This window comes from Elgaria multicarinata, chromosome 13 (assembly GCF_023053635.1).
Source record: "Elgaria multicarinata webbii isolate HBS135686 ecotype San Diego chromosome 13, rElgMul1.1.pri, whole genome shotgun sequence".
Taxonomy (NCBI): Eukaryota; Metazoa; Chordata; class Lepidosauria; order Squamata; family Anguidae; genus Elgaria; species Elgaria multicarinata.
Genome location: NC_086183.1, coordinates 21,846,649 through 21,990,261, shown reverse-complemented (window position 1 = coordinate 21,990,261; position 143,613 = coordinate 21,846,649). Strand labels below are relative to the sequence as shown.

The 143,613-nt window shown below is 47.2% G+C and overlaps 3 protein-coding genes and 1 pseudogene across 3 annotated transcripts; 1 reads left to right on the top strand and 3 right to left on the bottom strand.

Moving 5' to 3' along the window:
- Positions 1-1,635: 1,635 nt before the first annotated feature.
- Positions 1,636-1,754, bottom strand: LOC134408530 (U2 spliceosomal RNA; annotated as a pseudogene).
- Positions 1,755-3,945: 2,191 nt separating this feature from the next.
- Positions 3,946-12,482, bottom strand: LOC134407733 (hematopoietic cell signal transducer-like). The gene is made up of 4 exons (XM_063139657.1): positions 12,379-12,482; positions 8,317-8,340; positions 5,926-6,063; positions 3,946-4,830 (listed from the first exon to the last, which is right to left on the bottom strand). Exons 1-4 carry the CDS (start codon positions 12,416-12,418, stop codon positions 4,787-4,789), a joined length of 246 nt encoding a protein of 81 aa, XP_062995727.1. The 5' UTR covers positions 12,419-12,482; the 3' UTR covers positions 3,946-4,786.
- An 18,409-nt stretch (positions 12,483-30,891) lies between these two features.
- Positions 30,892-49,256, top strand: NFKBID (NFKB inhibitor delta). Its single transcript, XM_063140599.1, has 12 exons — positions 30,892-30,937; positions 36,288-36,391; positions 37,538-37,571; positions 39,157-39,473; positions 39,839-40,050; positions 41,664-41,769; positions 42,908-43,054; positions 44,680-44,731; positions 44,855-45,000; positions 45,408-45,524; positions 48,929-49,093; positions 49,188-49,256. Exons 1-12 carry the CDS (start codon positions 30,892-30,894, stop codon positions 49,254-49,256), a joined length of 1,515 nt encoding a protein of 504 aa, XP_062996669.1.
- Positions 49,257-52,655: 3,399 nt separating this feature from the next.
- NPHS1 (NPHS1 adhesion molecule, nephrin) lies at positions 52,656-100,891 on the bottom strand. The gene is made up of 29 exons (XM_063140598.1): positions 100,786-100,891; positions 100,061-100,264; positions 99,086-99,208; positions 97,947-98,078; positions 97,520-97,601; positions 95,850-95,953; positions 90,203-90,324; positions 85,548-85,719; positions 84,216-84,373; positions 83,370-83,511; positions 83,113-83,237; positions 80,626-80,724; positions 78,988-79,159; positions 75,844-75,973; positions 73,620-73,792; positions 71,709-71,849; positions 68,372-68,512; positions 66,646-66,767; positions 63,257-63,428; positions 61,928-62,084; positions 59,964-60,115; positions 59,728-59,839; positions 58,279-58,460; positions 56,821-56,943; positions 56,128-56,152; positions 55,705-55,795; positions 53,496-53,598; positions 53,136-53,278; positions 52,656-52,784 (listed from the first exon to the last, which is right to left on the bottom strand). The coding sequence occupies exons 1-29, from the start codon at positions 100,889-100,891 to the stop codon at positions 52,656-52,658; spliced, it is 3,837 nt and encodes a 1,278-aa protein (XP_062996668.1).
- Positions 100,892-143,613: the final 42,722 nt, after the last annotated feature.

Sequence of the window (143,613 nt, the reverse complement as noted above, 5' to 3'; positions counted from 1 at the left end):
ACCATGGTACTGCAGATTGCAAACACAGACACACGTTAAAATTAGTGTATGCCTTTTAAAAACAAAATCAGTACAAGGTGCACATCCCCAGCATCCCCTTAGTAAGTTTTAGAAGTCTAGGTTTCATGGTTTTGCATGATGGTGCTGACAGACAGGTGGACATCTTCTATTTTGATGATGATGCCGATGCCTTAAGTTTACTAGGCAATGAACAAATATTTTTTTAAAAAAAACAATCTCCACTTGCAGGCTTATAATACACTAGACATGATACAGCAGAAATAACAGATAGTGAGAGAAGAAGGAAATGAGCAACAATCAAGTACTAGATATTCAGTGTTACATAAACCTTGCATAATGATTTAATGGCCACCAGGGGGGAACAGCAGTGGGAGAAAAGGTTGGCCAATACAAATGGGAGTTGAGCCCAGTTGAGCCGGGACAGGGATCCTTGAAGACTCACCTCCACCTCTGCCATCGCCAGGCAGAATGACTGTTGACAGATGAGAGTTCAAGAGACGAGGAATGAGGTCCACGTTTCTGAAGGACCTTAAGCAAGACATCCTCAATGCCTCCTGTCATACCCCTCCCCTTGGGATGCCTTCCCTGAGGCTATGGGTATGTATGTTCTGTGCAAAAGAGGGGTCTCTCCTTACACTTCAACCCTCACACCCAGTTCAAAGTACGCTGTTTTCCCCACTAGGCTTGACTACTCCCTTAAAACCGCTGCCACCAAATGACCTTTATTTAATACCTTTGGTCTCACTGAGAGACTACCTATAATGAAAAAATCCACACTGTATGCTGTGATCAAAAGAACTTATAATTTATTAATTGCATAAGATAACGAAGCTGTATTTGTGTGTTCAATAAAAGCTCTGAAATGAACGATTCACTTATTCCTAGCCTAATCTAATTCCTCCCTTTATTTTATTTATTTTATTTATTTATTTATTGCACTTATATACCGCTCCCATAGCCGGGACTCTCTGGGTGGTTTACAGAAATTCTAAAATTAAGATAAAAACGAGTATACAAAATTTAAAATTCTAAAACACAGAACATACACACATAAAGCATTAAAAACTGTTAAAAAAAACTAAACGTGTGGGTGATTAAGATGTGCCGCCATATGCCTGGGCAAAGAGGAAAGTTTTAACCTGGCACCGGAAAGATAGCAGCATTGGTGCCAGGCGAGCCTCGTCAGGGAGATCAGTCCATAGTCTGGGGGCCACCACCGAAAAGGCCCTGTCCTTCGTTGCCACACTCCAGGCCTCTCTCTATATCTACTGATATAGATCTATTGATCTGTATCTACTATATCCCAGAACAACAGATTGTCCCTGAACTTTCTAGCTCTGAACCCCAACTGTTTTAACTAACTGATTCACCCCTACATAAATAACCCTATGCACTCCACGCTCTCCACCAATCATACGCCAGCGCATCAATGTCCCATTCACTCCCTCTCCCCACTCTTGCCTTAACTAACTTACCATATTAACTCTGTACAAAGTAGGGTGACCAACTGTCAGGATTTCCCCGGATTTGTCCTGGTTTTTGTTCTTTCCATCGTGTCAGGGGGGATTTTCTATAATTTTCAATAATGTCCTGGAATGACACACCTTCCTCTTTTTTTTTTCCAGTTCCAAAAATCCATTTAATATATAGTCCTCAAATAGAGGACATATCAGATATTAAACTGATAAGAACAGATACTACACTTGATCTTAGCCAAAAGGCCGAGAAGCAATACACCTTCCTCTTTAAGGCTGCCATTAGCATGGCAGGAGGGAATGACATGCTTTCTTGAGGCACATCATTCCCCCACCCCGAGCTCCAATTGAGGTCTTAAAGGGGAAAGTGGGTCATTCGTGGACATTATAGAAAAGGCCCCAATTGGAGTGGATGGTGGTGGTGCAGAATGAAATCCTTTCCCCTCCTCCACTCCAATCGGGTTCTTTAAGGTAGTGGGGGAATAACGTACTTTCTGCAGGCCTCAGAAAGCTGCTTCCCCATACACACACACTAGGTGTCCTCTTTTTTGGTTTCCCAAGTATGGTCACCCTAGTATAAAGGACATAAGCAATATGATCATAAATATATGCACCAACCTGTACCAAAACTCACATTACATAGCCGAACATCATACACACACTCTCACGGTGCACCTGCCTTTTCACTACTATTATCATCAGCTCCTCCTCTTTCTCATCATTCCTATGCATTGCTTGCTTGACAGGCAGGCAGCCAGTGAGCATATAGCCAATAGCATCTGCTGCTCCTCCTTCTCACCACCACCATTGTCTGGGCAGGAGTGAGAGGCAGGTTGCCATGGGGAAGAGGAGAAGCAAGTCCAGTGGGTTCTTGCCAGGGGCCCCCTGCTGAAGTGTGGAACAACGGCACATTCCCAACCGTGCCGACCCTTGACACTGCCCCTGCAAGGAACCAAATTACAATTGTGGAAAGTGTGAGAGTAAGGGTTGCCTAGCCAAACAGTACACACACACACACACACACACACACACACACACACACACATCACACCCATATTTGTACAGAAGTCAACTGATCTGGGAGCGTTTTTCAAGGAGCAACCCAGAAATGTAGTGGAGAGTCTGTTCCGAGGGTGGATCGCAGACTTGAAATGACTGGATGATGCAAATGCCTTATGTATAGATGAGACAGCATTCTCCGCTCCCCGCATGGGATCAGAAGGAGGATGGGAGGTCAGAGCAATGCAGGAATTCAGCTGCCATGCCTGTGGCTGGATACTTTGGGCTCCTGCAAACCTTTCATCTTTTCATTCTGTTTCGTTTCTTTTATCCCATCATGCTAGCATGATCAGGCAAGCCATTTGAGAATGGAAGGTACAGATCAATGATAAGCTAATCTCTGCTGAGAGATTCTGTTATGTTCATTGGTGTATAAATGTTACAAATAAATAAAACTGAGCAGGGGGTTGGAATCGATGGCCCTTCCAAATCTACTATGCTATGATTCTATGATTTAAATAAATAAATGTTGCCAACCACGTCTCTCACACCAATGGGTGCTTCCAGACAGGTCCCTAATGCTAGCAATCAAAAAGGTGTACTCTGTCTTTCCATCCATAAAAGAGATTTTGTGATGGGAAGACAGAGAAATAGTAGTGCAGGGGGGAACCTGAGAGGGTTGCAAATAGAAAGGGACATCTGAGCACCCCCCATAAGATTCAGGAGGGGCAGTGGTACATCCCATTTCCACATCAGTTTAATTAATTTTAAAAAATGCACAAAGCTGCATACACAATTTTGTGTGTATTTCTCCTAATACATGCATTTTGCATGCAATACAATGCATTGTTAACAATATTTTCCCTAAAATGCATGTTTTCGTGCAAATGTTTTACTGGGAGAACTCTGTCGCAAATTTGGGGGCGTGAATTTCAGAGGTTAGTAGAAGTTCAGTTTGTGGCGCAGGTTCGAGAGTGCAAAATTAGGTCAGGTTTGTAGTAAAATGTAAACTAAACACATTTCTCTCCCCTCCCTGCTTGCAATGTCCATTTTTGCCTTCGGATCGTACGTGCTGCTGAATACACACCAGAGAATTCAATGCATGGTGGAGAGCTCTTTTAACTGCTAAACCCCATCCGAAATGTGCCCCTCCCTGTAGAAGAAATTGCAGTATCATGATTTGCAAGTCTAACATTTCAAGTGAAGTCAATCTGAATGCAAATTGTAAGGTGCTGCCCTCTTGAGGGTTCAGGGGAAATAACTGCACCAGTCAGAGAAAAAGCAACCTTGTAATATTCGGTCCCCACTCGTTTCTCTGCCCAGTAACTTCGGAAAGCAGAATGCTGGACCAATCAGGCCAGGGTTCTTCTCATGATCGTATGTTTTCAGAGAGGCAGCATAGAGCAACGTTTGTACTGTGCACACACAGCAACCCCAGTCTCATTTCCAAAGGATTTATTGGACATTTTTGTGATAGAAATCACAGAGGTCAGTTTTACGACTCAACTGGTTACATTTGTACATTTGAAAGGAAGCAAATCACAAGTCAGTTTATGTTTTACACACAAGCAATTATTTGATTAAAAGGCAGAAGGAGAATCTTCAAAGATTGACCAGTTTTGGCAAAGTTGGCTGGTTCTATTGTCTGTTAACCCATATTTTCCTATAAGAAGATGAGGCTTTTCACTAGCAAACTAATTGTTACTAGGTTCTGCCATCAGCATTCCCAGACAGGAATTTGCTCAGCTCCCCCTCAACCACTCCCCACATCATGTCAGCAGTAAATATGTCAAGGGATGCCAAATTGGAATCCATATACCGGCGTCCGTACCACTAGTATTTCTACTGGGTTGTAACCAATCAGTCCAACAGAGCAGAAATGAATGGGATATCAGTTAGACTAACATTGGCTATAACCCACTGCTATTGCATTTTACAGGTGTCATTGGACTGCAACTCCCATCATCCACAGCCATTGTGATAGGAGTTGTAGACCAGCAGCCAGGCACAAGCAGGCTGATTGGCCTAGATAGCAAGAGCCAATTTTGCCAAATCGGGATCAAGGAAAGACGAGAACTAAAGGGTCCATTGAGCCAGCCTTCAACTCTCCAAAACCACAGCCATTCTCCTCCTCTTTCCCAGCTGGAAAACCCCCAAAATGTCAGGCTTCAGGTGACCTGGTGCCCCCCACTGAATCCCTCCCACCACACATCATTCTGTGATATAAGAAGTGCTGGGTTTGGTTGCGTCTAGTGTAGATGCTGCTGATGAGAGATGGATGAGAAGGGATTTCATGTATGTTTTCCAATCATGTTGATGTAATTGTTCTTTTCATCTGTAGAAAGATGGAAGGATTTACCATTAGGCCTGAAAGAGGCTATGTGGGGTGAAGATCACAGAAAGTTGACACCTGACTGTTATTAACCGGCTGGGTTAGGCAGTGATTAGATCTGGGACTAGGACCGATGAGACCAGGGTTCAAATCCCCACTTGACCATGAAGCTCAACATGTGAGAGATGATTGAGAGATGATCCCTCTGCCTACCCTAAAATGGTTGATGGGGAGGTTCTGTATATAGCCTTGAGCTCCTTGCAATAAAGGTGGGATATCTGTAAATAAAAATTACCTTTCCATAGAACATAGCCCATGCGACCATAGCAACTATTATATTGTCATCTCTCTTCCAAAGACCTGCTTCTGCATCTCACACGTATCTCCATAAAGGATCCCACTGTTTCACTTGTCTCACTTTTCACTGAGACCAGCTTCCCGAGGGTGTCTCACTTACCCATTCAAAACATAGGACTCATCTACACCAAGCAGGATATTCCAGTATGAAAGTGGTATGAAAGCGGTATATAAACCACAGGAGCCACACTACTGCTTTATAGGGGTACTGACTGAAGTGCACTGCAGGATCTACACTACTGCTTTATAGTGGTAATGAAGTACACTGACAATTGGTGGGGCCCATCACACAACTACACCAAGCAGGATATAACACTATGAAAGTGGTATGAAAGCAGTATATGGTATGTGTCAATGGGACCCAACAGTTATCAGTGTACTTCAATACCACTATACAGCAGTAGGGTGGCTCCTGCCTGGTGTAGATGAGCCCATAGTCTAACTGTTTTAGTTGTTCAGATAGTTTAATGAATTAGCATGAGCTTTCATGAGTTACCCATTCCTGGCTGGCTGGGAATTGCTGGGAGTAGTTGGACTTCTTTTCTGTCTAAACATGCATAGAATTTTGCCCTTAAACAGGTAGGTAGATCTGCAGCAAGCATTCCATTTTTTTTAAAGCAACAGTTACAAACCACAAAGTGCACTAAGAGTCTTTATAAAGTGCATACGAACCATAGTCTCTATTGAGTCCCAGATTAACACAATCAAATTTATTTATCATCTCTTTTTCCACAATCTTACCCATGTCACTCTGTTTTCTGCCTTTCGGGCGAATGCAGTAATACACAGGGATGAGGAGGAGCATGGTGAGAAAAAGATCTGCAGCGACAATTCCAAGCATGATGGTTGGAGTGATGTAGTAACAGTCTTCATAATTCCCTATATATGAGAGGAAGGGAAACCAGCCCTGAATGCAACCAGCTTCTGTGGTCATGTACAAGTCGAAGTGCAGTGCCCCCAGAGCACAGACAGAGGGCACTGTATCACCATTTGCTACCAAGTTGTCCCTAATATCATATGAGGCTTGTCCCTGCGTGAGTAGAACTGGGCTAAATTTTCTCAGAAGAGATTATTATTATTTTTTCCGTAAAATTGTCCCAGAATTTTCTTTTTCCAGCCCCAACCCATAAAACAGAGCCATTTTCGTGAAACATTCAATGAATATTCGCTGCCTTGTGTGCGGGGGTGGGGGTGGGTCACATTTTTCCCATAATGTCCCAGAACGAAAATCATCTCCAGGACGTTGTGATGGCTACCAACACCAACACAAAAACTCCAGTGTTGCCATTGTTGCCACTTATAGTGACAGGGCTGGGGTGGGGGGTGGAATTGGGAAAAAACCTGCTAATGCTGTGTCCACACCCAATGTGCCACTGTAGGACTCCCCCCACGCCAATATTCATTGAGATGCCCCCCCCCACAATTTTGCCAGCCTTACAAATCAGGCAGAGAATGCTTGGGGGGGGGGCATTTGTGCTCAGGCCTAGAGCATCTTTGAGAAAGCAGCTGTCACATTCATGACACAGAAGTCCACTTAAGAGTTGCCAGTTGTCATGTCAAGGGAATTTCGGCAGGCTGGCATTTACAAGGATGCAAAAAGGTGATTGCAAGGGGTGGTAGGAGGAGCCAGCACCCTGCTGAAATAACCTCTTCTTTAACAGCGGTTAAAGATACAGGAGCCCTATGCTCTGGACACCCCATACATCAATTTTCATAGACTAAAAATGGTATGTGGGACGCATCATGGGCTCCAACAGTTGCCATTGCACTTCAATACCGTTATAAAGCAGTAGTGTAGATCCTGCCCATCTCTGTCCTCTGGCAGTATGTGTGTGTCAGTGCGTGTCAACATAGGAAGCTGCTGTATAATGAGCCCAGACCATTGGTCCATCTGGCCCAGTATTGTCAACACTGGCTGGCAGTGGATCACCAAGGTTTCAGGCAAGATTTCTTCCTAGCCCTACCTGGAGATGCCAAGGATCGGACCTCGGACCTTCTGCATGTGAAGCACGTCTTCAACCACTGAGTTTCGGTCCCTCCCATGTCCATGCATGTGTAGAGGAGTTCCATCCAAAGAAGTGGCACTTGAGCAAGCAACTTCCTCTTCTCTCTCTCTCTCTCTCTCTCTCTCTCTCTCTCTCTCTCTCTCTCTCTGTGTGTGTGTGTGTGTGTGTGTGTGTGTGTGTGTGTGTGAGAGAGAGAGAGAGAGAGAGAGAGAGTCTTTTGTTTACGGCCAACTGAAACAGAGAGCTGGTGCATAGCAGGGCTCATGACAAATAGCGCTGGAATATTTGCTCAAATGCAAAACGAGATGAATCATCCCAATTCAAAAAAACATTCGACTTCAATGCAAATTCCCCAGTGGACCTCGAATGTTGTAGGACGGTGGTGGGGAGGAGGGAGCACATGGGTTTTGAAGTGTGAATTCAAAAATAAATGCTGTTATTTTTCACATGCATGGCAAGACCAGCCCAAGACATCTGCCGCCTGAAAGAGAAGATGGCGCTCCCTCCCGTTCCACTCATGGAAGCTGACCGGAGTGGTGGTAGAATCCTACTTCGACACTGGTGATGGGACAGCATCCTCTGACTCACCTGAGGGCAGCGGACTCACTTAGGGAGAGCAGGACAGGCTGCCTGGAAGATACATCTCTGTCCTCCAGGGCTGGCCCAACCATTAGGCAGAGTGAAGCAGTCACCTTAGGTGGCAGTTGCTGGGAGGTGGCGACAAGGTGTTGGTGCCTCCCAGCAACCCCTAAGTTAGCCTGATGCCTTCGGGGGCAGTGGAGGACGCTGCCCCATCATCAGTGTCAAAGACAGATTAATTTGCCAGGCCAGGCCACTTTTGTACCTGGAATGGGAAAGGGGTGCCATCTTGTTCTTTGCTTGGATCAGCCCTGCTGTCCTTCCACAGAAGGGAACAGCCAGGGGATTCCACCACTGGTTCCTCTGCATCACCCAGCATCTGGTGCCTGAGGCCACTGCTTCACTCCACCTAATGGAAGGGCCATCCCTGAGGCAAGGACAGACCAAAAGATAGATCAGTACTACCATATTTGGGAATCATTCATTGAAAATGGGTTTGTTTTCAAGCAATCGCATGGTGTGTTCTAGATCGGCTGAAATTCCTCACCTGTTTGCTCAGCAGCTGTGCTTCCTGTAAGTGATGAGGGGGGGAGAAGAGGACAAATATATTACTTCAGACAGACATCATCACAGAAGAAACCCTTCCCACAACAGAAGCCCCTCGCCTCCGTCTTCCCTAAGAAACCCAGAAGGTTCTCTCAAAGGCTACATACAGATCAGAGACCGGCAACCCACTTCCTGTAGGTTGCATGCACCCCCCTGCCATCCCCCCCTGCAGCCACTGCAGCAGCCCCCCCCCCAATGCACCCCAAACTTACATTTAAAACCAAAACCAAAGAGCAAAGTAGTTTGGAAACAAGATACATGTGTCCATTTTTATCACTATTTAACACTATGGAGTGGTTTGCAACAGGATTTTGATAGCAAACGAATGTGTAGGGGGGGGTTAATTTATTTTTATAAATAAATTCATTCTCTTCCTCTCATTGTAGTCCATGGGGTGGGGGAAGGTCTGGAGGTGTGAAAAGGGCCCTTGGATCTTCTGCAGCTGGGCACCCTTAGTACAGATTATTATTATTATTATTATTATTATTATTATTATTATTATTATTATTATTATTATTATTATTATTATTATTATTATTCTGTAGCTGCAGATGCTGTGAGATTTCATTTGGTCCACATTTCAAAGCGAGCAAATCCGATCCACAACTCCTGGATAAAGGTGGTGATTGGAACTCATTCATCCTTCGGATAAATATCTGAAATATAGGGGGTGGGGGCAGACATTTTGCTGGCTGAGGGCAAAGAACAAGATGGTGCCCACTCCCATTCCATATACAAAAGTCAACTGGACTAGTAGATGAATCTTACTTCAATAGTGTCATGTCTAACCCTACTGCCCCTGTTTTGGGAGAAGGTGTTTCAGGTAATCAATCAGAATCAGATCCAGAACTAGAAGACGCAGTGCCAGACACCAGCCAGCCTGTAGCAGTGGGGGAGGAAGCTCTCACAGGCTCTTCACCAGCTGGGAGTCAGCCCTCTCCAGAGCTTATCTCTTCAAGGCCAAATCCTACACACTCAGTGGGAAGTGAGGTTTCTTCCAGAGGTGAGCGTCCTGAAAAGCTAGCTGATGCTAGGGTCCACCGGAAGCTGAAATGTACGGCACGAAAAGAAGGAGTGAGAAAGTCGGTTCGATTACGCCAGAACCTACCACCGCACCAGATGGTAAGAAATTATGGGCATTTTGAGAAGTAGCTGCTGCTGCTTCTTGGACAAACAATTGTCTTGCTTAGTTTGCATAATTTTGCCTGGTGGGACATTTCCAAGAGTTTAGACTCTATTCAGGTAGAAGAGATGTTTATTGCTTAATAAAGAGCTTTGTAGATTACTTAGCAAGCCTCGTCATTTACCTCCTATCGAAAGTAAGAGCATTCTGGGAAACATGACAAATAGTGGGGATGGAACATCTTTCTCCACTGCATCTGAAGGCAGCAGAATAGCTTGGTGGGGAGGTGGAGTGCAAGGTAAGTCATGTCTGCCACCTGAAGCGACTGCCTCACCCTGCCTTATGGTAGGGGCAGCCCCTGGGTGGGGGACATTTGGGGTACTGGACTGCGTGAAGACAAGAACAGAGGCCATGTGGTTCCACTGCAGGTCACTTTCCTATCAGCTGCTGCTACTTCCTCTTACAACACCATCTTGTAGGCCCACCCCACCCCCCTTCCTCTCACCGGACACACAGAAACTCAGAATTTGCTGCCATCAGTTTCAGTTCCTCTGAGATGCAGGCAAGCCCTTTAAGGAAACAGCTTTGAAAAGGGGCCCCCTTCCCTCCACCCCATAACTTAGGCCCATATCCTTTTTGCTAATCTCAGGTTTACACAACCAAACCAATGCAAAGAAGATATCACATATAACAGCAACAGCAACAACAATGCTTAGCATGTATGTAACTTTTCTTGAGTATTCAAAATTGTTCCTCTGCATTGTCCCAAGAGAGCTGGGATAGCCTAGCTTTTAGGGAGCTGAGCTTAAATGGAGACACCAGGGTAGGCTTGATTTTTGTTGATTTTCAGCCAGTCATGCTTTCTCTCTCATATATATATATATATATATATATATATATATATATATAGTAGAGGCTGGTGGCTTCAATTTTATTGGGGCTGTGAATCCATTCTGGGTGTTGGTCAGAACCACCCAGAACTCTAACAGAGCTATCCATGGTGCTGAACCCATTTGGGGGATAGGGTTGAACATCCTGGATAGCTCCTCTAGAGTTCTGTCTCCACCAAAATTGGAGCCCCCAGCCTCCACTGAGCAAAGCCACCGGCCACGTCCTATCTGAGGCTGCCTTATTATACTGAGTCATACTGTCGGTCCATCTAGCTCCATCCATCCTATTCCAGCTGGATCTCCACTCCAAGGACTTCAGCAGAGGACTTTCCAAGCTCTGTTAACTAAGATCCTTTCAGTGGGTTCCAATGTTGGGTCCCCGGATTCAGTCAGTCATCAACCCCCCTCATCCTCAGCCAGCCTGGCCATTGGTTGGAAGTGATGGAAGTTGCAGTTCAATAACATCTGGGGAGCCGCCATCGGAAACCACTGTTCTAACTGGAAATGCCAGAGATTGAACCTGGAACCCTCCTGCGTGAGCAAAGCCATGTGCTCAAACAATTAGCTCCACCCCTCCCTGGATGAACAAGCCCACCCATTTTCCATTTGGAAGTAGAGTGACATTGATGAACTAGCTCTCCAATGAAGAGCAAACCAAGTGGGGATGGCGAGGGAGTGTTTCTGTGGAAGTGTTGTAAAGCAGGGGTGGAGATCTTCTTTCAGTTCAAGGTCCGAATCCTATTTCAAATATGGTCATATTCCCATATTGGGTGGGGCTAAAGTCAAAAGGGATGCAGCCAAAACCACCAGCATCTTTTTTCTGCCCTTGCAAAAGAGGCATTGTTTTTTCGGGCTCTTTTGCAGAGAGGGGGAAAAATTTGGAGAATTTTTCTCCTTGGGGAGGGGGACAGCATTTCCGAATATCTTTTAAATCTGTAGCCTGTTGTTTAGGGGTCTTCTATCTATTTTTGTTTTTATGTGAGGGTAAAAAAGAACATCCCCATCACTTGGAGAAGCCTGGCAGTTCTTCCTGAATGCCTCTTGCAGACCATGTGACCTTGCCCTCTCCAATAGGCATTCAAGAAGATCTCCTGGGCACCTGTAAATGCCGGGGGTGTTTTTTTAAAAATAAAAAATAGAAAGAAGACCCCTCAAAACTTCTTACACTTAAAAAGGTATGTAGAAACCCTGTCTCCCTCCCCAAGGAGAAAATTCACAACTTTCCCAGCCTCTTTCATCAGAGTTTTCATTTTCCCTTCACTCACCCCACGAAATGCCAAAAATGGAATAATTGAAATTTTTGGCACAGCACTAATTGGGAGAGGTATTTCAATCATTTAGAACAGAAGGGGGAAATGCACAGAAGTCAGGAAACCATCATGGGGGCAGTAATTAAAGTCAAAGGAGTGGGCCAGACATGGCCTACTGAGGACACACACCCCGAGAGCCAGATCAAGATCCCCAAAAGGACCAGGTTTGGCCTCCCAAGCCTGAGGTTCTCAACCTATCGTGTTTCTCAAACACCTCCTGCCTTCTTGGGAGACAAATGACAAGGCCTGCTAAGTAATCCACAAAGCTTTATTCAAGCAATAAACTTCTCTTCCTGCCTGAAGAGAGTCTACTGTCTTGGAACTTTCCCCTAGGCAAAACTATGCTAAGTGAGACAATTGTCTGTTCAAGAAGAATGGGAAGCCCTTTCCCAAGACGCGTTAACTTCAGAGAGACTAGTTCTGAGGCACCACCAGCTGGTGAAGAGCCTGTGAGAGCTTTTTCCCCCCACTGGTACAGGCTGGCCTGTGTCTGACGCTGACTCCTCTACTTCAGAGTCTGATTCTGATTGATTACCTGAAACACCTTCTTCCAAACTAGGTGGAACAGGGCTAGACATGACACTACCCCTTTCCTAGAGCCATAGACATACAAATCTGTGAAGAAGGGGGCCTGAAGTTCACATTCCAACCTACTGGAAAACACTGGAAAGCAAACTCACCCATACAGAGGCAGACAATGGAAACAGCAAAGGCCCACATGGCAGTGATGACGGTTTTCTGAGCTTGGCCTCTGGATGCAGCACGTAGATATGAGGATCTGCAAAGAGGTTGCCTCACCCTCCGACGCCCGAGCAGGATGTGGGATGACATCGGGAGTCACACGGCAGCTCCAGCGGCCACAGGGCAGGCTGGCCCCCCTCTGCAACTGCATTCTACTGACTTCCCCAGAATTGCAAGACTCCTCCTTCTGCTGGGCCCAGAGTAGCGTGTTTCTTTGCTGTTCCTTTTGAATCGATTTTCCAAAGGCAAACAGCCCAAAAGACGAGGAAATTAGATCAAGTTTGGAACTCTTACTGCCGCAGTTATTGCAGTGCCCTGGAATAGGGGGGTGGGAACTGAGAAGGTACTTCAATGGGGCAGAGTGAATGGAGGTTGGACTTGATGGCCTTATAGGCCCCTTCCAACTGTACTATTCTACAATTTTATGAATCTATGAGCCCCATGAGGTGGGAGGAGTAGTGCAAGTACAGCAGGGGCTGACACCCCATTCACTTCATCCCATTCTGCCCCCTCCGTAACAAAATTTGTTTTTCCTTAAACATCAGGAATATTTGCACAGGTTTTTTTGGACTGAAAAATATATGCAACTTCAATGGCTGGGAAAATGAAGGGGCAAATTGCACACATGCATTAAATGCTCCATTACTGCAGTTGTGCAAATTTCCAAACCATTTATTCCCTTCCATTTACTTAACAGTCCCCCCAAAATGTGCAAATTTTCCCAACCCTCTAAAAAAGCCTTAGAGGGTGGCAGAACGAGATGGAGCAAATGGGGCACCAGCAGTACTTATACACACACACACACACACACACATACACACACACACGTGGCCCGATTCACTTCATCCTGTGCAACCTCCTTCTCCGGGATGTGGGGTGTTAGAACTGTCAGGTAACTGCAGTAACCCCAGCATTAAGTGCTCCAAAAGGGAGCTCTGAAAAAGTGGGGAAGTTAATATCTCCTATTTCTGCAGTCACTGGAGATTCGGGGAAGTATTGAAAAGGTGGGGGACATTGAAAGGAGTCAGTCTAACACTTAAAAGCAACAGGACCACATTGCCAAGAGGGAAATATCCCCCACCCCCACCCCCACCCCCACCGCCTTTTGGTGCACCTACTTTTTCCATTTATTTCCTCTTGTTATTGCTTTTCAGTTGACAACTCAGCAATTGGTCCCTGGCAAGGCTGTACAAATCAGCTTGTATACAGTCTTGCCTAGTCAATTTCCATGTATGCTGTGTGTACTCCATTCAGGGCTTGCTTTGACAGCTGAAACATACAAGGAAATTGACCAGGCATATGGGGGCAACCATAAGAGTGCATTTGCACACATGCAGAGGAATGCCCGCCTCCCCCCAAAATAAAAAATTACAAACACTATCTCTCAGATGACTAAATTCTAGTGCTGTGCTGAAACCTGCCCCCTATTTTCAGGATTTTCTCTCTCTCCCTGCAAAAGAGGCATTGTTTTTTCTGCCCCTTTCATGGAGATGAGGGGTTTCAGAAAATTTTCTCCTTGGGGAATGGAGCAGGGCTTCCACATTCATTTTAAAGTATAGCCAGTTGCTGAGGAGTCTTCTTTTTCTTCTTAAAAAAAAAAAAAAAAAACTACCCCCAGCATTTTGAAGCACCTCACAGTTCTTCCTGAATGCCTTTTGGGGACTATGTGATCTCATCCTCTCCAAGAGACATTCAGGAAGAAGCCCTGGGCTCCTGCAAGTGCCAGGCATATTTTTTTAAAAAACAGAAAGACCCCACACAACAACCAGCTACACTTAAAAAGGTATGTAGACACCCTGTCCCCCTCCCCAAGGAGAAAATTCTCTGAAATTCTCACCTCCCGCAGTCTCTTTAACCAGAGTTTTGTTTTTCTTCCACCGACCCACCCCATGAAATGCTGAAAATGGAAGAAACCATTTTTGGCATGGCATTACTAAATTCCCTCTACCAGAATCAGGAACACCGGTGGTTTTGTCTAGGTTTGGGAACAAGTGGCAAGGGGAGGTAGCTATTTTGGTTGACATTCATAAAAGATGGGCAAGCAGGAGCCAGATGGCTCAGAGCTGGGCTACAGCAGGGAGTTCCCCCAACTCAGTCGCTACTGTTCATTTCAAATAAGGCTGGTCCAGGAGAAATTCCCAACAGACTGTGTTCAGAACAGCTTAGTGGCGATGGGGAAAGTGTCATTTACATTTTCTGCCTCAAACACCCAAATTTCTTGGGCCGAAGCTTCGTAGGAAAACCCACTACAATGATAAATCAGTTTGTTGTTCTCCACTAGAAGGGCAGAAGAGTCAGTGAAAGGAGGATAGCCTTTACTCCTCTCTTATGGGAGTTCACCAAGGCAAAAGATGAGTGTCAGGTTTCTATTTCTTATACTCTGATCGGTTTAGCTTTTGCTCCCACTCTAATCCTCTCATCCGTGGCAAGGGTGAAGTCCTCCCTTTCTTATGACAGTGTCCCTCCCCCATCCCGACCCCCCCTCTTACAGATACAAGGCGAGAGACCACCAGAATCATCCACGTACCTCACTCTTCCCTTTTCCTGACCACGTCACCCAGTAACATACCACTTCCTCTTGTTTTGTACACATGCTATAATTATCGCTTCTATAAAATCGAGCTGATTTCGGCTGGGGAAAGCCAGTCTCTTCCAAGACAGTCATGACCTTGGCTAGATCAGCCTTCCCCCAAATGCTGTATACTTCCACTGCCCTCATCCCCTGCCAGCATGACCAATGGCCAGGCATTCTATGAGGTGTAGTCCAAAACAGGCAACCATTTGCCCTGGCTGCCTGTACATTTCTGAGCCCAATTCAAGGCCATAGAATCATAGAATAGTAGAAATGGAAGGAGCCTATAAGGCCATCGAGTCCAACCCCCTGCTCAATGCAGGAATCCACCCTACAGCATACTTGACAGATGGTTGTCCAGCTGCCTCTTGAATGTCTCTAGTGTGGGACAGCCCACAACCTCCCTAGGTAACTGGTTCCATTGTCGTACTGCTCTAACAATCAGGAAGTTTTTCCTGATGTCCAGCCGGAATCTGGCTTCCTGTAACTTGAGCCCGTTATTCCATGTCCTGCACTCTGGGAGGATCGAGAAGAGATCCTGGCCCTCCTCTGTGTGACAACCTTTTAAGTATTTGAAGACTGCTATCATGTCTCCCCTCAATCTTCTCTTCTCCAGGCTAAACATGCCCAGTTGTTTCAGTCTTTCTTCATAGGACTTTGTTTCCTATAATGGTCAAGACAGACTTCTTGACCTCTCCTGGCATGAACCTCCCTGTACGCTATGACCAACTTCTGAGTCCCTCTTCTGAGTACCTTGGAGGTCTAGAATATGGCAAAAAGAGTCAGGGCCTTTTCAGTGGAGGCACCCCAGCTGTGGAATGCTCTCCTCATTGAAGTCCACCATTGTCATTTTTTCAGCACCAGGTTAAGATTTTCCTCTGCTCCCAGGTATGATGGAGTGTTTGAGTTTTGTTCGTTTTTATAAAACTCTGCATGTTTTATTGCCAATTGCTTTTCACCTGTTTTTGAACTGTTTAACAGTTTGATACTACCGTATTTCTTCGATTGTAAGACGCCATCGAATCTAAGGCGCACACTAATTTCAGTGCCACCAACAGGGGAAAAAAGCTTTGATTCGAAGAAAAAATAAATTTCTCCAATCAGCCAGCAAAGCAATTTTACGGTACATACACGCAGCGGAGGGGGAGAGGAACAGGGAGCGAGCGAGACACAGACACACACGCGCGCACCCACACGCACACGCATAGAGGCAGGTTACATGAATGGGAAGCAGGAACCAATCGTCCCCTGCCTGGGAACGGACAGCCACACATGCATTCAAAAGCTGGTCTGCACCATTCACACGGACGGGAGGGGGTGGGCGGGCGAGCCCAACCAGCGCTGCTCAGGTGATTCTTCCGCTTCCCATCTCCTTAACAGAGGCGAGGGCGAACTCTTTGGAAGCTCGCTGGCCTGCCGGAGCTGGGGTCCCTCCCAGCCGGCTCCCGGCGGCAACGTTTGAGATGCTCCGAGACATTGCCCCTCTCCCCCCCCCCCCCCGCTTCTCTCTCCACTCCCTTCTCTCTCTCTCGCTCTTCACCCCCTACCCTCTTTCCCCGCCTGTCCCGCTGCAGACTCGACAAATGTAATTACCGTATTTCTTCGATTCTAAGGCGCCATCGAATCTAAGGCGCACCCAATTTTTAGAGCTGTTACTTTAGGGAAAAAAGTGCGTCTTAGAATCGAAGAAATACGGTATGTTTTACCATGCTGTGAACTGCCCAGAGAGCTTTGCCTATTGGGCAGTATAGAAATGTAAGGAATGGGACTAACTTAAGTCCCAGTCACTTCAATGGGTTTACTCTAAGTAGGACTTTCATTGGATTGTACCCAGAGTGCGAGGAAATGCAGGATTGGTTTTTTTTTCCATCTAAAAAAGGTAGTTTGCAAGGGATACACTTCATTTCTCTAGATATAAACAAAATGGTTGCTAGCATTCAATCAATCTATTGCAAGCTAGGCAGGAGTGGAGAAATCTCCTAACTCCACGGTTCCCAGCTTTGGTTCACCCAGATTTTGCTGGGACTCCAGTCCCAGACAACATGACCAGTGGCCAGGAATAATGGGACTCACAGTCCAAAACATCTGGAGGGCCAGATGTTCCCCAACCCAGATCTATGGCCTGGCCTGGCCTACAAGACGTGTAGCAGATTATGTTTTTCTGGGCATGGAGATGGGGAGAACTTTAACCTGCCCAAATGTTGCAGGTCAGACTGCAGCTACAATCACAGGACCAGTAATATTAATAATATTAATAATAATGTTAATAACAACATCATTAATATTAGAACTTCGAATATTGCTGCTTCAACCATTATAGAAAGAGGTACAAATTTCAGAGGGGTAGCCTGATCTAGGAATATCAACCAGGAGGCCTGTATTACCTTAAAGGCTAACACATGCATTGCAAAGTTTTGAGAATTAGGCCATAGCTAGAGCTAAGGTTTATCCCTGGATCATCCAGGGGTCAAACCTGTTCATCTAGGTGACACACAGGGGATCCAGTGCTCAGGCAGGGGCATACCCTGGATGATCCCATGATAAACCTTAGATCTAGCTGTGGCCTTAGTATTCACTGGGTCGGATTCATAAAGTGTTCTTCTGAGTTGCATATGTGTGTATGTGCATGTGTGCATGCATGCAGGCACACATGGGCACAGAGGGGGAAGTGCGTCATCGTGGGACCAAAAGATTTATCATATTCTATCATTAAAATACAGTATTTTGTTTTTAAAGGCCATGAGATGCAAAGGGCAGCATTCAGTCACCTTTACTATGTAGAACCCAAATTAGTTCGCAAGACAATAGGGTGACTAATTTGTAACAAAAGTCACAGGGGGGTCATTCTCTCTTTCTTGCTATGATCATGCAAAACCTAAAGAGAAGCAGCCACTTTCTCAAGTGAGGAAAAACAGGTAAGGGAATCCCAACCTTAAGAACATAAGAAGAGCTCTGCTGGATCAGACCAAGGGTACATCTAGTCCAGCACTCAGTTTACACAGTGGCCGACCAGCTGTCAACCAAGAACCCACCAGCCGGACATGGCAACAGCAACCTCCCACCCATGTTCCCCAGCAACTGATGCACATAGGCTTACTGCCTTGAATACTGAACTATAGCACACAACCATCAGGGCTAGTAGCCATTGATAGCCTTCTCCTCCAGGTATTTATCCAACCCCCTTTTAAAGCCATCCAAATTGGTGGCCATTTCCACATCTTGTGGCAGTGAGTTCCATTGTTTAACTATATGCTGTGAGAAGAAGTCCTTCCTTTTATCTGTCCTGAATCTTCCACCAATCAGCACATTCTCCACTACACCAGGCATAATTTTGTACACCTGTATCAAGTCTCCCCTTAGCCTCCTTTTTCCCAAGCTAAACAATCCCAGCTGTTGTAGCCTTCCTTCATAGGAGATATGCTCCAATCTCTTCTGTTGGAGGGATGAGGCGAGTCTACTTCATCATACATTATTTGAAAATATGGCGTCATGGGTTTTATTATCATCAGTCAACATCATCTATGTATAGAGGTCTTTCAACAGTAACAAAACTGGCAATTTCCTGTGGATCTTATAATTTAATCTAAATGTTGACATTGGGGGAGAGAGGGCGGGGAGGCATGGGTAGACAATAATTGGGTGTGAAGACTAAAGATCTAGGTGGCTGGTTTCCCCAGGAAAGGTGGAGCTATTTTCAAGAATTAGAAAACCTACCCTGAGCCCAGTCCAACTGTTATTACCAGAGGAATAGCCCAGATGACACATATGTAAGTCAAAAGGAGCAGAGTATAATTTCATTATGACACGGATGATTAAATATTACTACATTGCAAATGACACGCACTGGGAGATATATACTCATCCTGGTTGTGGTAACGCTGAAAGTTCACATATATAGCCACAAGGTGACACTAGTGAGAAACAATGACATCACTTCTTTGGTCATCCAGATTTGAAAGAACAGAAGGAATTTCCTTCCCCCCACCCCCACCCCGACACCACCAATTTATCATTATTTATGGCAGCATTTCCTTTTAGGGCTTTTTTATTTAACAATAAGAACATATATCAGTCTCCAAATGCAAGTCTGTATGACACTTGGAAAATTACCCCCGAAAAATTAATTTGAAAAAAAAAAAAACTTTTCCAATTGATTTCCACACGCGGCGAAATATATATATATATATATATATATATATATATATATCCTGAATTGTGCATCAAGCAAGTCTAATTATTTCCATATAAGCCATGCATAATTGCAGCTTCAGCATTCATTAGATTGCATCTCGACACTGGATTGATTTCAGCTTTCGCTGAATTAAAACGCTGCCCTTATTTATTACTGGCACTTGGGAAAAGATAGGCAGCCTGTCCGTTTGGCATGCTCATATCACCCTTTCAACCCCTGAAGCTGTCTAGGTCGACCAGCTAAAAAGATGCAAAATTGATCCGAAAAGTGTACAGCGTTGCTGCCGAGCAGATCTGTGGGAGGCTGTTCCAGACGCCATAGAAGGGCTCAGAACATCCCTCCAAAGTCAGAGGCTGCACTCCAATCTTGGAAGAGGGATTCGAAGGTCCAACTTCCCAAGTCCAAGCCTTCACAGCCAGCTGGGTCTCCAAGGTCAGGAACTTGACAATGGGGAAGGGAGAAACAGGCATTCCAGTGAGCAAGGAGGGGAGGAGACTGAAGAGGCCAGGATACACATTATCCCCACGCCTCTCCAGCCTCGCTCCCTCCCCCTCTGAAGCGCCCCAGCTAGACGGGGAGAAAACCCAACTAGTGAAAATGCAGAACAGCAAGACAATAGAGGTGACGATCACCTCGGCTGCTTCTCTCTTCTGCACTGAATGCTTGTAAGCCTCTGAGTTTGGAAGTTGTAGAATTGCACCCTTAGGTGCACAAAATCGCCTTGATGGGCTGGGGTGCGCCTTGATCAATCAACCTCCTCCCACCCTCCAGTGTGCTGGCCAATGAATGCAAAATCATAGAATCTTAAAAACATAGAATAGTAGAGTTGGAAGGGGCCTATAAGGCCATCGAGTCCAACCCCCTGCTCAATGCAGGAATCCACCCTAAAGCATACCTGACAGATGATTGTCCAGCTGCTTCTTGAATGCCTCTAGTGTGGGACAGCCCACAACCTCCCTAGGTAACCGGTTCCATTGTCGTACTGCTCTAACAGTCAGGAAGTTTTTCCTGATGTCCAACCAGAATCTGGCTTCCTGTAACTTGTCATTATAATTTATTCTTTAAAATACCGTATTTCTTCGATTCTAAGACACACTTTTTTCCACATCTCTAAAAATGGAGTGTGTCTTAGAATCGCGGGTGCGATTATTATTCTTAGAATCAAAGTTTTTTTTTCTGTTGGTGGTACTGAAATTAGTGTATGTGTTACAATCGATGGCGTTCTGCAATCGAAGAAATACGGTATTTGGATTGTATTTTATATTTTAGCGGGGGGATTAGTTTTTAACTGCACTTTAGTTTAGATTAGAAGTGTAATAAATATAAAATAATATAAAATAGGATAATTGGCATGCCCGTGGGTCCTTATGCTTATGTTTGAAAAAAAAAACAATTAGGATGGAGGTTCATGAACAGTCATCCTTGTACCATCAGGGTTCTACAAGTTTCATTCGGATGATCTGAGGAAAACTTGCAGAGTAGTTGAGAATAACTGCACTTATTTTATTTTCTGACACTGGAGATGGAAGCCATTTTCACCAGGGCTAAATGATTGAACAGGCAAACAAGGCCCTTTTCATAATCCAGTGCTGGCTTTGTTGTTGTTAATGCTGAAGGGGAAAAGCAATATATTAAGATGAGCTATGCACTTTGATTTGTAGAACCTGAAAAATGTTTAAGTTAGACGACCTTCAGCAATTTTTAAGTGATCCGCAAGAGGAAGAAGGAAGTTTGAGAACTGTTGGGTTAAGACATGGCTGGAGATCTGAGGGTTTAAATAAGACATCCAAACGAGAAGTTGGGAAGAGGCAGCGAGTTGGCTGACGGCACCTCTAGTGTAGGCATGTAAGAGAATTTCATTTTTGCTCACAAAACATGCTAGCATGCCCCCATTCGAAGCTCCAAACACAAGTGCGAGCCTGGCAAAAAAATATTCGCAAACTGTCAAACCCCGATTTGCATTAGCTTCATTCCCAATTCCCAGTTCGGTTTGCGCAAATTCCCAAACTTGCACAAATTCCCTCAGTAGAAGCAATCGGCCGTGCTTCAGTCTGTGGAGGAAATTTGTGCAAATTCGGGAAATGGTTCAAATGTGGGCAGATAGTTGCTCCATTTGTGCATGTTCCCCGTTCAGAGTGAGTAGCGATCAGCAATAGCAACCAGGCGTGAGACAAGGGTTGAGAAGACATTCAGAGAATCTGGGTGATCTCAGACATCGCTCGTTCGCCTATCCTCACTTGAGAGTGAGTAGCCTCTCTCTAGGACTCCGAATGGGATAGCCGATTTGCTGCCTCCTACGAGTGATCTCTGCTTGCCTCCGTTCCTGCTCTGCTTGTATATTTGTAATCAAAACAAGTATTACAGAAATGCCGCCAGCCTTCAGGGCTCTCAGATTCAAAGCAAGCCAGGACAACAGTGAACGCTGGTGCAGAGCTCACTGTTTAGACCCTTGAAACTTCATTGTTTGGGGGAGTGGGGAGCACGCAACAACACAGCAATGACACAGTCCTGCACCACAAGCTGTAGTGATGGCCAGCAATTTGGATGGCTTTAAAAGGGGGTTAGATAAACTCCTGGAGGCAAAGGCTATCAATGGCTACTAGCCCTGATGGTAGTGTGCTATCTCCAGTATTCGAGGCAGTAAGCCTGTGTGCACCAGTTGCTGGGGAACATGGGTGGGAGGGTGCTGCTGCACCATGTCCTGCTTTGTTGGTCCCTGGACGAAAGCTGGTTGGCCACTGTGTGAACAGAGTGCTGGACTAGATGGACCCTTGGTCTGATTCAGCAGGGCTCTTCTTATGTTCTTATATGTCCTTGGAAGGAAGTCCCACTGTTCCCATAGGGCTTGCTCACTGATAAGTGTGCACAGTTTATTATTAATTTATTTAATGCATTTTTATACCACCCAATAGCCGAAGCTCTCTGGGCGGTTCATAAAAATTTAAACCATAATAAAAAAAACCACAGTCTAAAAACACAAATACAAAATACAGTGTAAAAAGCACAACCAGGATAAAACCACGCAGCAGAAATTGATATAAGATTAAAATACAGAATTAGAACAGTAAAACTTAAACTTAAGTTAAAATTAAGTGTTAAAATACTGAGAGAATAAAAAGGTCTTTAGCTGGCGACGAAAAGAATACAGTGTAGGCGCCAGGCAGACCTCTCTGGGGAACTCATTCCACAACCGGGGTGCCACAGCGGAGAAAGCCCTCCTCCTAGTAGCCACCTGCCTCACTTCCTTTGGCAGGGGTGCATGGAGAAGGGCCCCAGTAGATGATCTTAAAGTCCGGGCAGGTGCATATGGGAGGAGGCGTTCCTTCAAATAACCTGGCCCCAAACCGTTTAGGGTTTTGAATGTTAATACCAGCACTTTGAATTAGGCCCGGACCTGGACTGGCTTACAGGCCTAATGGCTTACAGCCATCCGATACAGATCTTCACCCCCCACGTTCCGCCACTCTGCATTTTAGCTAGATGGGCATTTTCACCCATCTAGCTAAGGCATCAGGGAGAGAGAGGGAAGGAAGGACGAAGGCTGGGGAAGGCCAGGGATAGCTCATATCCCTGTTTCCCCAGTCCGCTCACCTTCCAGGCCATCAGCACACTCCCTTTCTGTCCTCTATGAGGTCGCAAAGGTGACCTCTGAGAGGCAGCCAGCATGGTTTTCTTCACGTTGGCTGTTAGGGGGTGGAAGAGGGGACCTCGGGCTCGTGGGTCCGAGGTTGAAGCAATGTTTCCAACCATGGATCCAGGAATCTGAAGTATCCTATGTCCCCCCCCAACTCTCTCTAGGGGGCACAGGATTGCTCTCTAAGCTACCCATCTGTAGATTCTGGCAGCTGTGTATTAATTCCCCACTATCCCACATACAGACCCTATTCAGACGACATGCTAAGCCATGGTGGTTAAGCATTTTGAGCTAAACTTTATGGCTTAAAGTGTCATGTGAACCATTCCTAACCATGGTGGCTACATAAGCACAGTTTAAACATGCTCACTAACCATTTGCTGCAAAAGTGTTAGCGGCCTAACCATGGCTTAGTGTGTTGTCAGAACAGGGCCACAGAGAGCTTCAACTGGTGCCTTGTACTGAAAAGAATACAAAGACTTCTTTTCTTTTTTTAATTCTCCCAGGCCCTTTCGGGTCCTTATCAAGATTTTTTGAAGCTCTTTGGCTTTCAGAGAACATTTTAAAGAGGGTGTGTGTAGTCATGGTACCTCTGTTGTAGAATGTCCTCCGCAGGGTGGCTGGTCTGTATCCTACATTGTGATGGTTTGGGTGCAATGGGAAATTTTTTGGTTTTTTTTCTTCTCCCAGACATCCCAGTCCTTCAGTTTTGGTTGTTGTTGACTCTGCTGTTGGCTTTTTGTTTGGTTTTTTACTGTAGTTTTAAACTTCTTTTAAAAAGAAAGAAAGAAAGATTTATATAATGTTTTATCACGTTCTTATGTTTTATGGCTTTAACTGCCAAGTTTCTGAATCCTGCCATTCTCATCAGACCACATATGATTGCTTGAATTTTCCTCCTATGTTCTGTTCAAGATCTAATGTTAACACATGTCCCATTCTTGCTCTGATCTTACTCCCTTTTACCCTTGATTTTTATGTATTAAAATGTATTACTAACGATATGTTTTATACGCTTAGGTTATCTTATTGACCTTTTGCTTGGAATAACTGTACCTTTCCTTTTCTGGTCTATTGACTGTAAATAAAGGATTGATTGATTGGTTTTAACTGTTGTGAATCCATCACCCAGAGGCCTTCAGCTATCGGGCTGTACCGAAATGTAACAAATAAATAAGTAAAAGTTTTATGACATGTCTCTGCTGTTGTCATTGATCTCTGTCTCTGCTGCGAGGCATTTTATATGGTAGTTGTACTTTTATATTGTAGATTTATTGCCCATATCATATGTGTTGTGTGTTTAACAATGTTGTGTATACTGCCCAGGGCACTTTGGATATAGGGTGGCAAAAAATAAAATAAAACGGATAAGGACTGAACCCCTCTCCAAAACATTTCTGGCTAAGAGTGTACTCTGGGTGCTTTTAAAAAGCATGTTATTTGTAGATAGATGGCTGGGGTGGAGGAGAGGCGTGTCCTTGTCAAAGGGGCTGTACAACCACTTCCCCTTGTTAGTATAAACAGCAGGCTTGTTTCCTCCTCTTAATCTCAAGAGTGCCTTGGCGAAAGAAGCGTGTGTGTCAGAAGCAGCCAAGGAAGGTGGCGGAGGAAACTAGGGGGTCTGGTGCCCCACGAGGGCTTGAAATGGGAAAGGGACTGCAGAAAGGTAAGTCGGAAATCTCTTAAGATACTCTGGGTCAGTTCGTTGGATGTTCTGGTGGGGAGTTGTGGAATACAGCAGGCTCTCCCCCTTGAAGGGCAAAGGGAAGAGTCATCTCTGGGGCTTCCAGGTGGGGTTGCCTCTTTTGATTTTCTCTGCGGGGGGTGAGGGGTCTGCTCCTTTACCCCTACTCAGCTGCAAGAGAGGCAGGCATTCAACTGATGAAGCTTTTCCTGGCATGGGCCAGAGCTTCTGTAAGCCGAATTTCTGTAAACCGTTACAGAAACCCTGCCAGAAAGAAGAGCTGACAATCCTAGCAGACAGCCTTCTGAAGTTGAGCTTTGCATCATCTAGCGATTACTGGGGCTACAGGCAGGCCAAAAAAATGTGTACTCTTCCCTAAGGGAAGATTTTGTGGAATTGGAATAGATTTGTGGTGTTTAGCCTAAAGATATTATGCTTCTTAATCTAATGCCTTTAGATCAGTTGGTAGTTCAGTGGGACCTGGCCTAGAGTTACCCCTGGCCTCCTAAGAGAGTAGTTACATTCTGAAATTAGGTATGCAAGGGGAAATCTCATACAACGTTGCCATTAAAAAAAAAAAAGACCTGGCTCTGCTTCTTTACCTTTAATAGCAGCCTGAAGAAACTCAGCAAGTAAAGCTTCCCCCCACCCCCCGGCATGGACATAAGTGATGGGAAAACCTGACTGGACATCAGGCATACTGCCTAGCAAGGGCATTAAACATTGCAGCCTTAATCTGCTAAATTTCTGTGGGCCAGACACATCACAAGATCAGAACAAGACAAAAGACGCTGGCAATACTGTTCTCAAAGCAACGTAGATTGCCTGCTTGCCAATCCAGGAGACTAGAAACCCATGGTATTTTCTCTGTCCTAGATGGGGATCCCAAATACTCTGGTGTCTTAGGCTGCAGTCCTAGCCATGATCTACACTATTGCTTTAAAACAGTTTATAACAGTAGTGACAACTGTTGGGGCCCAGGACACACTGCATATACAGTTTTCAAACCATTTTCAAAGTGCCATATCCTGCTTGGTTTACATCTGGCCCTACACAGGCTTGCCCGGGAGTAAGTCCCATTGAAGTCAATGGGGCATACTTTCAAATAGAAGATTCTGTTAAGCTGTTGCTGCCAGGTTCATTGATGTGGTTGGACTCCAGCTGCAATTCCTCACTCACACACACACACACACACACACTCCTGCCACTGTCTCCCTAACACATCCACACTCTCCATACTCAAACAGCACAGTATGATTAGGGGATCCACCACGCTCTACCAATCAGCATTTATATCAAGAGACTGGATCAAGCTATTTTGATCTAAGGCAGCCTTCCCCCAATCTAGTGGCCCTCCAAATATTTTGGACCACAACTCCCAGATTTCCTGACCGTTGGCTAAGATGGCTGGGGATGATGGGCATTGAAGTCCAAAACATCTGAAGGGGACCAAGTACGGTGAAGGATGATCTATGTTTTTTTTTGTTTGTTTGTTTGTTTTTTTCTGTGGGTGGAACTATCCTGTGGGTGGAACTATCTGCTTGAAATCCCCCGAAGGGCCAGATTATACAATAACATTTCAGTGACATTTCCCTCATCTGCAAAGAGGGAGGGGCTCTTTTTTCTTCTTAAACCCCTGTGGAATAAGAAAGCGATCCTCCCTCCCCGAAGGGCCTTTGGCAACCCTAGTTGTCAGCTTTTTCATTGGGCTCTGGAGCTAGGCTTTTCAGTGCTCAACTTAAAGCCAGAGGGTGCCTGCCCCCAGTGCATTTTGTGGTGGGGATATAATTTATGATATAAGTGGGGTAGGAGTCAGGGAGTGGGGCTAGTTGAGTTTTCATTAGGGACTGGCAACCTTCTCCCCACGTTAAAATTCGAAAAGTGCACTGGCATTAAAGGGCGGTTGTGTCTCCTTGCTGTGAAATGCATCCCTTCCTGCTGTCTGCAAAGCAGAGTGTTGTCAAAGGCAAAAGAACAGGTGCCTTATCTTCTCTGGTCAGTTGGCAACTTTGAGAAATGAAGGCAGCACCTTAAGCCAAGGGAAGCGGATTCAGGGCTGTGCTTTGCTGGCAGCAGTGGAGGCTGGTGGCTCCGATTTCAGTGGGGCCATGGATCCATTCTAGGTTTTAGTCAGAACCAACCAGAACTCTTAAGAAGCTATCCAATGCGCTGAACCTATTTGGGGGGGGGGGCTAGGGTTCAGCACCTTGAATAGCTCCGTTAGAGTTCTGAATAAAACCCAGGATGGAATCACAGTCCCACCGAAATCGAAGCCACCAGCCTCCACTGGCTGGCAGAGGAAGAGGGTTGTACCAACAGCGAACTGCGGGGTGGGTGGGGAGCCGGTTTACTCAGACTCAATTACTTTTAGGGGAATCTTAATGAAGGGGGGGAGAAGAAGAGCCAGGACTCCTGGGTGGGTTCCACTTCTTCTTTTGGCGCAACGGAGCCGAGCAGGGTGGACCCCACGTGGTGGGTGAGGACAAAGCGGCTTCCCCCCCCCCCCCCGATCTCCCCCATCAACTGGAAAATAAATTTCTAACCGCCCGGCCGCCTCTTCAAAGAAGAAAGGATGCGTCGGGGTTTCCCAGTGACGCAGCTCCGGGGATTCCATGCAGCGCGAGGCGGCGGCAGCGGCGGCGGCGCGTGGGCAGACCACGCTTGGCCGCAGGTAGAAGTCACTCTTGCGCGCCGGCCATGTGTTTATTTGTGTATATGACTGCTGGGCGCCTTCCTGGCCAGACAAGTGGGCAAAGAGCCAGCCCCGCAGAGCCCAGGAATCCCCTGCAGCAGCTGGCTTCCCGGAGAAAGCCCCTCGCCGCTCGCAGGGGAGAGCCTGGGGCTCTGGGGGGTGAGTCCGCCCCCGCCAGGGACATTTGCATGCAAGCGAACAGGATCTGGGCTGAGCCGTGGGGCGGGGAGGGAGATCCCTGGGCCAATTCTCATTTCAATCGTGATATTATTATTATTATTATCATCATCATCATCATCATCATCATCATCATTTATATACCGCCCCATTGCCGAAGCTCTCTGGGCGGTTTACAAAAGTTTTAAACAGTGAACATTAAAAAGAAATAACCAAAATTTTAAACCATAAAAAGCATAAAATACAAACAAAAACAGAATATCCATTTATTTTTACAGATTTCCCTGCCGTTAGAAAACCAGTACAACAGGGAAGGAGAATGGGCTTGATGGGCTAGTTCTCTTCTTGCAGAGAGTTAAGAAGGCATAGGAACCCATTAAACTTTAGACTATGGCAGTATACAAGTCTTTTCCCAGCAGGATGCTGGGAAGCCTAGACTGTACCATTTCAGAATGAAGGTGGAAAAGGGGCTGCTTATTTATTTCTTTTATTTAGGGTGCAATCCTATGAAAGTTTAGAAAGGGGGGAGTCCAAGCATGCAGAGCAAGACACTTCTAAGGGATTAAAATGGCACTTTTAAGGGATTTTTAAACCCACCTATTAGGACACACTGCTTTCACAAGGTAGCGTGCAATATCCCCCCAAAAAATGTATGTATAAATTGCAATTAAACACACACACACACACACACACACACAGCAGTAGCAACAGCTGCTAATGATTTTTAAGTACCACAGGCAGACTGGAATAAATGTGTCTTAAACAACAACAACAAAAATCAGCCGTGATGAGGTCAAGAAGGGAGTTTCAAAGCTGTGAGGCCACCACTTAGAAAGTAGAGAGAGCAGAGCCTCTGATGGGGCTCAGGGTTATTTAGGATGGTCCTCTACCATGTGCAGGAAGTTTGGAAAGCAAGCATCTCAGGGAGGAAGCTACATTCAATGTGCTAGTTTGCTACTAGCGGGGAGTCGGTTACACTCAGGGGGATTTATTTATTTTTAAGCAACACACACACATGCTAAAGTAGTCCAGTCTGGAGTTCTGCCCCAATACACAAGGAGCTGATCTTACCCCTTAACCCAACTGAATCTTCTCTCTTTTTTTGTACATCTACTTTGGTGGGCATTCAAGTGTGGCAAGAGGGGGACGTTACCATGCTTCTGAGTCATTCAAGGCAGTGGAGATGCTAATCAATTGGACAAAGCTCAAGTGTGGACCCTGCTGTACAATTCATCATGAATTAAACAGCTGCAGTCACATGGAAGCCAACCTTGGGGGAGCAGAGGAGGATGACCCAGTAATAAACTTGGGTGTGCAAGATAATAGGGCCATTCCATTAATTCTTGTACCACCCCCAAGCATAGAAATAAGGCAGAGACCTCACAAGGAGTTCCCAATTATTACTGTATTCACCATTAATCTTTTAAAAGATTCTCTCTTACTTTGGGCCTCCTGTGCAACAGTGTTGGAACTGGATAGAAAGAGAGATCACTGTTTCCCATCAGAGTTGCCTTGATGAATCTGGCTGAAGGTCTGTTTCGTAGAGCTTTCCTTTCCCAAAAGCCATTTGACAGGGCCTTCTAAGAAGCTCACAAGCCAGGATCATGAAAGACATGCCCAGAGGTACACTGCTTCTGAACATGGAGGTTCTTCTGTAAAGCAATCACTTGTATTTATTTATAATACCTCTATCCTGGCTTTCCACAGAAACATCAGAGACAGGGGTGAGCAACTTGAACTACAATTCCAAGTATTCCTAACTATTGGCTACGCTGCCTAAAGGCGATGGGAGTTGTGGGCCAAAACATCTGGAGGACCACAAGTTGCCCAACCCTGGTCTATGAAGTGGTAACAAATCTATAAAATAATTCAGTTAGTTTTTGTTTTTTTAAAAAAGGCATTAAACACACAAAATCATGAAATCCAAATAAAACCACCTTTCCACTAACAATTGCGCTCAAGGCAGTGACAACAATAAAAGCCAGGAAGCATCATATAACTCAAACATAGCCACATCAATTAAAGCACATCAGTTAACAGCATATCTGTTACAGAGAGGTAAGAAATAAATACCCCCACGTTAAAACCTAGGTTAGCAAACAAGATAGCTAAATCCATATTACCCAGGTCCAAATGAACGGCACAAGTCCTTCCAGCAATCGTCCGTTAAGCTCTTTCAAGCAGAGTTGTTTTAAGCTGGCACAAAACCAGCCAACCGAATGTCTCTAGGGCAGGGGTGCAGAACTGCAGAAGGGAGAGGGGAAAGGAACCTCTCCTGCAAGCACTGAGTCATTACTGACTCCTGGAGGGACGCCAGCTTTCGCTGATGTTTTCTTGGCAGGCCTTATAGTGGGGTGGTTTGCCATTGCCTTCCCCGGCCGTTATTACCTTTCCCCCAGCTAACTGGGTACTCATTTTACTGACCTCGGGAGGATGGAAGGCTGAGTCGACCCGAGCCGGCTGCCTGAAACCAGCTTCCACTGGGATCGAACTCAGGCCGTGGGGAGAGTTTCAGCTGCAGAAACTGCTGCTTTACCGCTCTGCACCACACGAGGCTCTTTTAAAATTGAAAGCACGTGTTTTTGTGGGTTAAATTCAGCCCTCCAGTGTTCCCCAGGTGGCCACACCCCTTTTCCCTGGCCCAGCCCCCCTTTCCCCAAGCTGCCAATTATTGTGTGTGTCTCTTCCCCATTGGCCAGGAAATCCAGCCCTTTCCTGACCCTACCGACAATATTATGAACCACTAAACTCAATGGGATTTAGCTCTCCATAGGTGTGTGATGGACAACACTGTAATGCCATGAATTAATTCAGCCTGGTATGGAATACTTCCCAGCACAGCCTTTCCCAGCCCTTCTAGATGTGTTGCACTACAACTGTGTCCCACCCACACACACACACACAAAATACAAACTAAGAACAAAGACAATGAAATGTACGCAATTTAATACAAAACAGATAAATTAAAAATAGCTGTTGTTGTTTTTTTACATAGGAGCACTTCTGATTCCAAATTGTAAATCCAATGAATTACTTTTTTAAAAAAGGAGCACTTTTTTAGTAATTCGTTCAATGTACAACTTGGACTCACAAGTGCTCCTATGTAAAAATACTGCTATTTTTAATTTATCTGTTTTGTATTAAATTGTGTATATTTCATTGTCCTTAACTTTGTTCTTATCATTGGACTACAACTGCCATCAGGTGGCTGGGGATGATGGGAGTTGCATTCCAACCCATATGGAGGGCGCCAGGCTGGGGAAGGCTGTCCTAGCATCTGCCCTGAATCTATGGTTGACCACTCAGATTCCTTCACGACTCTTAAGTTTTACGATTATGACTAGGAGTAGGGGGGGAAGAGCGGGGAGATGGATTGCTCACTCCACACCAGTCATGATTTACAACCGGGAGTTAATTTTTCATACATGCAGGTAGATCCCTTTGATTTCTTGCCACCTGATTATTTATCTCCTGAGAGCTTGCAACCTGCTGCATCTACTCATGCAGCAAATTGAGGTGGTCAAACGCAAGTGCAGGTACATTGCAGGTACGCATTGGGACTGCGGGTGGAGGGTTCTTAAGTTGTGAACATTTCCCCATGCAAGTCATCTTCCTGCAAGTAGAAAACCAAAACAGCGGGGGAAGAGGGTATCATCTTTTTCTGACCCTCACTCACATTAGTTTTCATCAAGCAGGGAGTCTCTAACAAACATGCAAAAGAATATTTAAAAATGGTGTGTGTGTCCCACACCTGTCTGAAGTGGCACAGTCCACTCCATTACTAAATTCTGCTGCATGTGTAGATTAGCAATTGGGTCAAAGGTGTGTGTATACCAATTTCAGGGGAAGGTTATTGTGTTTATAATTATGTAAATGTTCTAGCTGTGGCGCATGAATGAGCGAGGCACAAGACAAAGGTGTTCAAGTGATGGCTTGCATGTGTGAACTGGCTCACGGTGACACCACCAGGGCCCCTGTGGCAAAAGTGGAACTTTGGCACAACTCCCAGTCCCAAACTCAATGCTCTATTTACTGTCTGTAGCGATATGTAGCAGAACTTACCATCAGGCGTTATCCAAGTTCCACAGGCTGCAAATGGAAGTCCAGTTCTGGTGCAAGCAGCCAAAGGTCCAGATGCAAAACACATGGCCAAAGATGAGCTGATGTGCAGAGTTCGAATCAAACAAGCAAGGCAAGCCACTCAGAAGGAAACACTAACCCTGAATCAATAATTATATAGGCCAAACCAGGTCCCTATTGATTCCTCATATCACCTGATCTTCCTGGGTTTATGAGCTGTAATACCCTCTCTGGCCATTCTAAGGGTGGCGCTGCAGCACAGAACAGTTCTGGCCAGGAATACTTTCAGCCTGCAGGGAGTTCAGGTGTCTGGGCCCTGCTGCCCAAGTCCCTGGTTTAAGTTTCTTGATGGCTTATAATACTCCCCGCAGCGCCGCCTAAACTAGACCTCGCGGACGTAATGTGCTCCCCCGCCCCAGCCCTGTGCTGCAGCACAACCTCCCCTTGGTGTAACTGTAAAAGAGGTAGGTAAGCAACCTGTTCCCCTCCAGAAGTTTTGGACTGCAACTCCCATCAGCCTCAGCCATTGATGGGAGTTGGAGTCCAACACACTTGGAGGGTGCCAAGCAGCCCACCCATCCTCACACACCCCTGCGCGTTGCCCAATTAAGATCTCCACTCTGAGGAATTTGAGGGAGGAGTGCAATATATATATAGATATAGATAGTAGGATAGTATGGATAAGCAGAAGTGACCCTGCCACGAGGCAAGATGACATCATGCCAAAGCCTGTGACCAGGTGACCTGTGTGCCTGCCTGTTCAGGCTGCCGTCCAGGCGCGACAATGGAATCAGTTACCTAGGGAGGTTGTGGGCTCTCCCACACTAGAGGCCTTCAAGAGGCAGCTGGACAAGCATCTGTCGGGGATGCTTTAGGGTGGATTCCTGCATTGAGCAGGGGGTTGGACTCGATGGCCTTGTAGGCCCCTTCCAACTCTGCTATTCTATGATTCTATGCTCACTGGATATGGGCAACAGCTCTCCTTGCTGTTCTTTATCTTTAAACTGGAACTGGACAGTTTAAACAGAGGATGACTTCAAAGAGAAGATGGTCCTCTGGCAGTGCATCAAATGGACGACTGTTCTCTGTAAAAGAGGACACATAGCCACCCTATCGCCTTAGGCAATGGTAAAAGATGGCTGTGGCATTTTTACATGTCGATCTTATCTTGTGTGTATAGAGGCGTATGTATCAGGCCTGGAATCAGGATTCAGCACCGTTGGGCAATTGCCGATGGCACAAGCTCTGAGGGGGGCTGAATGGGCCCACCCCCGCTGCATCTGCTAGCCCTCCTTTTGGGCTGATGGGCTGGCTTCCTTACTTGGTGGTGGCAGTGGCAGTAACACTCATGTATTTGTGCATCTCCTCAAAAAAAGGAATTGCCTCTCTCACACACACAAAAACACATACACACACACTTACATGGTCTCCTCTTCATTTCACCCTCACAACAACCCTGTGAGGTAGGTTGGGCTGACAGTCTGTGACTGGCCCAAAGTCTCCAAGTGAGCTTCATGGGCGAGTGGGAACTAGAACCCAGATCTCCTAATTCCCAGTCTGACACTCTAACCGCTATGTTACACTGGCCTTCAAAATAAGGGACTGTAAATGGTTTTAATGGTTTGTAATTTTTGTGAACTGCCCAGAGAGCTTCAGCTATGGGGTGGTATAGAGATGATGATGATGATGATGATGATGATGATGATGATGATGATGATGATGACGCAATAACAACAGCAGCAGCAACAACATCAACGCAAAAATAATTCACAAACACCAACCTCATCAAACACAACCTACACCACACTATACACGCTCACCTGAAACAAACTTGGAAAATGCAGATCATAAAATATACTGGGACAGAACAATTCATATGGACAAGACAATACTTTGCAATTCACCAGATACAACAGTTATAGAGAGAGAAAAGAAAAGCACACCTACCTCATTGACATGGCCATCCCTAATGACAAAAATGTCATAAAAAAGGAAGAGGAAAAGAGAGAGAGAGAGATACCACTGGCTATGGACGTTAAAGAACTATAGCAACTGGAAAAGGTCACAATTATTCTGTTAGTCATATCAATCACTGGCATCACATCAAAAAACTATATAGAAGCCTTCAGAAACTGGGCCTACTAAAATACATCCACACCAACATCTTTAAACTTTAAACATGTTCAATAGCCAGGAAATTTCTGCATCTGTAGAAGACAGCATGACTTGGCAAAGCCTGTCATGTCTGTTTAGAAAAACTGCAACAAAAGATGATGATGATGATGATGATGATGATGATGATGATATCATTGATGTAGGGCACATGGCCACCTACTGCCCTCAAGATTAGTTACACACACACACACACACACAATGAGAAATAGCCCTGAACTTTGTGGGTTTAGAGTCACAGGATCTGGAAAGGAAACTGAATCGAGAAGGGAGCCACGTCTGCCAAGCCCATGTCAGTTGCGCTCTCCTTCCCCCTCGCTTCCTCCAGATAGACTGTCATGCCTTCCATCATGGAAGCAGTGGCGCAGCCGCTTGGCAACCGCAGCGTGATGCTTTGAACTGGCGCGTCGCTCTTCCTCGCACTGTGCCAGGATGGCTTTTAACAGAACCCCAAAAGAAAAAAGAAAGCGAGAAAAAACCCACAGCATCTGTGCTTAGGCCCCGCCTGCTCTGGAAAATATCCCTTGTACGTTGAGAAGGAAAACCACAGGTGACGGAGGCGAAAGGCCGGCGAGAGGGCAAAGGATGATTCACGAACGGCGTGCTGTTATTTCTGCTGATACACCTGACTTGTAGTAGGCAGTGTAAAATCTGAATCATCGTGGCACATGAGGGCTCAAGGCCTTTGCGCGCTGTCCCAGCTTGGGCACAGGACATCTTGTTAAAGGGCCAGCCATCCCTTCGTTCAACAGATTGCTGATCGGAGCCTAGGATGGTTGGCTAATGGCTGGCGTTTCTTCAAGGGGCACTCAACAGAGACGGCCTTCTGCGGGCTAGAAACCTCTCTGTGTTTTTGAATGAGATACGCATTGGACTTTGGAGAAGGCGACAGCCCTGTAGCAGCGGAGGCAGCTGTGCTTGTGAGAAACGGAAGCTGGCTAGTTTTTGCAAAAACAGAGTGTTTGAGAGTGCAAGGGAAGTTAGGGAGGGAGGCGCAGGTAAGAGTTTCAAGTTGGGGGGATAACCAAACTGTTCTCTGGAGGATCTGCTCTCTCAGAGAAATGTCTCTGGCTTGCTTCCGCTCAACCTCTGCTTCTAGATTTATAAATAAAGCAAGTCTCTGGTGCAGTTTCATCCAAAGGAAACCTAAAGCCAAATTAGATGTGAGGTTGATTGTGGGAATGCCATTAAAACACATGTTTTTGCTCTAAAATTGAAACCCTGAGGAAAACCTTGGTGGGTGAGACAAGAAAGTTTCTCTTCCCCCGCCCTCTTCCCCCCTCTCTCTCTGCCTGCCATGGTCCCAACTAAAACTGCTCTCTGAAGCTGCTATTTGCATTTCAAAGGACAGGTTGTCCATGCATCCTACTTTACAAAGGGCAGTCCTCTATCCGAGGGACTGCCTGAGGACTGTCCTCTATTTGAAGGTGTTGTCTATTCAAAAGTCTCTTCTGTTCAATCAGTGGAGGCTGGGGGATCCAATGTCAATGGGGTGGTGGATCCACTCTGGGTTTCTATCAGAACTGGTCTGAACTCTAAAGGATCTATTTAAAGTGCAAAGGATCCTCCATGACTTCTAGTCACATAATAGAAAAGCCCATGCATGTTTATTCCATCCATGGAATTAATGTCAGGTCTAGTTTGGTAGCACAGCTCCTGCAATGTCTCCCTACGCTGGGAATCAGGGAACTTGTGGCCATATTAAGCAGGATACAATCAATGCCCTCAAGATGTGTGGGACTACAACCCCCAGCATTCTTAACCAGTGTACATGCTGGCTGGGGACGGTGGAGTTGGAGTCTTAACGCATTTAGAGGGCACCAGTTTGGAGGAGGCTGCCATAGTGAGCAGTCTTTCCCAGAGACATTGGGACTCGCATGTCAGACAAGAAGATCTCATACCGAAAGAATAGAACCAGAAGCGTGCAAGTTCTGCAGTTGCACTCTGCAAGCGTAGAAACTGGCGTGGCAGGGCCAAAAATTCAGGACCTGGAGTACTTTGGTGTTTATTTTTGAAAAGAGACAACTATGTTTTAGCCCACAAGTCTGCAAAGGTTGGCTTGAAATGGTGCAACCAATGCCCGGTAAAACCTCCGGATTTCTGGTAACTAGGAAGTACCCTGCCTCTCCCAGTGGTTAGTGGAGGAAGAATGAGGCATAATAATGTGATTGGTGAGTTGGAAGGTGCTCTAGAGGTCATCCAGTCCAACAACTCTCCCACCATCTTACAACAATAATAAGCAAACACATATCAGTTTGATAATACCCATAATCTGCATAGATTGCAGAAATCTGCTCTTTTTGGTACACAACGTTGATTTTGTAAATGCAGAGTACATACAGTTCTGAATAGAAAGTATGCAACTTTCCTTCTGGATCTCTTGCAGGGAAGTTCTTGCATGAGAGAGATGTTTTACCTATACATGTTTTACCTACCATTCTGTGTGCCGGAAAGCTTTGCAAGGGAGGAGGAGCTAGTTCCAAATAGACATTCTGAGGTTGCACCATTGCATGAGAGGACTGTACCACATGCTCTTCAGAAAGACTATTCAGAAGCCCCAAAGGCTCCAGTCCCAAACATAGGGCTGTTGTGTTCCCTTGACCCTCTGTCCTGATCATAACCACCTTCATTCTTTATACTTGCAGGTTGCAAAGTGCCACGCAGCAGCTTAGCACCCCAGACTGTGCGGAAATTACTGGAGCAAAAACGGCAACAGCAGTCTGTGGCAGGCCACAGCACTGGACCCTTGGTGAGTCACCCAGTAAAACTGGGACTTTGATCATCCCCCAGTGATGGCTCTGATCTCAGTGGGGCTGTGAATCTATCCTGGCTTTCAGTCAGAACCAAGCAGGACTCGAAAGGAGCTAAAATGGGTTCAGCAGCTTGGATAGATCCTTTAGGTTTCTGGCTGGTTCTGACTGAAACTCAGAATGGATTTACAGCCCCACCAAAATCAGAGCCACCAGCCTCCACTGTCTCCACCCCCACCCACCCTTTCCATCTGTTAAAACTCAGCCATGGGATCTTTGCAGGATCACAGAGCATTCGAGGGGGAAGTGCTTCAGTGCAGCAGAAGCAGAGCACATAATGTAAAAGGGCTCTGATTCAATCCCAGGCATCTTAGCATAGCAGTGGGCAAGAATCATGTGCAAAAGTCTAGAACAGCCTTCCTAGCCTGAGCTCTTTAGGAATGGGTTTGGTCTACAGCTAGGGATGGGGGGAATTTGCATTTTAATGCAAACTTTCCGAATTTTACCCCTACGAACTGACATGCAAACCGAAACGCCATTCTCCTTCGAATTCGCACCTTTCTGAATTTTTACAATGGAGTTCCCCATTCAAAAAATGCATACAAACGTTTGGAAAAGTGCACGCAATAATGCATAAATGAGTCAAAATAGCACTTTAAAAAATGCATTCAATTAGGAAAAGGTGATTGCAAAAGATGTGTGTGTGTGTGAGGCAAAATCATGTACAAATATGCACCAGGTCCGAAGGTTGGGGAAATTCTCAACGTTCGGGATGAAGCAAACTTCAGACTGGAAAAATGAGAAACCGAAAGAAACTGAAACTGCAGCTCTTATCACCCCCAGCCAATAGTCAGGGATGATGGGAGTTGTAGTCCTTGTAATCTTTACTGAATCTCTTGACCCATTGGTTTAAGTGTTGGAAGCTGGAGCTTTGGGCAAAGGATCAACAAATCCTTTTCGTTGGCCAGCTGAGTGTGGGCTTCTTGAGTTGCATTCTTATGAACTGGAGAACCTAAGAATTTGGGAACAGACCAAAATACACTGTAGCCCAGGACAGTAACAGTAGCCCTGTCCAGATCCAACCCAACCAGTCTTACTGCCACAATTTACACTCTTTTTTTTTTTTTTGTATTCTTCCCCTCCAGATCCTTCCAGGAGCTCGAGAAGCCAACCAGCCAGGTGAGTGGATATGGACACCCTAGGATATATTTCTCTGCATTCCACCCTCCCCTCCTTCACATCCTGATTTCTGAAACTGATTTGTGAAGGTGGGAAGGGAAGGTCTGGATGTAACCAGAGGAAGTCATTCTCTGCTTCAGGGCAAGCATAAGAAAAGGAGGATGCTGAGGATGTGTGGTGTAGTGGCTAAGGTGTTGGAATGGGAGTTGGGAGATCCAAGTTCTAGTCCCCACTCAGCCATGGAAACCCACGGGGTGACTTTGGGCCAGTCACAGACTCTCAGCCCAACCTACCTCACAGGGTTGTTGTTGTGAGGATAAAATGGAGAGGAGGAGGATTATTATGTATGCCGCCTTGGGTTCCTTGGAGGAAAAAACGAGGGATATAAATGAAATAATAAAATAAATAAATGTGGGGCTCAACCCTTGGCTCTTCCGTAGTGCTGGCAATGACAGAGAGTGCTTGTCTACTTTTCCTGCATGGCTGGTAAGCCCAGATGTATGCAGGCAGTTCTGACCCCCACTGCTCCATTTCCTCCTGCTGTGCTCCACCAGTGCCACCATACCAATTTCCCTCTTGAGAAGCCTTCCTCAACCTGATGCCTTCCAGACATTTCTGACTACAACTCCCATAATGACTCTGTTCAGATGAAATGCTAAGCCACGGTGGTGAAGCATTTTGAGCTAAACGTTATGACTTAGGGCCTTGCTAGACCAGGCATTAGCGCGGTGTGAGGCCCCGTTTCCCTCCTGTGCATCCAGATGACGCACAGGGGAATCCGGGGTCAGGCCGCGCTGAAACCTGCCTTAAGCCAGCATAAGCGAATTCGCTTATGGCCCGGCTTTTCCACAGCCCCGGCCTGCCGGGGCTGCGGAACGTCTAGCAGGGTCCGTGGCTTTTTGCAGCTGCTCGCTTACTCGGGAATACTAGAGGGAATCCTGTAAGAACTAGAACCTTGATAGATAGATAGATAGATAGATAGATAGATAGATAGAGATTTTTTTAAAAAAGATAAAGTTTCTAGTTCTCACCATTGTGGAAGTATGCTGGAAATTGTGTGGGCAGTGCCTGCTCAATCACATAAACAAGGAGTGGTGGCTTAATATGATTATCTCATAGTTAAGGGGCTCAGCCTGAGTATCCTACATAGCTCCTTGCTCTTCCCCATGCCCAGCAAAAGTCAGAATGAATAAACAGAACAAGATGCATCTGTGCTCAGTTTGCACAATCCGTGCAGAATTCCAAATGGGAGCAGACAGCGGAGGCCAGTGGCTCCAATATCAGCATGGCAATGAAAGGAGCTAGCCAAGGTCCTGAACCCTTGTTTGGAACCTTAGATAGCTCCTTTGGAGTCCTGACTCATTCTGACTGAAACATGGAGCGGATTCTCCACCACGCTGACATTGGAGCCGTCAGCCTCCACTGGGGATGGAGTTTTGATTGCTTTAGTACAGAGTGCGCATGCACACACATACACACACCCAGCCCTAGGTATGCTCACCTGGCTGTTCTCTGCCTCTCCATTCTTACCAGAAGCCTGGCTGGTGAGAACAACCGTTCTGTGCTACCTCTTGTCTTTGCTTAGCTGAGTCCCTCTTCCTAGAGCCCCCTGGAGCGTCAGAAGGAGGGGGACCCACTCCAGGACAGACAGCCGCTCCAGAGTACCCCATTGCTGGCTTTCCTGCCTGGCAGCCAGACGCCTCGAGCCAAGCAGCCTTCCCCCCAGACTATCCCTACGACTGCGTGGACGCTGCCAAGGATTTCCTTCTCACGCCTCCAGGGGCCCAGTATGACATGATGAACCCCTTCACGCCCTTGGAAGCCAGTGTTTATGGGTCTCCGGGACCTGGGCCCACTGGGGACGCGTATGGCTCCAAGATGGCGCCAGTGGTGGATTATGAGGTGAGATTTGGTATGTTAGTTACTGGCAGTAAGAGCTTGAAGCTCAACTAAGCTTGGGCATTTGGAATTTTAGCCCCACCCCTTTTAGCTTAGGCCATGCCCCTTTACCTCTGACCCCCATCCACTACTGTAATCAAGCCCTCAGGTTGAAAGAGGTTCAGCATCCCTGATCTAGAACTATGCAAGGATTTTGTGTGGGCTGTTCATGAGCTACTCTCCGTGGGTCCACTCATGGAGAACATCCATGTCTTGACGGAATGGCAGAGAGGGATGACGGTGGAGGGCAGGCATGGGAGGGTGTATATCTTGGGGAGGGGAGATTGGCTCCGTTGCAATGCCTCCTAGCCGGGTTTTCTCCCTCACAGAAGGTGGCCACCGAAGCCCAGGCCTTGACCATTTATCCCACCTCTGGAGGCCATTGGCCAGAGCAGGAACAGAACAACCTCTGCCTCCTTCCCCCTGGGAATTACCCAACTGCAACTCTGGAGGTAGATCCAGGAGAACTGGCCCAAGCTCGGGCACAGATCCAGAATATGGAATTGGCCCATCTGCTGCAGCAGGATGAAGATGGAGACATGTGAGTATGCAATGGAGGCAGCATCAGCTCCGGGTTTCTGAGGGCCCTTGGGCAGGACACCCTCCCCCAGTGGGTCGACCTTCTCACCACGGTTGCCTCCAGCTGTTCTACCTCCTCAGCCTCTCTCACACCATTGCTGCCACTTGTCAGCTTGAGAGGCAGAGAGGCCACGGCGTCTCCTGCTCCTCCTTCTCACCTCCTCAGTTGCCTGGGTTGAAGCGAGAGGCGGGCGAACAAGCAGGTTGCAATGATGAAGAGGAGGAAGAGGTCCAGGATGGGTTTTGGCAGTGGACCACAGCTGGCTTGCCCAGATGCCCAGCCATGCCTACCCTTGACGCTGGCCCTAAGACACCCTGACTTCCGAAATGGGCAAATCAATCGATTCCAGTCCATGTCACTTTCTCATGTATTCACTCAAAAGCATCCCATGTTATTTCTGCGTTACTATGTGGTTCTTCTTCATATCCACCCAAAAGCGTGCATATAAATATGGATTTCTAAATCTATTGCCTCTCAGAATACACATCTTTTTTTAAAGCCAAGAACTGTGTCAGAACGTTCACCAGCTGCTGCTGCTCCTCCTCCTCCTCCTCGTTCTCATCATTGCCACCACTTGCTTGCTTAAAGAGGCAGAGAGCCAGCGAGACCCAGCTCAAAGTTGGCGGCACTGTTTTAATGTCAATTTTTGTATTTAACATTATTTTTAGGCTGCCTTTAAGGGGCAAGGTAGCTAATATATATGTACAGATAGCACTCTTCAAATACTTAAAAGGTTGTCACACAGAGGAGGGCCAGGATCTCTTCTCGATCCTCCTAGAGTGCAGGACACGGAATAACGGGCTCAAGTTAAAGGAAGCCAGATTCCAGCTGGACATCAGGAAAAACTTCCTGACTGTTAGAGCAGTGTGACGGTGGAATCAGTTACCTAGGGAGGTTGTGGGCTCTCCCACACTAGAGGCCTTCAAGAGGCAGGTGGACAACCATCTGTCAGGGATGCTTTAGGGTGGATTCTTGCATTGAGCAGGGGGTTGGACTAGATGGCCTTGTAGGCCCCTTCCAACTCTGCTATTCTATGATTCTATGAAAATTTAGAAACAATTATTGGAATTTAAATAGAAATGCCATTTGTCTGTCCTTAGCTGGGACGACTGCAACCAAGTGACCTGTGTGGCTTCCTGCTCAGTCTGTTGTCCAGGTGTTAACTGGGGATGGGCAACTGCAAGTACAACACACACACATGCGCTCTCCCTGCTTACTATACTTTGGGTTGGATCCCTATTTAACTTAAGTCCCATTGATCCCAAGCATGATTAATTCTGGATCTGAACGTTTCTCTTTAAAGTGGACTTGAACCAAACAGCCCTTCAAATAGAGGACTGCCCTCTGAGAAGTAGGACACATGCCCCCCCTTCTGGGGAAAGAGGGAGTAGGGGAAGCCTAGGAAAGACAACGCAGTGCCAAGGGTGAATACCTGGAGGAATATGGTGTTGAATAAAGGGTCCAGGTCCAATGAAGGAGGGTCCAGGAGAGAGAGTTGACATGGGAGGTGGGTAGCCAAAGCTTCTTGTCCGGCGGCCCCAGACTTTTAACCATTCCATGCCCCTGCTCTTCAGGCTCCTCCATCTGTTTGTGGCCCAGGGACTCCGCCCACTCGCTTACGCTGCTGCTGAGATGCTCCGAGACTGTGGGCAGCTGGACGCCAAAGAGCACAGGGGGAAGGTAAGGGTTAGGCCCGGCTGGGCCTTATTCTCTTTTCACGAAGCATGCTGAGCACATCCCAAGCTGTTGCTGCCAATAAAAAAGTGTCCTCCCCCATCACCTGGGGCGTGCCCAACATCCTCCGTGTTTCTGCGCTATATAGCCATGACTGGTGCCCACTGGGAGTGGTGGGGCAGAGGACAAGGCAGTTAATGGTAGGTGGACCAACGGGTCACAGTTATCTGTAGCAGCTTCCTCTTGTAGAGAAAAGGAAAATGGAGGCAAATTAACTGTGAGATCATGCCTGCAAAAGGCAGGGGAGGATCCACATGGCAATACAGAAGCACTCCTTGGGACCCACATTTTTTTGTTCCAGCACCTACCTACCCACCCACCCAGCCATTGCACAGGGAAGAGAAACCAAGACAGAATCTTTAGTGCAAAGCAGGGGGAATTATCTCTGTGTGTGTGATAGATAGATAGATAGATATACACACACACACACACACACTTTTTCACTCTTGTTTGTTGTCTCACTTACTCTCCTTTTCTTACTTTAATCTTATGGGGGTCCAGTCCAGATTGGTGCTGCCCCACAAAGCAACACGCTGCCCCTGGTGTTGTATTGGGAATTGAAACAAGGAAGAATGTTTCCAGAAACTGTATTGTGTGATACATTTGTTTAAAAAGCTCAAAGAACTCCCTGACTGTCCATAGTCTTAGCCAGGAGCCTTTCCCAGCCTACCTAGAGACGCCAGGAGCTGAACCCAAGGCCTCCGGCATGAGCAATAACCCCTCTCTAAGAAACGATAGCACTCCTAGTTCCCCTTGGCCTGTGGGCTGTAGAGTACATGGTGTATCTAGAGGCTGTTCATTAGATCCCACCAGCACCCGTGTTTCATTGGGATGCAGGAGAAAGCTTTCTCTGTGTAACTCCCTGTTCAGAGAGGCCTGCTTCGCCCCATCTTTGATGGCCTTCCACCACCATGTGAAGCTTTTCTTTTTAAGGAGGGATTTGACCTGCTGGGTTGAGTCTGTGTTTTTGTTTTTATCCCCCTGGGATACTGCTGCCCTAGAATCAACTGCCACCAGTGGTGAGGCTGTGTGCTGTACTTGTTCCCGGCTGCAGGGGCTCACTGCTTTTCTCCTCTCTGCTCAGACTCCACTGCTGGTAGCAGCTGCAGCAAACCAGGCCAAGATAGTGAAAGACCTGATCCTACTGGGAGCAGATATCAACGCGGTGGACCAGAAGGGCCAGGCTGTGTTGCACCTTGGCGCCACCTATGGGCTGCCCGGTGTCATTGAGGTGAGTTTGGCTATATCTGTGCCCGTAGAGGAAAATGGATTCAGTTTGGGAGAAGCTCTTAGGGTGTGTATTCCAGGGTTGGGTGGAGCCAAAGCGAAAGGGGCGTGGAAGATCAGCAAAAGGTCAGCGATCAGAAGAAAGACATGGCCCTCTGGAGGACCCCAGGGGACCCACATGGCTCCAGGGAACACAGGCCTGAGGTTTCCCCACCCCTTGCCATAGAGGACTATAGTCTTGGGTTGGTTGGTTTGTTTGTTTGTTTGTTTGTTTGTTTATTTATTTATTTATTGCATTTATATCCCACTTTTTTTCCTCCAAGGAACCCAAGGTGGCATACATAATCTTCCTCCTCTGCTTCATTTTATCCTCACAACAACAACCCTGTGAGGTAGGTTGGGCTGAGAGTCTGTGACCGGGCCAAAGTCACCCAGTGAGCTTCCATGGCTGAGTGGGGACTAGAACCCAGATCTCCCGACTCCCAGTCCAACACTTTAGCCACTACACCACACTGGTTGACACTAACAGTAGATTTTTCCACCCCATTGTATGTGGGGCAAGGGGCATTGGCCCGCTCCTGTGCTGTTTAGCAGCAGCCTGGCACACAGAAATCAAGGAGACAGCACTTCCCCAGTCACTCTAACTCCAGACTCAGAGAATCAACACACCCACTAAATGTCTAGGTGTGAAGCTGCTATTAGGTTTTAACTGCAGCCAATCACATGGCTGAATGAGCAGGTGGGTTTTAAGCAGAAAAGGGACCCGCCTGGCCTGCTGGGTGATCAGCTGTAGTTTAAAAAAGGGGAGTGGGAACACTTTTGGAACATTTCTAGTTCCGTGTGTGCTTCTTCCCTGCAGGTCCATAAGATCATGGCCAAAAGAGATGGTGGGTATTTTATGCAGGCCTTTATAGAATTGGAAGGGACCATTGTTCAATGGCAGAACACACAGCTCTGACTTAAAACAGGGGTGTTGAACCTCTTTCAGTCCGAGGGCTGGATTCCATTTCAGAGAGGCTCCCGGAGGCCTCATTCCAGTGGTGGGCAGAGCTGAAGGGGAAAGCGATGGAGCCCAAAATATGAAAAAATGCCCTCTTATTTTATCTCACAAGCTCTTACTGCCAGTAGATACTATTTGGGGAAAGCATTTCAACCTTATACAATGTTGGGGGTGGAACTGCACAGAAGCCTTGGTAACCTCTAAATAGTTGATGGTCAGGGGAAGAGTGTGTGAATCTCTAGGAACCACAACTTCCCTACTCCTAGGGAAGCTCAGGGGACGGCAACAAGGGAGAGGGCCTTCTCAGTGGTGGCCCCCCAATTATGGAACGATCTCCCCGACGAGGCTCGCCTGGCACCAACATGGTTATTTTTTTGGCACCAGGTCAAGACTTTTCTCTTCTCCCAGGCATTTAACAGCATATGTTGAGTTGTTGTTTGAAGTTGTAGTCCAAAAAAGATGGAAGGCGCCGTTGGGGAAGGCGACTATAGTGAGACAGGAAACCATGATCTCTTTTCAGCATCTCCCTCTGACGACATATCTTTTGCTGCTACAGACTCCAATGGATACCCCTTTGGGGATGCATATAGGGATTGATTCTCTCTCTCTTTTTTTGTATCCTTTTCCAGGCTGTGTTATTGACCGGCATCCCTGTCAACGTGGAGGCCAGAAATTTTGAAGGTAAGGAGGTGGGAGAGCTTTGTCTACCTTTAAAGCGTTTTGGAGTGCAGTATGTGCGGAGGGTGGGAGGGGGCGCCCCTGTTTCACGCAGCACTGACACCCCTTTTGGTGCTCTCCCGGCAGGCCTGACTCCCCTGCACTGTGCCGTCATCGCTCACAATGCTGCTTTCCAGGCACGCCCCATGGAGCTGTTGTCTCAGCATCACCTACAGGGCTTGTTGCTCTGTATTCGACTGCTCCTGCAACTTGGGGCGGACTACAAGAGCCAGGTAGGCGGGCCAAGTGTGGTGAGCAGGGCTGGCCCTATCATCAGGCAGACTGATGCAGTCACCTCAGGCGGCAGATGCTGGAAGGTGGCATCAAGGGGTTGGAGGAGAGAGATGCTCGCCACATGGTCTGCTCTGTGCCCCCTAAGTTATCCTGCTTCCCTTGGGGGGCAGGGGAGGATGCTGCCCCATCATCAGTGTTGCATACTGATGGATCTGCCAGTCAGGTCCACTTCTGTACCTGGAATGGGAGGGGGCGCCATCTTGTTCTTTGGCTCAGGTTACAAAATGCCTTGGGCCATCCCTGGTGGTGAGGGTCTCACCCATCCTAAGGGTCCATTGGCCCAAGGCTCGTGGAAAGAGCACCCGGCAACCTGACACTTCTCCTCCACCCCTGCTCATTTTTCTAGGACCTGAAGAGCAGCAAAACCATCCTGCACTTGGCTGTCCAAGCCGCGAACCTGCCTTTGATCCAGTTCCTCCTCCAGCTGCCTGGACGAGAACTCCAGAACTTTGTAAATATGAAGGTACGGTTCTGGATTTCCTCCCACTATGGGATGCTGTTAGCCAAGGTGGGGTAAAGAGAGATTTCTATATACGATGTTTGGAGCAGGAAGAATTGAGTCAGGGCCAGTGTCAAGGGTGGGCGTGGCTGGGCACCTGTCAAGGGCCCACACGGAAGCAGGGGCCCACCGACAAGCATCCCATGAAGTTGCTCCTCCTTCTCTCCACTGCAACCTGCCTCTCGCTCTGGCCCAGGCAATGCTTGTTCCCGGGCTCTCTGCCTGTCAAGCAAGCAGGTAGGAACAATGATGACAAAGACGATGAGGAGCAGATGGTGACAATGCGGGGGAGGAGAAGGTAAACTCACTGAGGATGGGGGGCCATGGGCCCTCCAAAACCTTGAGCCGGCACTGAGCTGAGTGCTGGATTGGTTGCTGAAGGCCCATCATGGGCAAATCGCTTCTCCATGTCAAACCCGGCTTATTTAGCCTGTTCTGCTGCAAGGAAAAGAACAAGGGGAAACGCAGCAGCCTGACATGTGGACATTTTGCAGATGAGGATTTGCGGGGGGTTGACTTTTGGGAGCGGTGGGAGCGTCTTTCTACCCAGTGCTATCCCCTCCCTAGCAGCAAAGAGCATTAATTAGTTTTATTCACGGGGCTGGGAGTCGAAGCTTATTATGAATTGGCAAAGCATTGCTAAAAAGCAGAGGATTTTGTTGTTATTTCTTTCTTTCTTTCATTCCTTCCTCCACGCTGCTCTCAAAAGGCTGCAAGAACCCCAGTGGAGGCTGGTGGCTCTGATGTCAGTGGGGCGGTGAATCCGCTCCTGTTTTCAGTCAGAATTCTAAAGCAGCTATCCAAGTTGTATAGCTCCTTTAGGGATCTGGCTGGTTCTGACTAAAACCTGGAGCAGATTTACCGCCCCACTGGCATTGGAACCCCCAGCCTCTACTGATCAACACCTATGAGCAGCAACATATGAACTGCATGAACACGTACCAGTTCTTTCAGTTGAAGCTTTTCCTGTGCAATCGCTCTCCCTCCTTCATGTCAATTTTATATGGGGGAGGGCGATCCAGACCATATCTTCCATTTGTAACCCTTCCAGGTTTTCTTGCCACTTTTTTAAATCTTTTTTTCTTTTTCTTTCCACACATCAACAAAAAAACATTAAAGAGGAAAAGAAGGAAGAGCAGCACAGTGCATTTTGACAGGTAGTGCTAGGATCTGTCCATCTGGAAGTCCCCTCTCTTTACAGAACAGGGATGGGGGAGAGAGCTTGTGTATATTGGTAGCAGTGATGACACGGGTATTATCCAATAGGAGCCCGTCGATGGTCCCCAAGCCAGAATGAACACATCTTTGGCAAGAATGCTGGAAGCGTTTAGTAATTAGCAGGAAGGAGGATTGAGATTCTGCTGGCAACAATGGTCAGGAGTGCTGGCCAAAAAATCAGTTTATCCAGCAACCAAGGAATCATTGAGAGGGCGCTTATACGTCTCCCCCTGAAACCAGGGGACCGATCTTCTCCAAAAATGAATCCTCTGTACACAGCATTACAGTTGCTTATTGTGCAGGGTTTAAGCCTTATTGAAATGAATGCAACATTTTAATATTGTCTATAGTAGGGATGGTCCAAGGCAACTGAGACCCTGCAGATGTTGCTGGACTACAGCTCCCATCATTTGGATGGCTTTAAAGGGGGATTGGATAAATTCCTGGAGACAAGGGCTATCAATGGCTACTAGTTCTGATGGTTGTGTGTTACCTCCAGTATTCGAGGCAGTAAGCCTGTATGCACTAGTTTTCGGGGAACATGGGTGGGAGGGTGCTGTTGCACCATGTCCTGCCTTGTTGGTCCCTGGCCGACGGCTGGTTGGCCACTGTGTGAACAGAGTGCTGGACTAGATGGACCCTTGGTCTGATCCAGCATGGCTCTTCTTACGTTCTTATCCCTCATCCCACCATGCAGGCTGGGGCTGATGGGAGTGGGAGTCTAACAACATCTGGAGGGCCACAGATTCTCTACCCTTGGTCTATAACAGGGGTGTTGAACCTCTCAGCCCAAGAGCCGAATATCCTGCCAATAAACTAAGCCTTAGAAGAGTCATTTCTCCTAAGAGGGGGAGGGGGAACTTCACAAAAGCCACCCAATGGTCCATGACTGGAAGGAAGTAGGAGCAGAGAAAGGGAGTGTGGCCATCAGAAGGACCCCCAGAGGGCCATATTTAAGGTGACCATATGAAAAGGAGGACAGGGCTCCTGTATCTTTAATAGTTGCATAGAAAAGGGAATTTGAGCAGGTGTCATTTGTATATATGGAGAACCTGGTGAAATTCCCTCCTCATCACAGCAGTTAAAGCTGCAGGAGCTATACTAAAGTGACCAGATTTAAAAGAGGGCAGGGCACCTGCAGCTTCAACTGTTGTAATGAAGAGGGAATTTCACCAAGTTCCTCTATTATACAAATGACACCTGCTGAAATTCCCTTTTCTATGCAACTGTTAAAGATACAGGAGCCCTGTCCTTTATTATTTATTTATTTATTTATTTATTTATTTATATAGCACCATCAATGTACATGGTCCTCCTTTCCATTTGGTCACCCTAGACATACTGAGACACTAGATGGGCTGGATTTGACTCCCAGGCTGGAGGTTCTTGGTATAAATAACCGGAGAATAAGCTCTGGGTGTTGGGACCTGGATCTGTGCAATTCCCAACCCCCCAATTTTGCAGCACCAGTTCAATTCTCTATTTTAGGGGTCCCCGACACAGTGCCACGGGTGCCACAGTGCCCCCAGGGAGCTCCAGTGGCACCCATGACCCTCTCCCTTTCCTGCCGCTTGAAAAAAAATGGTTGGTAGGAGGTGAGACCTGAGACCTTAGAGCAGGGGTGCAGAACGTTAGGCCCCAGGGCCAAATCTCAAGCTGACCCTCCGTGGGTCTTCCGAGGGCCACCCCCCCCCATTAAGTGCAAACAGGAGCTTCAGAGACACAATTATGATCAGCACAGAGAGAGAGAGAGAGAGAGAGAGAGAGAGAGAGAGAGAGAGAGAGAGAAATGCTTCACCCTCACAGTCCTGAGCAACCTTTCCCAACCTGGCACCCTCCATATGTTTCGGACTTCAACTCCCATCAACCCCAGCCAGCATGGAATCCTAGGAGTTGGAGTCCAACACATCTGGAGGGCCTTAGGTTGGGGAAGGCTGGTCCTGAGAACCTGTTCAGGTTTTCCCTTGGCCATCTGCTTGACCCCCTGGATAACGCAAAGGCTGAGCTAGGAGGGAGGAAGCAGCCATGGAGCAAACCTTCTGCAGAGGTGCCGGTGCACTCGAGAGCTTTCCCAAGGTCTCCTTCTTGCGAAGGGATGAGCTTTGCCTTGCCTGTCCTGTGTGCTGATTGGGGGAAATCTCTATCCTCAGGCTCATGGGAACACCGCCCTGCACATGGCCGCCGGCCTTCACGGGCACCCCTATCAAGAGCAGATTGTGCGCCTGTTGCTGGACCACTGGGCCGATCCCAGTGCCCGGAACCTGGAGAACGAACAGCCGGTTCACCTGTTGGCTCCTGGGCCAGCAACAGAGCAGGTGAGTTGAGGCTCCCTGGGGGACGTCAGGCCGCGCTAGGAGGGTAGGCCAGCCTGCATCTTTGACCAACGGTTGCCTCTCATCTCCTCTCCAGCTGCGCCTGTTGTTAAGGAGCCGCCGTGCAGGCCCTGGCCTGGCCCATCACCTGCCTTCTCTTACCTGATGACCCTCTTGTCAGGGGAATGCTCCTGGACGAAGATCAGCAGAACTCCTTCTTACCAGAGCGAAGACACGTGAATGTCTACATTGTTGTTGTTTTCCAGGGAACTGTCGTCTCGTGCTGGATGTATTTAACTAATTTATTGGATGGGAAGAGGGGGGAATATACCTGGCTGCTTTCTTGCTGATGCTCCCCAAAATTAAGTTCCCCATGGGTGATGGCTGATTCCCTCCCCACATGGAGAAGAGTCCCTGGGGTCCTGCTGCATCGGTGGGGTGTGACGGAATCTGCCTTTCCCTCCATCATCAACCCTTTTCAGGATTGGGAATAAATATACCAGGGCTAGGCCACTTGATGCTCTCCAGATGTTCTAGACTGCAACTCCCATGATGCCTGACTATAGGCTGCGGTTGGTGGGGCTGATAGAGTCCAAAACACCTGGAGGGCAAGAGTTTGCCTAGCACTGAGACACACCCTCTCCCACCCCACCGTAGCGCTAAGCTCCCTATCATCAGCAAGGAAATCACCCAGAATTTGAGCACCAGTTCTTCCACCCAGCTGCTTTCCCCATCAGTGCTCAATGTGTTCCTCTTGGCATGTTTTGTACCTGGGCCTGTTAGCCAGGCTCACTCCCCTCTCCTCCACATCCCTTATCTCGTTGCACGTATCATTTCTGTGAAATGAATTTTGACTTGAACCATATTGGTTTGCAGAAAAATTGGATCCTAGAGCTCGGGGCTGGCCTCACCAGAGGAATTCCTAAAGTAAAACCAACAGTGCAATCCTCTACGTGTCTACTCAGAAGAAAGGTCCATTGAATTCAATGGGACGTATTCGCATGTAAATGGTTGCAGCCTGGGTTTCTCTTTAAGCCAGGCTTCACCAACCTGGCACCCTCCAGATGTGGCTGGACTATAACTCTCATAATTCTCAGAGTCAGCCAGCACACCTATTGGCCATGCTGGCTGGGGATTATGGGAGTTGTAGTCAAACCAAATCTGTAGGGTGCCAGGTTGGCAAAGGCTGCTTTAGACCAGCCCCTTGATGGATCCTCCCTGACCCTAGGAGGGTTCTTGATCTGCCCAGATCCTAGGATGGTTCTTGTATCTTTTTTAAAAAGAACTGCACAAAATGGGGGACCTTACACCAGGTATAGTTCCTGGCAAATGTGGTACAGTATATAGTTATTTAACCCACCGTTGGTGAGCTTCTCTCTCCAATGCAAATTCACCCTACAAACTTAGCCATTTGAATTTGTGTCTCCTCTTCCTCAGGGAGCCCTGGGAACTATAGTTCTGTGAGTGGAGCTAGGGATGTCCAAGAAAAGTCTCTGCACCCTCCCCGAACTACACTACCCAGGATTCTTTGCAGGGAGAGGGGCTGCTGTGCTAGTTAAACTGGTGTTATAAATGAAGTACAGTTTTGTAGCAGAATTTTTTTTTTTCCTTTAAAGGTAAAGGAGCTCTCTCAGAAGGCGATTCTGGCAGAGCTCTTAATTCTGCACCAAATAACCTAAGGTCAATAACGCACTGTTTCAGTGCTCTCCTCTGATGCTTGGAACTCGTCCTGACACACACACACACACACACACCCCAAAGCAAGATGGCGGGGGCATGGCACTGCAGCATTCTAAGCAGCAGGAATAAACACTGTGTGTCTTTTTCTCGAATAGGCTCCGGCCTGCGTTGCACCCTCTCACAGCATCTGTGCCCAGAAACTTGTAGCCAGGTCCCTGGCTTAATTTAGAGCACTGTGTGGCTCTCTATCAGTCTGGCTGAATGCCGAGGAAGGGGGTCTCTCTTTTCCTCCCTTCATGACTGCATTGGCTTCCTTCCATTCAAGGAAGCTGTATCCCCACAAAGTGGGAAACCAACTTCCCCCTCCCATTTTTCCATCCTCCCCACCCCCAACTCAATTAGAAGTTGGCTACTTTGGGTCTCTTGTTTTCTTTCCTAAAGTTGCCAGGCCTAATCCAGTCACTTTGGGGGCGTTTTATTTAAAAAAAACAAAACACATCATTATGAAGAAAGGGAGAATTCTGGCAGGTGCAGCTTCTTCTGTCATAAAATGTTGTAAGAACTGCTGTTGATTGGATTCTTCCTAGCAGCCAGTTAGTAGGGCTGTGCGCCACTCCAAGTCCAGATCCTTAACCGAATCAGGCCGATTCAGCCCATGTAGGTCCAAATCCGGATTGGGACCAGACTGGGCTGAAGCAGTCTGGAGGGGGCAGATCAGCTCCAGAGCACTTTGGCCAAATCTGGGATGATGCCAAGCCTCTGCCTTCCTGATGGGCTTACTTGACCCACTCCACTCATGCCCAGCAGGCACTTTTAAGGAAGACGGGGGCTCTGTCTTTTCCTAGATCTAATGTTGCAAACTACGGTGGCCATAAATGATCATTTCTGGAATGGTTCAGGCACAAGCAGGGGGGAAGTCCGATGGACTCCTAGTCGGCCTCATGCCCAGCTATCCCAGGTGCTCACTGAGCAGCTGCTCAGGGGTGCCTGGGAAACCACAGCATCCAACCCAGTTTGGATGCCCAGATCTCGCTTCGGATCGAGATCCGAAGTGGGTTGGATTGACAGGTTGGGACCGAAATCCACAATAGATTCAAATGACTTTGGATTTCTATGAATCCAACCTGTGGATTCTGCAGTGGGCCGGATTATTCTGAGTCACATGGATTCCACAGACTGGATCTTCACTCTTGGGGGCGGGGGATTTGCATTGATGGGCAGGAGCACTAATGCGCATGAGTGCAAGTAGAACAAAATCCTGTTTTTTTAAAAAAAAAATGATTCCATCAATGAGCAGACAATGGATCAAAAGACACCTGACAATCTGCAAAACACAGATGGGATGAATGTAACCGAATCTGTACATCCCCATAGCCAACTAGTTTTAATATTTGCACTGCATATTTATAATGTATCGTACGCCACCGAGAGCACTTCGGTTATTGGGCAGTTTCAACGTACAATAAATAACTAGCTAAATAAAAGTGAGAAAGAGAGGAGACCCATCTCTCACTTTCCTTCTTGGGAATCTGGCAAGCTTTCACATGCACCCCTCTGCGTTCAGCTTGATGAATACTCTCAGAGCTTGCGCTAATGGAATATTTGAACAGAAGAAGGACAAGCAGGAGGGGGGTGTTATGATGAACCATATGTTATTGGGACAGAAGTGGGCTAATTGTGGCAATAAAGAAGCACACTTTTTAATCGTTTCAGTTGTCTCTGTGTAATGCTGCACGCGGTCGCACCCCTGCCCCCAGCCAGATACAGTCTGCCTCCTTCCCAATCCACCCCAAATACTGACACAAGGGAAGAGGGCCAAGAGGTGCACGATCAGTGCACAGAAAAATCCCGGATGCCGGATCTGGTAACCTCGCTGTAGCTTTGCTTAGACCAGTTCCCCTTGCTGCTCAAAAGGCAGCTCCTGGGCCAGGGGCAGGTAATCCGCCACAGGATCGTAAATCTGCATCATCTCTGCGTAGGCAGCCAGCGATCCTCTGCTCCTTTGATAGGCATCCTAGACACAAGCATTAAGGATGGCTGGTGAGGCTCCTTCCCATTTTTAAAGCAGAGGAGGTGACAAATGGAGGGCAGAGATATCAATGGCATCTACTAGCCAGGTTGGGGGGGTTGCTAGTCCAGGGCCCCTGGAGCCTCAGCCCTGAAACTATTTCTCAGAAGCCCTGATCTATTCCACAGAGCATCCGTTGGTGCCAACCGAAAGGTGATTTGTTTCCCTCTGCTTAATTGCCATTTTCAAGGGGGATTGCAGCTGGGGAGAGGGATCTGCCATGGTTTGGAGGGTGGGGGAGGCAGAAATTGCTTGTTTTTCCCACCCCCACCAGTCAACCTCTTTCCAGGTACTCACTGCATACTCATGAATCCGTGGTTCCGCCTCAGGGTACCAGACATCGTACAGAGGTCCCAGTTCCTCGTATCTCCCAGGTACCCTCACTTCCTCATACTCATGGATCTCTGAGGAGCCAAGCCAAGGGGGCAGGATGTTGGGGTCTGTGACGACAAAGGAACCCTTCACCTTCAGAGAACAGATCTCTTTCCTCAGAGCCCCGGAAGCTGGGATTTGATATGGCTCCAGGGGGATAGGCTTCGGCACCTTGGATAGCTCCTTCAGAGTTCTGGCTGGTTCTGACCAAAACCTAGAATGGATTCACAGCCCCACTGAAATCGGAGCCACCAGCCTTCGCTGAACATGCCGACTGCCACGCACCTGTAATACTAGCATCAGTCTCGCTGTCACCGCGGCGGCCCAGCCGGGACCAGGCCTGGGAAGTGGCTCCAGAACCTGTTGTTGACGTCTTGACAGAGCTGCCCTGCAAAGTAATGGACCCAACCAGCCATGTCAGGAGTAAGGAGGAGACCCACTGCTTACCATCCACACATCCAAAACCTGCCCATCACCCCTTCTTTGGAAATTGGGCTGTGGTTCCTAGTCACCCATCCTTCAGATAGGGCAGACTTCCTGGCCTTTTCTAACTGGGGATCAGTATATGGCCTTTATCAGAACCTGTCAGCACTCTCAAAATCCATTGGGGGGGGATTAAGTGAAATCAAATTTCCCACCCTCATGATTATGGCAAAACTTTGACAGGTGTGGGTGTGTGAAAAGGAGATCTGGGTAAGGCTTCCAGAGGGCAGCATAGTCAACTCAGTTCTTCCGAGGGGCATAGGTACCAATTTTCCATATTTCCTTCCACTATTCTATATGATGTATTCCAAATATATTTATGTTCATCTCCCCCAGTTGATGTAATTGATCTCTACTGCAAAAATGGGATTTACTGATACAGAATTCTGGAGTCCCTGTAAAATGGACTGTAGTGAGATGCAGGCGAAACTTGACTCTTGGTCAAGAGATGTACCCTTGACCTTAAATGCATGTCTCAAACGAGTAGATCCAGCTGCCTTGATTTAAATTGGGTTAAAAATCAAGTTTGCATCCGTTGGAGGTAGTGGGAGGAGAGAGTAGACTTCAAAGTGTTGGGAATACTAGGCATGTTTAGCCTGGAGAAGAGAAGATGGAGGGGAAACATGAGAGCACTCTTCAAATACTTGAAAGGTTGTCACACAGAGGAGGGCCAGGATCTCTTCTCAATCTTCCCAGAGTGCAGGGCACGGAATAACGGGCTCAAGTTACAGGAAGCCCGATTCCGGCTGGACATCAGGAAAAACTTCCTGACTGTTAGAGCAGTATGACAATGGAACCAATTACCTAGGGAGGTGGTGGGCTCTCCCACCCGAGAGGCCTTCAAGAGGCAGCTGGACAACCATCTGTCAGAGATGCTTTAGGGTGGAATCCTGCATTGAGCAGGGGGTTGGACTCGATGGCCTTATAGGCTCCTTCCAACTCTACTATTCTATGATTCTATGAGTCATTCTTTTCCCAACCCAGCTGGGTTTCATTTTCTTGGACGCTGTCTAATCCTTCTTCTTGCAATGCTTGACAGCTTTTCTCCCAGTTTCTGTGCCTGTGCTTCTCTAACCGATGCTTATTTGGCAGACTGTAACGGTCTTATACCCTTCTCCATGCCACAAAGTGTTTCCCCTACTGACCTCTGTCAATCCAGCTGCTGCTAAAGGAACTGAAGCAGGCCTGGACCAGGGCCAGCCCTACCATGAGGCAGAATGAGGCAGTCGACTCGGGTGACAGATGCTAGGAGATGATAGCGAGGTGTTGGAGACTGCTGTGGGCCTGCCCTGTTTCTGCTAAACTAGCCTGCTGCCTTCAGGTGTGCTGGAGGACGCTGCCCCATTGCCAGTATTGAAGAACGATTTAACGGCCACTCCAGTCAGCTTTTCTACATGGAATGGAAGGAGGCGCCATCTTGTCCTTTGCCTCAGGCAGCAAAATGTCTTTGGCCAGCCCTGATCTGGGCAGTTCTTTGCTGGTAATTTGCCATGCCTTCCTGCTACCTTGATGCTATACCCACAATTCCCTGTACCCAGGCCCAGCGCTGCCATAGAAGCAACTCAGGCGACAGCCTAGAGCGCCAAGCAAATGAGGGCGCAGAACAGCGCACCCAGAAGCTGCTCTCCTAGAGCGGCTTCCAGGTGCGCTGTTCCAAAGCCGCTGCCCCAGCCTCCACCCAACCCCAGCGTCCTGGCTCCTTCAAAGCCAGGACGCTGGGGTTGGAGGCGGAGGCTTCAGTATGGTGCGCCAGGAAGCCACTTCCAGGCGCGCCGCTTCAAAGCCTCCACCCCGCCCCCCAACCCCAGCGCCCTGGCTTCAAAGCTGGGAGCGGGCGTGAGCGGGCGAGCGAGCAGGGAGCGGGCGAGCGAGCAGGGAGCGGGCAGGCGGGCAAGCGACCAGGGGGGCGGGAGCAAGCAGGCAAGGCGGGGCGGAGGCTTCAGAACGTGCCTGCCTAGGGTGCAATATAGTCTGGCGCCGGCCCTGACCATACCCTAGGAGATGCACTTACCTCTGAGCTGTGCTCCTCCAGCTGTGCTGGCTGTGCGCCAATTTTCAGCCACTTGCACACTGTATAGTTGTTGGAAAATCTCACCTTTCCCCTGAAACAAAAACAGCATTCTTGGGTATGAAGATGCCTTTGGAGGCTACTATGGGGATGATTTCTAGTGGTCAAAGCAGTTGCTTCTCTCTAAGGTAGAGTTGACTTTTTTTTCTGACAAGGCTCCTCTGCCTTTAAGAGTCCCATGAACGGGGGAGGGGGGAATCAGCTGGTAAAGCTTTTTTTTCTCCACCATGGTAATGCAGCATTATTAAAAGTTGGACCTGAAATGTCTCCTCCTGTCCCACTATTGCTGCTGGCTCATGAGGTGCGCCCCCCAAAAAAAGTTGCCAACTTTTTTTTTCTTGGCCTTCCTGCCCAGTTCATACTCACTTGGCTGCTTCTTGGGTTCCATCTCCTGCAAGAAGAAGGAGAAACAAGAGAAGAATCATACCTCCCCCCCAAAAAAGACCTACCTATTGCTTTACCAATACTGGGGATGCTTCCAGATGGACAACTCCTAGTGGTACCTAGTGTAGGTAGGAGTGCCTACTACCAACTCAGGGTTGTATGCGAGTGTCAAGATTCCTACTACGTCCAGGACCCCTTGATCAACTCTTTAAGGATCTTCTGTCTCCTTAAGAGTCCCGCCTTCCTTCTTTTACCTTCCCCTTCCCAGTAATGTGGGGGTTTAGGCTGTAGATGTGGGGCGAGTGATACTCCAGACACTTGTGGCTTAAGACAACAGTTTATTCGTAAATTAAAACAACCAAATTGCAATAGAAGGCCTCTTCTAGAAGCACCCTGGATTAGATGCAGACTTAGTCATATTCAGAGTAGATCCATTGAAACCAATAGAGCTTTATTTATTTATTTATTTATTTATTGCATTTTTATACCGCCCAATAGCCGACGCTCCCTGGGCGGTTCACAAAAAGTTAAGTTAGCCATGATCCAACTCCCTGTGCATAAGGAGGAATAACTGCCAGTCTCCAGCAGTTCCTCTGCCCTAGCTACAGGAGGGAGTGCACAGCAGGTCATACCCCAATGGCCAGTTGAAGATTAGGGGTCTATCCATGCACTTACCTTTGAAGCCTCGGGCCTGTCGCCTGCACAATAAGCAGCCCAGAAAGAACAGGTTGGAAACTATCAGAAGTCCCCCTAGGGCACTGAGGAGCCCAATAAGAGGAAGAGGCAGTATGGAGCTCTCTGGGAAATAAAGAAACGTTTAAATAGTGTGGACACAGAGAGCAATGGCTCCCTCCCCCTCTTCTTTTATCACAAACAAGAGAAGAACCCAGGACTCCCTGCCCACTGAGAATCTCCATCCAACTGCTTATCACACAACATTGCACACAGCTTTTTATAACATAACACTGCACACAACCCCCTCTGCACAGAATAGATGGGAAGGGAATGCCTCCGTTCTAATGCCCCAGTTCATGACCTCCGAACTCCTTGCTCAGTCTCCCTAAAAATTCTGAAAGGTTACTGGGCACTGCTCATGTGCTGCAAGCTTCTCTTTGACAATCATATGGACTAGAAACATGGGAAACAGAGGATTTTGAATTCTAGAGCAGATGCAAACATTTTGACTTGAACAATTCAGTAAGAGATAGTCAGCACACATCCAGCCCTGCCTGCAATAGATGGGTAAGACAGATGAGGGAGATGTCAGGGACAGATTCTTGATGGTGATGATGCAATGTTTACTATGAATTGGTCTCATGATTTCTGTACCTAGTTCAGGTATTGATGTGGTCTTGGGCTCTCCATCCATTGGTTTTTCCTTTCTGTCTGGAAGGGAACATATTGAATAATGACTGGATAGTATCCAAATTCTGATAGCATCAGACATGACATATGTTGCCTAATGTCACATGGATAAGCATAGTATTTGCTATGCTTATCCATGTGACATTATAGGTTGGGTCAGGAGAAGTAAGCAGAACCCCACGTCTACAAGGAAAGGGGATAGAAACCAGAGGAATCTGCCACTTTCAGTTGCTTGAGCAATTCAGATTCTTTTACTAACCAATTCCTGAAACCATGTTGTGACCCTGGTCTACCACAAGGATTACAGAAGGTTGGGGCTTTAACTCCCAGAAGCCCATGAAAGCATGCACAATGGACAGGAATGCTGGGAGTTGAAGTCCAAAATATATGGAGCTCTACTTTCTGCTCACTTCTGCTCCACTTAGTATAACAGTTAACCCAGGTCTCATTTCCTGGATGGATTTCCCATGTTATTTATTCCTGCTGCATGTTTATCTCTCCCTTCTTCCAAGGAATTCAGGGGTGGCATACACATTTTCACCCCATCCTGATACTGCTCACAAAAGCCCGTGAGCTGGGCTAAGCTAGGCTGACAGAGCAACTGGCCCAAGATTCATGGCCAGCTGGACATTTGAACCTTGATCTCTCTGGTCTTAGTCCAATGCTCTATCCACTACACCATACTGCCTCTTGCTTTGTACAGTACAGCCATGACCTCTCGCTCCTGTGTTGAGGCCTGCCATCTCCACCCAGAAAGATGCTCCTTACCTTCAGTAGTAACACTGAGTCCTGCACCTCCATCAGCAAAGTCACTTTCACCAAGAACATTACGAGCATTGACTGAGACGTTATAGAGGGTGTTCGGGTACAGGCCCGTCAAGGTGAAAGCAGAGGACTGTGGTGGGAAGACATCTACATACAGGAAGCTGCGGGTCCCTGGCCAGTGATACCTGGAGAGCAGTGGGGGGAAAGAAGTTCTAAAGAGAAGAGACCTTTTTGATCTCCCCAACTCAGCATCTAGGTAGTGTCAACGCATTCAAAAAGTTGAGGTGCTTCGTTTTTCTCCTCTTTGTTCATGAAATACTCAGGTAAGTCATTCTGCTTTTCAGACAGATCGAAGAGGTACATTCCAAAGGAGTAGTTCTATGATACTCTGTTGCAGTACAATCTACAAAGCGTCTTGTGGCACCTAAAAGGCTGACAGGTCTATTGTGGCAGAATCTGTTGTAGACTCAAGCCCACCTCATCAGACAGCTGGAAGGTTATCCTGAGTGAGGAGAAATTACCTATGATAGACACACAAACACGCTAGGGCCAAAAGTCCAATAGTGATACAAGAGACGACATCCCTGTTCAGGTATTCTCCATTCGTAGAAGCTACAGGTGGAGAAGGGAGGGCGTGGCACTGCACAGCTGGGCCCACCCTTGAAATCATGTGTGTCAGTACCTCCCCTACCTGGGTATCTTGTTATTGGCACAGACATTCAGAGACAGGGTCCCATAGCACACATGATGTCACGGGTAGTGCCAGCATCTCAGTCTTAATGCCCCCTCCTCCACACATGGATGCAGCCTGTGGAAATCAACTGAATAGGGCTATTGGCTGTGACATTTTGCTTCAAAACTGAAATGAATGCAGGGACCATTCACATCAGCAGTAAGTGGTGAGGCCGAGACCATTGTTGTGAAAGAAAATGATTCGAGAGGAAACATCGACAGACATTGTCTTATTGATTCATTGTCTTATTGATTCATTTTATCACTATAATACAGGGGAGGGGAACCTCTGGCCAGCAGACCTAATCCAGCTCATGTAGTCTTCCTGGAGGAATCCCCACTGTCATCTCAATTCTTCCATTGAGGTTTATAGCTAACAATAAACAATTCAAAAACAATGGAAAAGTCTCTATTTCTAAATCCTTTTCTCCAGCCCTTATTCTAACTAACTCCTCTTGCCCAACTGACTTCCCTAACTGCTATTGTCCATGTCCAACACATCTACTTCCTGAAAGGCAAAGGCATTATACTCTCATTTTGACTTATGCTTCTTTATCCCATAAATTATTTACCCGGGCGTCTTGGGAACTATCTTCTGGGGAGGGAACGAAGGGATATTCTCCCCAAATGAATTCCCAGAGCTCCCAAGAGGTGGCCAAATCAGTTGAGCTGATTCCCATTTGCCTTGCGGGTGCAATTGTCTAACGACTACCCTCCTACCTGATGCGAAAGCTTTGTTGAAGCCCTCCATCAAAGCCTGGGGTCCATTCCAAAGCCAGCCAGTTGTGGGCAACACCAACAACCTTCAGTCCTGTTGGTGGGTCAGGGCGGCCTGGTGAGAGAAAGAAACATGAAGCCCCAGTCAAGGAACTAAACAGGGAGGGTGACCCTTTGCCCCTCAAATGCAATGGATGTGCATTCAAAGACCCAGGTCCCACCGGTTGATTGACTCTTACTAGTACTAAGTAGCTGGATGTCAAGAGTATCCATGCCCAGTTCATTTCTGGCCGTGCAGGTGAAGGTGGCATAGTCAAGGACCGCGCTCACATTGGCAATAGTTAAGGTACTTGTGTGCAAGGAACCTTCATGATCTGTAACCACAGTGTGCCTGGGAGAGGGTAATGAGAAGAGGAATAGGTCAGAAAAGGAGTACAGCTAGAATGGTGGAATCCTACGGATCTTTCCAGATGCATGCTTCAAGATCCATCCAGACATAAATGACGTCCACACTTTCCTCCTCCAAAACTGAAGCTCAAGGCAATTTACAAGACAATCAATCATGTGTTTTATCAGTGCAACCCAGTACAATGAAACCAATCAGAACCACTGCTGAACAGGAGACAGTTCAGTTTTCAGCAGACAGGGGCTCAGGGATGGGAAAGAGATTCCCAGCAAGGTTCAAAGAATGCTTAATTCAACCTTCACCAACCTGATGTCCTCCAGATGTGATGGACTATAATTCCCAGCATTCCCAGCCAAAACAGACTGGCTAGGAATTATGGGAGCTCCAGTCTGACACATCTGGAGGACACCAGGTTGGGGAAGACTGGATTAATCCCTCAGACAGGGATAAGCATCCCAGTCCATCCACTGATTCTCCTCTGAATGGGCCCCTCTTCCCCATAGGAGGGTTACAAAGGGAGCACAGGATTGGGAACACCATGTTACCCTCACACTGTGTACTTTTGCCCTTAGATACCCAAGAAACAGGAAGCATGCTGTTGAAAGCAGGGGTGGGCAACTCTGAGAAGATCTGAGTGTCCTCCCATTCCGCAGGTGCCAAAATAGGAGAAAAACCAAAAAAAAGGCATCCGGAGCTGCTTACAGAGCAACAAGGGTGAAAAGAAATGTATTTGCAAACAAGATCATTTTGACCCCTTTGGAATTCTGTAGCACTTCTGGACACCATTGTGTTTGAAAGATAATTTTTTAAAAATTGGGTGTCCCCCCTGCCCAAATTTTGGAAGGGGGCAAGGGAGGCCCACTGGAAGACAGTGATGGCCATGTGTTATCTACCACTAAAACAGTTCCATTATTATTATTTTAATGGAACATGTTACAGAGTTGCACTTAAGTGTTCTGGTTATTTTTATTCCATACACACTTCAGACTATTTATGGTTGACATTTGGCTGTAAAAAATTAGATGTATTAAATTGCTGCACCTCCATTCTATTTTGCAAATCGACATGGAAATGCGAGTTGCATCTTTAAGTGTTCATGATTCAGCCTGAGCTGAGCTGCTTCCAGATGGGTCAACCCAAACCTTTACTGCTTTGGACCGCAAGTGGGCCGGAACAACTTCAAGTCACAAATTGAATCCAAACCAGAGTGGAACAGAACGTTTTCATTGTTTGACTCCCGTGATTCCCTTTTGTTTCCCTAAGAAACCCCTTTCAGCCCGAGGGCTGGATTCAATTTCAGAGATGCTCTTGAGGGCTGCTTTCCTGAGGAGGGTGGGACCAAAGAGGGTGGAGTCAAAGCCAAAGGAGGCGTGAGGTCACTGGGAGATGAGAGTGCAAGATCCCAGATGCTACAGGAAAGAGGTGCAGAATGTCAGTGTGCCAAATCCGGCCCACCTGGGCTTTAAATCCGGCCCTCTGGATGGCCACACCCCTTCCTCTGACCCAACCTCTTTCTCCCAACCACTGATCATTTGGATGCTTCCTGGCTTTGCAGATTCCCCATTCTGAAGGGTTCAAATGCCTCTCCAACAGCTTACTTGCTGGCAGTAAAAGCTTTAAGCTACAATAAGCTGGTACTTCTGGGTGTTCCAACCCCCATTTTCAGCCCCATCCCCCAATGGAATGAGCACTTCTCCGAAACTGAATTTAGCCATCAGATTGAAAGAGATCTGATGCTCCTGCTGCAGGGCAGCCCGGGATAAGCCTCAGTGCTTAGGTACTGAGCAAGGATCTCACCTGGAGCTTTGGAGATCAAGGGAGACACCATTCTTGGCCCAGCTGAAGTGCACGGTGGGAACGCCTTGAGCCCGGCACTGGAGCGCGGCTTGGCTTTTCCCATCTCCTGAAGCTGCCACTTTTCTCTGACCAGGGCCTTTGATGATCTCTGGGGAGTCTGGGGGGTGGGGGTGGAAAAACAGTGCAAAAAAAATATGATAGCATGGAAATATCGAGTAGGCATGGGCCGTAGTTGGACCACGCTGACAGAATTTCCATTGAAAATGTGGATGCAATGAAACCACGCTATTGCGTTAGTCTTGCATTTCAGCAGATTATCAAACTAAACAAAAACATCAGCACACTTGCTCAAACATGGCTGCCAAAAGGTCTTATGGTGCTTAGAAGAGGTCCAGGCTTCATTATGATGCTTAAGAGAGATCCAGGCTTCAAATCTGGGGTACTTTCAAGGCACTCCACAGTTGCAGGGCAGAAGTTACACTCATTTGCTTTCTAAACCTGCTGCATAGGTAACAGATTATGCACAACCTGCCTCTATCTGAGGTTGCTCAGAGAACATGCGGGTCAGAGCTTTCTCGGGGTTGGCCCCTACCCTGGGGTTTTCCGCCAAAGATGCAGAGAAAAGAAGTTGGGGACTTACGATGACTTTTTCCTCTGGAGTGACGTGAGGATGCACAAGATGACATAAGACAGTCCCTCGTTCCAGAGTGGCTGGGCAGTGCCTGGTGGAAGGTGACCTGCGATTGGTCGCCTTCCACCAGAAAGAGGGCATGGGCGTCTCCAGTCCCCAGATGGCCATCCAGAAACCCTGCACTCCCTCTTCAGCATCTGGATTACCTGCTACCACCCTGGGGGATGGAAGCCACGGGGTTTCCTAGGGCCACGGCACTCCCAGGATTAGGCACAAGGTACATTAAAACTCCCCAGACTCGTGGTCAATTATGAAAAGATTTGTTAGGATAACAGGAAAGGAAAGGAGTAGGATAAATGAATCAAGTACAGGTGAGGCAACTCTGCACTATAATATAGGATATGGATGGTTGTTAATGTATTGCCAAGTTGCATTGTCATTTACAGATATTTTATTTATTTAAAAAAATCAATCGAAAGTTATTATTAAAAACTCTTTGTTGTAGATGTAACTTTGATGCAGTTTGACACCCAGAGTTTGTTCATGATGATGCTGGTTTTCGTAAGTAAAATGTTTGTTTTAGATGGATTGTATTGTTATTGTTCTGTAAGCCACTTGGGAAGGAACAGAGACGGAGCTTTCTGGTGTGTCTGTTGGGGCTGGGGACATACCAAGAGGTTGCTTAGCGGGCAACTTACATCGCACGATCAAGCGGGCACTGCTCCTTGCCGCTGGGGAGATGCCGTTGTCTACCTGGCATTCGTAGAGCCCAGCATGGGTTCGCTGTGCCTCCTGGATGCGCAGTCGCCCTGCCAGTCCTTCTGACAGCAGTTCAATGCCCAGCTCTTCCAAGCTCTGCTCCAGATCACCCTGCGTAAGATGCAGAGAGAAGAAGGATCTAGTCTTAGTATGGCTGGAGCATCACTGGGGGCTCTTCCACACGTTGTACTGAAAGCGCTTCCATCCGCCCCCAGTGCACCCCGAAAACGATCGTGTAGCTTGCCTGTAACGCCGCCGCCACCACCCACCTCCCTCCTCGCCCGCCGGGACGGAGAGCTCGGCAGAAGAAGGCGGGGCGTAGAGCTCTCTCCACCCCGCCTTCTTCCGCCAAGCTCTCCGTCCCAGCAGGCGAGGAGGGAGGTGGGTGGCGGCGGCGGCAATGACGCCTCTTCCTCGTCTCTTTTACAGGCAAGCTACACAATCGTTTTCGGGGTGCACTGGGGGCGGATGGAAGCGCTTTCAGTACGACGTGTGGAAGAGCCCTGGATCAGGAAGTGGAGACTCTCTCATTGGGAAACACAACTGTACTTTTCCTCCCAGCCACTAGAGGCCACCAAAGACAAATATTAGGTTGCCATTAACAAAGGAAAGATGAGGCGGAACTAGGAATAAACAACTTCATTCCTGGTCTGTGTTGCTTTCGCAGGAGTTCACACATAAGCCCTTTCTGTCCCATTTCTGCATTGCCCCACAATTCTTTTTAATGCACAGAAACTGCACATTTGAATCCCTACTTCTAAACACATTTTCTGTCAAACTACACATTTCTAAATGTCTTTTCTCTCAAAAAATAGGCATTTCTAAAATATATATATTAATAGTTTGTTTTCAGCCAAGAAGTGCATTGGAACATTTCGGATGGTCGCAACAGCCAGTGGACAACTGGGACATGTAGATCAAGTCAGTTCATATCAGACTTTGGCAAGCTTGAATCCCTCAAGAATCTCTAATGGAAGGCTCGGAGTGAACTGGGGGAAGCAACTTCGTAACCCACCATGAAAGAAGCACTCCCAGTCCAACCTCAGAATTACCTGCAGGGACCTTCTGCATGCAAGTTGTATTAGCACCCAGCTAGGGCATCTCCCCATAGTTCAGGGTCTGGGGAAAGACAGTCACTGTTTGCTGGAAAGGGCTAGTCCAACAGATAGGGCAGGTATCTTACCACCTTTCCCAACCCTAAGATCTTCCTCTTTATGAAAGCATTTAGCCCAGCCTTCCTCAACCTGGGGCGCTCCAGATGTGTTGGACTGCATCTCCCAGAATGCCCCAGCCATGACTGGGGCATTCTGGGAGTTGTAGTCCAACACATCTGGAGCGCCCCAGGTTGAGGAAGGCTGATTTAGCCTATAATTTGTTGCTTCGTTCATTGTACTGCTGTCTCCTCGATGTTTTTTAATGAATGTTTTCTTATTATGAATTCTTTTGTATATTTATTTACTTATTTGTTTATGGTTATCTTGTTGTTGGGTTTTATTATTGCATAACTGCCCCAAGGGCATTTGCCAGTTGGGTGTTATACAATTCTAATAAATAAAGGAGCGTACGTTCTGACAAAACATTACCACATTCTTGGGGCCCTACAAGTCTCCTTCCTGCTAGAGAAACGCATGAGGAGGGAACCATTCAAACTTCCGTTCCTTTCACTGGCTACACTCCAATTGCTTATTTTTTGTTCCAGCTCACCCAAGCACATAACTTGTATCCAGTAGCTAGGAGCAACCTATCATAAAAAGCTATTAAGGTAAACATTTTCTAGCTGTCAGTGCCCATTAAAGTCCCTCTTTCAGCTATTCTTCAAGAGCTTGAAGAAAAGGTCATATCGCTTTGCACGGTCCCATCAGTTTAATTGAGGAAGGGGCATAGAGCTCTGTAGAAGCAAAGATATGGGAAACTGACTATAGATGCAGTAAATGAAATTTTCTTGCTACTCCACTAGGGATGCCTGGATTTTGTGAGATCCGTCCCATCCGCATTTTGTGGATTATGTAGTTTTATTTTATTATGTAGATTGAGGGGAGACATGCTAGCACTTTTCAAATACTTAAAAGGTTGTCACACAGAGGAGGGCCAGGATCTCTTCTCGATCCTCCCAGAGTGCAGGACACGGAATAACGGGCTCAAGTTAAAGGAAGCCAGATTCCAGCTGGACATCAGGAAAAACTTCCTGACTGTTAGAGCAGTATGACGGTGGAATCAGTTACCTAGGGAGGTTGTGGGCTCTCCCACACTAGAGGCATTCAAGAGGCAGCTCGACAACCATCTGTCAGGGATGCTTTAGGGTGGATTCCTGCATTGAGCAGGGGGTTGGACTCGATGGCCTTGTAGGCCCCTTCCAACTCTGCTATTCTATGATTCTATGATTTGTTCCAGCGTCCATTGACAGATGGATTGGAATATTTAAAAAATTGTTATGCGGAAAAATGCGCAAATAATTCTGTAAGAGGGTTCGCAATGATTTACCTAATTGACATTAATACATTAATAACATTTAGTGTACTGTCCCCCATTCCATTCAACTTTTGCCCATGTATACTTTCCAGCCTCAGCAGACAATTGCATATTTTCCTATGAATAAATTTGCATAAATTTCTGATGAGGAAAAAAAAAGATCCAAAAATCCACAGACTCTGCGTGGCCTCAGTGGACTGGTCTGCCGCGGATTTTGCAGGTTGGATTCTTAGAAATCCGAACACACTTTAGTCCATGAGCTTTATCACACCAGCATTATACTGTACAATCACTGTGAATTGCATGCAAAAGACTGCAAAGTTTTCCAGCTTATAATCTGCTTTTATTGTGAAGTACTCTGAAGTTTTCCAGTGTATAATCTGCTTTGACTGTGAAGTACTCCCATGCATTCTGGTTTTATTGTGCTTCAAAGTCAAAAGACCTGCCCTATTTTGGTACTACTTTTGGAGTGAATCATTTGTTGTGTTCTGAGCAGCCTTGGGGGCACAGGAGCAGGATTTGATATGTTTAAAGAAAAATTAAACAAATGCTTACATCTGTGTAAGTTTTAAAGATAAAGACATCAACATTGGCACAGTAATAGATATTAAGGAGGGCTTTAAGCATACCAAATTTGAATCAGATTGGGTTATCCATTGATTTTTTATGATTTTTTACATACCCATTTCCTGGTATGCAAAGGATCTTAGGAGCGCTGCCGCCCGGGGTGTGATTTAGCTAGCAACAAGAACAAATCTCTTAATTTCTCTAGCATTCCTAACCCCGACAGACCTGTTGATCGACACACTTCCCCACTTGTCAGCCTCTTCTTTTCTTCCCAACTGCTCCACCATCTTACCAGCCACCTCCACTGGAACATGCTTTCAGGGGCAGGGTTGGCATCAGCCTGGCACAGAATCTCAGCTGTGCCTCCCAGGTCCACATAGGTTGGGTCTCCAATGCTGCGGATGGATGGTGAATCTGTTCGTGGAAAAAGTGCATGTTGTCCTGTTTATTAATTTAATAAATAAATAAATAAATAAATAAATAAAATACATTGGGAAAGTCACGTGCCGGAACAATTCCAGAGAAGTATGAAGGGAAAGCGTTATGGGTCTTGCTCTGGTCCCAAAAGAGGGGAAGATGCTAAATCAGCCTTCCCCAACCTGTGCCATGCTAGCTGGGGATAATGGAAGTTTTCATTCAAAACGTCTGGAGGGAGCCAAATTGGGGAAGGTGGTAGTAATCATGGGCCAGCCAAAAGGGAAATGTGTCCTGTAACAACACCAAAAACCCCAAGCAGGGTAGGGCAGAGGTCCCAAATGCTGATGATGCCGTGATGCCCATGGGTACCTCCAATGGCATCTGCATGGCTCTCTGCTGCCTGCTCACTTAAAAGAAAATGTTAACAAACAATTTAAAATCATTAGGGTGCCAGGCTCTCCTGCCTATTATTATTATTATTATTATTATTATTATTATTATTATTATTATTATTTATATAGCGCCATCAATGTACATGGTGCTGTACAGAGTAAAACAATAAAATAGCAAAACCCTGCCACACAGGCTTACATTCTAATAAAACCATAATAAAACAATAAGGAGGGGAAGAGAATGCACCAAACAGGCACAGGGTAGAGTAAAACTAACAGTATAAAAGTCAGAACAAAATCAAGTTTTAAAAGCTTTAGAAAAAAGAAAAGTTTTTAGCTGAGCTTTAAAAGCTGCGATTGAACTTGTAGTTCTCAAATGTTCTGGAAGAGCGTTCCAGGCGTAAGGGGCAGCAGAAGAAAATGGATGAAGCCAAGCAAGGGAAGTATAGAATCATAGAATCATAGAGTAGCAGAATTGGAAGGGGCCTACTAGGCCATCGAGTCCAACCCCCTCCTCAATGCAAGAATCCTGTTCCTGAACCTGCTGCTGATCAGCTGTTCAGCGGGCAGGAAGAGAAAGCAAGGCAAGGTGGAAGAGGGGAGAGAAAGAGTGAGGCTAGAGGCTAGGAGGAGGAAGAAACAGCGAGGTAAAGAGGTTGTGGGCAGAAAGAGTGAGGCTGGAGGCTACAAGTGGAGAGAAACAGCAAGATAAAGGGGTGAGTGGAGAGAAAGAGCAAGGCTAGAGGCTAGGAAGTGAGAGAAAGGGAGAGGCCAGGGATGGAGAAGGGGGAGAACTAGAGAGTAAGAGGCTGGAGGTGATCAGTAGTGAGGCTAGAGGCTGGAGTGGAGAGAGAGAGAGAGAGAGAGAGAGAGAAGAGGAAAGGGCTGTGTGGATGGAAGAAGGCAGGGCAGGGCAAGAAGCAACTCTTTCCACTTTCCCCCCCCCACCTCTCACCCAGCCTCTAGCCTTGCTATTTCTCTCCACCCCACTCTTGACTATCCAGGCCCCCACAGCAGTGATTATATGACTAGCCACATTCTCCATGACCTGCACCTGGCGCTCTCCCAATGTGTTGGGGCACATTCCCATCATCCCCAGCCAGCGTGTTGGTTGGGGCGATGGGGGTTGTAGTCTAACACATCTGGAAGGCGCCAGGTGGAGGAAATGTGGAGTAAGGCTTGGTGTTCCCACCTCCATCCAATACTCACACTGCACATCCAGTGAGACAGATGTCTCGTTGTGCCCTTCTGGGTTCTCACAGTGGATCTTGTACTTGCCAGCATCGGCCCGGGTCACGTTCCAGATCTCCAGGGAGCCACCATCCCTCAAGTGGTACCGTGGTGAGCCCTCTGCAGCAGACACAGAGGCAAGGAAGCCCTAAGGCCAGCATTTCAAACAAGCATGGACTAGGAACAGGTGAGAACAGGAGGCCATGGGACCTGGAGGGCAGGCTGGTTCACATAGCCATTTCTGAACCAGAGGTGCTTTGCCTCAACGTCCCACCAATAGGGGAGCCCTGGAGGTTTCCCCTCCCCTCTCCCACCAATGCATGACAAGGCTAAGCTCTCGTCAGTGGAGACAGGTGGCTCCGATGTCCGTGGGGTGGTAAACCCGCTCTGGGCTTGAATCAGAACCAGCCAGAACTCTAAATGACCTATTCAAGGTGCTGAACACAACCCCCTAAATGGCTTCAACACATTGGATAGCTCTTTTAGAGCTCTGACTGAAACCCTGAGCAGATTCAGTGCTCCACTGCCTTCGGAGCCACCAGCCTCCACTGGGGCTGCTTAGCAGTAGATTAACTTCTTTTCCAATCCTCAAGCCGCTGTCTCTTGTTCTCACCCACTGCATGAAGCACTTCACCATGGTTCTCTCGGCTTCCTGGCACGCTGGAGCAGCAGGAAGGGAATGTGCGGGCTAGACCCACGGGCACTCGTGCCAAACTCGCCATCTACTCCTGTCACATTCAAAACCCTCTACGGTCTTGCTTCTCTCCACTTCTCTCTCTCTCTTGCTTCATATCTTGATACAAGTTTCAAACTTCCTGTTCTTCCACCCTCACCTGCCTAAAGGTCCCCTTAAACAACCCTGCTCTTTCTCCCTCGCTGCCCCTTATTTCTGGGAAAGACCATGGCTCAGTGGTAGAGAACCTGTTTTGCATGCAGAAAGTCCCAGGTTCGATCCCTGGCATCTCCAGTTGGACTGGGAAAATTCCTGCCTGAAACCCTGGGGAGCTGCTGCCAGTCAGTGGCAACAATATCGGTTTAGATATACTAATTCTCTGACTCAGCATAAGGTCTTGACCCTCTCTAAAACAGCAATGTGGTGCCACTTCTCACTTTTCCTTTCCTGGGAAACCTCCCTCCTTACCCCCTGCTGAAACTAAGAAGTTGGTGCAACTGAACTAGATGCATTGTTCTTCACCTATTCACCCTGACCTCCATCTTACTTTATTTATTTTTATTATTGCATTTATATCCTGCCTTTTTTTCCTGCAAGGAACCCAAGGTGGCGTACATAATAATCCTCCTCTCCATTTTATCCTCACAACAACAACCCTGTGAGGTGGGTTAGGATGAGAGTCTGTGACTGGCCCAAAGTCAGCCAGTGGGTTTCCATGGCTGAGTGGGGGCTAGAACCTGGATCTCCCGACTCCCAGTCCAACACTCTCGCCACTACACCACGCTGGCTCTAACCACTACACCACATCTTCCTCCCCTCCCTCTGCCACCTCCTTCATGTCGAATTTTAGGGGCCCAACAAGACAAGATGTTAAAGGCATCTTTGCATTTAATATGCACATTAAAAGAAAAACACGTATTTTAATACAAACACTCCAGGTGTAACAAACCTGCAATACAACACTAGGCCAGTTAGTTGCAAAAAATATAATAATTATAGGTACAGTTGCGTCAATTGGTTTACAATTATAATAAGCAGTCAGTCAGGATTTCAAAACAATTAGATCAGTTACACTGGTCTATTTCAAAATGACCATGAAGTCCTTTTTATTTTGTTTTCTACCTTGTCCTTTTTGTATTGTATCATTTTTAAAATCTGCAAATAACAGTCCTGGTTTGTATTTGGGAAGTGGGGAGGGGGGGCTAATACGGACTGGAATTGCAGCAAGGGCAATTTAACCCTTTCTTCCCCTGATGTGGTCCTGAAGGAAACTGCTCCTTCGAAGCTACTGTTTGGGCAGGGAGAAAATCTTCCATTGGGTACCAATGGGAGATTTCATCTCAATGCAAATAGCAGCTGCAGGTGCTCAGCAGGGGAGGAAAGGGTTTTACTTCCCTTCTCCACCTGTTGCATCCTGATCACTCCTTTACACACACACATGCACACACACACAGGCTCAGTTGAGGCAACACGTGAGTCAATGCAGTGTGAAAACTCCACTCAATGGTTGAGTTTTTAGGGGGTACGCCCCACACAACATGTACTAACTCCACCTTTGTGTGACTGTGGGCTACCATGGAATTGAGTAAAATCCATTGCGTTGTTTAACTGACAGTTCCTCCACCCTCTCTCCTTCCCCAATCCTCCTGATGGTATCCCATCAGCCATTGCTGCAAAAGAACCAATCCTGGCAGCTCTCCTAGAGCAGCACTTGCTCCTTTTGCTGCTCTTGCCAGGGAACTCTGTACAATGGGAAAAGTCAACGCAACACAATGGAAAACTCCATGGAGCCTGCCACACAACACGCTATGCAACGGTTGTGCAGGAATTCTCCTCTGCACAGCTTGGATATTCTGTGTGGAGCATTTTCCGGGGGGGAACTCCACCGTTGCGTGGAGTTTTCCCGCCAGACAACACATTTCTCAACAGTGGTGTAAAAACTCCACCGTGGAATTCTAAAACCACCGTTGAGAAATGGAGCCACACCCATGGATGCTATATTCATTTTTAAACTGTATGTTAAATGCAAAGATGCAATTAACCTCCTGTTTTGTTATGGCTCTTAGATGGGGACCTCTTTTTTTTTGTTTTTGGTTACTGTGTAAAACTGGATTATCATTAATGGAACATCATCATCATCATCATCATCATCATCATCATCATCATCATCATCCCTGTCCCTCTGTCTCTGCATCAATGGCCATGTCTACACCAGGCAGGCTATTGCACTATGAAAGCAGTATGAAACCGGTATATAAAAGGCAGGAGCCACACCAAGCAGGATATTGTACTATGAAAGTGTTATATGGGATGTGTACTGGGCCCCAACAGTTGTCAGCACACTTCAACACCACTATAAAGCAGTAGCGTGGCTCCTGCCATTTATTTATTTATTTATTTATTTATTTATTTATTTATTTATTTATTACATTTTTATACCGCCCAATAGCCGAAGCTCTCTGGGCGGTTCACAAAAATTAAAACCACAGTAAAACAATATATACCGCTTTCATAGTGCTTTCATAGTGCAATAGCCTGCTTGGTGTAGATGAGGTGTAGATGAGGCCAATACCTCGCCCTGCTCTAACCTGAACCCAGTTCTTGGAACCTCCCTCCAGGAACGCTGCAAGTCGTGGGACCCACCTGTCAAGAGTACCTCACCAAGGAAGCTCCAGCGATAGGTGATTTCGGGAGGGCTGGCAGTGACCAGCAGGGGCAGCAGGACAGCTTCATGCTCCACTGTTTGCACAGCAAGGGGCTGATCGCGGGAGAACTCTGGCGGAACTGCATCAAGCAAAGGCATAAAGGCATCTCAGAGGCACGGGCTTCCCACTCAGCCCCCATCATGCTCCTTGCAGCCACGGGGCCCCTGGTATGCCCCCATGGGAGGTGGCTGCAGGGCCATTACAAAGATCCAGGATTGCACGTGTTGAAAAGCACCCCCATCAGAACACCCCCAGAAGAAAGCACCACCTACATCTACCCTGGCTAGGAACACGAGCTACTAACCCTGCATTGAATCCAGCAGAAATTTGGCCCAATTGAATCAGCCGCAGCAATGAGGGCAGGACTATTGATGGGTCATTAAAAAAAGCACCTTTGAGAACAGCTTTCATCCTTCCAGTTTACAGCTGGCCTTAGGAGCAGGCGCACGCCACAGGGCTAATGCTGAAGAGGGTTTGGCCCTCAAAGCTGCCTGGATGGGACTCCGCCTGGGAATGATATGAAAGCCTCTTGGGGGTGGAGGGAGAATGGGGCAGAACTGCAATGAGTAAATGAAACCATGATGGGAGTCGTAGCCCAGCACACTGAGGGGTGGGGACCAGGTTGGGGAAAGCTATTCAGTAGAACAGGGGTCCCAAATGTGGCACCCATGGAGACATCTAAAGGCACCCATGAAGCTCTCCACTCCCTGCCCCTTTCAAAAATATACTGGGTTTTCTAAAAGGAAAAAAAAACCTTGGAAAACCTTGGTAAAACCTCAGACAATCCTTTTAATCTCCCTTTCTTGCCTCCCTATTTTCTATTCCCCTCATGATTCTTTAGCTCACAGTTTCTCCCCTCTTAGATTCTAGCCTTGCCCTTTCTCTACCCCTTTGCCTTGCTGCTTTCCCCTCCCAGCCTCCAGCCTTGCTCTTTCTCTACCCCTTTGCCTTCCTGTTTCCCCCTCTAAGCTCCAGCCTTGCTCTTTCTCTACCCTTTGCCTTGCTGCTTTCCCCTCCCAGCCTCCAGCCTTGCTCTTTCTCTGCCCCTTTGCCTTCCTGTTTCCCCCTCTAAGCTCTAGCCTTGCTCTTTCTCTACACCTTTGCCTTCCTGTTTCCCCCTCTAAGCTCCAGCCTTGCTCTTTCTTTACACCTTTGTCTTCCTGTTTCCACCTCTAAGCTCCAGCCTTGCTCTTTCTCTACCCCTTTGCCTTGCTGCTTTCCCCTCCCAGCCTCCAGCCTTGCTCTTTCTCTACACCTTTGCCTTCCTGTTTCCCCTACCAGCCTTCAGCCTTGCTCTTTCTCTCACCTCTATCCCTTTGCCTTACTATTTCCTCCTCCCTTCCAGCATCAACCCTCACGGTTTTTCTCCCTGCCGGCACTGCCACTTCTTTAGTTGACATTTGACTAGCCAGGCCCCCGTGGCATCCATTATGTGACCAGCCACATCCTCCACGGGAGCCATCTTGTGGCAGTGCCCCCGGCAGTTTCTCAAATTCCCAAATGTGCCCAGGGGCCAAAAAGGTTGGGGACTCCTGCAATAGGACCTCCACATTCAGAGGGAGTAGCCAGTGAAGAGCAGCTGCTGAGCAGCAAGAGCAGGAGAGAGCTGCAGCCTTGATGCCCTGCTCCTGGGCTTCCATGAAACATCTGGTTGGCCACTGCAGCTTCTGGGCTCCCCATAAATATCTGGTTGGCCGCTGTGGCTTTTGGGCTTCCCAGAAACATCTGGTTGGCCACTGTGGTTTCTTGGCTACCCAGAAATATCTGGTCTACCACGATGGTGTGAGGAACAAGATGCTGCACTAGATGGACCCGTGATCTGATCCTGAAGGATTCTTCTCTTACTCACATAGGACAGTGAGTTGGTAGAAGGTATTCACACCTTCAGAGAGGACGGCACTGTACGCGTGACATTCCACCCTCTTCCCATGATCTTCAGACGATACCACCAGAGTTACCCTCTCTGAAGTAGAGAAACCCCCATACTCTGCTTTCTTCTGCCCTAGGTTAGTGCCTTTCAACCTGAATGAGAAGCAATGACAAAACAAAGAAAGCATCAACAACAATCCTTAGCGTTTATGCATAACAGGGGCGGGGAACCTATGGCTGTCCAGATGTTGCTGGATTCCAACTCCCATCATCCCTGTCTATAGGCCATGCTCTCTGTTGATAGTTGGGATCCAACAACATCTGAGGGCCATGGGTTCCCCACCCCTGATGTAGAACTTTGGCATGGTCAAAGCCCTTCTCACACATTCCCTGAGTAATCCTGGCACTTTGGGCCAGAGTGGTGCAGTGGTTAGAGCAGGCTTCCCCAGCTCAATCCTCTCCAGATATTTTGGAATCCAACTTCCATCAGCCCCAGCCAGTAGGGTCAATGGCCAGGAATGCTGGGAGCTGGAATCCAAACATCTGGAGGGCACCAAGTTGGGGAAGGTTAAAGAGACTAAGGAGACTCCATTTCAAATCCCCAGGAAACCATGAATCTCACTGGGTGAGCTTGGATCACCCATTCTCTCGGCCAACCTAGCCTGCCTCACTGGGGTGTTGTGAAGATGAAATGGGAGGGGAGGAACCATATATGTAGGCCTGTTTGAGCTCCTTGGAGGACATTAATGTAAGAAATTAAGTAATTGTCACATTCCCTTCCCTTCTTGCAGATACAGAGCACTGAGGCCAATGAATTAGAGAACTCCTGGATCATAGCTTCATCCAGGAGCCACTCCGCACCTTGGATAGCTCCTTTAGAGTTCTTACTGGTTCCGACTGAAACCTGGAGAGAATCCATTGCCCCACTGACATTGGAGCCACCAACCTCCACTGAAGGATATGGAGAACAGTTTGCTATGGAAAATAAATGGAACCTCCACATTCAAGGGCATTATACCTCTGAATACCAGATACTGGGGATGAGAAACAGCAGGGAGGTTTATTGCCTCCCTGGTCCCAGCTGGCTGGCTGGCTGGCTGTTGTCAAAAACAGGATGCTAGAAGGGATGGAATTTTGATCCAAGCCGGCCATATTCAGCTCTTACGTTGTTATGAAAGCCTGCAGCTGGGGAAATCAACGGCCTGTGGGGTCAGGATTGAGGGACACTGATGGTGATTTATAGTGACAACTGAGAACAGTGTGTTTTTGAAACGTTTTCATATTGGCTTATTTGAAGCAAATAGATTTTGCACCCAGAAAAAAAAAATGATTATGATATGGTGGGGTAGATGCATATCCAACAATCCCAAAAGGGGATAAAAAAAAACAGCTGTGAAAAAGCCAAAACCAAACAGAAACAACAACAACAGCAGCAGCAAAGACAGATGCATCAAGGCACTGTTCCCAATGTGGAATTAAAACTCCTTGGTGTGTGTCAGAAGCAAGACAGTTTTAAGGAGCCATTCGGGCATTTTCGGAGAAACTACAAATTTCCCTTGATAAAGAGACTTTCTCAAAATGCTTCGGGAACAGTGCGTTCATGCAGCTGCCACTTTTTTCCTTTTCTTTTTCTTTTGTTTTATTCACCATGGTTGAAGCCATGGTTTAAGGTGTCTTCTGAGCACAGCACAGCTTTCTGGCTTAACCGCTGTGGTTAAAGCCATGGTTTAAGGCGTCTTCTGAACGGGGCATTAGGAGAGGCATTTCAACCTTTTCGAATGGGAAAACCCTGCTCGAAAGTTAGAAAAGCACCAAAATGACTGGCAGCTTGGGGAAAGGGGTGGGGAAGGGTGTAGCCATCTGGGGACCATGGAGGGCCACATTTAGCCTGCCGGCCTGAAGTTCAACACCCCTGCTGTGCAGTCAAGGGATACATGCAGGGGAGATTTGATCGGCTGCATCTCATTCATTTGTCACCATGGACTACAGTGTACCAGATTCAGCAAACAGAGTAGCCCTCTCCCAGTGAATTGGGGTGACCTGGGTGAGTGTAGAGGGGTCACCCTTCAGTTTTTCTGCCCTGGGTACCAAAAATGTCTTGGGCTGGCCATGGCAGGAATTGTCAAAGGCCTATGAAGACGGATAAAGAACATTAAATGAAGCTTGTGCAGGACTGACATTGGGAGTGAGGTTACATCTCTTACTTTTTTCCATCTTTGAGCCAAGTGAGGGTGGCAGGAGGGTGGCTGCTCCCTGATTTACAGTTCAGGGTCACTGACTGGCCGTGTCTCATTTCCTTGTCCGTTGTCGTAATCGTTGCATGTAGAGGTGGGACTATGGAAAGAAAGGGCAATAAGAAAGCAGCAGATGACTCAAGTTCAAATTTCATTGCCCCCTCCCAAATCTACCCTCGCCATCCCTTCTGTATTTATCTCCCATCATCCCATGGGGCTGAGCTTCAGGGAGGAAAGAACCTGTGGTACAGTCCTCCCAGGAATGTACCACTTCAAAATACAGAAGGGGGAAATCACTTGATTCTAGGCTTCACCCATGTCACAGATCCTTTGCAAGTAGACAGCTATCATGACAGGGAGAGGGGGTCTATAGCATAATCTTCCCTGACATGCTTGTTTTCCGACTGCGGTGTTGTAGGCTGAGCCCTAGCAAAGCATACTGGTAAAGTTCTGCCATTCAGGTTAGTTCACATGAGAGCAGCACCATGGACAGCTCACGCTGACCTCAGGCTGAATAAAAGGCACTAGCTATGTGCAGAGGTCACAAGAAAGTTGTGTCATCCCCCTCCAGCCCCCTAATTCAGTGATTTGGCATTTAGCCTGATTTCACTTGGAGCAATTTGGGGTCCATCTGCTTTGACTCAGGTGGGAATCTGAATCTTGATTCGGAAATCCCAATCTACATGCTTTCATAGAATCATAGAATAGTAGAGTTGGAAGGGACCTATAAGGCCATCGAGTCCAACCCCTTGCTCAATGCAGGAATCCACCTTAAAGCATCCCTGACAGATGGTTGTCCAGCTGCCTCTTGAATGCTTCTAGTGTGGGAGAGCCCACCACCTCCCTAGGTAACTGGTTCCATCGTTGTACTGCTCTAACAGTCAGAAAGTTTTTCCTGATGGACAGCCGGAATCTGGCTTCCTGTAACTTGAGCCCGTTATTCCGTGTCCTGCACTCTTGGAGGATCAAGAAGAGATCCTGGCCCTCCTCTGTGTGACAACCTTTTAAGTATTTGAAGAGTGCGTCGATTGACCAAATCAACCTCAGCTATAGCTTTTCATATGTTTGTTCGATGTGGGTGAAATTTGTAAACAAAGAAAACTTGGGTGCAGAAATGATGCCTGTCAAAAAAAATTAGACAAATGGGTGCAGGTGGGTGTGCTACATGCCTTTAAAATATGATTTATTTATTGTTTTAAAAAGGGGAAATCTGATCACTTTCTTCTTACTGGAAGAATCGGATGGAATTTGCAAGGATAGTTGCCCCTGCCAAGTTTCAAATAAACCTGCCAAGTTTCAAATAAACCTGCCAAGTTTCAAATAAGCCTGCCAAGTATGATCTCCCACTTGCATTCCAAAATGGTACAGTCCTTGGAGGGTGGGACCATGTGCTTTTTCTCAATATGGAGAGTCTGCAGTAACATATATACATATATAATTTCTGAGAAATTAAACAGTTTATATATTATATGTGGGGGTGTCAGTGGAGGTTGGTGGCTCCAATTTCAGTGGGGCAGTGAATCCATTCTGGGGTTTAGTCAGAACCAATCAGAAGTCTATCCAACCTTATCCACAAAATAGGATAAGGAACTGGAACTGGACCCCAGGCATGGTGGAGAGGTGCCTGGCTGCTGCTTCCTCCCTCACTGGTGGCCTCTGCAGGGACAGTTGATGCTGTTATCTTCATACATTAACCAGACTGAGGGGGCTTGACATTATAATAGAAACATTGATTAAGGGCACAGTCCTATGCATGTTAGGCATAAAAATGTCCTACAACTCTCAGCAGTGCTGGCTGAGGAATGCTGGAAGTTATGGTTGTGCTTTTATATTGTATTTTGTGCTTTTATATTGTGCTTTTATATTGTATTTTATATCATGTTTTTAAACTGTTTGTGTTATACTTTGAATGGTTTTAATTTTTGTGAACTGCCCAGAGAACTTCGGCTATTGGGCAGTATAAAAATGCAATAAATAAATAAATAAATAACTCTAAAGGAGCTAACTGAGGTTCTGAACCCTTTCCCCAAAATAGGTTCAGCACCTTGGACAGCTTCTTCAAAGTCTTGCTGGTTCTGACTGAAACCTGAAATGGATTCGCAGCATCACTGAAATTGAAGCTACCAGCCTCTACTGAAGTGTGGATGTACACACACACCCCTTAAACCACAGCTTTAACCATGGTGAATAAAGCAAAAAGCCTTATTCACTGTGGTTAAAGCTGTGGTTTATTGTGTCTTCTGAATGGGCCCAGAGAGAGAGAGAGAGAGAGAGAGATTTCTCTCAGTATCCTTTCTTATTTTACACTCATTCATTTCTCACCTCAGACACATCCTTCATTCACAGCATGGCTGGGTTCAGAGGTTGGTGGACCTATTTTAGTGGGGCATTGAATCCGCTCTGGGTTTCAGTCAGAACTATAAACGAGCTATCAAATGTGCTGCACCCAGGGCCGGTGCTACCATAAAGGACACTCAGGTGGCCGCCTAGAGCGCCAAGGTAAGGGGGGCGCCGAATGCCACATCCGGAAGCCGCTTTCCCACAGTGGCTCTGAGGGCGGCTTCCGGGTGCACTGTTCCGAAGCTGCCTGCCTGCCCCAGCGTCCTGGCTTCATTTCGGCTCAGCACTCACCCAGCCAAAGCGAAGCGACGCCCGCCCGCCCGCCCCCACTCCAGCGTCCTGGCTTCTCTTCGGCTGGGTGGGCGTCGAAGTGAAGCCAGGACGCTGGGGTGGGGGGGCGGGCGGGTGGCTTCGGAATGGCATGCCCGGTCGGAAGTCACTCTGGGAGAGCGACTTCCAAGCACGCCATTCCGAAGCCGCCCACCCGCTCTTCCACCCCAGTGTCCTGGCTTCGCTTCGGCTAGGTGGGTGAGATGGCATCCTGTACCCAGGTATGCCGGGGTGGGTGTGGGTGGGTGAAAGCAGCTCACCTGCCTAGGGTGCAAAATAGTCTAGCACCCAATTTGGGCTAGCATTCAGCACTTCAGATAACTTCTTTAAAGTTCTCACTGGTTCTGACTGAAACGCAGAAAGGATGCATGGCCCCACTGAAATCGGAGCCACCAGCCTCCACTGGTGGGATGAATGTCTCTGCATCTCTGTGTCGGGGCTTACACTGGACGTGGAGAAGGGTGTACGCAGTGAGCGCGGAGCTTCTGGAAGAGCCAGTGGCATTGCAACGGTAGGTGGCCATGTTGTCGCTGGGGGTAGTGGTCAGCATCAACTCCTTGGAAACAATATTCCCTGCCGACCCTGAAGTTATTCCATCTCTTACTGTCTTGATCTCCTGTAGAAAGAATCCAGATTGTAATGAAGGCCATGGAAAGACAGAAACCTGCTTCTGGTCTTCTGTGTTGACATTAGCAGGCTTAGATCTAGAAAATCAGCATGTGGGTTTTGGGGGTGGGACTGAGACACAGAGACTGGCAGCATGCAAGGTGATAAGAGGCAGTTCATTGACATTTATTATTATTATTATTATTATTATTATTATTATTATTATTATTATTATTATCTCTCTTTTCTCACTCATGGCGGTTTTTCTGAATGGACATGATAGGCTTTACCAAGTCATGCTGTCTTTTACTGATTCAGGAATGTCCTGACAATTGAGCTTGTTTTAATTATGATCACTTTCTGGGTGTTGGTGTGGATGCATGTTGGTAGACTAATTGTAACCTTCTGTTGCCACAGTTCTTTAACTTCCATGGCCAGCGGTGTATATTCTTCTCTCTTTCCCTCTTCTTTTATTAGTATTTCGTTTTGGTAGCACCCCATAGCCAGAGCTCTCTGGGAAGTTTACGGCAATTACATCTGTGAACTATGTTATTCCTGGGTACAGCCTCCTTAAGAGCACTTTGTACCAAAACGAAGGTTCAGGGTAGACACACTTTTAGACCACCCCATGTGCATTGAATTCCGTCTGCCTGCGACACCTATTTGGGAAAATAGAGATCTTAGGATCCCAATAATCAGAACTGGGAGACTGGCAATAGTTTCGTTTGGTTTTCAGAGAACTGAAGGCAATTTGAAAGGGAGTTTGCTGCTTGCAATGTGTGCACAAGCAGAGTTCAGGGTTGTTTTATTTCAAAAACATGCAAACCCCATTTGACCATCAGCAGAAATGGAAGCTTTAAAAAATGTGTGGATACCATAGGAAATAATCAGAGAAAGATCCTTGTTGGGGGCACTTAGGGTATTGCCAGTGGAGGCTGGTGACTCTGATGTCAGCGAGGCAGTGAATTCATTCTGGGTTTCAGTCAGAACTCAAAAGGAGCTATCCATGGAGAGTCCACACTTTGGATAGCTCCTTTAGAGTTCTGACTGGTTCTGACTGAAACCCAGAGAGGATTCACCAACCCACTGACGTCGGAGCCACCAGCCTCCACAGGGGCCTTTGATTTGATCGAACATGGCTGTTCTTACATTCCTATGAGCAGGAATTACATGAGTTCCAGTTGTCCCTATTTCCTGGTGCTTATCCCTATTTTTGCCTGATGCCTGGTTGAGATTTTGTTGATGTGACTCTATCAGAAGGCTGCTTTGAGGAGGAAGAGTTAGAGGCCCCAGTGCCATGGATAGCTCTGACTGAAATCCAGAGAGGATTCCACACTCCACCGACATCAGAGCCACAGAGCCTCCACTGGGCATTGCTCTGATGCCAGCCAGAACCCAGGGTCCTCCATTTGTGTCCCATCCTCCATCTCCCATTCCTTGATCCTACAGAAGCAGTCATTCTCACTCCTCACTCACTTGCCTGCCCAGGCAGGGCTTCAGAAGTCCACTCTGTCCAGGAGAGAGCTTCTGCTCCACACGGGTTCCTGAGGCTCCTCCTGTGGAAGAGCATGTCACCTACAGAACAAGAAAAATGACACCTTGTGCTCTAATGCAAAAATTGCCTCCAGGGAGAATGTCCTGGATGAATGCTCAGCAATTCCCCCACCCACCCAGGCACCTTTACTGGGATTGGTTAAATAGATGTCCCCACAGCGAATCAGGGCACAGCTGTTGGTTGCTGAATGGCCCATTTGTGAAGGATGCTCTCAATCAATTCTGCTGCTGCGTTTATCAAACTTCAGTACCTGTTTCTGCGGCTCATTTCTCAGAGATGCAGTGATTGATGGACCGCTCCATCCCTGATGATGGGCGAATGGATGACACTTCATGGAGAAGATATATGGAAGTTTACACTGTCAAGCAACCTTCCCCCACCTGGTGCCCTCCAGATGTGTTGGACTGCAATCCCCATCATCCTGGCCAGAGCAGCCATAGACTCTGCTTGCTGAGGACCATGGGAGTTGTAGTCTGACACATCTGGAGGAAACCAGGTTAGGAAAGGCTGCTGAAGCACTTTTGCACACAATCAGGTTTCCCCTTGCAGTTTGCATGTTTTCCAACGGGATTCCTGCCACCCGCTCCCCTTTTGAGTGAAATTTGCTGTGTTCTTTGTTGCATGATTGTGTTACACACAACAAAAAATACAGCATTCAGCTTCATTGGATCCCAGGTTCTAGTATTATGAGAGAGAGAAAGAGAGAGAGAGAGAGAGAGAGAGAGAGAGAGAGAGAGAGAGAGAGAGAGAGAGAGAGAGAGAGAGAGAGTTCTCCTTATCCATTTTCTCCACATCATGCATAATTGTATACATCTCTGTCTTGACCCTCCCCCAATCCACTTACTTGCACTTTAAAAAAAGAAGAAGCTAAAATAGCCCCAAACACTGTAACCTTTCCTCATAGGGGTGTTGCTCCTGCCCCTTGACCATTTTTGTTACCCGCACAAGATGACACTGTCTGAAGCCAAAACTAGAAGCTCTGCCCCAATCACATATAAAGCTTAGGTTGGGGTGGTGCTGGGGGTGATCAAAAGGGGCATGTGGGTGAATAGCACTGAGTCCATCCCCTGCCTACAGTTTATTTTATCTACATGTTTACTTTTATCCCAGCCATGCTCAGAGAAAAGATTGGCAGAAGCTAGTGGCTTCTATTTGAGTGGGGCAGTGAATCTGCTAAGTCAGAACTCTGAAAGAGCTAACCAAAGTGCTAAACCCTATTCCCAGGTCTAACTGGTTCTGACTAAGACCCAGAATGGGTTCACTGCCCCACTGAAATAGGAGCCACCAGCCTTCACCGGAATAGATCCTGGAGTGGGAACGGACCACAGGAAGGTAGGCTTCAGGCAGGGGGAAGGTTCAGCATCTCTTATCCATGCACCCTTTTTGCTCTTTAAAAATTGGAGCCTCGCCCTTGCTTTAGAGATGATGGAAGCTCACCTGTATTTAAAAAGATGACTCAACTGCTCCCACATTTAGTTTGACCCTGAGTGGCTTAAGGGATGGCTCAACCACCTGTCATGGGCCTCCATCTGCTTCTGGAATAGAACAGCCTTGCCTGCCACCCAATAACAAAACACAAGGATGTCCCATTCCTCCGGGGACCAGCAAAGTTAACATTGGATGGATTTTGGAACTGAACCAGAGCACTCAGTCCAGCTGTCACTAAGACATCTACTTTTGGCTTTAGGTAATGTAGTTTTGGGAGGGAAACAAAAACGCGAATATACCCGTACACTGCGCTCAACATCTAAGGTCCTCCTCCGGGTGCCTACTCCGAGAGAGGCTCGGAGTGTGGCAACAAGGGATAGGGCCTTTTCAGTGGTGGCCCCCAGACTGTGGAATGATCTCCCTGATGAGGCTCGCCTGGCGCCAACGCTGCTATCCTTCCGGCGCCAGGTTAAGACTTTCCTCTTTGCCCAGGCATATGGCGGCCCATCCTAATTACCCACATGTTTAGTTTTTAATCGGTTTTTAATTGCTTTATGTGTGTATGTTCTGTGTTTTAGAGTTTTAAATTTTGTATACTTGTTTTTACCTCAATTTTAGAATTTCTGTAAACCGCCCAGAGAGCCCTGGCTATGGGAGCGGTATAAGTTTAATAAATAAATAAAATAAATAAATAAAAATGCTCGAGCAACACCCCTATGAGGTTAGGTTACAATGCTCGGGTTCAGATCCCAGAGTCCTTGCCATCCCTGACGGAGGTAGAGCACACGCTTGAATTGCAAAAGGCCCCAGGTTCAACCTCCAGGATCTCCAAGTCATATTCCTGCCTGAAACCCTAGAGAACCTCAACCAGTCACGGTTGACAATGGGATAAATGGACCCATGGTGTGACTCCATATAAGGCAGCTTCCTAGGTTCCTGGGGCAACTCAGGCGAAGGAATGCAATGCAATGCTCAGGCACCTTGTACCACTCAAGGCGAGGTGGAGGGTACCCGCCACTGGCAAAACAGGCAAGCTTGACTGCGGTGCCTGCTCGAAAGTATGTTTCCGGGGGTGGCACGTCAATCCAGATTTTCTGAGGTGGATCTGCACGACAACAACAACAAAAAGGAGCAAGAATAGAAGCAGGGGAATAAGCATGAATGGATCCAAACATTTCACCTCCGTACTGCTGCTGGTGTCGCACCCACCCATTCTCAACACCATTCTTATACTCACATGTTACTCTGAGGGTAACTGTAGCACTCTTGGTGTACATGATGGCTTCATTGAAGGCCTCACAGATCAAGGACAGTCCATTGTCCTCTCGGTGCACAGTGTATGTCAGATTAGAAACAGTGATCATCCCTTGGTTAGCTCCCTGCAAAAAGAAACCATTCCTTACCCAGCAATTCTAACTTTGCCAAGATTTTTTTAAAAAAACCCAGATATAAACAAACAGTTTCCAATTTGAGGCCCTTTCCCACAACCTAGGACCCTAAGATCATCCATGAGGGCCCTATTTCTCCATAGCCCATGACCCTAAAATCTTCCTTATAGCTCTTACTTCCCCACAGTTCTGGACTATAAACTCTTGCAGGGTGGGGGATCCATTTCCCCACATCCCTAGACCCCAAAATCTTCACCGTAATGACCCTGACCCTGGGCATCAGACAGGATTCTGACACAGAGGAGGAGGAACCAGCCGGATCAGGAAGACAAACAGTGGAAGCCATGGAAGTGCTGAACCCAGAGCCAGGTTCCAACACCAGGCCAGAGTCTGTCATCTAGGACTGGAGTTCCTTGAGCAAGAGCCCCCCCCAAACTGGGACTCCCAGAGATGGTACTAAATAAATTAGCATGGTGGTACAATTCCTGGACATGTCTCCTGCGCAAGGGCTGTGCTACAGCACAGCTGTGCTCCTTTATAGCTCCCATTCACTTCAATGAGGTTGAGGATGTCCTGGCAAATTGTACTCCATGGGACAAATCTTTCTCTCTCCCACTCTGTCCTCCCAAGCACCACTGCCCATGGCAGTCCCCTCACCCTCCCTCGTAGCTGTGTGGGCTTCTGGTCTTGCATACCTCTGACACTGTGACCTCGGTGGCATTGAGCTCCCTCCAACCCAGCCACCAGCGCAGCAGCACAGGTGGGTTGCTGGTGGAAGTGGAACAAGACATGGAGATCTCCCTCTTTTCTTGGGCGCTGCTTGACCCAATTATTTTCACCTGTTCAGGGGGAACTGCCATCCAGAAATAAGGAGGGTGGGGAGAGATAAGAACATAAGAAGTGCCCTGATGCTGGATCAGACCAAGAGTCCATCTAGTCCAGCACTCTGTTCACACAGTGGCCAACCAGCTGTCACCCCACAAGCAGGACACGGTGCAACAGCACCCTCCCACCCATGTTCCCCAGCAACAGGTGCACACAGGCTTACTGCCTCGGATACTGGAGGCAGCACATAGCCAACAGGACTAGTAACCATTGATATCCTTCTTCTCCAGGAATTTATCTAACCCCCTTTGAAAGCCATCCAAATTGGTGGCCATCACCTCAACTTGTGGTAGTGAATTCCATAGTTTAACTATGCACTGTGTAAAGAAGTACTTCCATTTATCTGTCCTGAATCTCCCACCAATCACCTTCATGGGATAGCCCCATTGGGTTATAGTCTTATGGGAGAGATCAGTCACCCAGCGTGAAACCTTCACCATCACAACAGAATGAGATGTGCCCGTTTATGTTTTCAAAATGTACAGGGTGCCTTTCTCCCCCACAAGGGAAACAAATTTGTTTTCTTAAATGGGCTTAAAGACAAAGAGCTGGTACAGTGTGTCTGTCCTTTGTGAAGGGAACCAAGTTGTGTGTGTTTTTACGGACCCAATGCATCTAGAACATAGAACATAAGAAGAGCCATGCTGGATCAGACCAAGGGTCCGTCTAGTCCAGTGCTGTGTTCACACAGTGGCCAACCAGCTATTGACTAGGGACCCACAAGCAGGACACAGGTGCAACAGCATTCTCCTGCCCATGTTCCCCAACAACTGGTGAATATAGAGTTACTGTCTAAATAAACCGGGATGTAAGAACCCATCTGCAGGAAGGGAAAAGAAAAACCACTCTTTTCTCCACCCACCCCCACACCTACTCACATCCTTTCATTCTAGCAAGTGGGTTCAATTTTAGTTATGCCAGTAAACATTCTGGCTAGCTGGCCACTCTAACATAGCTGTTTGCACAAAGGAACCATTATGTGCAGGAAGAGAAACAGGAAGGAGAAATGGAGGCATGTGTCAGGGGAAGAAACTTGGAGCTCGACTTTCGTCTTAGGCATGAGAGGAAGGAAGGACACCAGCGCAGGAGAAGGAGAAGAACCACACAGATGTGGTTTTGGCAGGAAGCGTTCCGAAACTTACAGACCACAGGCAGAACGATGCTAGCCTGCAGGGGGAGCGTCAAGACTCTGTTCAAAGCCTGGCAGCTCACAGTCGCCATGTTGTCTTCTGCTGTGATGCTCAGAGCCAGGGAACTGCGGGACAATTGGCTGGTATCGTCCGTTTCCCAGTTCGTGGAAATGACTTCACCATTCTGTAAGGCACAAGACCTTGGCTGAGAGGCAGGGGGTGGAGCCTGAAAGCTTAAGGATAGGACCTGTCCAATCCAGAGCTGGGGTTGTAGGGATAGGGGAGGAGTTCAGAACAAACACTCCAATGAACCAAACAACGCTGCACAGTAAGTGGCTTTTTCTTCTTCTTCTTTTTTTGCAAAACATATAAGCCTGGATAATTAAATTGAATTATTACTCAGTCACATCAATAATGGACAATCAGTGGGTTTTCAAGCTCAACAATATCAGTAAATGTCTGACAATCAATCACAACAAAAAGTTGTATCTGGCAGTTTACAGTTATACCTGGCAGGCTAACAAAAAAAAAGATATAATTGCAGGCTACAAAAAAGATATAATTGCAATTTACTCCAGACCCCCCGTGAAATTCCATTTCAACTACAGGAAGTCTTTCCTCGGGTATTCAGGTAGACATAACTCAGAGCAGATTTATAACTCAAAACAATTTGCAAAGTCTGATAATGTTGGAAGGCAAGCTAACATTCCCGAATGACTGAATTATCAGCCATCTGCTGGTTGGTAAAGAAAGGGTAGCCTATTGAGCTACGGGAGGAGATAGGGGAGGAGCCTAGAAGTACCAGGTAGGGTGGCCGTGTGTCCAACTTTACCATGGACAGTCCTTATGTTTGAAGGCATCCTCTATTTCAGCCTTCCCCAACCTGGGGCCCTCCAAAATTGAGTACTACAGTTCCCACCTTTCTCGACCGTTGACCATGTTGGCTGGGGCTGATGGGAGTTGAAGTCCAAAACTTCTGGAGGGCACCAGGTTGGGAAAGGCCCATTAACCGTTAGCAGGAGCTGGACAGCGGACTGAGCAGGTGAACCCCAGTCTCCTGATCACAGTTTTCCCCACTGTGATGAGATGCATTGCATTTCTATTTAAATGACAGTATTTTTTTTCTAAATTTGTGTCTATACATATCAATTAGCATGTGCAATTTTCTATGCCATTATGGGTACTCTTTTGTCCTCTGTTTTGGCAATGCTGAAGTGGCCACCCTAGAGCCAAGTAGGAGCAGAGAAGGGCACGTGGCCAGTCTCAGGCACCTGGCTGGCCCTAAGGCAGCATGGCTTTGCTTGGTGCCTCAGGATAGAGCCTTGTGCATATGGGTGAAGAGCAAACAGCAAAAGCTCAGAACAAAAGTAGCAAATTGCATTGGCTGGCTCTGTTTCCGAGCCCAAGTCAAGGGGCTGGTTTTAACCTATAAAGCCTTACATGGCTTGGAAATACCTCTCTTGACTTGAACATACTGGGACACTACACTCAACATCTGAGGCCTCCATCCATAAGCCACCTCCAAGGGAGGCTTGCAAAGTGGCAGCAAGAAATGGGGCCTTCTCAGTGGTGCCTCTCCCCGATTATGGAATGAGCTCCCCATTGAGGCCTGCCTAGTGTTGAGACTGTCATCTTTTCAACACCAGCTAAAGACCACCCACTACTCCCAGACATTTAATGGTATATGATGAGGCACCTATGTCTGCTGTTTTAGAACACATCTATTAGGGAATACATTGCTCATTGGTCCATCTCAGTGGAGGATGGTGTGTGTCCTAATTCAATGAAGCAGTAAATCCACTCTTGAGTTTCACTCAGAATTAGTCACAACGCTAAAGAAGCTATCCAAAGTGCTGAATCCTCTTCCCAAAGTGGGTTCAGAACCTTAGATAGTTCTAAGGTGGACAGCAACTGCCTAACAAAGGCCATTTCAAACCATGCGTGGACCACAATACATAGACCTGCCCTTCATTGCTCAGTGTTCACAGGATGTTCACAGGATGTTCATGAACATTCTAACTGATGAGGGTGGAGGGCAAATTGACAGGATCAAGGTATTGCTGCAAAGAAAATGAAAAGGAAGAAAAAATCGGCAAGAAGGTTGCAAAGCCAAGAGGCTGAAGGCCAGAAAGCTAGAGGGGAAGAGGACTCAATAGAGCCAAGAAGCCAACAGAAGGCAGTGTGGCTGATTTTTTGTAAACCACCCAGAGAGCTTCGGCTATTGGGCGGTACAAAAATGCAATAAATAAATAAATAAATAAATAAATAAATAAATAAGGTAGTTGTACAGAGGAGACACTGAGCCAAGGAATGGGGGAGAAGGCAAAGGATTGAAAGAAAGGCAGAACAGATTGAGGAAAACAGAAAGGAACTGAGAAGAGAAAACTTTGACACCAGGACAGGAAGGAGTGTGTTATTATTGGTGAAGCAGCTGGGGAATTGTTGGCAAAGGACCCAAGGGGTCGGAGAGCCCAAGGAACTGGTGTGGATGTTTCATACAGCATGTTTTCTATGAAACAGGCTCCAAAACACTGGATTCTCATTGGCTGTTAATAGAATAATTGCCACCAGGGGACGCTTACGGCGAAGCTATAGAAGGCTGTCACAGAAATGTCAGAGCAAAGATTACGGAGCAGGGAGGAGGGCTCCGCTGTGCAAGGTCGCAAGCTTTGAGAATGACCTTCGCAAAATGGTGCACACCACAAAATGTCTCTCTTCTCCCCAGAGCACAATGAGAGGAAACCCCTAATCGGCACACAAGTCAGTAATAAACAGGCTTTAACTTGTTCTCTTCTCCCAACAGGGCCCATGTGAGCAAACAGCCCTCACAGTGTTGGCTCCAAATTTGGGAGAGGCGTTCTTGGTGTGTCCCCCCCACACACACAGCTGAATGAGCCCACCACTAGGGTGACCAACTGTCAGGATTTCCCCGGATTTGTCCTGGTTTTGTTCTTTCCATGGTGTCAGGGGGGATTTTCTATAATTTTCAATAATGTCCTGGAATGACACACCTTCCTCTTTAAGGCTGCCATTAGAATGGCAGGAGGGAATGACATGCTTTCTTGAGGCACATCATTCTCCCACCCCGAGCTCCAATTGAGGTCTTAAAGGGGAATGTGGGTCATTTGTGGACATTATAGAAAAGGCCCCAATTGGAGTGGATGGTGGTGGTGCAGAATGAAATCCTTTCCCTTCCTCCACTCCAATCGGGTTCTTTAAGGTGGCGGGGGAATAACGTACTTTCTGCAGGACTCAGAAAGCTGCTTCCCCCCACACACACTAGGTGTCCTCTTTTTTGGTTTCCCAAATATGGTCACCCTACCCACCACTTGCCATTATCACCGCTGCTACCTGTTCACTTGCCATCTCCCTCTGGACCCAATCCCCCCACCCCACCCCACCCGAAAAAGAGGGCAATGAAAGTGCAGGCTGCTGCTGCTGCTCTATGATCATACCACTGCTTATACACCTGGAGAGGGCAGGTGAAGGGGCCAGAACAAAAATCCAGGAGGGAGAGGAGGAAGAAGGCCAGGAAGCTCTGGAGCACACAGTGGGGGGGCACCAGGGTGTGGGCCTTGGCAAGAGCCCGACAATGCCGACTTCTTGACCCCAGCCTGAGCCTTCAGTTCCTTGCTTCCTTGTCTCTGCTCCATGTGGATACTTCTTCTCTCAACTCCTCTGCTTGCTTTTAGAATCGCAACTCAAGACTGGTTCTTAATCGCTCAAGACACCCCCATGAGGTCTCTTTCCCAGGTGAATCTCCCAATGCATTTTTATTCGAGAGTAGGCTCAGGGCGAATGTAAAAACTGGTAGGGAAATGCAGTAAAATGAGTGCTGCTGTACAAAAACCCGTCTACAAGAGATGACAAAGGGCCTTTGTGTATAACAATGAGCAATAACTTAGCAGCCCAAACAGACAATACTTTAAATGGTGGGTCCGGCAGCTACATCGTTTGGTCGATTTTACTCTAGAGTGGGCATAGGGCCCTGTATCCAGATGGCGGGGTAGGAGGGGGGTTACGATATGGAGGGGAGGGGGCTGAGCCTACTCTAGAGTAAAAAGGGAAAGAACACACACGTTTAAAGCAATGTCTGTTTTGGCCCCTCGCGGCCAGGTGATCAAGCTCAGGGCAGTATCCAACAATGCAATTTCATGTAAACTCAAAAGCGCTGCTGAATCTTTCAGTTGTGCCTTCCACTTGCACAACCCATTGTGCAACTGGTCGCACTAAAGCTTGTGCAAGTATAATGCACAGTGGGTTGCACTCAAGCAAAATGTGCACCCGTTAAGGTTACAGTTTTCTCTATAAATACCCCCAAAGCAGCTATAGATATCAGGAGCAACCTAACTCTGCCTGTTCTCTCTTGAGGCCTGTGAGTCTTTTTATTATTTTAGCAGACATTTGGTGAACTCAGTAGATTTGGGTGCTGTTTATTATCATTACTGTTTGCCAGCTTTGTTGTTGTGTTTCGCGATTTTATCTGACTGTTTTGTTTTTCGATATCGTATGCTACTCTTTCGACATCGAAAAAGCAGCCTATAAAGATTTTAAATATATACATATATTTTATGCAGAAAAATGAAACAGGTAAGTAATACAATATCTGAAAAGGGGGAGGGCAAACCTCTCCATGTTAATCAACATCCCCAAGTTCTCCAGCTCACCTTCAGCCATTGCAGCGTAGCCAGGGGGTTGCCACTTAAAGAAATGCAGGTCAGTTTGAGGTTCTCTTTGGCTTTTACCGCAGGGCCGTTATATCCCTTGATGACGGGCGGCTGGGGCGGGACTGTCAAAGAGAGCAAAAAGGGGTTCATAGGTCGTGCAAGTTGCCAACCTCCTGGCAAGGTGTGCATTGTGCTTGGAAAGCTTAACTTGTATACCATGAGCCAGGTACATTGCCTGGTCCCCTAGATTGAATCATCAAATTTTAGAGTTGGAAGGGACCCTTGGAGATCATCTTGTCCAACCCCCTGCTCAATGCAGCAGGAGATGCAATACATGCAAGCACAGCATCCTTGACAGATGTCCAACAGCTTCTGCTTAGAAACCTCCAGTGAAAGAGAGCCCACCATCTCCCAAGGCAGCCTGCTCTACTGTAGAACCACTGCAAGGAAGCAGGATTTGGAGTAAACCTTAGGAGAAATGGGGGGATCTACACTACTGCTTTTAAAGCACTTTAAAGCACTTTGAAAACGTTTTGAAAACTGTATATGCAGTGTGTCCTTGGCCCCAGCAGTTGTCAAAGCTGTTATAAAGTGCTTTAAAGCACTTTAAAGCACTAGTGTAGATCCCCCCCATGTTTACCCCAAATCTGCTTCCTTGTAGTTTCCACCCGATAGAGAAAGGCTATATATGTCAACCCCCACAGTCCAAAGGTTCCAAATGGAATCCCTCCAACAAGGAACCCCCCTTTGAATTTGGTGGGTCTGCCCTTTTATTGACAGATACAGTCCAGCAGAGAGACTGAAGCTACTTTCTCTCTCTTTGTTGCATGGTGTCAATCCATGTCAGATGCAGTTTTGCAGGACAAGGCTTGTAACTACCAATTGGAGAAGATGACAGCGGTCCCCAATCATTTTGGGCATATGGGCACATTGGGTACTGTGGGCACCACCGCAAAATGGCTCCCACAGAGGATATGGCCTGGCAGGTCAAAAAGATGTCGGGGGAGAGGAAGATAGCAAGGCTAGAGGCTGGGTGGGAGGGGAAAATAGCTAGGCAAAGGAGTAGAAGGGAGAGAAAGAGAAAGTCTAGTAGCTGGGAGCAGGGAGGGAAAGAGCAAAGTCTAGTAGCTGGGAGCAGGGAGGGAAAGAGAAAGTCTAGTAGCTGGGAGCAGGGAGGGAAAGAGCAAAGTCTAGTAGCTGGGAGCAGGGAGGGAAAGAGCAAAGTTGGAGGGTGGGAGGGAAGGAGGGAAGCAGCAAGGCAGTGGGGGAGAGAAAGAGGCTCAGAGGAAGGAGAACCTGGTGCCCTGCTGTTTTTCAAGGTTTGTAGCACAAATAAAGTTTTGAAGAGGGCAGGGGGTGGAAAACTTCATGGCTGCCATTGCAGATATCCACAGTAGTGAAGCACGACCAGGCACCCTGTTGGGAAGCCCTGCTCTAAGATGCCTACTTTTCATGCAAATCAATGGAGGGATTCGAATTACAAGCTTTATGTGTTAAGCCAATAGTCAGACCGAGAAAGATGTTGGGTCGGATCAGGCAATGCCTCTCCTCAATCCATCCTATAACTAGGTAAGGGAGCAAGAGCTAGTGTGGTGCAGTGGCTAAAGTGTTGGTCTGGAAGTTGGGAAGTCCGGGTTCTAGTCCCCACTTGCCCATGGAAACCCACTGGATGACTTTGGGCCAGTCAAAGACTCTCACCCCAACATACCTCACAGGGTTGTTGTGAGGATAAAATGTAGAGGAGGGGGATTATGTACACCGCCTTGGGTTCCTTGGACGACAAAAGGCAGGATATAAATCCATCCATACATAAAATAAAAAAGGGTGTGCCTGCCCATCCAGCAAGTAGCAGCCCATAACTTTTCAATATGCATATTGAATCTGTATAGCTCTAGATCTCATGGTTCGTTAGCAGATTTGATCCAGGAAATTGACCTGGTGAAATTGGCCTACACACATCAGATTTTTTTTACCCTTGAAGGCTATCTTTGAATTTTACAGCCCCTTGTGAACAGCTGAGGGATGGTGGAACCCAGGCTGAGACAGCAGGTGGGAAAGGAGAGCAGGAACACCCTCGCCACCCTCCCCACCTATGGGCCAAATTAGGGTGTAGGTATTGTCCAATCCAGCAGATTGAAACACTTCATGACCCCCACAGGGTCGTCTGGCTGCAAGGAGGAAATTTCTCTAAAGCTGATAGCAGTGGAAGAAAGCTGACCTGGATCTACCAGCAGATCCTGACACAAATTGTTTTAATGATAGCAAGAAACTTTCGCCTCCTGTCCAACACCCATCCCCCTCCGAAAGCAAAAAACAGCCATTTACAATCCCTGATCTATAGTAACTCAGGGGGATATTTGCACTTGCATATATATATATATAGGTCACCCCAGGCCTAAACTATATACTCTGTTAAATATGTAGCATGCAGCAATTCCTCACCCTTTTGTTTTCCTTTGTGTAAGAGTGCAGGGCCCCCAATCTGGATTGGGCCCACTGCATGCAGGTAACCCCTCAAATTCATGCCCCTCCACCCACCCTCCCATTGGAGGGGAGCAATGGAGAGGGAGGTTGGGCACTAATTGAGGAGGGTTGTTTTCCCGAGTTTTCGAGGGGGCTTTTTTGGTGGGGAAAGTGGCTGGGTGGGAAGGTATAAACCTCCTCCACCTGCATGTGGTGGTCCAGATCAGGGCCTCACATGCTTACACTAAAGTAAACCAAAGGGTGAAGATTAGCTGCACACTGCGTCTTCAGCATAGTGTGTAGTCTAGCCCCCAGCATGTCTAGTCCCTGAGCCATCACTTTGCATCTTGCTTGAGGCGATGGGCTTTGGTGGGTGGCATCTGGGGGACAGAGAGAGAAGTAGATTCCGCAAGTCTGAAGTCTGTCTTCACCTACTCTAAAGCACTCACAGGGTACCCAGAACAAAGTTAAAATCATCAAAATAAGAAGATAAAAGCGATGCTGGGGGAGGAAACGCAAGGCTTCCGCTTTGAATAGCAGACACTGATCCACAGAGGAGATCAAAAGCAAACGCATCCAATCAAACAGGCTGTTTCCAAGGCCGGCTACGCTCTTCCCCAACCTGGTGCTTTGGCTATGCTTGCTGGGGCTGATAGGAGTTGTAGTGCAATCTAACTCGAGGACGCTGGGGGCTGTCTTCATGACAACACATTGGCGACTCAAGCCCCCAAAACCCCATGCTTGCGCTCCTGCGGGTTGTCCCCATTCTAAGGAGTGAGCGCGGGGTTTGCATAGGAGAAGCCACCCCTGTACCCATGCACCCCCTCGTGCCCGTGCACTGCCGTGCAACTTAATGTTGCCACACGGGCACCGCTGCGCATCTGCACACCCCTCCACGTGTTCTTTTTTTAACCTTTTCTTATCACCTTCCCTGCCAAACGTCATTCTCTCCACATCAGAGAAGCGTGGAGGCATTCCAGCAGTCACTTGGCTTGCTGGCCTGCCCTCTCCCCCCTGTCCGGGCAGATGGCGACCAATCTGGAGTCACCATCTGCTCAGCCATGCCCCCCACCCGCTGCAAGTCCAGAGCAGCAACAGACACAGATGTGCCATCATTGTCTTGCTGCAAAGGAATCTTTCGGATCTTTGGGGAAAAGCCCTGGGATAACTCTGCAATGGCTTCTGTGTCATATAAACAACGCAGTGCCACTGTAGAGCCAGCCTGGGGCTTTCCCCTTGTATAGACACCACCTGGGTTGAGGAAGACTGCCTCCAAAGTGTGATATTTGTCTGGTTAAGCAGGCCAGGCCTTAAGTCATAGAATCATAGAATCGTAGAGTTGGGCGGGGCTTATAAGGCCATTGAGTCCAACGCCCTGCTCAATGCAAGAATCTGCCTTAAAGCATCCCTAACAGGTGGTTGTCCAGCTGCCTCTTGAATGCCTCTAGTGTGGGGGAGATCACAACCTCCCTAGGTAACTGGTTCCATTATCATACTGTTCTAACAGTCAGGAAGTTTTTCCTGCTGTCCAGCTGGAATCTGGCTTCCTGTAAATTGAGCCTCTTATTCCGTGTCCTGCACTCTGGGATGATCGAGAAGAGATCCTGGCCCTCCTCTGTGTGACAGCCTTTCAAGTATTTGAAGGTTATTTCCCATCACACACCTACCTTGTATCATTCTAAAAAAAAAAAAAGTCTCAAATCCCATTTATTATCTTGCATATTCCCTTGGTTATTGTCTGTTTGCTTTCTCTTCTGTAGAGTGTCTTCCTTCATTTTCTTTTTATTACAACTGCCCTCTGTGATCCCTTCCGTCCTCCTCCACCGTCCACCCTCCCTGTTCTTCTCCTCATCCCACTACATTTTATGTTTGTTTTTTATTAAGATAGTAATAACACAGTCTCCTTGGGCACTTAGTAGCTATCATGACGTTGTTAGCTTAGCCCTCCAAAAGATCTGACAAAGCACATCAGGGGTAGGCATGGTCAGGCACCTACCAAGGGCCTGCCCACCCCCCACAGGGGCCCACTGATAAGAGCCCCCTGGACTTCTTCACCACTGCAACCTGCGTGTTCACCTGCCTCTCGCTCCAGCCAAGACAACAGAGGTGATGTTTGCCCTGTCCTGGACGGGGTTGCACTCCCCCTGAAGGATCAGGTCCGTAGTTTAGGGGTGCTCTTGGATCCAGAACTGTCATTTGAGGCACAGGTGAACTCGGCGGCAAAGAGCACCTTTTATCAGTTTAGGCTGATATACCAGCTGCGCCCTTATCTGGACAGAGATAGCCGAGCTACAGTTATCCATGTTCTGATAACCTCTCGTTTGGATTACTGCAATGCATTATATGTGGGGGTGCCTTTGAAAATGGTCTGGAAACTGGTACAAAACAGGGCAGCACATTTACTAACAGGGACTGGCCGATGAGATCACATTATGCCAGTCCTTTTCCAGCTTCATTGGCTGCCAGTCCAGGTCTGGGCCCGATTCAAAGTGCTGGTATTAACATTTAAAGCCCTAAACGGCTTGGGGCCAGGCTATCCGAAGGAACGCCTCCTCCGTATGTACCTGCCCGGACCCTAAGGTCATCCTCAGGGGTCCTTCTCCACGAGCCCCTGCCAAAGGAGGTGAGGCAGGTGGCTACCAGGAGGAGAGCTTTCTCTGCTGTGGCACCCTGGCTGTGGAATGAGCTCCCTAAAGAGGTTCGCTTAGCACCTACATTCTATGCTTTTAGACGCCAGGTGAAGACCTTTTTATTCTCCCAGCATTTTAACAGCCTATAAATAAATTTTAACTTGGTGTTTTAAATTTGTAATTTTGCATTGCTGCTGTTTTTATCTGCTTGAGCTTTTATGTTATATTTTATATTATGGTTTTATACTGTTGTTTTATACTTTGAATGTTTTTAATTTTTGTGAACCGCCCAGAGAGCTCCGGCTATTGGGCGGTATAGAAATGTAATAAATAAATAAATAAATAAACGGAGGTGGTGAGAAGGAGGGGCAGCAGACGGCCCTGCCCACTTGCTCCCTGTCAATTAAGTAAGTGATAGCGGTGACGGGAAAAAGGATGAGGTGCAATGATGATAGCAGTGGAAAGATAGATGCATTGAGGAGGAGGCCTATTGGAAGATATCTTGCCCAAAGACTCTCGAAACCCAGAGCCGGAACTGATTCCAAGCGACTTACACAGGACGTTCATGGTGAAACCGACAACCGCAGGGACGAAAGAAACCATGTTAGAGGCTCTGCACATCAGCCAACGCTGGTTGTCTGAGCTTTCAGGGGTGATCCTGAAAGAAAGCATAGAAGAAATATGTGGGAGGAATTAATTGCTGCTATTAGCAGGACTAGTGCTAGCCACTGAGGGAATTCTGACCAGGGCCCTCTTCTGCACTCATGTTGGCACTCCAGAGTTCTAGTCCACAGTTCCCAGATGCGGCAGTGTGTTTCAAATGGTAGTAAGCAGGAGGCATAGCCGGGAGCCATCTGTCCACAAACGCTTACAGAGCTTTGCCTGGGACAGATATCCCATTTATCCAACGGGTGGGTGCATTCTCCTTGGGGGTGTGGCTAGGGGGACTGTCATGATAAGGGTCTGCGCTTCAAAATTTACCACTACACCACAACCCATGAGAGCAGATTGCTTCCTTCTCCTACTGCTTTTCACAGACTTGCCAGGCAGATGATTTTTACATGGTATTCAGAGCCTCATTTTAAAAAGTAATAATAATAACCTAAAGAGCCTGATCCCATTTTTATACTCTCATTTTTATTTTATTTTTATGGGATTATTTTTAATAATCCCATAATAATATATTAATTGCTATAAGATATCCTGGGCAATAAAAATGCAAGGGAAGGGGTAGGGTGTAAGTTTTCTAAATGCATACAAACTTCCATTCTATTCTATTATGGTATGGAGAGCTCCATACAACAGCACCTCAGATAGCTCCTTCAGAGTTCTGACTGGTTCTGCCTAAAACCCAGAGCACGTTCACTACCCCACTGACATCCGAGCCACCAGCCTCCACTGGCTGAAGGGGGCTCACACACTAATAATAATAATAATAATAATAATAATAATAATAATAATAATAATAATAGCCGTGTCCTGTTTCCCATAGGGTGAGCATGAGTCCTTTTTTACAATGGAGAGTCCTCTATTTGAAGATCCATCTTGTCCAATTCTAGTTTAAAGCTAAGTAGCCATAAGAACTGTTGTGTATGAACAGGTAAAGCACCTGGACAGCAGACTGAACAGACAGGTACACAGGTCACCTGGTCATAGTCTTCTACACTCTGTTGAGATGTATTGTATTTCTCTTTAAATTAGTATAATAATTTCTAAATTTGCATCTAGATAGTTAGATAGATAAGCAAATGTATGCACTTCTGTGTCCTCCATGGTCCTCTCTTTGGACATGCATTTCCTCTTTTTTGGCAATCCATAAGTGGCCACCCACTTTATCCCCAATTTAAATACCCTACATAATAGGAGCTCTGTGGGTGGAGGAGTGATTTAGTCTGGGGAAATGATTGTGGATCTTGCACGACACCATCTATTTTGGCCCTGAGAGTGATTTGATGAAGGCAAGGAGGCCAAAAGAGAGGAAATACTTCAAAGAAAGGACTGTCTTATGTATAGCCAGACACATGGCCATCTTAGCTGGAAGCCATTCAGAGAATTCATGAGTAAGGTGAGATCTGAACTCTTCTACATCCATAGCCAGCATGGTTTTCACTCAGCCACATGGCTTCAAACTTGCTGAATATGTCAGCAAATACGATAAGAAACATTAAGGGGGCAGGGATGCTAGCTCTATAACTGCTCAGGACCCCTTGAGGGCTCTTCCTACTTCAGCATGCCCTCGGTGTTGAACAGCTTGTCTCTAGAACCAGGTTGGATGCTAGATGTCACATCTGCCAGCTCATTGGCACCTAGAGAAAAGAAGATGGGTAAGATAAATGAAAATTCCTTGACCAATAGAACTGTGAGCTCACATTAATCACTGATAAAATTACTCTCTGATAAATCTGATAAATAGGAGTGCCTCTTAGCATCCACTTATGCTCTGCTTTTATAAGTGTACATGATGAAGCAGATTTCCCAAAGATACCTTGAGTCTCCAGTTCTCCTTTATCTAAAGGAAACTCAGCCTAGCAACACAGCTCAATGCTGCTCCGTGAATATCCTGCTGCTTGAGGAAGTGGGGAGCAAGTAGCAAGTCAATCCCAAAAGTCTGGCTTTGGGAATTAATGGGGTGCTGCAGGCAACTTCCTCACCCTTGCTGAAGGTGATCTCAGCTGGAGGCCGGGCGTCTTTCACTTGGCAGTGCACCGTGTATTCCACACCAGCCAGCCAGGTCACAGTGCTGTTGGCCTCGTACTCAGTAATGAGCGGTTTCTTAGGTGGAACTGTAAGGAAAGGAAGAAAAGTGGGAAATGTTGAGATGGGGGGGGCGGGGACTTTGCCTACTCCATGTCCATGACCAGGGCCATCACTACATGTCAATTTCATGTCTCAAAGCCTTATCCCCAAAGGTTTAAGATTTGATTCGATTTGATTAGAATAAAGCAGGGATAGGTAAGACGGTGTCTTTAGACTACAACTCCCATAAGCTCCAGCCAGCATGGCCAATGGTCAGGAATTATGGGTATTATAGTCCAGAACATCTGGACAGCACTAGCCATAGGCAATCAGTTCAGACCTCTCTCCCGCAGACTGTTGATTGGGGAGGAAGAGGGAGACAGAGAGAGTAAGATCTGTGTGTGTGTGTGTGTGTGTGTGTGTGTGTGTGTGTGTGTGTGTGAGAGAGAGAGAGAGAGAGAGAGAGAGAGGGAGGGAGGGAGGGAGGGAGGGAGGGGCAGTGATAGAGAGATGTGTCAGAAATATTGTGTGGGTGAGGGGAGAGGAGAGGGAGAGGGAGGGAGGGGGGAGGGAGAGAGAGAGAGAGAGAGAGAGAGAGAGAGAGAGAGAGAGAGAGAGAGAGAGAGAGAGAGAGAGAGAGAGAAGGGGGTTCCAGAAAGAATGTGTTTGAGAGAGATAAGGGAGAAGAGGAGAGAAAGGGAAAGGGGGAGGGGAGAGAGGGGGAGAGGGGAGGGCTAGAGTGTATGTGAGAGAAAGGAATGTAAGGGGGAGAGAAGGGGCCCCCTCCGACTTTGGGTTCTGGCCCCACTCATCACTGACTTCAGGCCTGCCCAGTTCCAGCACATGGGGCCTGGTAGAGTTTTCCTGCAAAATGTGGCTCTTGGCAGAAGAAAAAGGTTCCCCATACCAGAGCTCGATAAGTAGAAAGCCTGACCTGTTATAAAGCAGGTAACCATTGAACTGTAGTTGTTTCTGAATGGAGGAAGCAGGACTGATTTGAGCAGGAACATGAGCAGCAGAGCCCAGCCCTGCCCAGGGTCCCTCTGGTACTTACTAAGCACAGTGAGCTGCACACTGCGAGAGATGATGCCGTCGCTGCTCTCCGAGGGCCCCACCTGGCACTCGTACGAGGCGTCATCTTCGAGTCGGCTCCTTGTCACTTGCAGGTTATACTTGCCTGGGGCATCAGAACACACGAGTGCAAGCCTAAGTGACATTTTCCTCCTGGGATCCCTTCTCCCAATCCTGCTCCAGGCTAGTTGGGTGACGGATCTCTCACTCCCAGCTCCTCCACCCATCCAACAAGGAAGACAGTTCGTCAATCCCGTCTTCTCCCAGAACTCTCAGTATGCTGTGCACACTCTCCAAAACTATGGTTTTGATACGATGGCATAGGAGCTGCTTTCTAGAACACAATTTGGTGTCCCAAGAATCCCATTTATCAAATATTTTTTTTAAAAAAACACCAAAGCAGGATCTACACTACTGTTCTATAACGGTATTGAAGTGCACTAAAAACTGTTGGAGGCCCATGACACATAAGAACATCAGAAGAGCCCTGCTGGATCAGACCAAGGGTCCATCTAGTCCAGCACTCTGTTCACACAGTGGTCAACCAGCCATCGGCCAGGGATGAACAAGGCAGGACATGGTGCAACAGCACCCTCCCACCCATGTCCCCCAACGACTAGTGTATACAGGCTTACTGCCTCAGATACTAGAGGTAGCACATAGCCATCAGGACTAGTAGTCACTGACAGCTTTTCCCTCCAGTAATTTATCCAACGACCTTTTAAAGCCTTCCAAATCGGTGGCCTTCACATCTTGTGGTAGCAAATTCCAGATTTTAACTCTGCGCTGTGTGAAGAAGTGTTACCAGCTCCACCCACACGCGCAGCCCCCAAAGGGTTCTGCAGTGACCAATGTGGGCCCTCCAGCCAAAAAAGAAGGTTGCCCTCTCCTGTCCTAATGGATAGCATTGAATGAAGCCTGTTCCCAGCTCAAGACACACAAAGAGAGAACTTTTCACCTTCATTAGGGTCTCCCGCCATGTTGTAGCGGGGGAAACTGGGGATGTTCCGATCCGGGCCCAGCAATAACCCATCCTTCGCCCACTGTACAATGCCAGAAGGGTGATCCACTTCACAATTTAGCAGAGCTGTCTGCCCTTCATGGACGGTGACGTTATCTGGCTCCACACGGAAGGCCTGCTGAAGGTTCTCTCCAAGGCAACCTAGCAGACATAAGAACTGGATCAGACCGAGGGTCCATCTAGTCCAGCACCCTGTTCACACAGTGGCCAACCAGCTGTCAAACAGGGACCAACAAAGCAGGACATGGTGCAACAGCACCCTCCCACCCATGTTCCCCAGAAACTGCTGCACACAGGCTTACTGCCTCAGATACTGGAGGTAGCACATAGCCATCAGGGTTAGTAGCCATTGATAGCCTTCTCCTCCAGGAGAAGATATGAATGATAGTCAACAGCTGTGCTCACTCAAGGACCACCTATTTCTTCCAAGTACATCACTCCTATGTAAGAATTTCCACTTCTGTTAAGCTGAAGACATTATTTAAAATAAAATGGGGAAATCAGAAGACACTTCAAATTCCCAGGTTCAGAATTTATCACTTTTACCTGACTCTTTCATATCTCCCGCCACTATTTTGTGACAACATAGGGCTGGGCCAAGACATTTTGCTGCCTGAGGCAAAGTCCTGTTCACATTTTGTTCTTCTGCTGAACTTGCTCACCTTCTCTGGTCAGGTCCAGGAGAAAGAAGATGAGCAGGACACCCAAGTCCCAGGGCACGTTTCCTAAGTGGTGATGCTCTGGAGGGAAGACTCGGAATCTCAACATGTTGGGCATCTGCAAGAAATCATCAGACCCAGAGATGGTTGGGAAAGATGAGAATGAGTAGTGTGTGGTGGGGAGGCAATTGGCACCCTTCTCCATCTGATCCAATAGACAATGTTGGCCTTACATCTGGGAGAACGGGGGCGGGGGGAAACCCTACAGATAAGAATATAGGAAAATCACCTGGAAGTTCAACATCATGATGCTGGATCGTCCAATCCAGCCTTCCCTAATTTGGTACCCTCTGGTGTGTTGGACTACAACTCCCATCATCCCCAGCCAATCTTCCATTTCTGACAGTGGCCTGCTAGATGCTTCTGGGAAGCTTACAAGCAAGGCAACAGAGCTTCCCTGTTATTATATCACCAGCATCTGGTATTCCTCAAACTACTGCCGCTGAACATGGAGCTACTGTGAGTGATAGCAATTAATCATTGAATGATAGAGTTGGATGGAGCGTTGAAGCCCATCTAGACCAACCTTCTGTTGGATACAGAAAACCCCGGGTTACAGCACGTTACAACAGTTGGCTGTCCTGCCTCTGCTTGAAGACTTCCAGTGAGGGAGTGTCTGCTACTGTCTGCTAGATATTGGGTTTCATTGTCAAAGTGGACTTGCCATCCAGAGATTTCTCCTAATGTCCAACAAAAATCTCCCCTCCTATTATTTATTTTATTTATTTATTTATTTATTTATTACATTCATATACCGCCCCACAGCCAAAGCTCTCTCTCTGTAACTTAAGCCCATCTAGAACTGCCCTCTGGGGCAGAGCAGTGGAAGCTGGTGACTCCAATTTTAGTGGTGCTGTGAATCCATTATGGAAACCAGCCAGAACTCTAAAGGAGCTATCCCAGGTGCTGAACCCTATCTCCAAAATGGAATGTTCAACACCTTAGATAGGTCCTTTGGTGTTTTGGCTGGTTCTGACTGAAACCCGGAATGGATTTACAGCCCCACCAAAATTGGAGCGACCAGCCTCCACTGACAAAAGAAACAAGTCTTTGTCCTCTTCTACATAACAACCCTTCATGTTTTTAAGAGTTGCATTGAGTCCCCCAGTGAATAGGCTTCCCTCCCTAGAAAAGCTATGGGGATAGGTAAGATACAGAGTGCCATCCACTCTAAACGTGCCCTGTACTATACATGAATGACTACATTGATGCAATTAATCATTGCCTTTTCCAAACTGTGCCCCATCCGTCCGTACAACCTTACCTTGTTCCCAGGGATGAACGCTCAGACTAACTCTCTTAACAGCCTCTCCAGAGACAGGACTGCCCAGTCAGTGAGATGGCTGAAATTCCAGTTCTGGTCTCTCCTCCACATATCTCTGCTGTAGGAACTGCCCATTTCCATCCCTTACAAGCACAGATGAAAATTGCACAGGATAAGGAATCCATCCCACACTCCCATGGGGGAGTCCATGATTAAAGGCATAGGAGGAGGCTTCGAATCAATTCAGGTTCCACTCTAACAGCAGAACATTTGTTTTGTTTTACTTTCCCCTGCCTCGAAAAAGACAAATATAATTGTTGACAAGTTATTTCTGGTTTTGATTTTTTTTTTTATTTCTTTAGTGGGTTTTTTTGGGGGGGAAGGGGGGTGCTAATGGGAGGTGTCAGTTCCTGCAAGGAGTCACCCAAAATACCCAGAACCCTTAATGACCCATCCATTCATTTAGGGATTCATTCCGATGTCCCCTAGACAGTGTCAGGAGGGGTGTCGGATTTTTTGGTTTCCTGGCCCCAAGGGCATAGTCAGGGCTCTGAACTGGAAGCAGGCCTATCCAGTAGAATTTTAGGATACTTTTAATATGCTTTTAGGATGTTTTTAGGATGTTTTTAACAATGTATGCTATGTTTTAATCAGTATTTTGTGTATGCTTCTTGTTGTTCCATGCCTCGATCCAATCAGAGAGGCAGGTAAGAAATTTATACTATTATAAGTTTAATAGTATATTATAAATCAGCTCAGCAAGTGCTGGCTCCTTGCCCCCACTCATGACAGGGTGGATTCGACAAGTCGGATGCACATCAGAGCACACTGTGCGTAAGTTGGGTTTGTGCATAAGAACATACAGTAAGAAGAGCCATGCCGGATCAGACCAAGGGTCCATCTAGTCCAGCATTCTGTTCATGCAATGGCCAACCAGCTACCCATAGGAAACCCACAAGCAGGACTTGAGTGCAACAGCACCCTCCTGCCCATGTTCCCCAGCAACTGGTGTACATGGGTTTACATCCTCTGATACTGGAAGTAGCACATGACCATCAGGACTAGTAGCCATTGATAGCCTCCTCCTTTTAAAGCCACCCAAAGTGGTGGCCATCACTATGACTTGTAGTAGTGAATTCCACAGCAGAGTTGTATTATTATTATTATTATTATTATTATTATTATTATTATTATTATTATTATTATTATTATTATTATTATGTGCTCTCTGCCCCCTCCTCCTCGTGGCCAGTGCCCTGAGAACTGCTCTGGCTACCTCTCTGCACTCACAACATGAAGCACAGAGAAGGGAAAAGGGGGCAGTACTGGGGGCAAGGAGGGGAGGAGACTGGGGTGACCATTTTGAATATTTAGGGCACATGTGAACCTGTTGAAGATGGGGTGTTTGTGGTTGATCAGCCACCCACAAGCCTTAAAAAGGCCATGGGTTCTAGGTGGGTTGTCAAACATCCCAACATCCCACCTTCACTGTGTGGCTTCTCAACCCTTTGGTTCAGGTCTTACCCATTTTCCACGCACTGGTTCAGGTCCTACCCTTTGGAGCAACAGAAACAATTTGCTCCATCATCTGTGTGACAACCTTCAATTTGAAGATGACTGCCATGTTGCCTGTTAATCAACTTTTCTCCATGCTAAATATATGCAGCTCCTTCAGCCTCACAGGGCTTGGGTCTACATGACCATCAACACCTTTTTCGCCCTCCTCTGGATATGTTCCAGGTTATCAATACCCATCTAACACAGAACTGGGCATATAAGAGCACTGATTTAATTGGGCTTAAGCGCATTTCATGGCACATTACATTGTTGTGGCTCATGGGTCTGGAGAGATCATAAAAACAGATAGCATAAATGATAATCTAAGGATTTAGTGATAATCTATGTGTGGTGACAGAAAATATGTTTAGCAGAACAAAGAGTGAGCCTTCTCTCCCCATGTGTATGGCTATATTTCTTTCGCTCTGTTGCATTTTCTGGACAAATAGGTTTTGCAGGTTTCTGAAAGCATTCAAAAGCCTGCGAAACATGTTCAATGGAGGCCAAAATAGGCTGAACGTAGACCAGTGGTTCCCAATTAGCTAAGTACTGTGGACCCCTTGTTTTTCAAATGCCAAGCCATGGACCCCCTACTCTTGAAAAAATTGTTATCTCTATGGTAGTTACCTGTGCAAAGCAATTTTTGGAGAAAATAAGGGGTAGCCCCTAATAAGCAAAGCATTTTAGGTATACTAAAAAACAGACCATAAAATTTGTGATATTTGTGATATTACCACGCAAAAATGACAATGATTTAGTTAGGAATATAAAGACGAATTTAATTTTACTAATGACTAGTTTACAATTGAACAAATTGTGACCTGTTGAGCAGCTACGAAACCTAAACGTGATGGGAGAAATCATGCCTCTTTTTGTCCCGAACAATCCCTTCCACATCAGTTTCAATATTTCCTACTTTTAATCTCAAATCTGGATCAACATCGAGCCGATTTCTATGCTTGCTCTTCATATAACAAATGTTGAAAACGTTTGTTCACAAAGATAATGTGGAACAAAAGGGAACTAGATGTTTCAAAGCTTTTTCACCTACCTTCTTATAATCAGGAAAAACCTTCACCCAGAATTGGTCCGGTCTATATTCTTTGAAAAATGATTTCAATGAACCATCACAAGTCACGTCAACAAGTGCATCTTGCTTTTCTGCAGATACAGTTGTTAGTTGTACATCACCACATTCGAAAGGATTCCTTCTACATGAGTTTTCAGGATTAGGTGCAGGGAAGTAATCTCTGAAGCTAGTCGCTAAATCACGCAGGTGTTCAGTGATGTTATATTTTACTTCTAGTAGGAATTCATCATCAGTGGACTCCAGAAATGAATGGTGAATATGTGAACGCTGCCACGGACCCCCTGGGTGGGTTATTTATTTATTTATTTATTATTTAAGCATTTTTATGCCGCCATTCAGCCAAAAAAGGCTCTCATGGCGGCTTACAAAAGTATTTCTTGACAGTCCCTGCCCACAGGCTTACAATCTAAAAGACATGACACAAAAGGAAAGGGGATTGGGAGGGAGGAGGAGGGGGGGGAAGGAAAGCAAATTCAGGCACTACAATCTTAGTTGGAAAGTTCAGCAGTTACAGGTGACAGCAGGAGGGAGGGGGCTCTCAGCTGGAGCTGGACCCAGGCACAGTGGAGAGGTGCCTGGCTGCTGCTCCCTCCCTCACTGGTGGCCTCTGCAGAGACAGTTGGTAGCAGGAGGGAGGGGGCTCTCAGCTGGAGGTGGACCCAGTCACGGTGGAGAGGTGCCTGGCTGCTGCTTCCTCCCTCACTGGTGGCCTCTGCAGAGATAGTTGGTAGCAGGAGGGAGGGGGCTCTCAGCTGGAGCTGGACCCAGGCACGGTGGAGAGGTGCCCGGCTGCTGTTATGCGGACCCCCTGGTGTCCACGGACCACCAATTGTGAACCACTGACATAGACCATAAAAAGTGGACCCTCTTTGAAACCACCTTCAACTTTCTGGGAAAAATATCCTTGTGTCATCTCCAGCCAAAGAATTAACAAGGGTTTTTTTTTCTCTAAGTGGACCTCCAGCGTATGTAGGGAAGGAGTAATTGAGCTCTACATTACTCAAAGCAGCCCTGTGTTTGCTTTCTAACAGGACTGTTATCTTGCTTTATCACAGGACTGTCATCTCTGTCCTTGCTGTGACTGAAAATAAAGCCTCACAATTGTACCCAAAACCATGACTGGGGTGGGTGGGTGATAACAGGACTAAAGAAAAAGGCAGACTTTGGTGTGTTAACCAATACCTACTTAGGCAGGTATGAATCTGCCCTAAGGCAGTCAAGCTCTTGACAGCAGAGGGCAGCAGCATCACACACACTGAGCTAGAAGGATGGTGCTCAGTACCATGAGAAAGCATATCTGTTTAGGCACAAGGCAAGTTCAACAAACATTGTCAAAGTCAAAAGGACAGAGAAAGCCATGAGTAACCACCAAAGCTACAAACACAGCAGGTATCAATGCAAGGTTAAAGAGCACAACCTCATTTTGAATTTGCCATCTGAGAGTGTTTCTCCCAAATAACTGAACGGTGGCAATGGACATCTGCCTGGGGACAAAGGCCCTGTTTTCCAAAACAGAACCTGCTGCAACCTTAGGTCATGCTTGCACTGATAGCTCCAGATATATCAGGCACACCCTAATGCCCCGCCAACATGTGCCAATTTCACAACTGATGTAGGCTATCTGCATTGCAGCTCAGACGTAATCACAGGTACGATGGTGCACTGAGTAGATGGCGGGAATAGCAATCACACCAGGTGCACCTCATTAGTATGTGGTGCCACTGGCCTTTCCTTCCGCCCTCTTTCATGTTGGCCCTGCAAGACATTAGTAAAGGCATGGCCTTTGGCTCGTCATCTTGGAATCCTCAGCCAAGTGTCATCAGCTGCAACAGATTTAGCACCCGGTTGAAGGAAGATATATTTATATGGGTCTTGGTGGATGGCCTCCATCAGTGAATGCAAGCCCAGAATATGTCCTCAGCTGAGCAAGTGCTGGCTCCTTGCCCCCACTCATGACAGGGTGGATTGGACAAGTCGGATGCACATCAGAGCGCACTGTGCATAAGTTGGGTTTGTGCATAAGAACATACAGTAAGAAGAGCCATGCCGGATCAGACCAAGGGTCCATCTAGTCCAGCATTCTGTTCATGCAATGGCCAACCAGCTACCCATGGGAAACCCACAAGCAGGACTTGAGTGCAACAGCACCCTCCTGCCCATGTTCCCCAGCAACTGGTGTACATGGGTTTACATCCTCTGATACTGGAGGTAGCACATAACCATCAGGACTAGTAGCCATTGATAGCCTCCTCCTTTTAAAGCCACCCAAAGTGGTGGCCATCACTATGACTTGTAGTAGTGAATTCCACAGCAGAGTTGTAGTATTATTATTATTATTATTATTATTATTATTATTATTATTATTATTATTATTATTATTATTGCATTTATTTCCCACCTTTTTTCCTCCAAGGAACCCAAGGCGGCATACATAATCCTCCTCCTCTCCATTTTATCCTCACAACAACAACCCTGTGAGGTAGGTTGGGCTGAGTGTCCAGACTGGCCCTAAGTCACCCAATGGGTTTCCATGGCTGAGTGGGGACTAGAACCCAGATCTCCCAGCTCCCAGTCCAACACTTTAGCCACTATACCACACTGGTTCTTATCATGAAGGATAACTACTAGTTATAATGGCTGTATATTACCTCCTGTGCTGGAGGCAGGATGCCTCTAATTAGTGAGTGGGAAGGTGCTATTGCACTCATATCCAGCCTCTTGGTGAACAATGTGGTTCCAACGCTGGACCAGATAGGTCTTTGGTCTGACCCAGCATGCTTGTTCTTATGTGCTTAGGTAAAAGCAAAAATATGGGTTTTCTATTGCCCTCATTCCACATTATGGTGAATATACATAGAAGCAGGATGGAATTGTGCCCACTGTTCTCACTCTTGTTTCCAATGTGCTTTGAGCACAAGCTCTGAATAATCGCAAACTATACACACATAGCAGCTCTATATGCGCAGCCGGGGGCTCTGCCTTTTCCAGGGTTCCCAAATGTGCACAGAGAGCACTCACATACAGTTGGTACATGCATATGCTTTTAAGCGCATCTGCTCTTTCAGAAGTTATGCTCCCTTCTCTAGGCACATAGATAGTAGCGGGTATATTCCCTGTTGAAGGAATATACAGTATCTTGCTTCCAACACTCTTTAGCAGAGCACACCTGCCATCCTACTCCATTAAAATACCTGCTGGCTGGCTGGCAACCTTATTTCGAGCTCTGTATTCATCTCCTCACAAATTGCCCATCATTGTGATGGGAAAGGGAAGGAAGACTAGCCTCTTGCACAGACCTTGGAGGCACTCCAGTGTCATGGGAGGGAAAAGGCCATGTTCCCACTCCAGCAGCACATTCCTAGTGCTAGGCCTGCTTGACTTTTTTTTGCCATATGAAATGAAGGCTTGGCAAGTGGAGTGTGCAGGGCTCTGTGGGCTAGCTGAGCCACCTCTGCAGATTGCAGGCTCTGTAGGCGAGATGAACAACCTCCGCAGGCCAGTTTAGGCCTGTGGGCCAGAGGTTGCCCACTGTTGCTTTACAGCAATGGTCCTACCCAATGTAGTGCATATTTATTATGGTACTTAAGGGGCAGACACTATCAGCAAAGTTTGTTTATCCATTGATTTCTTCATTCATTACATATTTACATTTAGGTTGACCATATGAAAAGGAGGACAGGGCTCCTGTATCTTTAATACTTGCATAGAAAAGGAATTTCAGCAGGTGTCATTTGTATATATGGAGAACCTGGTGAAATCCCCTCTTCATCACAACAGTTAAAGCTGCAGGAGCTATACTAGAGTGACCAGATTTAAAAGAGGGCAGGGCACCTGCAGCTTTAACTGTTGTGATGAAGAGGAAATTTCACCAGGTTCCCCAGAAATACAAATGACACCTGCCGAAATTCCCTTTTCAATACAACTGTTAAAGATACAGGAGCCCTGTCCTCCTTTTCATATGGTCACCCTATAATTATATCCCTCCTTTTCTCGAAGGAACTCAAGGTGACATACATGGATCTCCCTTTCCCCATTTTTATTCTCACATCAACAGTATAAGTACCTTAGCCTGGGAAGTAGCAACTGGTCCAGTGTCATCCAATAAGCTTCCTGGCTGACTGAGGATTTGAAACTGGCTCTCCCCAAACCTGGTCCAACACCAACCATTACATTCCATATTGGCTCTGTCTTGGGGGCTGTCTCCATGGTGCTAGGTTTGTTTGTTAGTTTATTTATTACATTTTTATACTGCTGTCCCAATCCGTCTAGCTCCGGCCATGAGCTTCAGGTTGTTTTCAGGGTTACCAAGGAGATGAAAGTAGTAGCCAGACTCAAGGTTTGCTTACAAGGAGACAATCCTTGCTGGAATAGTTTTCAGCACATACAGGCATATTCCTATAAAGTGGACCAGACTGTGAAAGCTTCCTGCACAGAAGACCCCCTCAAGCAGTCTGGACCCCCACCCCTGGGCACAAGAACAATTACAGCATAATTGAACTTGGCATTGCTGCCAAGTTCAGAGCATGATCAATCATACATGGGGATTAATAACAAAGCAGCTATTCTCATCATAAGAATCTATAGCATGAGGTTACATGTTGTGATAAACAAGGTACTACTTGGCAGGTCTTTGGCATGGGCAAGACCCACTAATTGGGTTTCTAAGGGTATTATGGCCAGTTTTCCAACTGAACCACCTTGGAATGTCAGCTCATTAGAGCCTCCAGCTAAGGCACCTGAGGTTCCCATGAGATCATTGTAACTGTGCCTTTTGACCCATCTTTCCCATAACACAAAGGAATGTTGCTGACTGGTACAGAAGGCAATAACAGTTTGCTAGCTTAGAAGCAGAAGCAGCCATTCACCCAGAAGCCTTTGCAGGCAGCCATGGTTTGCCAGCCACCAGGCCATACAACTGCCCATCAGCCGAAGCTCTCTGGGCAGTGCACACTGCCTCCCCCCAAAACCCCATGGTTTCCCTCTCCTGGGGTGGCATCGGGTAATCCCAATGATGAGGATAGAGCACAGGGTTTTTGGGTGGCCATCCTGGATCCAGAGCCACCACTGCCCACTTCGTGGTGGAAGGCGAACCATCGCCAGTCGCCTTTCACCAGCCACTACCCCTGGACTGGCCACGGAGCAATGTCAGATGGAGGAAGAGCTGTACCGATGTCACTCTGATTGAAAAAGTTGGGTGAATCCCTGACTTTTTCAATCCGCAGCTTTGCGGGAAAGCTCCGTAGTGGCTGCGAAGCTGCGCTTGCATGGTCTAACTGACGTGGCGCAGATCCACAGCCACCACAGGGCTTTCCCCATGTGTAGACAGCCCCAAGGTCATACTAAAGGAGGTCTGAACAATTTCCGACCCAGCAAACCAAACGACAGCGTACCGGCCGTGTTTTGTGCCATGGCAGGTGCTTGAAGTGAACCCACACACACCCCACTCTGCCTCATTGCAGTTTTGCAGTCCCAGGCAGGAACCCAAACCAAACAGTTCATTGAGCCCCAGGTGAGCCATTGTTCATGGCTGGTGACTGCATTCAGCTTGAAAGGTCACATATTAGTAACCCAGGAACTGTTGAGAAACTACTCTTTCCTGCCATTGGAAGGGAAACATTTTCTGGAATAAACCCAGATTATTATTATTATTATTTTCCAGGCAAGAGTAATGAAACAGAACTAATACCACAGCAGGTGTTTCTTTATAGGATTAATGGGTGATTATTAATTTCTGTAGCCCTTCGTGTTATACAAAGCACTTTGTATACAATGCGTATCGCATGTTGTCCCCAGAACAACCCAGGGAGCCAGAGAGAGCCAGAGAGACAGAGAGCACTTTTCCCCCAATCCCATGCCATGCGCTGTGCACAGATCTTGGCAGAGCTTTCGTTTGAACAATCCATTATATGCACCAAAGGCTAGGGATGCAGGAGCTGAGCCCTGGGAGGAAAACCAGACCTCTCTGTCATCCCAATCTGGCCCTCTGAGATTCCCCAAGTCTCCGCACCCCCTACTCCTGACCCCAAACCCATTTTCCCAATCATCAATCATTTGGCGGTTTCTTGGGTTTTGTCCAGGATTCTCCTCCCCACCCCTTCTCAAAGTTTGAAATGCCTCTCATAAGGTTTAGATACTGGCAGTAAGAGCAATAAACTGCAATTTGCTGGGGAGGGGGGTTGTCCCTGACCCTTTGGCACTATGCACCACTGGAATGCAGCCCCCGAGAGCTTCCTCAAATAGAATTCAGCCCTCGGGCTGGAAGAGGTTCTGCACTCCTGATCCAATGTGGTCTGCCTCACCACACTCACCAGAGCTAAATGTATGTGACCAGCCAGCCTTAGATGGTGGAATTAGGATCAGCTGAAGACATTTTTGCTGCTTGCCATGGAGCCCGAATAGCACCCCTATCCAAGGCCAGCCCAAGACATTTTGCTGCCTGAAGCAAAAAACAAAATGGTGCCTTCTCCCATTCTATGTGTGAAAGCCAACTGGACTGGCAATTGAGTCTGTGTTGAATGCCGATGCTAAGACAGCATCCTCCACTGCACCTGAAGGCAGCAGACTAACTTAGGGGGCACAGAGATTGCGTGGCACACACATCTCTCCTCCAACACCTGGCTGCCACCTCCCACAATCTGCTGCCTGAGGCAATTGCCTCTGCCTAATGGTAGTGCTGCCTCCATCTCACCCCTACTAAAGCCAACACTTCAAAATCCCAATTTCCGCCTCCCTCCATCCTTATACCATTTGTCTTCATCTTTCCGCATAGGGCCACCAGAAGCACACTGCTTCACCCTGCTTCATAACAGGGCCGGACCCAGCTCGAATTTTCCGGAAAGATGGAGAGATCAGTAGGCACAGGCACATGCTTGCTGAAACAGCTTGGCTCAGCAGCACTCAATGGAAGGCTTCTTTCTCAGTTGAAGGCCGCTGTTCGGCTTTTTATTCGTGTCCTACATTTGATGGATTGTGTGCGGATTTGACGAGGTTGTGCATTTTCCAGACCAGGGGCAGAGGGACAGCATAAAGCAGCAGGCCACACTTCCCCCCCCCCTCCAGCAATTTCTGCCACAGGGAAAGGTCCTTCCTCCCCTGACCCTCCACCCCCTCCCACCACTGGCTGCTTAGAAAAATGTGCACACATGTTGCGCTGTGCCAAGCACTACCCGGCAGAGGGTAGCAAGCCAACAGGCCTCAGTACCCTGGCTCTGCGGGCGGGCGGGCGGGTGTGTGTGTGTGTGTGTGCACGCAGATGAGCATAATGGGGCGACATATGCCCTTGCAAGCAGCTGAGGGTCTAATCCGCCGGCAGAGAAGAGTTTAAAGCCTTGCCGGTTTAAACCTCCCGACCGTGTGAAAATCCCACCTCAGTCACAGATGGGAAACGGGATTCAGAGTAGCGGCAGCAGCCTTCCATCTTGGTGGCTGTCAGGAACACGCTCCGGTAAGGCGGCTCGCTTGCAACCAGCCAGTTCAGAGGCAGAGCCTGATTCTCCCGGAACTCTAGAGCAGGGATAGATTTTCCACAGATGTGCCCCATTCCAGAATACATCTGCAAAACATCTCCCTGTCCTTAAAGAGAAACAGGTGCCCAATTCCTTCCAAGAAGAAGAGGTGAAAGGAAATCCTAGACTCCTTCTCCCAAGAGTGTTAATCTCTTTCATTGTATTTCAAACACACACACACACACACACACACACACACACACACACACACACACGCCCTGCCTGGGCACCCAAACTTTGAAGCCTGATTGCTAACAGCACTTTTATTTTCATTTCGTTTTGCTTTGCATCAGTCTCACTTCACCCACCCACCCCCGGCCGATTCCCCCCATTCTTAACAATGCTCAAGTCTGTGTTGTTGATCCAACATTGCCTCCACATACACACAGCCCAACCTCTCCTCCTTTCTCCTTTTCTAATTAACTGAGGGGCTATTTGGCAATTAAAGAGTTCCTGTTAATGAGATAACAGGATTAGCTGGGAGGGGGACGTACACACACGCACCATCCTCTCACCATCATCCCCCCCCATCCCTTGGCAAAGATTGGGTGAACAGCTAACACCTGCCGAGATTAGAAGGAAGAAGTCGAGGGGGGGCAGGTATCGGCCTGCACCCTGTGCCACTGATGCTTCCCACCCCAGTCTTTGGTGGGACCTTGGCCAAGAAGGGGCTACGGAAGGGAGCTTAGCTTCAGGCAAATGTTCTGGCATCACCAAGCGTGCACAATCCTGTGTCACCCCACACCCATGAGATTGATAATGAGCTACTTTCTCTTGAGGGATTACTTAGAGGCAAGACTCAGTCAGGATTTCACTCTGTCGTCGGCTTTTCTTTGCCAGGGCTCAGCCCCAAACGTCTTGCAGCCTGTGAAATGATATTGTAATCACAAAGGCACATGCCTCTGAGGATGCACAGAGTATTCACAACTAGCTAGCCCACGAGATCAGAGATTAGGGGGAGACGAGCCTCCAAATGGTCACAGATTCCAGGCAGGCTGGAACTTTTAGAGTGCAAGGTGAGCCCAGACAAAGGATGCATTGCCAGTGCGTCGGGCACGCTGAATCAGTGGGCAGGGGCAGCGTCAGGGGTATGCATAGTTGGCCACCTGCTCAGGTCCCACATCCAAGCAGGGGCCCACTGACAAGAGACCCTTGGAGTTGCCCCTTCTCTTCACCACTGCAAGCTGCGAACTCACTTGTCTCTTGTTCTGGCCAATAGTGGTGTTGAGAAGGAGGAGTCATGCCCACTTGCTCCCTGGCTCTCTGCTTTCCAAGCAAGCCATACCGAGGAGGAGGAATAGCAGCTAGTGACCATGGTAGTGAGAAGGTCAACTCACTGAGAGAGGGGCCCCATTCGGGGTGTCTTGCTCAAAGGCCCTCCAAAACCTGGAGTCAGCACCACCATCAGAATTGACGCCCACTACCATATAGAGTCAGCGTTAGGTCCTGGTATCTTGCATTTTGTATGTATAACTGCCCCATGCCCCAGCGCCTACTGCTGATAGCTGCCCCATCAACACTCTCTCACACACACCTTTAATGTTTTTTCTAGCAGGGCACCCCAAGCAATGCTGGAAGTCTGGGCCTAGCTGCCATTTGACTTTCCCACAATGCTCCTGAGGTTGCAACGCCTTGGGGCATTGTGGGAAATGTAAAGAGTGTCTAGGGATGGACAACTTGTGGTCTTCCAGATGTTTTGGCCTTCAACTCCCATCAGAGTGAGCCAGGATAGCCAATGATGATGGATGTTGGGAGTTGTAGGCAGAAACATCTGGTGGGCCACATGTTGCTCAGCCCTGGTGTAGATCTACCCTCCAGGGGCACTGCCATTTCTTCCCACTGCTACCAAAGGAGGAAACATACCAGAAGTACTTTGTCCAGGATCCCCTCATATCTAGAGTTGGTTCTGCACCTGTGCTAAGCCCTGTGCTGACTGCAGCTGCTAACCCAAATAAACTGGCAGGATCGGATCAGCGCACTTGAAATAGTTCAGATCGGCAACTGCATACAATCCCAGTGTCCCCTTTCACCACAGGAAAGTCCTACTTTTCTTTCTCTCTCCCTGGTAAATCACTGTCTCTATTTTCGCCTTTGGAGGATGATTTGTTCAAGTGTTGTTAGTGTGAGTTAGGCAGGAATGTAGGGAGCTGCCTTAGAAATGAGTCTAAGCCCACCGTATTGTCCACCATATTGTCTCCTTACAGCTAGGGATCAGGGCTGATGTCAGGTCAAGCTCCAAAAGCCTCCAAGACCTGTTCGTCCTCTTCACCATTTCAACCTGCTCATTCACCACCCAAAGGGTTCAGCACCTTGGATAGGTCCTTTAGAATTCTGACTCCTGAAGCTCAGAGCGGATTAACTGCCCCATTGGAATTGGGTTGACCAGCCTCCACTGCATGAATGACCTTCCAGAAGGTGGTAAAGGCTTTCATTTTTATGTAGGAATTTGTATGTCATTCTGTTTTTCATCTGAGTTTTTTAATTTATTTATTTATTTATTTATTACATTTTTATACCGCCCAATAGCCGAAGCTCTCTGGGCGGTTCACAAAATAACAGCCTGACGTGACACCAGCCCTGATCCCTCGCTGTAAACAAGAACAACAACAACAACTAGATGAGTATTGCATTGTTTCCTGCTGCCACTGCTTCCATGTTTTAATGTTTAGTGACAGTTGAACATTGGCAAGACGATTTTAATTGTTAAATTATTGACTTCATTGTAAGCTGTTTTAACTCATCAGAGGTAAGTTGGGGTACGTTTGAAGAGGGTGGGGGTGGGGAAATAGCCTACCTCACAGGGGTGTTGTAAAGATAAAATGGGGGAGGGGAGAGGGAGGAGACCATGCATGTTGCCCTGAGCTCCTTGGGGGAAGGTGGAATTTTAAAAAATTGAAACTTTTAAAAGGATCCCTGACCTCTCCAGGTAGGGCTGCTGGAAATATTCCTGCCTGAAACCCTGGAGGGCATCAACAATACTGCATCAGATGGACCAGTGGTCTGACTCGCTACAAATTCCTAAATTGCACAGTTCGGAAAATGGGTGTAGCCCAGATTTCATTCTTCAGAATCTTTCCCCAACCCCCAATCCCGGGATGTTTCTTTCAACCAACGGACCATTTCTACATTTCTGAACTTTTCTTCTCTTTCTAAACACTTGAATTAATATTTGCTATGCAGAGCAACCCCGTCACGGTCTTATTTACTTATTTATGCAAAGAGAATGTCCTCGGCAATGATAATACTTTAAAAGAAAATATCTTCCCCAAGGCTGTGATAAATGACTGAATGAAGAGAGGGGTTATTCCCTCCAGCCAAACACAGGCGGCACAATTCGGGCTCCCTTATGCCAAAGCCCTAGATAAAATATGAGCCTGGAGGGGGTCTTAAAATTGCAATAGCAAGCCAGTGTCTCCCACACTCCACTCCCAGGGAGAATTTGGGCAGGTGCCGCTTGCACTGGTATTATTGGGGCCTCCAACAATCTCCCCCTTCTCCTCTGCCCACCCTTAAAGCATTTAAAAGGCAGCCCTATCTCTGGACTGTTTCTCAGATAAAAGAGCCTGGCTTGTGTAATGGACAATAAAGTGAGTCGCCTTTTATCCCTCGGTCAATTCCAGGGGATTAGCGTTCCCTGAACATCTGCATTAAACACTTCCTGCATCCAGGCCACAGTCAATGAATGGCTGCAGGAGGCCTAGAGGGCTTTCCTGCTGTTGGTATCCTGGCCTGGAGGCTGACGCCAGCAGCCACGGGAGGGGGAACAGTGCACTGGCCCCTCATGTTGGCGCTGCAGGAGGTGCGACACCAGCCAGCTGCTGGCCAATCCCTGCTGATCCCTCTGCAGCCCTCTTGGTGAGGTCAGGCCAAGCAGAGGGTGGGGATAGGGATGATCCCATTCTCTTTGTCCAATCGAACCTTCAACCAGTGGAAGCTGATGGCTCTGATTTCAGTGGGGCTGTGGTTCTATTCTGGGTTTCAGGCCAAGCCAGACAGAGCTCTAAAGGAGCTATCCAAGGTGCTGAACCACATCCCCAAACTGGGTTCAGCAGCTTCGGTAGCTCCTTTGGAGTTCTGGCTGGTTCAGACCAAAACCCAGCCCCACTGAAATCGGAGCCACCAACTTCCAGTGCCACCAACAGAGTTCTTATTCCTACCACCCACCCTCTTCTTCCGGTGTGGAAAACGGCCCAAGCGGCATCCAGAAAGAGGTGAAAGCAGTGATGTCAGGGACGCAGGAAGCTGTTTTAAACCAAGTCGGGTGGCCGCCTCTGCATCGCCAAAAAAGAAGAAACACATCATCAAAAACGAGGACAAAAGAGGACACAGATGTGCATGAAATTTTCATGGGCCAATTTGTATCTATAAATGCACATTGAGAAATAATTATTATAATTTAAATAGAACTGCAGTACATCTCCCCAGCGCAGAGGAAGGCTGGGGCCAGGTGGCTGGGTTGCCTTTGCTCAGTCGGCTGCCCAGGTGCTCACGGCTGATGGGCAAAACCAAAGGCCCAGCTCTTCCTTCTGATGGCTCTTTTTTCTTCATACCAGACCTAGAGAGGACAGTCCTTCAAAGAGAGGACTCTCCTCTGTAAAAGAAGACACATGGCCACTCCAATACCGAGTCAGATTCCTTGTCCACTTAGTCCACTATTGTAGCCTCTGACACACAGAAGTACCCCCAGCATCTTTCTCACCATTGGTTGCCTGATCCTGTTAACACAAGGGTGGGCAACCTGTGACCCTCCAGACATTTTAACCTACAACTCCCATGATCCCTCACAATGGCCAAGGCTGATGGGTGCTGGAGGGGCACAAGCTGCCCACCCCTGTCACTTAACAGGAGATGGCAGGCTTATAAACTGGGAACACATGCACAGAAAGTGACTGGGTTCGCACGACTGCCGCAGTCCCATTGTGGCTTATTTAAGCCACAGCACCCGCAGGCGTCATCCTGAATATTCAAGCCATGGCTTCTCGTGTCCGGGGGCCATGGTTTATGCAAGGGTTAAACAACCTTCACAGAAACTGTGGCCTGTTTTAGGCTTGTGCATGGGTTGTTTAGTGCTCACATAACCCATGGTTACTGGGTTTGGATGATACAACAAGCAGCAGTTGCAGCTTGAATACTCAAAATGGCCTTCAGTATGTGCCGCAATAAGGCACGGTGGGCAGTTTCATCATGCAAACTGGCCCACTGTGTGCTGTGCCACTAATCTACAGTCCTTCTCTCAAGTGAGTTATGGGTGATCCTCTTGATCCCACTTGGGGAAGTGTTCCTATTCAAGTTCATGGCACCGTTTGAAGAAGGCAGAGGGCCACTGCCTCTACCGTCGCTGTCCATATTTCAGATAACATGCGATTCATTCCCAAGAAGTATTTATATTCCTGGACAGCTAACATAGCCACTATTGTTAAAAGCCATTAAGGGTGCAATCCTATCCATTGTTAGATAGAAAAAAAATCCTACAACTCCCAGCATGGCTGGCTGGGGAATGCTGGAAGTTGAAGGACAATTTTCTGTGTAAACATTCATAGGATTGCACCCTGAATTTTATTTTTATTTTTGCATTTTTTTCAGGACCTTTTAAAAACACAGAGACATATACATTCTTTTTTTTTATGGAAGCCCAGACCCACAAATCAATAAAACCAATCCCCAAATTTCACAATTAATCATTCAGAGCAAACTAAACAAAACCCAATTTTACAACAACACAACAGCAGTATAAACTATTTGTTTGCTATGGGTTGAATCCAGACATACGTCATGACTAACTTAAGTCCCATGGACTTCAGTGGGAATTAAATTCAACTAACTTAGCCTAGATCTAACCCTATATTTATATTGGGCCACCCAATAACATTGTTCGCTAGGAAGCGCATTTAAAAACAAAACAAAAAATATAATTTAAAATACAGTATCATAACATCACATTTTGCAGCACAAAGTACTTTTCTCCAGGCTGTAAGTAAAAACAGGCAAATCAAAAGGGTGCAGCTCAGAAACTGTGGCTAAAAACACTAAAATCACGTATTCATTAAAATCATAGGGTTGTTTTTTTTTTAAAAAAAAAAAAGGCAAGGAAGAATTTAAATAAAAAGGTCTTCACCTGGTGCAGAAAAGACCACAAGGAACCTGTTACAGGTAAGCCTCTCTCTGTAACTAAGAAACAAACTGCAGTCAATTAAAAAAAAACCAGTTACTATTAAAAGTGTAAGTGCAAAAAAGGGACGGATTTAGACTGGTGTAGAAGACAGTAAAGAAAAAAACAGCAGGGTATACATGCCTTGGGGCAGAGTTCCACAAGCAGGGTGCCACCACAGAAAAGATCCTCCTAGCCTCCAGCGGCAAGGATACCCTTCTGTGCAGGGTATACCCCGAATGGTTGACATTGTTTTGCATCACATAGAAGGAAAATTCTTCATCCAGTGATGATAGTGTGAAAAATAAAGGAAGCAAACACACAATGTAACACTCTTTGGAGAGGTTTTTTTGAATTTTTGAATGTATCCTGTACTGAGTCTTTGGTCGTGGCCAAATCCCCTCCGCATCAGCAGCCTCATGCAAGCACACACAAATTCCAAATGTGCATGTGCACTTGTATATGGTGGTTTGGGATTTTTTGCACTCCAGAGCAGAAGGGCTGGTGCTCCAACTAATACCCTGCCATATGTAGCCACGGGTTATATTGAACCAGGCTCACCAAAGATTCACCCTGCTTAAGAGCTTAGACTCAGGATCTGCTATGGGTGGAATAATCAAGACAAGCACCAGTGTGGTGTAGTGGCTAGAGTATTGGACTGGGAGTCAAGAGACCTATGTTCCCTCTGGAGATTAACCAAAGTTTGAGCCTGTGCGTCTTCCTGTGGCAGCATAAAATGCTTTTATTATTCAATTTTTGGTGGCCAGGGATAGGGAGGTTACCAAATGGTCACCCACGCAATCCAGGAGCATTGGACACAATAAAATAAAATAAATGGTGAAATAGGTGTGAAAATGTCCCTTTCACACCTATACACTATTTGCATACAGTGGAGGCTGGTTGCTTCGATGTGAGTGGGGTGATGAATTCACTCCAGGTTTCAGTCAGAACTCTAAGGATTCACCACCCCACTGACATCGGAGTTGCCAGCCTCCACTGTTTGCATACGCTTTTTAAACATTGTTAATGTAAAAAAAGAAGAAAAAAGAGGGCATCACTTGTGAAAACATCTTAATGTTATTTTGTTAGACCTTCTTCTGTCAAAGAAGGAGTGTGCAGACTTTGGACTTCTACAGATCTCTTCCTCAGGCAACCCTCTTCCCGATGAAGAGTTCTGTGTTACTCCAACATTTACATACATCTTTAATGATAGAGCTGGGTCCAATACAAAATAAAGGATATCTTTTTTAAAAAAAAAACCACAATAAATAAATCATATTATCAGGAGCTAACGCAGCAACGAATGACTCTATTGCAACAGATTAGTGAAATGGACTAAAATGAGCAAGGAGAACAACAGATAAGGCAGGCGGGAGGCAGGTAGACAAATTCCAGTGTCCCGTCTCTCAGGTTGCCGACTGAAGGATGAATTCCAATAAATGGAAGGAGGCTTCCATTCAGAAGTGGGGCGCGATGCTGGGAGGGGAGCGGGGGGGGAGGCAGTGGTTCCAATATCCCTCCCCGCCTCCCCCCGCATTGCCAACATGTCAGGAGGGAGTAAATACGGCAGAAACAGATGGTGCTTTTGTGACCTTGGTGGGAGCGCGGGGGAGGGGCTCTGTGTCAAGCAGGATTAATAGACTATGCAGGAATGTCGAAACCACACTTTTAATGAACTCCGATAAAGATTTAATGAAGCAAAACACAGTGAGACAATCAGGGTCCCCGACCCCAGGGGGGTGCAGGGGGTCTCCATGGTGAAAAGAGCACCCTCCCGCCTCAGTAGAGATACACAAAGCCGGAGGGAGGGGCCCCACACTTGGTTATAGATTAAACCAACTGCCAGACTTGGAGGAAGAGGGGGAGAGATGGGAGAGAGAGAGGCAGCGGACGGACGGATGGACGGATAGATAGGTGGATTGGAAACATTTAAAAACTGGAGGCATTCTAGGTAAATACTGGCCTTGTCTCAAATCATAAGAACATAAGAAGAGTCATGCTGGATCAGACCAAGGGTCCATCTAGTCCAGCACTCTGTTCACACAGTGGCCAACCAGCCATCGGCCAGGGAAGAACAAGCAGGACATGGTGCAACAGCACCCTCCCACCCATGTTCCCCAGCAACTGGTATATACAGGCTTATTGCCTCTGACCCTGTAGCGCGTAGCCATCAGGACTAGTAGCCATTGATAGCCTTCTCCTCCAGGAATTTATCCAACCCCCTTTTAATGCCATCCAAATTGGTGGCCATCGCCACATCTTGTGCTAGAGAATTCCAGAGTTTAGCTAAGCCATATGTGAAGAAGTACTTCCTTCTATCTGTCCTGAATGTAAGGGTTGGGGGATGACACACAACCAACTCAGTGCTTTGAAGCATGCTTGAGCAGCTCAGGCAGTATTTACTTATTTATGTATTGCTTTTATATCCCATCTTTTCCCCCCCCCAAGGAGCTCAGGGAGGCTTACATGGGCCTCCTCTTCTCCATTTTATCCCAACAAGAACCCTTTGAGGGAGGTTAGGCTGAGAGCCAGTAAGTGGACCAAAGTCATTCAGTGAATTTCATGACTGAATGGAGACTTTAACCCAGGTCACTCCAGTTCAAGTCCAACACTCTAATCAAGAGCCGGCCCTACCATTAGGAAGGGTGAAACAGTCATCTCAGGCAGCAGATGATAGGAGGCAGCAGCAAGGCATTCAAGGAGCGATCTGTGTGCCATGCCGCATACTCTGCATCCCCTACGTTAGCTTGCTGCCTTCAAGTTCAGTGGAGAACATTGTCCCATCATTAGTGTTGAAGAAGATTCATCTGCCACTCCACTCAGCTTTTGTCCATGGATTGGGAAGGGTGCCATCTTGTGCTTTGCCTCAGCGAGCAAAATGTCTTGGGCTGGCCCTACTCTAACTGATACACCACACTGCTAGATTTTAAAAATGAGTGACCTTGCTGACGAAAAGAAATATGGATCAACAGCAATCCAACTGGTAGGAGATATTATACTTATTAGATGTTTATTTTTTAAGACTAAGCAGACAATAAACTGTCTGTCTAGATTTTTTTCTGGCTGAAGAAGAAAGGAGTGTCATTTGCATGCTAGCCATTCTAGCTTCAACTGGCACTGTAAAGATAAGCAATACCATACGAGAGAGAGAGAGAGAGAGAGAGAGAGAGAGAGAGAGAGAGAGAGAGAGAGAGAGAGAGAGAGAGAGAGAGATCTTTGCTCTCATTTAGATGGCCCCAGGAATTGGGCTGTTAAGTGGTTGATTTTCTGCATGCCAGTTCCAATGATCGCCTGAATATTTCAGTGGCTTCACCACTGAAAAAGTAAGCTCTGCATTGGCATTTTGGCCAGGGTCACATATATGCTCTGTTCACTTCCTTAATAGGCCTGGCCCTACCATTAGGCAGAGTGAGGTAGCCATCTCAGGCAATGGGTGTGGGGTATGGAGGGCAGCAGTGGCACAACCCCTGGTTATTCTTCCATGGCCCCCTGGTTTCAGCCTTCAGTTTATGCCATGTGGCCTGCCCTATAGTACCTATGCCAGCCTTCCCCGAACTAGTGCCCTTCAGATGTTTTGGACTACAACTCCCAGAATTCCTGATCATTGGCCACGCTAGCTGAGTTGAAGCCCAAAGCTTATGGAGGCTGCCAGGTTTGGGATGCCTGAGTCAAGCTAACTTGCTGCCCGCAACTGCCTGCAGTGGTGGATGCAGCCTAGCCACTAGCGTTGAAGTAAAACTCAGTTGGCAGCTTCTGCATGAGGAATGGGGGCAGCACCATCTTGTCCTTCTCCTCAGATAGCAAAATGCCACGGTCTCGCCTTGCAGTGCTTGCAAACAGAGCAGGCTGGCGGCTCCGGTTTCAGTAAAGTCGTGAATCCATTCTGGGTTTTAGTCAGAACCAGCCTGAACTCTTTAGGCGCTACCCAAGATGCTGAACCTATTGTAGGCTTGTGTTCAGCACCTTGCATAGCTCTCTTAGAGTTCTGACTAAACCACAGAATGGATTTACAACTCCACTGAAATCGGAGCCACCAGCCTCCACCGCTTGCGCACTATTCCAGAAAATGCCTTTTAAAAATGCTTACTGTTCCTGAGTCATTGAGCATCAACAGCAGCCTCAACAGAAAACACTGCTAAGTATCAATCAACTGGTGTTAATTAGGTACTAAAAGAGCATTTTGCCAATTGGGTCGCAGTCCCATTTTGACATTTTTAAGGGAAGATGACTTCGAGCCATCAAGGACACCGTATTCCAAACCACTTGATGTGAATTAAGCTCCTTCTTCATAGGACGGCAAAAGAATACTCAGTCAAGGAGCAGAGGAATGGAATTATTTATTTTTCGTACCTCCCTTCCAAAGCACACTTATGGGCTCCGATTTACATTTGTGAGTGTGGAACCAGCGGGGGATGGGGGGGAGCTCTTCAGCATTAATTAACTGAGGCTGCAATCCAAGGCACATTAAACTGTAGTTAGATTTACATGTGAGGATTGCACTGCAAGAGCATAAAAATCCAGTGGTAGCTGGTGGCTCTTATTTCACTGGGGTGGCGAACCCTCTCTGGGCTTCCATCAGAACTCTAAAGGACCTATGAAAGATGGGGTTCAGCACTTTGGATAGCCCCTTTATAGTCCTGACTGGTTCTGAATGACATCATCTCAAGGACTCACAAACTACCATGAGTGATCAGTCATGTGTGCACAATAAAAGTGTACAAAGGCCCAATGATTCATAGAATCATAGAATAGCAGAGTTGGAAGGGGCCTACAAGGCCATTGAGTCCAACCCCCTGCTCAAAGCAGGAATCCACTCTAAAGCATCCCTGACAGATGGTTGTCCAGCTGCCTCTTGAAGGCCTCTAGTATGGGAGAGCCCACAACCTCACCAGGCAACTGATTCCATTGCCGTACTGCTCTAACAGTCAGGAAGTTTTTCCTGATGTCCAGCTGGAATCTGGCTTCCTTTAACTTGAGCCCGTTATTCCGTGTCCTGCACTCTGGGAGGATCAAGAAGAGATCCTGACCCTCCTCTGTGTGACAACTTTTTAAGTGTTAGAGTGCTATCATGTCTCCCCTCAATCTTCTCTTCTCCAGGCTAAACATGCCCAGTTCTTTCAGTTTCTCTTCACAGGGCTTTGTTTCCAGACCCCTGATCATCCTGGTTGCCCTCCTCTGAACACGCTTTGTCCACCTTGCCCAGTGTTGTCTATTACTCTCACAGGTAGTCCCTCCCCAAGGTCTCAGACAGAGGCTCTTTCCATCTTCTACCTGATCCTTTTAACTGAAGAAGCCGGGGATTGAACCTGGGACCTTCTTCACACAACGCAGAGTCTCTGCCACTGAGCTATGATCCCAAGCAAGCAGCAAAAACAAGAGCTTTATTTTTGATCAGGTCCCCAACGAACTGCCATTCATAGCAAGTGGCCTTGCGTGCAGTATCCGATGAGTCCAAAGCCATGTGGGCTTGACCTAAATGTACATTCCTAGGTCGCAGGGCTCTTCTCCAACATTCTGGCACTTGAAGCCCCCCCCCCCAAAAAAAAACAGTTTCATATATACACGTAAACAACACGTGCACGCTGGCTCTTTGGTTCTTCTTTTATGGCATATACATATGCAGTTTGAATGCCTAAGAACAGTGTCCCCTCTGGAATCAGTTGCTGCAGGAAGCAACTGTTCCCCTTGCATCATGATAAGCTTCACAGCCCTGCTAAACAGGTAAAAAGCTATCCCTAAGGTATAGGCCATTCAAAACAAATAGAGCATGAGTATCCCAAAAAACTGAAAAAACCCACAGCTGGGTAGTCCCTTGTTCAGATGGGGGAGAGGGAGAGAGAGGGAGAGACAGAGAGAGAACGGAACAGAACTCCTGTACCTTTAATAGTTGTGAAGAAGATGGAATTTCAGAAGACACAGTTTTATCACAGGGCCGAGGTACGAAAGACCTAACCTACTACAATTCCTCCCTCCCTCCCTCCCCCACCCCACCCCACCCCACCCCTCTCTCTCTCTATCTCTATCTATCTATCTATATATATATATATATATATATAAAGCCTATTTGTTTATTTTTGAATCCTTTTTAGAAAAATGAAAAAAGCAAAGCACGGAGGACAGTCGATTATTACATCTTTGCAATTTGCTTGGTGCACTTATATTCTGCTTCTTAGCTGGAAAGGCTAAGGATAGACAGTCCCTGCCCTCTGACTTACAATCTAAACAGAAAGAGCATGCAAGGAAAGGGGGTTTGGGAGGGAAAAGGAACACACACAACACTCAAGCATCATTCGTATGTTATAAGTTTTTTATAATGACCAGATGTAACACAGTGGTTATGCAGCCAGATGTTGCTGATCTCATCACAACTGGCTGGAATGGAAACTGTTCCAAAAAAGGAGAAGCGACATTGCTGGTCCCTCTGCTGAGCTGATGGAGTGAACCTGCTTCTTGTCCCTCCCTCTTCTATGGCCTGATGGAATGGCTGTTGAATGGCAACCGGGGGAGAGGCAAAGCCGGATGGAGCTGGCTTCTCAGGCAGGCTAAGAGTGGCTCTGCTTTCCTTCTCTGCCCCTGCTGCAGACTGGCAGGATTGAGATTGAGATTAGGACCTGGGTTCAAATCCCCATTCAGCTATGAAGTTCACTGTTTGAGTTTGGGCAAGCCACTTTCTCTCAGAGCAGCTACCTTGCAGGGTTGTTGTGAGGATAGAATGGTGGCACAGCCATGTCCCACAACTTTTTTGGAAGGGGGGATCCATGGGCACATTTGAGAATTTGAGGAACTGCTGTGGGCATCGCCGTAAAATAGCTCTCATGGAGGATGTGGCTAGTCACAAAATAGCTGCTGCGGGGATCTGACTAGTCGAAAGTAAGCTAAAGAAAGTAATCGACTAATCGAAAGTAAGCTAAAGAAGTGGAGGGGGGAGAAACAGTGAGGCTAGAAGCTGGAAGGTAGGAGGACATAGCCAGGCAAAGGAGTAGAGATGAGAGAAAGAGCACGGCTGGAGGTTGGGAAGTGGGGAAACAGCAAGGTTAAGAGGGGGAAGGAGAAAGAGCACGGCTAGAGGCAGGGCCGATGCCAGACTATTTTGCGTCCTAGGCAAGGTGAGCTGCTTTCATACTCACACTCACACTCACACACACACACACCCAAAAATGCCAACTTTGATTTTTAAGAACATATGTTTCCTGGAAAAAATAAGAAGCACAAAACTTGAAACTGCTACATTTATTTTAAAGTGCAAGAAATATGTCATGCCAATTATAGCAAACAAATTGGAAAGGAACGTCTATGGGTCTAAAATGCATTAATAGGAATATCACCTCCAAATCATTCCCCCAACTCACATGCGCGCGCACACGCACACTCAGCATCACTCACTCCAAACATACAGACGCGTGAACACATGCATTCACTCAAAGACCCCATGCACCCCATTCTCCCATACATTCTTTCTGTCTCTCTCTCTCTCTTCCGGGCGCGTTCCGGAAGTCCGAATGTGGAGACGCCCACCCCCACCCCAGCGTCCCTGGCTTCGCTTCGGCTGGGCAGGTGCGAGGTGCCATCTCGCCCGCCCAGGCCCAGCTGAATCCTCGGGTCGGGCTGGCTCACAGCCAACACACGTGAGTGCTGTGCTGTGCCCGGTGCCCCTCTTAGCTTGGCACTCTAGGCGGCCGCCTGAGTGGCCTCTATGGTAGCACCAGCCCTGGGTAGAGGCAGGAAGGAAGGGGAAAGCAAGGCAAAGGGGTAGAGAAAGGGCAAGGCTGGAGGAAGGAAAACCTGAATGATTTTCAAGGTTTGTGTAAAAACAAGTTTTGAAGAGAGCAGGGAATGGAGACCTTCATGGGCACTGAGGTGCACATGGGCACAGTGTTGGATGGAAACCCCTGATGTACATGGTCTTGAATTCCTTGGCGGAAAGGTGGGATATAACTGTAATTAATAATATCAAGCAAGTTAATTCTGTCCCCCAAGATACATCCTTCCTTATTTAATCTATCTTAACCTCTAGCCAACCCTCAGATTTTAAACTATGCTTAACATGCTTTTATCCTACAGTCTGTGCATGCATAGTAGGGTGCATGCATATTAAACATAGTTTTATATCAGATAGTTGGGCAGATAGCTGTGACATATCGTAGGCTGAGAGAGGGGGGGAGATTAGGGTCTATAATATTAGCTCCATCACTGTCTTCTTTTCTGTCTCCCCAATTTATTATATCCATAATAAATACATTCCATAATTTATAATCCAATCTGCCTCCTTTTAGCAATCAAGTTGATTTCCTTTGTTGAGCTATGAGTGTCCATGCTTCAAAGAGCATATTTTGCTGAAATGTTTTACAGAGTAAATAGTCTATCCCAGCGACAAAGGGTGTTTCCAGACAGAGGGCTCCTAGCACTCATAATCAAAAGGAATTGTGCAGCTATTTTATTTGTTGCATTTATATCCTGCCTTTTTTCCTCCAAGGAACCCAAGGCGGCGTACATAATCCTCCTCCTCTCCATTTTTATCCTCACAACCACAACCCTGTGAGGTAGGTTGGTCTGAGAGTCTGTGACTGGCCCAAAGTCACAGGGTTTCCAATGGCTGAGTGGGAACTAGAACCCGGATCTCCCAACTCCCAGTCCAACTCTTTAGCCACTACACCACACTATTCAGTCTTTTCTTTCTTAGGACGCAATCCTAGGCATGTTTAGATGGGGGGTGGGGAGTCCTACAACTCCCAGCATGTCCCAGCCAGCCATGGGTTATGAGTTAAGGAGTATTTCATCCAGACCTCCCCATAAAACTCCATGAATGAGGCAGGATGATGGTGCTTTAAAAAGCTACATCTGGACACACCCATAGTCAACAGCTGGAAGCCCAACCTCTTCTACGTAATTTTTAAATGTACAGAATGCCAGTCCTCCTTTGCATTTAGCCATCCTGCAAGGTAACAACCCTCATCAACCCGAGGGCATCTGAGGGCATGTTCCTGGTAGTTCCACATAGACCTATGGCCCAACTGGAGCCCCCCAGGGTAAGAGCCTTCAGTGTGGTGGCCCCCTTCCTATGGAATTCCATGCCTTTGGGGGTCGGTCAGGCAGGCTCCAACGTTGTGTTGCTTCTGGTGCCTCCTGAAATCATCATTGTTTCAGGAAGCTCTCTGTAAATGACTGTCTGCGGTTTTTACCAAAGGTTTTATAACAACTTTGTACTTTTTAAAAAATGTATTTTTATAGCGGGCTTTTATTCTTTTATTCTCTTTATTGTTCCCCCCCCCTTGAAATTTTTGCATAGGGATTGGTATATAAATATTGTAAATAAAGAAATAAATATGCCTATTTATTACCCAACTTGGTGTCCTCCAGATGTGTGGGCTTACAACCCCCATCATCCCCAACCAGCATGACCAACTGGAGGGCACTAGGTTGGAGTAAGGCTGGCTTGGTCTATCTTCGGTGCCAGGGTGAATTTGCCTGTTTCCCTTCACTTTTGCAGTATTTCAGGACTGCCAGGGTAGCCTCCCTTTCATTTCCTTGCCTCCAGGCTAAACGTGCCCACTCCCTTCAGCCTGCCCTCTCTTCCGGACATGCATCTTCTAGACTTTTAACTATCCTCATAGCTCATCTTCTCAGAGACTGTCTGAATGGCAGCTTCCCACACAGCTGATATAGTGCAGTAGCGTAAAATTGGAAGTCAGGGTGAAGGGAAGAGAGATTACATCTGTGCAGAAGCAGACGCTGGAGGAGACCTGGGGGGACACTCCACTCAACAACAACAGCTACACTTGGGGGCTGTGCTCCTCCAGCTCTGATCCTGACACTCCACTGTCGGCCATTTGGATTTGCAGTGATCAACATGGAGACTGAGGAAGGGGCAATTTACAGCCTTCCTCAGCCTAGTAGCTTCCAGAGGCATTGGACTACAACTCCCATAATCCCTAGCCACCTCTTCCCATAGTGCTGAAAATATAAAGGCCCAAACCCCAAAGGATGGAGATGGGCCCTGAGATAGATACACGCTGGCAGGATTCAAACATCATGAAAATGGATTGAGAACAGTCTATGGAATGTGTCCTGGGCCCCAACAGTTGTCAATACTGTTATAAAGCATTAATGTAGATCCTGCCTGCCTTTGTTTCTTTTTGCCTGGGAAACTATTCATACGTGTCACATCAAACTCCCAACTTCAGCCAGAAGTGACACGGGAGAGTATAGAGGAACCACTTCATTCTGCCAAATTTATGAACTGGTTCTGACCACTCCAAAAACCCAACGTCTGGAAGGGCCTTGAACGGAAGCAGCCTTTTTCTTCACTTCCTCCTACCCAACACACACACACACACACACACACACACACACACACACACACTGGTCTCCTCCCTTCCCCCTTCCCCGCCTGGATCAGACAGAGCCTAGAGAATTTACCAAGCAGGAGGGGCAGGCACATTGGCCTGGATCCCTGGAAACGCCACTAGAGCGAAGAGCGAGTTAAGTTCGTCACAGTGGGAGCTGGCTAGTCCAAAGACAGCAAGTGCAAGACTGACAGAACGTTGCGGGCCAATCCCCAACCCGTTCTTGGCCGTTCCTTTGTGGGGCGTTTCATTTTATTTCTTTCCCCCCTTCCCTTTTGTTTTATAACTGGCGGGCTGTGTATTCAATTTGTGTTCGTTTGTTTTATGGTACAGGATCCCTCCCCTCTCCTGGCTGGGTGTTTGCGTGCGTGCCCTTCTACCGGTGTGCATTTCTCGACTTTGAAGACGGTAAACTGCAAGCAAGGATCTGTCATGACGATTATTATTGTTATTTTGTATTCTACAGCACCTAGCGCAATGCCGTGCGACACAATAACGCTAGTCGTAAAGATGATTGTAAGCTGCCTTGAGGGATCCTGTTTGCTGGAGCCAAAAGGTTGGGTTATAAATTGAAAAGGAAAAGGAAAGCAGGACGGGGGGGGGGGGGTGAGGGATGTGGAAGAGAAAAATAATAATAATCGAGCCCACGCTGGTACTCAGACTGAGCCCTGCCAACACATACATCAAACTGCACAACAGTATTTCTCCGGCACAAGTTCTTGAGAAAGTTATACTAATTGCCTCTCTCCGCTTTTACAGTCCAGGCCAGAGAGAGAGCAGGAAGATTCCGGAACTTTCGCTGCCCCCCGATTCAACCCATCCATCTCTGCCTCCCACATCAGTCCGGTAATTTCCCCCACAGTTAAGGAATGGCATATTGCGCTATTCTCAGGACTACAAGGAATGAAGCCCCGCCAACAGGCACCGGGCCTCCCCCTTTCTCTCCCCCCCCCACCCTCCTCTCCAGCCATGTATCCCAAGCAAAAATGGCTGCTTGGACAGTGGAAAAGGAGAAGCCCCATCTGGAGCAAGCCATACCATGCCATCCCCAACAGAGACGACAGCTCTCTGCCATGCTGTTCCCGTACGGGAAGCAGATGGGTGACTAGCTACACGCACCGTCCATCATTCGGCCTGTCACTGCTCTATGGAAATTCCCGACAGGGAGCAGGCCACAGGCAAAGGTGACAGAGAGGGGAGCCATGTAGACACTGGGGCAGGGCGAAAGAGACCGAGGAGGAGGCGGACACGTTGTGGCAAAGTACGAGAGAGAAAAATCCGTGGACCCCACAAAGTGCAGCACACCACTTTTATATCTGTTAGCCCAAGCACATAATTTATTATTACATTTCTATACCGCCCCATAACCGAAGGTCTCTGGGCAGTTTACAAAGATTAAAACATTAAAAACAATAAGCAAATTTTTTAAAAATACACAGAGAGCCAACATACGTCTAAAAACAACTCTCAGCAATCAGCTAAATCATAAAAACAAATCTGGGATAGATTAAAAGCTCATCACATGCTAAATGCCTGTGAAAAGAGAAAAGTCTTCCCCTGATGCTGAAACGGTAGCAATGTCGGCACCAGGTGCGCCTCATTGAGGAGATCATTCCATAATTGGGGGGGGCACCACCTTGTTGCCATCTTCTGAGCCTCCCTCGGAGCAGGCATGCAGAGGAGGACCTTAGATGTTGAGCGTGGTGTACGGAAGGTTCAAGAGGTGCTCTGTCAGATATTGTGGTCCTGACCTTGAATCGGGTCAGAAACGTCCATGCAGCCAATGCGAGCAGGCCAGGGGAAAAAACAGATTGGCTGAACCAACCTGATTTTAAATAAATAAATAAATATTTTTATTTGCAACACAACAGTAACAACAACAGACAACCCGAATGTAACCAGGATCCCAAACATGAAGGTAGCTGTGTTGGCCAAAAGAATAAAAGAGGCTAAAATACATATTAGCGTGGGTTAGTGGGTTGTCTGAACCCAGGACATTTTCTGCACTGTGGCTTATTAACCATTCAGTGTAGCCTGTGAACCACTCTGAACAACCCAACAACAAACCATGGATTCTCAAGGTAGCTTGTTCATGAAAATTAAGCCACACTGCATAGTTAACAAGCTCCCCTGCAGAAAATGTCCTGGGTTCAGACAACACACTAACCCAGGATTCAACAAACAACCCATGGTTTAACCACAACCCAGGCTCAGCCACAGAGTGTGGGTTAGCGTGTTGTGTGAACCCATCAATGATGAACTACTGAACAGAAACAAAGGAATGTTACACATCCATTCCTGATGTATTGGTGAAACGAATCCACCTTGCCATCTTTTAAAACTTTTGCATATGCTAATTTTAGCACACATTCATCAAGTCAAAAGAACAACTTCGTATAGGTATGTTCTGTCATTCCCATTTAATTAGCTAACCTCCCCCTTCCCTTCAACAACAGCCTTTACATCTTTCAAATCCTCTATCAAAATTCCTCCCCGTTAAAAACTAAAATGAATGAATAAATAAATTAACCTTGAGGCATTTTAGACTTTTATGAGCCTAACCATTTGAGAGAATGATACAGACAATCAAGCTACCCAATCCCCTGAGGTATTTGGGTTGTGTAGTTGGGCTCCGAGACTCCTCAGTAACCGAGGCCCGCACAAAACACAGAATGGAAGGAAGTCCTTCTTCAAACAGCACAGAGTTAAACTATAGAATTCACTACCATAAGACATAGTGATGGTCACCACCATGGATGGCTTTAAAAGGGAATTAGGCAAATTCAGAGCGGACGAAGCTATTGATCGCTACTAGCCACAATGACTTTGTGTCACATCCAGAATCAGAAGCAGTATGCCCCTGAATACCAGGCAGGATCTATACTACTGCTTTATAACTGTATATAATGCTGTATATAATGGTATTGACAACTGTTGGTGTCCATGGGGTTCCTCAGATGAGCATTTTATTACACGCTCACTACTGCCCTCTCACAGTTTTTCGCAAGTCCATCATTGTTGCTGTTGTTGCATTTATATCCCGCCTTTTTTCCTCCAAGGAACCCAAGGCGATGCACATAATCCTCCTCTCATTTTATCCTCACAACAACAACGCTGTGAGGTGGGTTGGGCTGAGAGTCTGTGACTGGCCCAAAGTCACCCAGTGGGTTTCCATGGCCAAGTGGGGATTAGAACCCAGATCTCCCGACTCCCAGTCCAACACTTTAACCACTACACCATACTGGCGATGCCATCCACTTCCCGCATGCCTCCCGCTCCTTCTTGCCTTTTTTCTGTCACAAAATAGACACCTTTTAATCAGTTTTTTTTTAAAAAAAAAATGAATGTGCCGCCATTTCCTGCTGGGTGCAGGAAAAGCAGGGCGATAAAAACGCCCCCTGAATGGGCCACGTGGTCATTGTTTACTTCCTCTTTCTTCTCTGGGAAGAAAGAGGAAGTATTGTGAGACAGGAGCAGGGCAGAGAAGTGACGGTAGGGGACCATGATTCCCCCCCCACACACACACACACACATCTGATGACACTCCAAGACACATTCCATATCCCGCTTTTAACGTGTTATATCCTGCTTGGTGTAGATGTGGCCTGCTGAGGAACTTGACAAGAGGGTGCAATTGAGCTTGTGTCCTGCTTGTGGTCAGGGCTGGAAACAATAGTAGGCATGATCAGACAACTGCTGAGGGCCCACATGAAAGCAGGGGCCCGCTGACCGGATCCCCCTGTAGTCCTTCCTCTTCCTCACCAATGCAACCCGTTTGTTCACCTGCCCCTCGCTCTGGCTCAGACAACAGGGGCAGTGAGAACTTGCTCTCAGGGCCACTGATGACTTGGACCACAGCTAGACCTAATGTTTATCCTGGGATCATCCAGCCTGAGCACTGGATCCCCTGTGTGTCACCTAGATGAACAGGTTTGACCCCTGGATGATCCAGGGATAAACCTTAGGTCTAGCTATGGCCTTGCTCTCTGCTTGTCGAGCGACTCTCGCAACGCTGAGAAAGAGGATGAGGAACAATAGCAGTTGGTGACAATGGCGGCGAGAAAGTAGAGTCACTGCAGGAGAGGGGCTATTGAGGGTGTCTTGTCCAGGGCGGGCCCTCAGAAACCTGGAATGTGCACTGCTTGCAGCTTCCAATTTGGGCATCTAGATGGCCACTGCAGGAAGAGAATGCTGGACTAGATAGGCCTCCGGCACGGCTCTTATGTTGACTCTTGCAATGGAAAATCTTCTCTCCTGTGAGACCTGCAGGTTATTATTGTATGGAAAATGCAGCTTTAATTAGCAATTCGTTAGCAGCCTGTTTATTTTTCCTGAGCTCATGCTCCTGTCTACCTTCTACAGCTGCTGTCCAGGCCAGAACCTCAACTTCATTCATGGCACTAAGATTACGTCCCACTGGAGGTAATTATTGTCTTGGCTCTACCTGCTTCCTTCCATGAGCTCACCCTGAAATCCCACCGGGGCCCTGAGCACTGCTGGCACACAAGCAGATGCACATGAAAGTGGGCAGTTGCAACTTAAAACACATTAACAAACCCTACAGAATTCTTCCAGGTCTGCTTTCAGTGGCCACGCTTGATTTCAATGGGACTTAAAGGGAAACTAGCTTCTTCTGGATTGGGCCCACCGCACTGACAGACACAGAGGAACTGGACATTATAACATCAGCAAGCATGGTGCATTTGCTGAGTGATGAGGACATGGAGGGCAGGGGGCATTTTCAGGGGAGAAGCAGTATTGGACTAGGACTGGGGAAACCCAAGTTTCTAGTCCTCACTTTGCCCTGAAGTTCACTGGATGACTTTGGACCAATCACTGATTCTCAGCCTAACCTATTTTGCAGGGTTATTGTGAGGGTAAAATTTAAAGGAAAGGGGTCAGGTACACCGCCTTGGGATTTTTGGAGAAAAGGCAGGATATAAATGGAATGAATAAATGAAACTTGCTGCTTCCCTCCCCCCTAAAATTGTAGAGTTTTAAGGAACTTTAAAGATCATCTGGACAAACCCAGCGCTCAAGGCAGGACCTGCAGTGCAGGATGCAACTACAGTGTCTTTGACAGATGGCCATCTAGCCTCTGCTTAAATATCTCCAGCGAAGGAGAGCCCACCTCCTGAAACAACCTATTCCACAGCTGAGCAGCTCTTACCATTAGGAAGTTTCCCCTAATGTTTAGCTGAAACCTGCTTCCCTTCACTCATTGGTTCCAGTTCTGGACCACTGAAGAACAAGCCTGTTAATAAGCTTGTTCATCTAACTTCAGAAGCATCTGATGCCTCACTGACCTTCTTACACATCCACCAATGAGTAAGCAATCCCTGGGTAAAGTCACTCGGTGGCTGGCTGTTATCATCTGCTCTTACTCAGAGGCAAGCGTAATTATTATTAACTAACTCTTTGTAGTCCAGATGAGCAGCCGCTGTGGGGTGTGTGTGTGTGTGTGTGTGTGTGTGTGTGTGTGTGTGTGTGTGTGTGTGTGTGTGTGAAGAGAGAGAGAGAGAGAGAGAGAGAGAGAGAGAGAGAGAGAGAGAGAGAGAGAGATGTGAATAAACACTAACGATTCTGCAACTTCACGTGAAGATATAGGGAATGTGCAGCAATTGACAGTATTTTCAAGCGAAGATTTTTTTTGCACACTGGATAACCAGCAAGTGGGATAATGAATTGATCAGAGATGTTTTTGCCTGGCTAATATGCAAAGCTGCCATGTAAATGCCATATGTTCAGGCTATAAGCGTACTTCCTGGAAGTGGAGAATACTTACATTGACTAGTCAGTGTGTACAAACTCCGCAACTGACAAGGCCATTATCTGCTTGTGTGCCTTCCAACATCACTTAAAACCTGTGCATGCCAGTGTGGTAATGTGTAAATTCCTCTGCCCATGCTGTCACTTTCTGCGCATTCTCTACTAAATATATACACAGCATTTTAACGACCTTCTTACCTAAAGTCCTTGACTGGCTTTATTGTGTCACTGTCACTTGATGGCTCACACCCACCTACATTTCAATTGGCCCACAGGAATCCGGGGAAGGCTCAGGGAACAGGGCAACCTTTGAAAGAACTCAACTATGTATGTCACAGTGTGTTCAATGGGGCTTCTTTTTAGTAAGTGTCTTGTGGACTGCAGCAATCTCAAAGAAAAAGGTAAGAGAGGGCATTTAAAAGCTGTCCTCGTATCACTGGAGCAAACAACATCAAGCAGGCAGGGGAGTTGGGGTGGGGGGAGGGAATTGGTATGCCCACCCTCCATTGTGCAAGTTTCAACGCATAGTTTTATCATCATGGGATTAGCAGGCCTCAAATATCAGATCTACTGGAATGAGTCTGTTGCAGCAGCCCATGATAAGAGTGCCAGAGGTCAAAGATTGTGGGGCAACGTCTCCAGAATTAAAGCAGAAAAACAAGCTAGGTTTATATGGGGCTGGGAGTGTGGGCATTTAACGATGTTCAGGAGTTAAATGCCCACACTCCAATTTAGTAGGAACCCTCCTTAATGAGCCCGGGCTCAACATGGTTTAAACCTAGCTATTATTATTATACCCCGGCTTAGCAGAGGGGTTTTTTAAAAAGCAAAACTGCACAAATGCCCTGTCAGACACACACACACACACACACACACACACACACACACATCGCCCCTGCCCATGCCAAACACATTTTCTCTTTCACAACTGGACAGATCATCACCAACACTAGAAGCACCTTAAACTTAAAGACACATTGACAGGGCCATAAGGATACCCAGGAAGGACGACAGGCCAAGAGAAGTACACCACTGGTTGTGACACCTACAGTCCGCAGTTGAAACCACTGCAACAGATCATCAGTGAACTCCAACCCATCATCAGCCCAGACACTTCTCTCACACAAGCCTTGGGAGGCAGACCAGTCCTGGCCTACAGACAACCTCCCAACCTGAAACAGATACTAACCAGCAATAGTATTATTTATTTTCCCAGTATTTTAACAGTTTACCATCTTAGTCTTTTAACTTTGCTGTTTTAAAGCTGTATTTTAAATCTGTATAACTCTCTGCGTTGATGCTCGGTCAAATAAATAAATAAATAAATAAATAAATAAAAGTGTGGTTTAATGGTTAGGTACAGTTTCAAATCTCCACTCAGCCTTGAAACGTACTGGGAAAGTGTAGGCCAGTCACACACACTCTCACTCTCTCTCACACACATACACACACTCCTACCCTACCTCACAGGGTTGTTGTGAGGGTAAAATGGGTAGAGGGAGAAACTAGTAAGCCTTCTTACAAGGAAGGGTAAGTTGTTGTTGTTGTTTTTAAAAAAGGGAAATAAATAAATAACAGCACAAATTAATACAAGCACTCCTCACAGAGCAACCAGAAACAGCTCCCATTCCTCTGCCATGAGTTGTTATCACTACGGGGTCAAAGATCAGAATGTGACTTCTAGATATACCCGAACGCTGGTACAACTGAGCCGACAGGGATGGAAGGCGGACCACTATGCGCTCGGTCCAACCCGTCACCCCTCCGTCCTACCTGAGAAACGAAACAGCTGCTAAGTGAAGGACCTCTGAATATATTCTGTTTTGCACCCGTCATGGGAAATGCACTTAGGCGCAGGAGTGTGTGTAAGTGCTGATGCTGGTGGGCAGAATGGACGTTCTCCCTGTGCACCACACACCCTCTTCTCGGGGGGACAGGGGGCTCTGAAATGGAGGGATGGCTGGGTGGGAGGACATTCGGTTTTCCCAGCCCATTCTTTCCCTCAGCGCCTCCCTGCTGTGATTATCTGTGAAAGGGCCAGTGAGTGCCAACTGCCAACAGACGCTGGCTGAGCATTAGATAAGAAGGCGACAATGCAGAACAAGTCGAGAGAATCAAGCTGCTATTGGGATGTAGAGGCCCAACATGGGCCCAGTTGCTAGCGGTACTTGAGCTGGATTCTCACCGGTTCCCACCCCTACCCCACCTGCCTCGAATTCCTCGCCCCCTATCCCCAAAAAAACACACACACACACCAGACGATGCACCCCACTCTGCGCCTTCTGCATTGCTTCATCGTTTTGAGGGGAGCCCATCAATTGGCAAAGACATCAGAAAAAGCTGTTGGAATTCCCAGGCCCAGCAAGTGGCGAGAGCTGGGCACAGGCCTGGTCTCCCCTGGTAACGGAGCCTGCTGCGTCCCTATTGAGAGAGCGGCAGAAGGGGAGGTAGCGGAGGGGCGAAGACAAAACCTGAGAGGGATGTGTGAAAAGACCAGAGCTCCTCCCTCCCCGCCAACTTTGTTTGAACGCATCTATTTGAAACTCTGTCTGAGGAGGAGGAGGAGGAGGAGGCCGGGACCAGAGCCACGCCGTCCCAGCCAGCCATGACAACATGTGGCTGCTCTCCCACCAGATCCTAGGCCGGTGGCTCCGCAGCCCAGCTGCCGCCAAACAGCCGCCACTCACGCCACGCAGCAGAGTGCTGGAATTGCGGGGCGTCGAGAGAATAGGGACGGGGGAGACAGGGCCAGTGGCAGACAGAAGGTGCCTATGGGGGGAAAAAGAGGGGGCTTGAGAACCACAGCACCTGGATGAGATTCCGGTTCAATGTGCACAGGCCAAAGCCTGCACTCCGACTGTCCCTGTCGAGCTGCGACAAGCCTGTCATTGAAGAACAGAAGAAGAGCCGTGCAAAATCAGACCAAGGATCTCTCTAGTCCGGCATTTGGTTCCCACAGTGGCCCAAGCAGATGCCTATGGGGCAGGCCCCAGAATTGGAATAGCACCATTGGAATAGCATCCTGCTTGTGTTCCCCAGCAGCTGGTATTGAGAAGCATACATACGGCCTCCGATACTGAGGTTAATATATATATATACCCCATTAGTCATTTAGAATGGTAGAACGTGTTTTCTACCAACGACCCTTAATAAACACACACCCATATCCATCATGACTAGCAACCCTTTAGCTTCATCTAATCCTCTTTTAGAGGCATCCAAATTGGTGGCCACTGCTGCATCTTGTGGTGGGAAATTCTATCATTTAACTCTGCGCTGTGCGGAGAAGTACTTCCATTTGCTCATCCCGGATCTCCCACCATTCAGCTTCATTGGATGACCCACAACCATTAGGGTTGTGGTATTTATGAGGGAGAAAACCATCTCCTTATGCACATTCCCCACATCGTGCCGAATTTCAGACACCTTTTGTCATTTTCCCTCTGCCGCCCTTATTTGCTAACTCTCTCTCTTTTTCCTAGACTAAAGAAGTCCCAAATGTTGTAACCTTTCCTCACAGGGGAGTCGTTTCAGCTCCTTGATCATTTTGGTTGCCTGTTTCTGCACCTTTTCTAGCTCTACAATGTCTTTTTTTTAGGTCTGGTGACCAGAACTGTACATGGTATTCCAAGTGTGATCGCACCATAGATGTATATTAAGGAATTTCTGGCCCTGATAAAACGCTGCCTCTCCCCCACCCCATTGATTTGCCTTTGGGGAAATCTGTTGATGAAGCCTTTTTAAAATTCTAGGATGTGATAGAATTCTTTAGGACCCAGTCTGGTCTTCTGGGACTGTAGAGATTAAAGATCTGACTTGCTGGGAGGGATACAGCTTAGCTGTAACACACCTATCATGTGAATGTAACTCACCCTGACACACACACATACACACAACCAGCTATCCAGATATTAAACTTCACTGATTGTGTTTGAGCTGCCACTATAAGTACAGCTGGATCCATTATGAAATTACACATTCTATGGAAGATCCCTAAGGGAGGGAGGGAGGGAGGGAGGGAGATAGATAGATAGATAGATAGATAGATAGATAGATAGATAGATAGATAGATGCTTTTTTTAAAAAAAGGGGAAGTGTTGTGATAAATTTGCTTACGCACTGCTTGCCTCCGAAAGCAGTGCAGGACAGGCTTTTGCAGTGTTAAAAATGCAGTGTACAAAGAAATGGGATGAGAAAGGGCTGATGTGATGCTTGAGGTAAGAATAGGTGTTACAAATACTGCAAAAATGTGTCTTTATTTTTCATCTGTGAAATATTAGAGATAGTGTGAAAGCATTGTCAGGACCAAGGACTGCTCATTGCTAATATCCCTAACTCTGGGAGGGTGCCATGGAAAGAATATGTATTTTAGAGCAGGCTGCAATAATACATTTTATATAGTGCTAGGATGACCGCATGAAAAGGAGGACAGGGCTCCTGTAGCTCTAACAGTTGTATTGAAAAGGGAATTTCAGCAGGTGTTGTTTGCATGCCTACAGCACCTGGTGAAATGCCCTCTTCATCACAACAGTTAAAGCTGCAAGAGCCCTGCCTAGAGTGACCAGATACAAAGGAGGACAGGGCTCCTGCAGCTTTAGCTGTTGTGATGAAGAGGGGATTTCACCAGGTGCTGCAGGCATACAAATGACACCTGCTGAAATTCCCTTTTCTATGCAACTGTTAAAGATACAGCAGCCCTGTCCAACTTTCCATATGGTCACCCAATATAATCAAGAAACTGGGCTCTTCGAACAAAAACTGGAGGCCCATGGTCACTATCAGAGCCTCTCCATGTGCTAAATGTCTAGACATCATTATCCCAAATATGGTGATACTGGGTGTTCCTTTCCACATGTCATTGCCTTTCCACTCATACCATTGAAACAATCTTTTTTATGTTTTTTTTAAAAAATGACAAGCACAAATGCATGGAGCCCAGGCCTGGATAAAAGTATTTTTCAAAGATGTAAGAAGCAAAAGCAATATAAGGATGGTGGGATGTATGTGCTCCATTTGCATGTAGTAGGGTGACCCTATGGAAAAGAGGACAGGGCTCCTATATCTTTAACAGTTGTATAGAAAAGGGGATTTCAGCAGGTGTCATTTGTATGCATGCAGCACCTGGTGAAATTCCCTCTTCGTCAGTACAGTTAAAGCTGCAGGCGCTATACTAGAGTGTCCAGATTTAAAAGAGGGCAGGGCACCTGCAGCTTTAACTGTTGTGATGAAGAGGGAATTTCCCCAGGTGCTGCATGCATACAAATGACACCTGTTGAAATTCCCATTTCTGTGCAACTGTTAAATATACAGGAGCCCTGTCCTCCTTTCCATAGGGTCACCCTAGCATATACAAGTGGTGCAGTTACTTCTGAATAACCCCTGGAGGACTCGTCTTTACCCCAGTTTGCTTTTGTCAATGTAAACACAATACTAGAGCAATGGGCTTAAATTTAGGCTTCCATTCCTTGAGCATGATGCTTCTGCTAGGCCCATTCTCTGCCCAGAGAGCACAATCCCCCCCCCACCTCGACCCCATACAGATGCCAATTTTTTCCCCGTCTTTAATCCCCAAATCTTCAGAATATTCTTTTCAAATCCTCTTGGGCTGGATTTTCAGCGGCTGCTTCGCTTGGTGTCTTGAAGCACCCCTCCCCCAGGCCAGCTGCAACGCTCACTCGGAATCCTACATACGCATGTATAAAAATGCACACATGGACCACCAGTGCATAAACGTGCACACATGCTTGTCAATATGGCTTCATAGAAGAATTTGTGGGTCCAGACCAAAGCCAGCTTCCGCTGACGGTCTGCGTGTGTAAGCGGCACGCCGTCGGAGGTTGGGGATTTAAGAGGTAAAGATGCCAGAGCATATTTTGCAGGGCTGAGCCTTCAGCCAATCTTCCTGGCCTGCTTAAATCTCCACCACACAAAAGGGGGAAAAATATAAACCAGCAGAAATCGCTTTAAATCTCCCCCTCCCACCATTTCATCAGCAATCTGCTTCCCATTCGCAGAGATTTACTCAGGGGACTAACCTGTGACATGGAATAATTCCCCCAGCATTGGAGCAGTAGTAGCTTGGAAAGATGAACCCGCTGGAACAGTCCTCACAAACTCTCGGAGCAGGAGGCGTGGCTGAACCAGAAAGCAGAATGGACCTCTATGGGGAACAGGACTCATCTTTCTGAGCTCAGTACAGTGATACCTTCAGAATTAGCAGGAGGGCCCCCAAACGTATCACAAGTAGAGTAGCACATTTAACATAAGTGGACTGTTCTCTAAAGGGGTGAACCTGTAAGACCATTAAGTCCACAATCAGTCACCTAAACGGACCATTGGCTGGGTGGTTTTGATTCGTAGGTTGGCAGTGGAAACAGGACACCTGAATTCTATCTACTTAAGGCGTGGGGTCTGGGAGTTAACTAAGAGCCAATCAGTGGAGACTGGTCACCGGTACACCTAGGAGTGACCAGATTACACCAGTTTTAAAATCTCTTCACTGGCTGCCAATTAGTTTATGAGCAAAGTATAAAGTGTTGGTTATCACCTTTAAAGCCCTACATGGTTTGGGTCCAGGCTACCTGCAGGATCGCCTTCTCCCGTACAATCCGCCCCACACACTCAGCTCCTCTGGGAAGAATCTACTTCAGCTAGCAAAAACTAGATTAACAATTGTTACCCACAGGACCTTCTCTTCTGCTGCTCCCAGACTGTGGAATAGCCTGCCGGAAGAGACTCGTCAGCTTGACAGTCTTTTAGCATTCAAGAAAGCTATCAAGACTGATCTCTTCCGGCAGGCCTATCCAGTGGAATTTTAAGATGTTTTTAAAATGTTTTTAGGATGTTTTTAACAATGTATATTACGTTTTAATTATTATGTATTTTATCATTTATTGTTGTTCCCCGCTTTGATCAAAACGGAGAGGCGGGCAAGAAATAAATTGATGATGATGATGATGAAGATGATGAAGATGATGTCAGTGGGGTGGTGAATCTGCTCCAGGTTTCAATAAGAACCAGCCAGAACTCTAAAGGAGTGCTAACCTTGGACTGCTTCTTTAGAGTTCTGACTGAGACCCAGAGCAGATTCACTGCCTCACTGAAATTGGAGCCACCAGCCTCCACTGGAGCCAAGCGTACACCTCTGGTTCTGGAAGGCCGAAAAGACCTGCTGAGCCAGACTGAAGGAAACTGTGAAAGTTGAGGGTGTCGCATTGAATGTCATTATTGTGACAGAGGCGACGAGGGTTGGTTGGGGGGTGGGGAGGGAGCCAGCTCTGAGTCCTCACACCCTAGCCCAGCCGCCTGTTGCACACGCTTCCAAGAGATAATTGGGAACAGATGCTTGCGGGAAAGGCGTGTGCGAAGGGAAGGGGGGGTCCACAGCCCAACGGCATCTCAGTTCTGTAGAAGGGCATCCCACCGGGGAACTGGGAAGGAGGTCAACAGAGGGGCAGCCTCAATTTTGTCCTGCTAAATGGAGAGTGTTAGAAACAGACATGTGATGTGGAGGGGAAAGGGGGGGGCTGGGCTGGGCTGGGCTGAAAAACTCAGGGGCCCTATGATGGATCGTATTCTGCAGCCTTACCTGTGTTTTTCAAGGCTTCCTGGTAAAATGGCATTCATTGACAGGCCATAACCACTTTCCTCTGGTAAACCGCGGAGACGATTCCCTACAGTGCATCAATTCTGATTGATCCATTCTCGGTTACAGGTCAGGCGAACCTGACCCAGATATTGAGCCGGGATCTCTCAGATGTGCTGATCACACCTTCCCCATCTCATAGGTCAGTTCCTGAGGCTCTTACCAGGAAGATGGCCCAGCTAGCCGGAATACAGGGGCAGGCAGCTTCACATCATCCCGTAACCCCTTCATCAGAAAGAATCAAGTTGCTCATTTTTACTGGACCACACCAATGAGAAATGGCAGCCTGTCCTAGCTTACCTTGCACTTCACTCGACAGGCGACAGAACATTGACAAAATGCTTCTTCTGCTGAAATCACCTAAAGCCGCCTCCCCCTCCAAATGTGTTGGACTACAAGTCCCATCATCCCCAGTCAGCATGGCCATATCAACACACAGTGCCCTTTTTGAAACACGACTGCCACATCAAAATTGTTGAAGTGAATCAGCCTGTAGCCTCACACTCCTGTATGCACATGTACGACAAATGCAAACACACACGGTACTTTCACATGCCACTAGAGGACTGCTGAAAATGTGCTATTTTTGTGCATGTGTGAATGGTGTCAGTCCAGGATATTAAAAAACAAACAAACAGAGAGCTATTTTGAGACTGAAGAAACATTATAATCTGTGTAAAGTGTAACATATTTTATTATTTATGTATTACAAATATTTATATACCCTGTTTCCCCGAAAGTAAGACATCCCCTGAAAATAAGACCTACTTCCAGTTTTGCCTCTCGCTGTAATATAAGGCATCCCCCCGAAAATAAGACCTTTTTTTTTTGTTCAACAATAAATGTGTACCGTATTCTTCTTCATGGAAAAATAAGACATCCCCTGAAAATAAGACCTAGCGCATCTTTGGGAGCAAAAATTAATATAAGACACTGTCTTATTTTCGGGGAAACAGGGTACTACTATTTTGAAACAAATTTTGAAACGGTTTATAAAAGAATAACAAACAAAACCACACATAGTATCATGAGGTTGGGCATCACACAACGCCGTATGCTCTTCTCCCTAATCCCAGAGGATCAGGAGCTGCTTGTGTTTGCTCAGCACGCTGGGAGGAATGCACTCTGCACATGTTCCAAGCACTCTCGTCATGATTCATTCACACACACAAAGGAAAAACCTTTAGTAGTGGTGGGAGAGAAAGATTTATTGAGCTCAATCCTGGCTCAAATTAACCCTCGCCTATCAGTTAGGCGACGACAGTACTCACAGAACTGTGGCTGGCCCTGCGGCTAATTTAGCTTGTGGTTTTACTTAGGCCTACACAGGACAATTTAAGTGAGGGAGGGGAGAATCCAGGCTGGGTACCCCTTGGGGCCAAGCAATGCCCGGTCAGGAAGCTGCCTGGATGCATGTCGTTGTTGCATCAGATTGTTGTGTAGCCTGCAT

Excerpts from the sequence above, each read along its gene's own strand:
- LOC134407733 (XM_063139657.1), bottom strand. The coding sequence starts at position 12,418 with ATGTGGGCCTTTGCTGTTTCCATTGTCTGCCTCTGTATGG. Across the intron at positions 8,341-12,378 it reads CATTGTCTGCCTCTGTATGG|GAAGCACAGCTGCTGAGCAA; the intron begins GTGAGTTTGCTT and ends CATCACTTACAG. Across the intron at positions 6,064-8,316 it reads CACAGCTGCTGAGCAAACAG|GGAATTATGAAGACTGTTAC; the intron begins GTGAGGAATTTC and ends TCTCATATATAG.
- NFKBID (XM_063140599.1), top strand. The coding sequence starts at position 30,892 with ATGCAGCAAATTGAGGTGGTCAAACGCAAGTGCAGGTACATTGCAG. Across the intron at positions 30,938-36,287 it reads CAAGTGCAGGTACATTGCAG|GTTGCAAAGTGCCACGCAGC; the intron begins GTACGCATTGGG and ends TTATACTTGCAG. Across the intron at positions 40,051-41,663 it reads CAGGATGAAGATGGAGACAT|GCTCCTCCATCTGTTTGTGG; the intron begins GTGAGTATGCAA and ends CCTGCTCTTCAG.
- NPHS1 (XM_063140598.1), bottom strand. The coding sequence starts at position 100,891 with ATGTTGAGATTCCGAGTCTTCCCTCCAGAGCATCACCACTTAGGAAAC. Across the intron at positions 63,429-66,645 it reads TGTTCCAGTGGAGGTGGCTG|GGTGATCTGGAGCAGAGCTT; the intron begins GTAAGATGGTGG and ends CATCTTACGCAG. Across the intron at positions 60,116-61,927 it reads CTTGATCTCCAAAGCTCCAG|GCACACTGTGGTTACAGATC; the intron begins GTGAGATCCTTG and ends ACCCTCTCCCAG.